This window comes from Aythya marila (genome assembly GCF_965140915.1).
Source record: "Aythya marila genome assembly, chromosome: 16".
In the NCBI taxonomy this organism is placed as follows: Eukaryota; Metazoa; Chordata; class Aves; order Anseriformes; family Anatidae; genus Aythya; species Aythya marila.
The window spans coordinates 2,347,609-2,482,253 of NC_139057.1; the positions used below are offsets into that span (position 1 = coordinate 2,347,609).

General features: G+C 46.7%; 4 protein-coding genes across 9 annotated transcripts in view; 1 reads left to right on the forward strand and 3 right to left on the reverse strand.

Moving 5' to 3' along the window:
* Positions 1-4,185: 4,185 nt before the first annotated feature.
* On the reverse strand, positions 4,186-47,966 carry COL20A1 (collagen type XX alpha 1 chain). Its single transcript, XM_082773672.1, has 40 exons — positions 47,870-47,966; positions 44,857-44,941; positions 42,390-42,500; positions 40,606-40,749; positions 40,240-40,398; positions 39,842-40,042; positions 38,444-38,599; positions 37,666-37,785; positions 37,362-37,526; positions 36,184-36,345; positions 34,863-35,035; positions 33,973-34,102; positions 33,305-33,450; positions 31,745-31,868; positions 31,255-31,394; positions 30,960-31,089; positions 30,306-30,448; positions 29,113-29,245; positions 26,326-26,468; positions 25,542-25,671; positions 25,197-25,253; positions 22,275-22,313; positions 20,422-20,560; positions 18,565-18,707; positions 18,054-18,163; positions 17,087-17,245; positions 15,063-15,140; positions 14,346-14,432; positions 12,370-12,423; positions 11,750-11,845; positions 11,187-11,240; positions 10,780-10,833; positions 10,414-10,467; positions 9,607-9,678; positions 9,021-9,056; positions 7,625-7,691; positions 6,858-7,046; positions 5,889-5,966; positions 4,964-5,119; positions 4,186-4,463 (listed from the first exon to the last, which is right to left on the reverse strand). Exons 2-40 carry the CDS (start codon positions 44,927-44,929, stop codon positions 4,450-4,452), a joined length of 4,419 nt encoding a protein of 1,472 aa, XP_082629798.1. The 5' UTR covers positions 44,930-44,941; positions 47,870-47,966; the 3' UTR covers positions 4,186-4,449.
* A 2,520-nt stretch (positions 47,967-50,486) lies between these two features.
* On the reverse strand, positions 50,487-68,241 carry LOC309884235 (DEP domain-containing mTOR-interacting protein-like). Of its 2 annotated transcripts, none has more exons than XM_082772993.1 (9): positions 68,072-68,241; positions 59,098-59,276; positions 56,797-56,920; positions 55,449-55,627; positions 54,662-54,847; positions 54,153-54,293; positions 53,768-53,838; positions 51,765-51,869; positions 50,487-50,754 (listed from the first exon to the last, which is right to left on the reverse strand). In XM_082772993.1, exons 2-9 carry the CDS (start codon positions 59,132-59,134, stop codon positions 50,629-50,631), a joined length of 969 nt encoding a protein of 322 aa, XP_082629119.1. In that variant the 5' UTR covers positions 59,135-59,276; positions 68,072-68,241; the 3' UTR covers positions 50,487-50,628. The 2 variants fall into 2 exon arrangements, with proteins under 2 accessions (XP_082629119.1, XP_082629120.1); XM_082772994.1 differs by lacking the exon at positions 68,072-68,241 and adding an exon at positions 65,990-66,279.
* Positions 68,242-74,401: 6,160 nt separating this feature from the next.
* On the reverse strand, positions 74,402-97,181 carry ARFGAP1 (ARF GTPase activating protein 1). Of its 5 annotated transcripts, none has more exons than XM_082773022.1 (14): positions 97,109-97,181; positions 96,768-96,888; positions 93,769-93,832; positions 92,765-92,874; positions 91,108-91,279; positions 90,439-90,539; positions 89,572-89,661; positions 88,765-88,861; positions 86,289-86,345; positions 85,920-85,952; positions 82,645-82,701; positions 80,576-80,635; positions 79,350-79,426; positions 74,402-78,901 (listed from the first exon to the last, which is right to left on the reverse strand). In XM_082773022.1, exons 3-14 carry the CDS (start codon positions 93,826-93,828, stop codon positions 78,547-78,549), a joined length of 1,269 nt encoding a protein of 422 aa, XP_082629148.1. In that variant the 5' UTR covers positions 93,829-93,832; positions 96,768-96,888; positions 97,109-97,181; the 3' UTR covers positions 74,402-78,546. The 5 variants fall into 5 exon arrangements, with proteins under 5 accessions (XP_082629148.1, XP_082629149.1, XP_082629146.1 ...); XM_082773023.1 differs by having other exon boundaries at positions 89,572-89,658; positions 96,696-96,888; XM_082773020.1 differs by having other exon boundaries at positions 96,696-96,888.
* A 9,418-nt stretch (positions 97,182-106,599) lies between these two features.
* Positions 106,600-134,645, forward strand: part of NKAIN4 (sodium/potassium transporting ATPase interacting 4) — a 45,657-nt gene continuing 17,611 nt past the window's right edge. The window contains exons 1-3 of the mRNA XM_082773537.1: positions 106,600-106,965; positions 129,632-129,769; positions 130,262-130,342. Of these exons, the coding sequence (XP_082629663.1) occupies positions 106,912-106,965; positions 129,632-129,769; positions 130,262-130,342 (273 nt within the window). The 5' untranslated portion in view covers positions 106,600-106,911. The remainder of the gene's footprint in view (positions 106,966-129,631; positions 129,770-130,261; positions 130,343-134,645) is intronic.

The following is a 134,645-nucleotide window of genomic DNA, read 5'->3' on the forward strand; positions in this document are numbered from 1 at the left end:
TAGGGATGCTAAGGATGGGGCTGCGTCCCTGAAGACTCAGTGCTGCTGCAGGATCACAGCATTTGGCAGAACAAGATGAGAAGTGACAGCTGAAACCGGTTACAAAGACGTTGCTGGCATTTGGGAAGAAGCTCGGATAATACAGGTCACTGGTTTCCACTGGTGTTGCTAACATTGTAACACTTCGCATACTCTGGCAACTCCATTTCTTCTCACCTTTAATATTCCCCCAGTTTAAAGTTCAAATAAAGTCTTGCTTTCTGCTTCTGACGTGCCTGTTAGTAACATTCAAGGAGGGAAATAAGAACCAAGCCCCAGCTCTCTCTCTTGGACAGATTATTCCATCCTGGAGGTTACTAAAGAGGATGATATTCCTCCATAGGATTCAATGATCAGAAACTGGAATAAAAGTGGGACATGAATCAGACTGTAAGTGTAGAAAAATGAATAATTCTGCTATTCAAAATCCATGAAACAGAACAAGAGATTTTAACATATGAAAGGCTCCAGGGAAGAAAAAAAAAAAAAAAAAAGATAAAAATATATAAAAAAATAAAAAAGTGCATAGCCAGGCTGTTTTGTAACATTCCCAGCTCAGAACTGATCCCCAAGACTTGACTGACCAAGCTGACTTTAGGAGAGTGAGGAAGCAAGATGGATACAACAGGAACTCTAAAGCTGTCTTGGGCAAAACCTGGAGCAAAGTACCTGATTTTTAGGACCAGAAAATGCAAAACTAAAGACCCTAAAGATACCACAAAAAACAAACACGGAGGTTGATTGCTATTGTGCTCATATCCTCACCATGGTGGTTCATGCTTTCCCACTAGTACAGCTCCACTGACCACAAGTGGAAGAAGACCAAAGGCACAAAAACCTGTCTGCAATCACCTCAGTTACAACCTTTTGTTTGTTTGTTTTTGATTTCCCTTCCATCCCCTTCCTTCTGGTTGCCAAATATTCACTTTGTCTGGGTCATCTTCCCAGCCATAATGCACTCAGGATATTTCATCTGCAGCTGGCTGGTAGGATGAGCTATGTAATTCCCACTTTCCCAGCTGTTTTCAGGGCTGTCGTCCACGATATCACCTCATTCTCCAGTGAGCTAATTCACATAACCTATAGCACATCCCTTTTGCATAAGCTTCTCTCCAGACATTTCTCTAGAAACTAGACTCAAAGCCAGTTGTGCAGAGACAGACAGACACACCTGTGAGATGGAAAACACATCCAGTGCTAAGGAAAACCTCCTGTGACAGCCCCACCTGCCTTGATAGCCCCTATGGGCTCAGCCTCGCTGCAGTGATGCCTTTTTGTAAGGTATTTTGTCTCCACCCATAAAACCTTTTTGGTCTCCAGCCCTTTAAATTTGGGCAAGCCAAAGTCCTGAGTCCTGGAGAAAGCTTTCTTGGAGCTGCTTGTTAGCAGTACTGCTAGTGAGTCCTCTGTGCTTATCTCATCCTACCCCTGAGGCTGGTTTAATGCCTTATTATGATGCTTGTGGCAAAATAATCTGTCTCTGAAAGGTCCTGAGCCTCTGCCAGAATCCAGTTTCACCAGGTAGGTCAAATTCTGCAGTAAGGATAAAAAAAATCCAAATGTATCTTAAGGGCAGGAGGATGGAAGCTTTAAAGATGTAAGAAACTCTAAGGATGTGATATCACACTACACACTCTGTGGAGAAGAAAGTCTGTATAACAGATAATGTAAGGGCAGTACTAAGAATGATCAAATCAGCACGAAATCTTTCCATAATGACTGAACAGAAAGGTTGGTAAACAGGCACCAGTTTGCAAAGGTGAGGAAAGAGTAGGAACTGGTGGGATTTTGCAGGGGCATACTAAATTTATGCACTGAAATTAAATCAGTTGTCCAGAAAACAGGATTAAATCCAGAAAAACTAATATCCCAACTTTTATCTGTAGTGATAAAAGCTTTGAGAATGAAGTCCCTACTAAGGAAAAAATCTGCAAGGGAGTTTTTAGTACTTCATTGCTATGCATGCCACTGTTTTTAACTGCAGCTTGCATTAAAAGTGATAAATTGGGCCAGAAAAGTCTGAAGCATACCAAGGAACAGCACAACAGGGAAAGCAACAGGTTGCATTTAGCAAAGAGCTAAAGGGATATTAATATCCACAAACAGCTGGTTTCTGTATTCACTGGCAGAGGAGGGAAGTGCAATTTGGGCTGGGCAAGGTGTCCAGTGAGATGATGTTAGTCGCTTTCAGAGCTAATTGATCAAGCAAAATGAAGGAGCACCGTGACAAATCACCTCCAGTTAGTAGGTTTGAGCTGACAGAAATACAAGATCAGAACTGGGAGTTTGGCTGCCCTAATTTACATCAAAAGCGTAATTATCTGCAAAACACATGTTGCACACCGAACCATTTATTTTATCCAGTTTGTGGGTGTTTTTTGGGACCAGGTTTAGGTTCTGCCATGCAGGATACCCCTTTCGCCTCCTCGCCTTTCCTGCCCATTACTTTGCTCTTCCAGTTCCACAGGTGTTAGGTCTGATATCCAGACACAAACACAGAAGCATTCTGCATGCAGCTTAATGCAGGCTTCATAGGTCTATTTTCAGAGTATCTTCATTTTTTCGAAGAATGGGAAAAGCACAAGTCAAAAGCTCTTTGACCTGTGTAAATGGAAACACCTACAACTCCACAACAGGCACACAAGGTGTCTATCCCAATAAATGCAGCTCCTCGCAGCACTGCTTTCACAACATGCTGTATGCTTCAGCTCCTCCGACCTCTCCTTTTTCTTCTGGCTGGAGCTTTGCCTGTGGTAAGATGTAGCATAAGCTGGGAAGATTTTTATTTTATATTTCAATGCAAGTCTGGAAAGCTCCAAAGTGAACAGAAATGTTAATTCTATCAGCGTGATAGTTCCCTGTTTTTTCCTATATTTCCCAAAGGCACCATATGTCATAGTGAAAATATTAATTCTTGGGAGTTGCTAGAGAATTAACATAAATTAAGCCAAGAACAATTACTGCATTCTGTAAGTATTTAAAGTAGTATCTTTATGTGACTTTTGTTTTAGGGTAAATCCTATACATATCTGATATATTCAAATACTTCTTTAGCAAAATTTCTAAATTCTATAGTATTTTTCCACAATGTCAAGAAGCAACATTTGGAATCAGTGTCTAAACAGCTTCATTTTCATAAGGCAAACCTCTTCAGTATTTATCTGACAATTCTGTTTCTAAATGTAAATGTGTTTAAGTTTTTGAAGGCTGGCTACTGCTATATGAATACCCAGCTGCATGTAGCTGCAACAAATTGCACATCCAAATCAGGTGCAGAGGAATATGCATCACACTCTATATTTTGCCTCTTAGCATCTTTAAAAAAAATCATGCTGATAGGTTGTGCTGTTTTAATTTTAGAAACATGAAATATTGTGTTCCTCCAGGTGTAGATCCCAGTTCAGGAGCAGTTGTTTGGCAGCAGGAGCAGTTCACAACCGGTGTAACAGAGCACATCCTCACGCAGCGATTGCAAAGGATGTACATTTCTATCTGCAACTGTACAGTTTGTTGTGGATCCACGTTAGACTCTGGCTCATGCAAGGAAAGAGGTGTAACATTGCAATTACCTCCATGTCATATAGATAGAAGTCTGACTCAGAGCTAGTCAATATTCTACCTGATAAAATGTAAAGTAGCTACTCCGATTGCAGGAGGCACAGGTGGAAAAAGCCAGTAGGTTAATCTCCAGCTCCTTGCTGTACATGGCTGTGTACAAGCAGGCCTGATCGAAAGCTTTGCTTGACAGTTATCAAGCCCCAGAGAATGAGGCTAAATGCTTGGGTTTGTCACATAACGGGAAGGTTATCACCCTGTCTGCAGCACTCGTGCACGTAACACCACTGCAAGGAAGCCATCAGCCATTTGTCAGGAGCAGAAACAGCCCAAAATGGCACTAGATTTTGTTACCTTGTCAACCAACACACAACTCAGTTTTGCTTCGGTGGATGTTTTGCATCTTCAGGCATGAGGTGCTGTTTTTCTCTGCACTGGGGACCCAGAATAACAAGTGACAAAAATAAACCACAGACAGACAAATGGGGAAAAAAATCTGTTATTTCTGAGCATTTTGTAGAATCAGAATCATTCAATACATTATTTCTTTTTCTTACAAGTCTGTCATCCTGCACCTCTGGCTGTGTTTGCCTTGCTGTTGGACATGCCATGTGAGTTTGAGCACTGCAGTCATCCAGTGTTGAAAAACAGAGCAAGATGCCTGGGACTCATCCATACGCAGGCTGGTTTGCTGGTGCAGTGTTTGATTGACATGTCCTTATAGAAATGACAAGACATTAAAAAAACAAACAAGGCATTTGGTGTTCAGGTTGCTGCTGCTCTTAGAGCATGTGGTGCTTTCACCCAGAGGTTTCCAGGGAAGAGAACTGTCCTCAGCTGCCTCTGCATCAGCCATCAGGGGATGAAATCTGTGTGGGGAAACGAGATGAGGCCACTGAGCGAGAGAATAAATCAGTGTCACATACTGAGAAGGAATGGTGCAGAATTAATTATTTTCCCTTGTAAATCTTTCACCTAGTGCCAGTGGTTTAATTCATTTTCCAGGACTTTGTACAACTGAGCCTCCATGAAATATATTTGTAGGCACCGAGGTATTTTTTACTCTCTATCCAATATGGAAACACTGTCAGGGACATTAAGAATAGAAGACACCTCAAGATCACTCCACCTGCTCAACTACTACTGCAATTATGTGTTAATCTATGATGGATAGCCGAGGAGTAGCCGATTGAGCTGGCTTTTATCCATATTAATAGACTAATTGCACATGAATCATTCTGATTGCAAAGGAGGCTCTTGCAGGACTGACATTGCCTGAAGGATGAACAAAGGTCTCTGCCTTGTTTAAGTTAAGAGAAGTAACCAGTTCCAAAATCATAACTTTTGCATTTAGATAGTCAAGACTTACCTCTTCTATCTGCTCCGTAACATCCAGAGATATCACAACCACCTGGATATCCCGACTGGCCAGGCTGTCCCCTGACACCAGGAAAACCTTGAGGACCCGTGTTCCCAGGGTAACCCTTTGGACCTGGTTTTCCCAACACGACTTCTCCTGGTGGGCCTAAAGAAGGAGAACCACAGTAAGCCATAGCACATCCACTGCTTTGGTGTAACACCCCTTCTATACTTTCCTCATCCCACTTTTCTGAATATTGTTTCCTCATTTAGGGGAAAAAGTTGGGCCTCTTCTGAATCCCAGTGACCAGAGGTCTTAACCTTGACCTTAAAGGTGCCCAGCTTGGCTGAAAACAAAGCCTGGTTATGAGAATCCAAAGAAAGCTCACTTAAGCATCAATGCAGAAAGTCACCTTAACTCCAGGATCCATCTCAGAGTCACAGTTTTTGTAACTTTATATCTCAACTATAAAAATTTAAATACAGAAGAATATGTTTGGCCACACTCTCTTATCAGTGCCTGTTTCGTTAAGTCAGTGGTAAACCCCACCTTGATTTCAAGTAACAAGGATCAGGACGGAAGAGCACACCAAATCCTAACAGATTACTTAGAAACCCTTGTGTTTCACAAGCTGAATTTTCAAAGAGATTCTATCCCTTGAACATCTGTTCTTGTATGCATAAAGGCAGTAAAAGTAAAACTCCCTGGATGTGCTTCAGGTCCTTAAAATACATCATTACATAAGAATGGGTACCAAAGGAAGGAGGCTGCCTGGAACAGTCTCGTGTCTTAGCAGAGAGGAACCAGCCAGGATGCTGCGGTGGGAAGGTTGATCAGTTCCACCACAGTGGTCCTAAGGCTGAAGATGCTCTGAATCTGGCAGTCAGTGAGCTCCAATGGCTCCTTGGGGTCAAGGCAGAGAGGTTGCATTTACCTGTTCTACCTCTGGGTCCTTGAATCCCTTCCTCATTGACTCCAGGCATCCCTTTTTCTCCCTTAGGTCCTGGGGCACCTAATCACAGAAAACAAAGAAGTGGCACTTCACTACATTTTGCATTTCATCCTTAGTTAATGCTCCCACGGCCTCCCCACAAGGCTCTTCCTAGAAGTTGAAGTGAAAGAAGGTCACAACCTCTTGTGTAACAGAAATACATATTTCTTTGAATTTTCTCAATGCACCTACTCTCTTTTGCAGAGCAAACAATTGTCCACGACAAACAGTACTCTATCCAGCATTGATTTGCAGCCTTAAGTAGCTGAAAAAGGAGATTTTCACAGAAAAAATCAAAACACTACTGTTACTGCACTGGGCTGAGTATGAGGTCCACTCTCATGTTATTCATGATTCATTGCTCATGAATCATCTCATTGACCACATACTAGTAAGTCAGGCTGTTTCACTGTTTTCTCATGAAATTGCTAGCAAAAGCAGTACATCTCAATAGAAAAGGTACATTTTGACAAAATACCGTTATTTTGTTATTTTTTAAATGAAAATATTTTGATCAGCTCTGTCCTTAAGATTGTTTCTCAGTGAGATCTGTCTTCTGCCATCTCCTCACTCAGCAGGCTGGAAACATCTGCAGGTTGTTACTTTCCTTTTCTATTCAGCGTCATTTTGATAAGCTCCACAAATCCCAGCTATATCTGAATATTGCCATGGAGTGAAACAGTGTGTCTTTAGTTACTTAGAGGTGTTAGGTCACTGCTGAAACCAAGATTTATTTTATTTTGACAGGTAAATATCTGCAAATCCAAACAAAATATATTTCAAACATTCACAATCTTGTGCAATAACTGGCATCCCTTCTTGAGATTATATTAATCCATTTTTTTTTAGTCCTATGCAAGGCTCTTGTTGCTCATACCGTGCTAGAAACCTTATACACACTTCTGTCCATACCTCGTTCTCCAGGATACCCATCTTTTCCTGGCTGGCCAGGGATGCCATTTTCTCCTCTTTCTCCATTGCTCCCAGGGGGACCTGGAGGACCTGGTGGTCCTGGTTCTCCTGGCTTTAATCTTTCTTCCCAAACAGGAACTGGTTTCCTTGCATGTTCATGAATGAATGAGTCAAACTTCAACACATGAGCTGAGAAGGCAAGACAGAAAATGAAAGTTTGCTTGCCTGGGGAATTCAGGAAAGAGACTAAATCTGAGGATGTTGCCTAAAAAGTTCCTAAAAACTACCATTTAGTGTGAAAACGTTATCAGCTCAAGCTGAGAAAGCCAGAAGCTGAGGAGGAGGATGGACAGCTGAGTCATTGTTTTGCTGTCTGACCTTGGGCAAACTACCACTTCTCTTTGTGCATCACAGCACAGGAGCTTTACCAAAACTGACTCATCTCAAGAGGAATCCGCACAAATCACTGGAAGAATCATTTCTTTCATAACTGAACCTCTACCTTTTGAGAGAAAAGGAACGTTTGCAAGGAAAAAAGGGGTTTTCCTAAAAAAATATTTCATGAATCTTTGCGCTAATACCACCAAATAAACCTAAGTAGCATTGAGAGCCTGTGGTGGGACATCTGCTATGCATGGTGCTCGGTATGGCACAGGACAGAGGAGATCCCAGGATCACTACAGCTTCGTGCCATCTTCCAGTGTGGTTTTGTTCACTGCTGCTGGAGAGGCTTTGACAAACCTGGGAGTCAGGTTGGTTATACTCACTCTGAATCATCCGCTCACAAGCCTGGGTGACGAGCTGGTAAATTGTGGCCAAGGACTGTGGTTCGCCCTAAAATGAAGCAACATATATATATTAAAAAACAAATAAAACAAGTATTAATATCTTTTATTAATATGTTTTAGAAAGGATCAATATCATAACGCAGGATAGCTTTCTGCCTATTATTTTGTCAGCTTGAGTAACAGAGATATTAATCACTATAAAATGTGCCTTTATTTATTTATCACACAGTTCTGAAGCCGTGAAATTGTGATTGGAAAGCATCAATAATTGCTTTTCTCCCACACAGAAAAGCACAGAAAAACAGACTGAATCGCTATGATAATCGAAGGTACCAAAAGAGGGAGAGTAAATTTCTCTCAAATTTCATCAAAACTGATAAGACACTAACTTAATATTCTGTTATATGTAAAACTTTAAACATGATCAGATATTACAATGTCCTATCATTGTCTAAATCTTTTATGAATATTGATTCTTACTCTTCCTGTATTCTGAATAAGTTATATCTGATGGTTTCTTTGTAAAGTTTTAGTAACGCAGGGAGAAGTAATAAAAATGTAAAAAGCTGTTTTAAAATGAACATTGACTCTATTTCTGAAAATCCATAGCTAACACATTGAAAATTTCTGGAACCATTTCTAAAATATATATCTCTGGCTGGACTGCCATGCAAATTACACAGAATTAGACAAAAGCTTGGCAAAACACCCATGGGAGGTAACAAGCAAAGTTTCACTGGGGTGGAGAAGTATAGAAAAGGAAAAGCTGGTGGGAATGGAAGGAGAATGATATTAAAATTACAGTTCTGAGGAATTAACTTGAAACAAAAGCTGTCTGTCAAAAGTAGCTTGCTCCTGCCTGAAGCTTAATTCACCTAAGTCAATCTTTGCAATGAGACTTGGTATCCTAGACAGAAACAGGATTTCTTTTTAACCATAGGTCAGGATGAGCAAAGCTTCCTCTCACAATAAAAGAAAGAAACCTTAAAAGGCAGTGTGGCTCTCCTGACCTCAAAGGCTCTGTGCTAGAGAATGCCAGGGGTTTGTGACAAATGAGCCCCCAGTACAGAAAAAAAGAAGGAAAAACAAAAACACAGTGAAATCTAGTGGTTTTGGTTTTAACATCTCAGCAAAGAATAGATTTGCAATTGGCTTTTCTTCGTTGCTACTACAATTGGCACTAAGCAGCTGTTTATTATTTATATCCCATCAGAAGAGCCAGTGCAGGTGAGTGGAAAGCCACAAGCTACAGGTATGTTAGGCTATTTGGCACTAAAAAGGTCTTTACATGCTGTAAGCACAAAGCAAATTACCACATCCACTCTTTTGAGTGTAGGATGTAGCTGTGCAGCTGCCCAGTAGCAGAAAAACTTACTTTCTCTCCTCTTTCTCCTTTTGGACCCGGCAGTCCCTAGAAGGAAAGCAAAAAAGTCAATGTCTAGGAAGAGGAGGAGAAGAAAATGAAAGATTGATGTGGGTGCAGGTTACATCAGCACCAGGTCTGTGTACCACACACAGACATAAAGCACCAGGTCTGTGTACCACACACTCATAATTTCCTTGACCTGATGACATTGACTAAAAGAGCTTTGATCTCACAGGAATATTTAGGTCTCTTTTTTTAAGAAAAAGAATAACAAAGCAGCAGCTGGAGCAGTGGTGCCATGCACCATCAATGGGGATGCAGAAATCCCATAGATAGAAATTTAGAAGAGGTTTCCTAACATAGCGGGTGGTTTTTAACTTCTGAGAATAAACGTCTGACATCTAAACACAAGGTTGCCCCTAAAAGCCCAGTGCTATTAGGGTTTAGATGCTGAATTTTGTGTAGCTGTAAACATAGTGATTGTGAATTAAAAATCTTTTTTAGACACTGAGGGAGAGCTGCCATGGGAACAGCTTGCTTGCACTTGGTGTTTTCACGACTTGGCCTTCCCTGAGACCCCCAAGCAGAAACTTACTGTTGGCCCGACGTCACCCGGAGGTCCCTTCTCACCACTGCTGCCTCGGGAGCCTGTTACTCCTTGGAAACCCTGCAGACATTAATTACAAGATGCAGATGAAAGTCCAGACACTTCCTAACTTTCTTTTGCTTTCTCTTCAAGGCTGACGTCTCCTCACAGCTCCAGGGCCACCAGCAGCTTGAGTTTGGAGGACTCCAGCAAGAGCATTGTAACCTGAAGGTTTCTGTGAATACCTCATCCAGCCATGAGGGCAATGCCAAGAGTGTATCATGTGTGAGTCATCCTCACATCATCTCCTATTAGTATTTCAACTACAGTCAGGCCAGCAAAGCTGAGTTTTACCAATAAACTGCAACGTGTTTTTTTACCCTACAGGCTTTAGCTCCTTCATTACATATTCAGATTTGGAGACAGCCTAGAGCATAACCCTTTTCTTCAGACTGCTAATACCATGCTGCTGGCTTTTTTTCTTTTTCCTTTTTTTTTTTTTTTCCCCTTTAAAACCTGTGTTTGCCTTTAAAACTTTACAACAGTAACTGCAGGTTAGAGGGTGAGAAGTGAGCATCACTTGGTCCTCTCCTATTTATGAAGTTTCTGTGTCCTTTGGAGCCTTTAAAGGGAAGAAAAAAAATAAGGAGAGGAAAAAAACCCACTAGATATACTTTCATCTATTTTTTTTCCAGCTGTTATGTTTAAGCTCCTTGTTTTTGCCCTGACACCCTTGGATGGCAGCTGGACAGCAGAAACCTCAAGCTCCTGCTGAGGAAGAGATCCCAAACAGATCTGCATGGCCCATGTACTCACCCTTGGTCCAGGAGGTCCTGGAGGCCCAGCAGTGCCTTCTAGTCCCCTCACCCCCTGCAAAACCAAATCCAGTCAAGCATTTCCAAGAGGACTCAAAGAGACACAGTAAGCAGTGAGGTGGTTTCTCCCTGTGATGCTTTTACCAGGAGCTTGCCAGAAATGGGTGAAAAACATCTACCAAGAAGGCAGGAGTGTTGGCACCTGGTCAGTCACACAAATTTGACTAAACCTAAGATTACCCAGTATTTCTTTTTTTACTCTAATCCCTCTGGCTTGGTGCATAATCACAGAGCTGGATGTCTGAGGTACACTCAAAGCTGGACTTTAGGTGCCCATGAACAAAAACTGAAAGATGAGGTATTTTACCTTTGCACCTTGAAGACCATCCCTGCCTGGAGCTCCCTGCACGCCAGGAATGCCCTGTAAATCAGAATTGCTGGGTAAAGTTGGCATCAGGTTATCATTGCCCTACTTCATCTTGTAACAAGGGAAATAAGAAAAAGATGGAAGAAGAAACAGAGTTATTCATGAAACAGAGCAGTCACGGTCACCCCACCATTAATTGCATTATCTCTAGCTTCCAGACAGGTCTTTCCTTTTCCCAGCAGCTGACTCAGTTTCCCTTGGGACAGTGCTGATGACACTCCACAATGAAACAGTTTCCAAGCAGACAGCAGGTACAACTCTACAGCTTTTCAGCCTTGTTTTAATTAGTTAATGGAGAAAATGGGCAAATCTTTGAGATAATTAAACAGAATGGTGTCTGCCATTACCTGCACGCCAGGATTTCCAGTGTCTCCTTTCTCTCCTTTTATACCTGGTGGTCCCTTTGAATTAAAATAAAAGCATGTGGTTAAGCGTGCTGTAACATCCTTTAGGAGAAGCAGCATCCTGCTGCTACACATCCACATCCTGCATTGCTCCTGGGTGATGCTACGGGGAGCTTTGCAACCACAGCACGTTCGTGGGGATTCTGCTGTCCGAGACACGCACGCAGCAGCCTCCACCTCTGCTCCTTGCCAAGCGATGACGATCGCTGCGAAGAGAAATGCCTGAATTCTGCTCTGGGCTTGTTTTCATTAAAGGCACGCTAGGGAGAGTCTGGACAGAAGCAGGTTTTTTGCCAGAATGACTAAATCCCGGGCCTCATCAGCATGAAGGAAACGATCACCACCTCTCTCTAGCGCAGCTGTCTAGCTGTTAATAAGGATGATGTCAATACATAGGCCAGGTTTTGGGTGGGAGGAGGGGAGGATTATTGGGACACTGATTTCTGGGGCATGTTCTAACTGCAAAGAGCAGGAGACAGAAAAAGGCATTGGAAGAGATGACATACCACAGGACCCTGAATCGTGATTCCCTGGGAGCCTGGAGAGCCTTGCTGGCCACTGGGGCCTGCTGGCCCCACTTTTCCGGGTGGGCCTGGTTCACCCTAAAGCCAAAGACATGAAATCAAAGAAAGCAAGCAATTAGCTCCTGCTCTCCACATGGGTTGTGCTGCATGACCTGGGTCAGCACGAACTATCTACAGGATTCAAGATGAAGTCAGGGCAGTGAAGGAGTCCTCAGTAACCTCAGCTGCCTTTGCCTTTTAGGTGCAAGGTTTTGGTGCATCTTCCACGGAAGAAAATGAGAGAGCTGCAGCTCAAGCACAGCACAAACCTGACCATTCTCCAGCAAAGCTGCTTTCTAAGAAAATTGCTGACCACATACTTTGCATTAATTCAACACCATCAGGCCCATCACCTCAATTTCCATAGCCCAACTGAGCATTTAATTAATAATGTGATCCCGTCCTCCTCAGTGCATCACTTTCTAAGGCTCTATGCTGCAGTGTGGCAGCTCCCAGCCCAGGGAATCAAGCTCACACCAGGACTGAGCACACCCAGCTGTGCATCCTGCCTCTGATACACCCTGCAAAGGAGGCCAGTGGTGGTGCTGAGCACCAGGACTCACCTTGGGCCCTGGCTCCCCCTGCTCCCCTTGCGGTCCTCTCCTCCCAGGGCTGCCCTGCCAGTAAAACACAAAGTTTTTGTTAATAATATCATAATCCTTACAGCAGTGTGAACAAAAGCCTACGGGATGGGAGTTGGCGCATTTTGCTATATACAAATGATGTAAGATCATTCCTGACCCAGAGAGATTTCACAAAATGGGGACAAGAAAAAATAATTTGAGTCATCCAGCAAACGTGGAAGAGGGGAGGAGAAAGGACAGCACAGCCCTGGGTGCCAGGCAGTGGCTACACCGCACTCACCACCAGCAAGGAGAGCTGAAGCTTTAACCTCTTCAACCTCCTCCCTCCAACCCCCAAGCAAATCCATGCAATAAATGGAGAAGGGCTTACACGTGAAGATGGGAAGGTGCTGGGGAAGAAATAAAAAGGGGCTCATGCCTGCAGCCCTTTGGGATTAGGCTGGTGTTTGTAACATCATCCCAAGAGACAGACACTAAGATCAGGGACAATATCTGGCGCTGGGGAGACCCAGCTCAGCTCTGCATCCTCAGAACTGCTGGATCAAACAGGAAACTAATCTCTGGCATGAACCATACCATGTGAACCTTAAAATAACGTGAACTTAATCTGAAATTTTCTATTCTTGAATCTGAAAAAAAACAATGGATTTGGATTAAGGAATACAAGCAGGCAGCTTTGCAAAAAGTGTTTTCAGAAGCACCCAGAAGCTCATTTCAGAAGTCAGCAGGGCCTGTTCAAAATAAATAAATAAATAAATAAATAAATAAATAATAAAGGACAGTGACACACCCAAGGTGGGACACAGCCTTGCTGGCTTTGAGCAAAAAGAGATTTAAATGTAGCAGCGAGTGCTCTTGTAACTGCAGCAAATTATCAAGGGCTTGATGGTGTGAGAATAAGGTTGTGTGTCAAAACTGTATTTTCCCTAATGCTTAAAAGAATCCTGCTCTTTAAAGAGTCGTACTGCAGAGATGTTTAAACCACAGGGCCATGCGAGATGGTAATTATGCACTTATGATATTGAAGCACACTGCGATAGCGGAGTGTGCTGAGTAATTAAACTTCCACTGGAATGAGCGTGTAATTACTGCATCGAGGAGCTGTTCTTTGCAAAGGAGCTGAAGTCACAGTGAAACCACAGCAATGTGAGGGGTGATCTAAAGCCTCACCAGGTGAGCAAGGAGGCTGTAGTTTCATGGTTGCTTTCCATGAGAAAAGCACCTGGAGTGGCCAAAATCGGGTCCCCAGGTCAGGCTGTCAGGTTCTGGCTGCTGTGCACATATAAAACGGTTTCCCTGAAACTTATAAAATGCAGATTTATATTTTTATTTTGATAACCATTTCCTAGCATCTGTTTAGACTCTTTCCTGGAACACACTGCATACTTAAAGACATCACTTTCCCAGTTTTCTCCCTGGTTTCCTTGCAGGTCATGCTCACTGTGAAGAGAGTGAGCCCTGGGGACAGGCAGGACTGCCAAGTCTCCCCTTTCTCTCTACGCTGCCCATAAGTGCAGACACTCATCAGGCTCCCACTTAACAGAGAATCCAGATAGGAAGGGTTTTTTGTTGTTGTTGTTGTTGCTTTCTGTTTTGTCTTTTTGTCTTGGCATTTACAAAGAATTTCAGAGCTGGTGATCCACGAAATCTCTGCATGCACACGCACCGAGGGTAAACTGTCCCCCTCTCCTAAGAGGATTAACGTGGCACAAGGAAATGCCTGCTCCCAGTGCAGCTGTTGCACTCCCAAAACACTGAGAAACAAAGCTCTGGGTTTGTGCTGGGCAGCAAAGAGCTGCCCTCTGCTTTAACCTGGGACGAGGACAGGAGATGGAGCATAAGGTCTCATGGAGCCCCAGGAGTATTATCCTCAAGCCTGGGGTGCCTGAACAGCATGAAACAAGTTATATGCAATATATACTGCTTTGGAGGAACATGTGGCAGGGTGAACTTACAGGGGGCCCTGGAGGTCCTGGCAAGCCTGGGCGGCCAGAAGTGCAAGAGCAGGCAGGAGCTAAGGTCGGGCAGGTCTCCTCATCTCTCTGAAAGGAAAGAAAACCGAGGTGATGTGAGCAGCTATGCAACAGAAGTGGGATGGATGGCAGGTAACATTCTCAGTATTTCAAAAGTCAATCTTTCCAGTGGAGAAAAACACAAATTTTCTCTACCACAAAAAATTTTTTGTAAAACTTCCAGTGCCTTATTTTTCTATCAAATAGCACGTTTAGACTGTATACCTGTATGTGTATATGAACCAGCCCTGCCTGAAATTTGCATGACATTCAGAAAGATAATTTGCTTCTTGCTAAGTATTCACACACCCCACAAAGCAGCCTTCTGTGCCAGGGATTTGAAGGGAAGAGCAGGGGATGTTGTGCCCGAGGGCTGGCAGCAAAACCTTAGGATTGTCAAGGTGCTGTCATAGATGGGCTCATGACAGGAGGGATATGCACTGCCTTGGGACTCAGTCATCTTGCTTTTTGAAGCAAACACCTTTGTTCATTCCACCAAGACACATCCTGTTGATATTCCCAAGAAATGAGGCAAAAGTGATGTATAAAAGACACTTCTTGTGTCCGCCAAAATCATTTGCAGTGTCATTCCAGTGCCACGGGAGTGTTCCATCATCCCCAGCCCCATCCCAGCTAGCAGAGCCACCCCTCTTGTCTTACCAGTGCAGGAAGATCACAGCATCTGTCCTCCTCTGCCCCTAAGCTGTTGCACACAATCTGCAAAGACTGCAGCTGGAACTGGGGGGGAGAAAAGAGAGGTGACAAGAAGGTAGCAGTGGCACACAGGATTCATCCCCAAACCTCATGATGTCCAAGTGCTAGAAATAACCTTCAGTGATGGTTTGACAGACTCCACCACATGGTGGAGTAGCCCTGGCCACTGAGCTACCTACCAGCCTTCAGGTCTCCGCTAAGCCAGTCACCAAGCAAAAGCCAAGTTTCTGATTTTTCACACAAACCCACAGCAGCAGACAGGCAGGTCCCCAAGTAATTGGGTGTCAGCATTGCCAAAATGTGAAAATAAGCTTCTCTTCACTCCCTTCAGGGGAATAGATGTAAGAATACAACGGCAGCAGCTCCCAGGAGAGAGGTGCTCCCCTCCCAGGAACCCTGTCCTGTCTCTCTCACCACATCCCTCACAACTGCCACATCTTCCCATAGTGATTAACGCAGGGGCATGCACTGCAGAGAGCTAAACAACAAATAATGAGGCAGAGAGGATTTTTTAATTTCCTTAACACAATTTCTCATCTGTTTTTCCTTCCACTCCATGCATGTAACAGCGAGCAAGCTGTACAGCTGAGGGAGCGTGGCACACAGCAGACAGACAGGTGAACCCCACAGATCAGCAGCATTAAAAGATATCTTAAATAAAACAAAGTTCCACAACAACCAGTAATGAGACACTCTGTCTTCTCAAGGGCATCAGAGCTGTGGAAGATGAGAAGCTTTGCTGGGCTTGAAAAGCACCGGGAGCAGAGATGGCATGGAGCTGTTTGTTAGTCAGCTACACCTCACTAGCTAGCTGTTAGCCAGGGGAATTTAGGAGGGGCAGGGAGAGCACAGACTCCTGCCCCCTTGGCTGCTGTTTGACAGGCATGTGATCAGTCTAAAGCTGCTAACACTTATTTAGGAAATAAGTAAATACTGCTTGAATCCCATTGTCTCCTGTCTTGTTATATGGTTGATCCCATATCTTACAGGGAACTTGAACGTCCGCTTGTTCCCTGGTACATCCTAGACCTCTGCTTCTCTCTTTGCAAGGAGACAGGTGGGGATGCACATGGGACAAACTTTTCTTTTCTTTGAAGCAAGGGAAGTTGCAGACCAACTGACGTGCTGTTTTCCCCTAAATTCCTAGAGCTAAATGCAGAGCCAAGGAGCAAAATCTTCACAGCCATGAATAACTTCCTACAGTCCCCCTGAGCAGTTCCCCCTAATTCTGCACATCTAACATTCCTGTTTTGTGGGGTAAATACAGCAACAGACTCCCAGGCAATGGCACACATGGCTGGTTTTGCCTTTGGACAACGCATGGGGCTGTTGCAGGGCACGACAGTGAGCCCAAAACTTCCCCTTGTTCTGTCCTCTTGTAGGGAGCAGGCTCTCTGGGGGCTCTGCAATGCCATAAGGACATGCCTGCAGGCTGGCACTGAGCATTGGGGTTATTTTAATTCAAATCGCTGCTGACAAAAAGCCTCTATCCTGAAGATGGTTTTCACATCATTTGCATGCAGAGACCCAAGCCCAAGCACGACAGAGATCGAGGCCCCTCCGGACCTGTTGCCCTCAGTCACTGGCATTGCCCAGTGCCACTCGGGGGCAGATGTCACAACCTTCCCTTTCAGAAGCGATTTACTGCCTCTCCTGTCTACAGGAGCCTGCTGGGTTGGGTTTGCACTGCTCCATCCCAGAGGATGAAGCATTGGGACCCACTGGCGCTGCTGCCTCTGCTCACAGACCTCAAACAGAGGCAGGAGGGGAGAGGAAGAGAAACACTGCGCCAGGAAAGCTCATTAAATCATGGAGATCAGCAGGATCAGGACACAGTCCTGCGTCACAGCAGCCTTTGGAGGAATTCAGAGCCAGCACGACGTGAGATTGCACGCCTCTCCATCTGCCCACCCCAGCCAGCTCCAGATTTAAGCCCCCAGTTCCCACAGCGTGCCCCTCCTGGGACTCACCGATGCCGACCCACTCCTGGGCCCTCTGGTCCTTGTCACTTTTCCCAGCATGATGAAGCCGGCCGTAGATATGCTGCCAACAGTGTTGATGGGTTTCTCTGCTATTTTCTTACAGTCCAGATAGAGTTTGATCTTGAAGCGGCTCACTGCCACGTGCACCTGGGTGGAAAGAACAAGGTTGGACTTCAGCAATGCAACAAGGAGACTTTTCAACACACTAACGCCTTCTGCCCCATTCCCAGAGTTGGAAATTTAAGCAAGAGTCCTGGTAAAAACAAGGGACCAGCCAGCCATCCCCATGGGAAGTCACAACCTCTTCAACAGGCAGCCCTGGTGGATGGGCACTAGCCTTGGAAAAAGGAAGCATCTGCAGAGACAATAAACATTTTGTGGCCAATGAACCTGAAAATAGCAGTGACCCACGGGTCTCCAAAGAGCACTTCGTTCCCTGCTGCCTCTGGACAGAGCTCGTCACTGCCCTGGCTGCCCCCTCTCAGGCATTTCTGACACCTCTTCTACAGACTCCTTAGTAAAGCATATATTTGAAAATACATTCTATACAAATAAATACCAAAATGGCAAATGCATGCCTTTTACAAGGAATTAATTTAATATACACTGTGTATTTTATTCCTATGCCATTTTGTGTTATTACCATATATTACATGCAAAAATGATGGCCATTATGTGTGCTTATAATTAACCCATTCCCATTAGCATTTAAAAAATGAGTCAATGTGCAATGCATTTTAAGAAGCAATCAATAAAATTGCATTTTGCACATGGGATGAACCTAAACTCCCTACCATCATAAACTTGAGCACATCGAATAGGTTTGCTGGTTCCCTAGCAATCTGGATGCAAAGTGCTTATAATCAGTCCTCACTTTGCACAATACACGTTGATGGCATAATACTGTCAGAGGAACGAGATAGTGAGCTACATTTCTCCCTTTTTTGATAAGAACCTTATGAAAGCTCCCATAGAATATCTTCTTCACTTCCTGTTGGTCAAAGGAGACTTCCTGCAAGTCAGCCTTGTAGTCGTGGTTGAAATAGGTCAAGGATTTCTTACTGGCTACAGGGAAAAATAGGACAAATAAAAACTTAGAATTAAAAGAGAATTTGATTTCACTCGCATACTGAACAATAATAAGTAAATAAACATAAACATTGTGAAAGATTTCATGTTATAATCAGATATTTCTAAACAATGGAAAATAAAGATAACAGGTAAAAATGAAAGATATATTACAAGTAGAATACAAATGAAAATAAACCTTTTAATTGCACAGGGAAGTGTTTAAAATGTGATGTTGCCAGCAACAACAAAGCTTCCTGAAAACTGCTGCTGTATAAAAAATTTAAAAAAAAAAAGTAACCCCCCCCAAATTTCCAAGTGAATACCCAAATGAGTTCTGCTGCCTGCAGAAAGGTATGCAAATACCTGGAGTTAACGTATTCAACATGAAACCTTACGGTCAAGGTTAACACCGAGGAGGGGCTGGAAGTCCTCGTCTGTTATTTGCCACACGGCAAAGGGCTCCTTGGGGGTCTCGGGCAGGAGGCGCAGGAGGAAGCTGATGGTGTGCTCAGGTGGGATTGCAAAGAGGTGGACGTCGCTGAAATGAGACAAGAATTAGTTCTTTAAAGCAGTAAAAGCCAATAGACAACATCCTTCAGACAGAGTTCACCTGTCACGTTTCTTCAGCAGGACAGCTTAGAAAAGCTTCAGCCATGGGACTTGAATGTGATATGCCACAAGAGAGCCTGGCCCTGTTTTGTGCATCCCCCTCAGGCTGTCAAAGCCTGAGCTGAGTGCTGGGCACACGCTGTGAGGTCCTCGAGGAGCTTCCCCTGGTGCCATGGGGAGACCCAGGTTAAGCAGTCAGTGTCAGTCCATCACTGCCAGAGCTGCCCCAGGGAGCGCCAAAGACACAGCAAGTGCAGATTTAATGCTTGTCAAAATAGAGCTTACAAAATATCAGACAACCTGTCAGGCTCCAAAACTCTTGCCCAAGCATCCCCTTCAAAAAGGAGGAAGAACGGTGATCATGTACCACTAGGTATAGTTTTAAGTCTGATCAGAAATCGATAGAAATGCCCTGGAAGGATAAGCACAGAGCCCCCAGAAGGTGTCCCCTGTGTCCCCACATCCCAGCTGCAGAATTTGGGCTCAGCTCTGGAACTCATGAGCGTGCAGCAAAGCCCGTCAGCAGCTGCTGGCAGGACCTGGCTTCCTCTGCAGCCGCTGCCAAGCTCGTCAGGGAGCGCTGGGCAGAACTGCAGGAAGGCGAAGAAGGTCAAATTGGTTATGCCTGAAATACATCTGTAATCTGAAACGAGATGCATTTGCATGGGCATACACAACTCATCAAGCATCTTTTCAGGACTGATTCATAAGTAATGTCAGCTTCTTATTCTCTCTCTGCTTCTGACGGTGTAATATCCTTGGAGAGGCATGCATACCAGCTGAAGAAAAGGATTTGCCCATGATTTTCCAAGTATTTACACCAAAGAGCTCTCTGGATCTCCCCCATCCTGTGTACTCTAAGAAGCTTTGCTTCTTTAACTAAGATTAGGCTGAGCCAGTGCCTCAGTAATTAGGCTTTAAACAAAGTAGCACTGAATGTCAGGAGTCAGAGCATTCCTGATTTATTATCATTAAAAATGAGTGAGGTCATGGGAGCTGCCTGGCCCCTGGGACTCTGTGGAATGGCCTCGTACACAGCAAACAGGGTCAAGCCACAACCCTCGGTGGTTATTCCTTCTCAGCAGTAAAGATCAAGCTACCGAGAGCAGCCAGGAGACAAATATTTTCTAAAGCGAAGCTCTGCCTGCAGACCAGAGATGCTGGGAGGAGGGACTGAAGATGAAAACCTGACCTCAAAATGCCATCAATGAAGTGTGCATGGTTGTGGGCAGAATGCCTGAAGGACCGTGCAGTGCCTGTACGTGACATAAGCCTTATGTCCATCGCAGCAACTAACGCTGCAAAATAAGTGACTCTGTAAAATGGAAATTGAAAATTTTGAGCTGCACAGAAGTGAATAATGAATACCCATGTTGTGTCCTCTTAACTTCTGCAGGATGTATCCCGTACTCATCTTGAGGCAAGTCCAAGGTTAATTTCTTCATGTATTACGGAAAAACATCTGACATTCTTTCCAGACAATGAAAAGTTTAGCTCATCATCTTTACAATTTAATTTTGAAGTTGCCGGTGGGGCTTCATCACTCATACACAGATCAGTGATCTCCCCTTGCCGTGAGCACAGCTAATGTGTATGCATGAGCCCAACAGCGAGCACAATGCTGGTCGCAGCTCTGCTCCCACCTGGTCCTCTGGGTGAGCTGAGTGTCCCTGAACAGCGTGAAGGTGCGGGATCCGCTGAATATGAACGGCTCCATGGCTACGCCTTTAACGGAGGAATATTCCTTCTCTACTAAGCCAAACACTTCCATCATATCAAACCCTGGGACAGAGAAAAGGAGAAAATTAAGTGGTTAGAAAAGAGTGGCCAAAAAATAAGTGTGATGGTAAAGCAGGTAGAATGAGCTTCTGGCTAGCAACAGGAGAAAAGGCCACAGCAGCAGACATCAGCAAGGCTGGACAGACTCACTAGAAACCTGGAGCACGTTCCACAAGTGGCAGCCAAGGAAAACAGTTTGTGTCTGTACCCTCTGCATACATTTGCTGTAATTGCCTCTTGGAGAAGGATGTACTAAAGATGGAGACTGCCATGATTTTGTTTTCAAATCTCCCGAATGAAAAACAAGTGAGAAATTACTCTAAAAAAAAAAAATAAAATTCTTCATTTCAAATAGATGCAAAAATATTATCTTCAAAAGACGTGGAACCAGTCCAGTAATTGCTGGCAGGAAGAGTGAATTATTTCTGCTCTGAAATGCTGTATATGTAAGAGTCACAGAAAAAGGAAAAGAACTTTAAAACATGAGCATTTCCATTCCTCTCTATTTTCATGAGGCACCCAGGGGTGACCTGCCTTATGCAGCCTACAGAGGTTCTCCCCTGACATCTCTGACATCGCCTCTCCAGCTCAAGCAGCTTCATCTCACTTCCCTGGCTCATCATTAAAGCTCTGAGTCATTTTCTCATTTCAGTTTTCTGTTCTGTAAGACAAGATCTTGCAATTGGGATTCTTTTTTTAGTTTATCTGAGTTTGCAGCAGGGTGGGATGAAGGAGATAGCTCATTCTCTTGCAAATGGAAGGGCTACAACTTCATTACAACGTGAGCTTTTCAGTCTGGATTCCCTCACCCTTTCACTATTTACTGTCTCCTGCAGTTGCTTGGTTTGAGTTATTTTGTTTTTGGAAGTTGCTCCAGGTTGTACTTTTTTCTCCTATAACATTACGAGGGTGTTTTCTAAAATAAATGGTCTACTTAATCATTATCATTACTTGATCAATAAATATCATTATTTCTGATACAGGGCTCATGGCACTGGAGTTGCGTTAAAACACGCATGAAACACAGTAGTGCAAAGATGCAAAACAAAGCTCAATGCACAATTATAACCATATTGTAACATGATGATATTATTAATATAATGTGAATCTGCCATGTAATGATTTCAGCCATTTCTTTTTGCTCTCTCCCTGTTTTGGTCCCACCCCACTGCATACATTTAACTTTGTGTGTTCACTAGAGCGAGGAAAGGAGCAGGCTGTCCCACGCCTCAGGTACAAGCCTTAAGCAACACATTAATTCTGTCTTGCACCCAATGAATAATAATTATTCATATAAAGCCAGATTGTTTGAGCAACAAAGACAGACTTGTGAAATAATAGCCCAGACCCTGATGAGAAGAGCAATCACCCTGGATGCAGATGAGAACAAGGGTCAAGCCCCTGGCAGCTCAGCAATTTAACCCACGTCTTCCATATTCTATAAACACACTCAGCCATTCAGATTGGGGCAGGATCTGTCTCTTTCCTGGCCCTCAGATTGAAAAGTGGTCTTCACTGTCAGCATTTGAAGGGGCTCAGGTCTCACCTGATAAAGGCTGTTTTCCTGTTTCATTCACAGAGTCCTCCCCTTTCCCTCAGGGCAGGAAAACCATTCCCCCCAATCAGCTCTTGCATATTTCTCAAAAAGCAAGATATTGTTAGATATTGTTTGAACATTTACAGCCCAGCACTGTGTGGGCTTGGTATGACACCGTACCTCGTATGGAACCTGCAGCAGAACTGATGGTGGGGCAGGCTGTGGGAAGAAAATAAAAGGGAAAAAATTAGGGGAAAAAGAGTAGGGGATTACTAAAGCAAAACAAACACAATTCGTCTGGGCTGAGTAATGGAAGACACAGCAAAAAACAGTGAATATCACAATATTACACGGCTTAATTCAGAGTCTAACCTTGAACCTTGTTTAGATATATGGAGACAGGTACAAAATTTATGTTTATGCAGACATATAGGTTCTTCCTTGCCTTGTTCATCACAACAACAAAAAAAAAAAGGATCGTCTTTCATCATCAAACATCTTCATGATCACTTTCTCTTGACTAAAACACCTAGCACTTTGCAATATGAAATAAAAGGGAGCATTATGTTCTGCAAGCTTCTTTTTAAAACAGACATCAAAACACTTAAATTTTTTAATAGTTCTTTTACTTAAACATGCATATTAGCGACGCTGTAAAATAAACATATCGTCAGTTCCACATGTTATACCAGAAACTCAAAATACACTTAGTAAAAATTCAGGCATCAACCTGCTTTTTTTTGCTTTAATAATAGCCAGGAAGGGAGGAAAGATGCAGTGCTGCACATGCACTTTGACATGGTATAAGGCACAGCTTGGTGTCATCGCACATTCCAATTACGTGGATCCTTATAGTATGCCTAATTTTTTGCTCTTCTTCATGTTTGAGAAACACGAAGAGTTCTGGCAAAGTTTTGCAGGTCCCCTTTCAGAAACTCACTTGATAAATCCTCTAATATGCCACAGGGCAGAAAGCAAAATCCGAGGATGCTGGGGAGAACAGGCTGTAACGTGAGGCACCGCGGTTACGAGCACTCTCCATATAAATGGTTTGGTAAAGGAGTGTTTTAGGAACCAGTGCACGAATGCTACTTTCAGTTATCTGCTGCCATTTAAATCCCAGGCCATGGATGCCAGATGGAGCTGGGACAAAGGGAATGCTTGATGCAAAATGAGAAACATCCCTGAAAATCAAGGACACTTGACAAGATGGGTTATTTCATAAGTGATTTTCTAGGTCATCTGTATAATAGAATCTAGCAGATCATTATATTAAGGCTTCATTATAACCTTTATATTGCTATTTTTACATCCATGCCATTTCACACCTCATCAAAAATGCAAGGCTTCCAATTGTCCATACCTAATTTTGTTTAAAAGATCTAAAAATGTAAAGGTGGTGTCCCATCCTCCCCATGGTACATGAGCTTCCTAAGTCCACAGGAGGTTCAATGTAATTATTCATAATCAAGTCATAATCAAACACAAAAAGAAAGGGAAAATATAGAAATGACTTTGATGGTTACGGGACTGCTGAATCCAAGAGTTAAAACACAAAGGCTAACAAGATCCCATGACCTCCGTTATCTGACCTAATACATAGGTTTACATACATATACCATAATTCCCATAGAATTGGGTATAAAACCATTAAAGGAATCTATAGAAACATTAAGAAATCAGTTACTGAAGCTTAAGCCTCAGAACAACCTTTTTGAACTTGAACAGCCCCTGGTTGTGGAGCAATGTCCTGCATGCAGGACAGTCCCACACGTCTACAAGCCACACACCTGCTCTTTACAGAAACCAAACAGCTTTCCAAATGCAAACCACTGCTCAGAGTTGAAGCAAGGTGAAGAAAAATAAGCTTCCCTTCAAACTCATATAAACAGGCTGTGGTCTTGCCCATTTACCAGGTATCTGCCTGCCTTGCCTGGGGGTCAGGCAGCTCCTTCTGACCCTCGCCCAGACCCCAGTGTCCATCTCGCTGGTGCCCTGGGGGTCCTCACCTCCTTCCAGCACTTGGGTTGCTCACAGCTCTTTGATCTGGCAATGCTCGGCTCAGACAAAGCACATCAGAGTCAGGGTAAAGGAACCTTGGCACTGACAGTGTGCACTTCTGCTTTGAAGATTTTTCATTGACTCCCAGCCTAGGATTCCTGCTGTCTTGTTTTTCTCTTTGTTTTTTTGTTTTTCTCCCCAAACCCCAGCCGAATGCAGTCACTGTACAACAAACATCCACCCCTGCACCAATGTCAGACCAGTTCTCTCAGTAACTTGGTTATATATCAGCGTTTGAGTCTTTTACTGCACATCCAACAGACTTGCCAAAATTATTACATATTATCTCCACTTCTTCAAAGAGTAATTATTTGATAAATTACACAATTTAGTCTTTCTCCTGTGATCTTTCCAGTGATCATAGCCATACATGCTGTAATAAATTTTACACCAACATTAGGGGATAATTGTTTTCTACTTGAAAGTTCACAGCATTTTCCTCTGTGATCTGAACACCTGCACAGTTCCTCAATAAGCCACTTGAAAACCAAGTCTAGTTTTCTTTTCTTTGTTGGGTGCAAACTAAAATTTACTCATCTAATCTGCTTCTTGGCTTCCCTCAGTAAGTTTTAAAGCTGCAGTTTTGTTTAGAATAATTTCAAATAGACAGGAAAAAGCATTAATGCCACAATATCTGTATTCCAGTATTTCCTTCTTAACAGCTTTTTATAACCTTGTTAATTCAACAACTAGTCCGCTTCAAAGTTTGCTTTATATCAACGAGGAGAACATATGCTCATTAAATTTAATAAGGGACTTACAAGGAACTTTAATTTAAAACATGTCATCATTCTCCTTGCTCCATTTTGGTCTAGTTGTGCAGAAACCCTTTAAATACCCCCATCAGTTTCTTTACTGGGTGAGCCTGCTTTTAAGGTTATGTGGTTCCAGCCTCTCCTTGGACAGATTCACAGTCCCTAGGGATGTCTGTCAAGAAGTGCCACACCAGCTCCTGCCTGTCCTGAAGGACCCATGCTGTGTGATGTGTTACAGGGAAATAAATAAATAAAATACCGAAGCCAGCCTTTATGGGTGACTTACCTTCTGTTTTAGATGGGACGAATCCTCGTATTGAAGGCAGTTTAGACATCACAGGAGCTGAAAGAGAAAGCAACGTACGCGTGAGCTCTCTTGTTCAGAACCATGACACCTGGCTCAAGATCTGCATGGCCACCAGCCCTTCCTGCTCATCCTTGAATTGCAAATAAATTGCAGAAATTGGGGGAGGATTTTCCCTTTTCCAGGTTAGCAGTCCACCCTGCTGAGCAAAACCATGACCCCAGCCATAGCCCAGTGCAAGCAAGGAAATCACTGCTGCTGTAGAGGTTACCTCAGGCCTGGTAGAGGAAGGCCAATGAAGATGCATGTGCTGATGGGTTCACTCACCTGTCCGGCCCGTTGCAGATGTGCTCTCACTCTCCCCTGTGTAGTGGACAGCTGAAACGATGACCTTGTAGGCTCGGTCAGGCAGCAGCGACTGCAAGGTCACACTGCTGCTTTTCCCAGAAGCCATGATCTACAATACAGTGGAAAAAAGAGCTCAGCGTTTGGGCAGGTTTCCCATTTTAACTCTTATTCAAACCCTGGAGTTACACTGAGCGTTTCTAGCAGTGTGCCAGAACAGACATGCTCAGGGCATCATCCCCACTTTGTTCAGGCAACGGTAAAAGTAAACCAAGGAAGCTTGGCTATACATTGCCATCAGATCAGTTGTGTCCATGGGAAGAGCATTTCCCTATGTAAATATGTAAATGCCCCAATATTCTCCTTGCAGATGGGTCAAAAGATCCTTATAACACAGTAACCTGTCTGCAAATGTTCATTTTAAAAGGTTCAAGTTTAACCTCCTCAAGTCAGAGGGACAACAGACTGTTAGATCCTCTAACACTGCCTTGGAGAATTCCCCTCCCTGGTTCAGGGAGAGAAGAAAGCAGTTATTTTAGCAGTTTTGACGGACAAAAAAGGTAACAATTACAAGGAAACCTGGAAGTCTTCTTCACAAAACACCATGCCAGCAAGTAAAGGGAAGAGAATTTGGGTTTGTACTCCTGCAAACCACTTATACTTAGGGCACATCCTACTGGAGTGAGCAGGGCTCCCTTGGGTGTGAAATTGTCCCCGTGTCCCTCTGCTCTGGTGCCCGTCCCCTGCAAAGGAGCTGGAGTCTTACTGTTTGCTGAGCACTGGTATCAGAGACGGGGCTGTAGGTGATCTTGTAGTGCTGTACGCGGCCCTCGGGGGGCTTCCAGTGGACCTGGAGGCTGGTGGGGCTCTCGGAGTCGATGAAGAGGTTGGTGGGTGGGCTCCGGGAATCTGTGCCAGGGATTAAAGGTGAGCAGTGTGTAAGTTTGGTAGCGGTGCATGTAAATGGGACCAGCCTCGCGTGCTTCCAGGTCCCTTCCTGAACGTTTCACTGCTCTGCTGCTGACCAGGGCTCGAAGCAGAAGCAGTCACCTCGGGGACCAGGCAGGGGAGGAAACGGAGCCTGGAGGGATGAGGATTGCCCGAGTACAACATGGTACAACTCAAGCATTCAGAAATTCAAAGCCTGGGACCAGAAAAAGAAAATAAATAAATAAATAAATCTTTGATGGGGAGAAGAGTTCCGGAAACACAAGGAAAAGAGATTCTTTGTATGTATCGTGGGCAAACACCAAAGAACAGCCTCCACAAAGACCAAACTGTACTTGTATTTCAGCAAAGATCTGGAAATAGTGTAAAAATAGCTTGATTGCTGGTTAAGCCTGGATCAAAGCTCGTGTATCATCATTTCTACTATTTCTCGGCTTTTCCTTTGTTTTAAAATAATTCTTTAAAAAAAAAAAAAAAAAAAAAAAAAAAAAAAGAGTATCCAGCACACAGCACTTTTGCCTAGCTCTTCTCACACCACCACCCACAGCCTCAGGGAGGGGACCCGTGTACAAAGCTTGAGCTACTTCCCTTTTCCTGGCCCTGCACCACAACATGTGGATGTATCCCAAATGGGTGATGGGCTGAGACATGGTCAGCAAGAACAGGATTTGCCAGAGATGAAAGCTGAGCAGCTTTTAATTATGTAAAGGCATTTCTTTCCCTGGGGTCCCACTGTGTAGTGAACTGGATCTGGCAACAGAGGCTGTTATGCTGGAGGGATTTCTCTGGGCAGGGGCTGGGGGTCAGTAAGGGAAAGACAGAGGGGGCTAAATCCATCCACTGCTCAAACACAGGACTCAAGAGCATGGGGTCACCTACTCCAGGAGTTTGTTTCCAAGCAGTTTCTTGGTCTGTACAAACTTCTGGCCTTAAACCCACACTGATATGAAGACAAAGAAGTCTTGGAAAGAGAAAAATGAACTTTTTTTTTCCCCAGAAGAGACTAAAAATGATGAGTGAGCCCTAAAGACAGCCAAGGACACAGACCCAGGCTATGAAGTTTCTATTCTGCAGTTTTACCTGCAGTGCAAACAAGCTCTTCTGCCCACCCAGCAAAGTCTGAGGTGACCTTAGAGCACACGATGAACAAAGATTATTTGCATCTTCATTGATCTTCCTTCCCGTTTTCTGGATAAAATGAGCCTACTTTTCCTGAAGCTGAACCAAGTTTTGCTGGGAGCTGAATCAGGCTGGAGGCTGTTGCTGTGCATCACCGCAAGGTAAAGCGGAGAAGAAAACAAGTGTGGGAGGAAAAGTCACTTCAACGACGCTATTATTAGTGCTGTGCTATACCTCTGCATCTCTGCTGTCTGCATTGGCTATTTCATTCAGCTGACGTAAGTGGAGGCTCTGTTTAAGTGAACAAAAGGAAAGTTAAGTAAACTCTTACAAGTCGGATTTATTCTGGAAAGCCCGCAGGCCCTGCAGAATCTGATGGCATGGATCTGACAGCCAGGGGAAAGGTCAGCTCCTGAAGCTGCCCAGGAGGAAGGAAGCACCTCTGGCACAGAGGACACCATCTGTGCTTTTCACTTGCCTCCTGAGCCTCTGCACCCTGCTCCTCCACAGGAGGAATCCCGGGTCCAAGCAAGGACTGCTTGCCCAAATGCACCTAGAAGAGCACCATCACATGGCATTTGCAGTGGGCTGAGGAAGCTCCTTTAACATTTTGCAATTTGTGCTTTAAAATAGTCATTCGCTTTTCTGAAGCCTCTAAACAGCTCTAATATTCCCTTTTTTCTTATAGAGCTGTGGGATGCTTTCGTTATTATTTTTTTCTTGTTGACATGCAGCTCCCAGGTACTTGCCTGAGGTTAGCTTTCTGTAAACAAATGCTATTGTTATTCATTATTAATAAAACCTGAGCTTCTTATTCCAGGATTGCCATTTACTCTGAGCTTCATCAGCTCAACACCAGCCTAAAAGACTATTCTGCAAAAGAGGTTGAGAGCTGAGAGATGGAGGAGAGAACTGCTGCTGCTGAATGAATTGTATTCCATTCACTGCCAAGAAAGCCATTATACAGGCAATATTAATTAAGAGGACCTCTGGGAATACCACTTTTTAAACCTCATATCCAGCCAGTACAAAATGAGATTTAGATAATGCTTCCATGCTGAGTCTGCCTACAGGATTCTCTCTCATTTTTTAAGTGTCCTCAGATGATGCATAGCTCAGCAATGATGTAGTTAAAGAAGTCCTCACCCTCCTTAGCAGATAATATTTTACTAACAGGAAACATTCATTAGGCAACACATTCAGCTGAGCACCCTACAGAAAGCCAATGCATTTTCATCAATACACGGTACAGAAGGGGAAAGAAATGGATCAGCCAGCTCATGCTTGCCCAGCCTATTTTTCTCAGGAGAAATTCAGAATGCTCAGATGGGAACCTAAATATCTGTAGCCACTTTTAGACATTCAGGTTTGGGTTTTAAGAGCTGCAGAAGAACAGATCTGAGCTGTTGGTATGTGCTTGGATCTGAGGGATCCCATGCCCTTATTTTTATTCCTGGGCTGTGGATACCAAACATCGATCACTTACTGGTCCTGTGCTGAATAGAGACCGTGTCACTTCGAGCACCATCTTTGTAGTAGGCCCAAATGGATATTTTGTAGTCTGTGTTCTTCTGCAAGCCTGGCAGGATGGCAGTTGCCACATTTCCAGCGATGGAGAGCTACAGCAGGGCAAGAAATGAGTCAGTTGAATCCCCGGGCTTCCCCAAGCTAGTTCGTGCCATCCAAAGGTCTGGCTCACAGACTGCCTTCAGGCACAAACGAGTTAGCAAAGGGCTTTGGGGACAAAGTCAACTCTTGTGGGTTGTACAAATCTAAGCAAAGGCAAAGTTCCAGCCCTAACTAATGCAGGGTAGATGCCCATGCATTGCTGGCCAGTTATATTTAACAGCTATATCAATACCATGGGACAGTGCTCTAACAAACGGTAGTCAACCTGCCATGAGCATGAAATCCATCTGCTCAGTTTCCATCCTTTAGCTGTACTGGGGACAGAAGCCCCAGTATACCCCTGTTTCAGCCCAAATGTGAAGCCTTTTATGGGAGACTCATGCATATTTGATCCACTTCAACTGCTGTTTGCACTCATACTGAAAATAAAGGCTTGAGATGAAAGAGGCCACCTGGTCCATCCCCTCCCCTGCTGCATCAGCTCTGGGTCTGGTCGTTCTCCTCTGTATGCTCCTCAGATGTCCTCATCCTTCTTGAGGAGCAGTATCCCCAAAGCAGTCACTGCTTATCACCACCATAAATACTTGAGTATTATCTTTGTCTTCTCCACAACAACTTGACATTGTGGGCTGGTGATTTTCTGCAACCCCAGATCTTTTCCTACAGAATTGCTTCTTAGCGGTTTATTCGACATCCTGTATACCTGTAGTTAATTATTCCTGCCTAAGCTTAATACTTTCTGCTTGTCCCTATTGAATTTCATCCTTGAGGTTTTTTCCAGAACACTTCTGCAATCTTCAAAGAGCCTGGAGGACTCTGACCCTGCCGCTCCTGCTTCCAGCACTCAAGGTGACGACTGCAATGTGCAGAGCAGGGCCCAGGCCAGACCCCATCTTTACTGCATAGGTAGTGGTGGTGACCTGCTGAATTTCCTGAGCCCATTAACCCCAAAAGATTTGCATCTCTCCTTGCCACTCCTGCAGGTGAGCACGGAGCCATCAAGCAGACCCAAATCCAACCCATCCTCCCCAGCTGTGCGCGGGTCCGTACCTCCTGAGGCTTCTCCCCAGCGGCTGTGCTCCATTTGATCTGATAGACAACCACGTCAGAGGCAGCAACAGCTTCCCACTGCAGCCTCAGGCTGTTCCCGGAGAGCTCGGTCACCTTCAGTGCCCGCGGCGGGGGGACCTTTACTGAGGGACACAGAAGGAAACGGAGCTGAAGCGCTGACAGCGCCTCGTCAGAGCCAAGGTGGGGAGCAGATGGTCGGGGAGCAACACACCAACCGAGCAGATGTCCGAGCCCAGCCTGTCTTTCGCTTCTTCAGGCCCAAATGACAACAGCCATCAGGACAGAGAGGGGTAAATCACTTCTAAAACCCTAATTAAGGAGGATTATTTCATTTGTGGGGAGGACATGTGTCGCTCTGGTACTGTAAAGAGGAGAACGCTCCCAAGGACACGGAGGTTAGCAACACACAGTGCTTTTCCCTCATCTGCTTCCTTTGTTTACTCCTTCCACCCCATTTTAAACATAACAGAGCTGGGCATGTACCACACAAAAAAATCAGACATTTGGGTTTTGTGCAAGGCTTTGGGTCATAACCTGCTGTTATGACCAGTCTTGAAAGCATCCCAGTTTAGACACACAAGCCAATTGTGCCACCTGTAAACAGGACAAAACCCATTTCCATTCCCTACTTACAGGTGGTAACGTTGCCAGTGATCGGGAAGGAGTCGCCTTCATCATATGTGGACCTGACACTGATGAAGTACTGGGTAAGGGAGGACAAAGGCCTCAGGACGGTGGATGTTGCAGTGCCAGGAACCTCAACCTGTGAAGGAGAAGGAGGATGAGTTAGGAGAGAAGCGTGGAGGCAGCTGCAGAGGGCAGAAGGCTGACAACTGCCTCAAAAACGCCCGTTTTGGAGTTAAAATCCTGCCAGCAGACTGCTCCCTGAGAAGAGGGCAGTGTCTGGCATCCCATAGTGGGCACTCACCTCCCCGGTGTTGCTCCCTCCGCTCGCCTCGTAGGTGACGTGGTGAGCCTTCACCGCCTGAGATGCAGCCTCCCAGCTGACACGGACGGACGCGTGGCTGAGCTCGGAGAAGCTCAGGTATCGGGGGGGACTCAAGGGCACTGCAAAAAACTCATTCACCATGGAGGAAAATATTCTCTTCATGCCACTGCTGTAGGTGCCTCTGGTGTGTCATGAAAGGTTTTAGGTGGAGAAATGGTAAAGTAATTCCCCTTTTCTCCCCCCAACAAAAAGACCTCGGGGAACAGCTCTTTCAGGAGTCATCTTTTACCAGGGGAAAATCACGCCTTTTCACAGCTCACCAAGGGATTAGAGGTCCCTTCAGGGACTGATATTTGCATAATATAAGGCAGGGTTTACGAGCCACATGCCCAATATGAGAAGTACCTCCTGTAACAGATCCATCCTGCCTGAAGGGTTTAATAACATCTTAATAAGCAGCAGCACTTACAGGTGGTTTCCTGGATGCTGGCTGGATCACTTGCATCTTCCCCATACATCGCATACACAGCGACAGAGTACTCTGTGCTGGGCGACAGCCCTTCCAGCAGGACCTCAGGCTGGGCCACCTTCACCTGCAACAAAGAGCCACCTTGGGGCACCCTTCAGCTCTGGGGGCAACCTCTGACACCATCAGCAGAGTAAAACCTTACAGAGGCACAGGCCAAGGTCCCTTTTGTATCACTAGTGACAAATGCACACTCAGAGAGGTGCTTCATACTGCTCAGGGCATCTCTGCTTCCCTTCCCAAGGGACACCAAGCACATCTGGGGTTCACATCACTTTCTCCCACCATGGTTTGCTGAGGTATCAATGTCTTATACAGAGATGTTACTGTTTTGGTGGATCTGGAGTTATCTGAAGTGAGCAGGAAGTGATTTGTTGCTTCTAAGGACAAATCTCACTGTGATTTTCCTGGGAAATTCAATAAATCAGAACAAACTGGAAAGTAGAGAGCAGAACAGCTTTCATCACTGAAAATATTAAGTTTGGAGTATCCCAAACCCCTATTCTTAGTGAAAGTCTCCCCCAGAAGGAAGGCAACATAGCAGGAAACTAGCATAGATCTGTTTGCAGACATCCTGCAGTGACACCCCCCAGGACAAAGCCCAGCTCTGGGGACATTGGGACACCAACATCCCTGAGTCACACAGCGAGAGAGGATGGAAGCAGAGCAAAGAACTTGAGGTTTTAAGTGAGAGATGAGAATCCCATTTTCCTCGGGGGCCTGGGAAGCCAGGCTTGCAGAGGAGCTGCCTGCTGCAAGCAGGGCGATAGTGGCTGGGTTGCTGCCACCTGCCGCTAACACCGCACAGCCACAGCCTGCTCGCTGCAGAAATCCACCTTGGGGACTTAACAGAAGTCTGCACAGATTTATAAAAGGCTGGGAACATTTTAATGCTGGTTTATCAGACATCCCATAGGTAGGCAACCGGAAAAAATGCTCTATATGCTCAAATAAAAATGTAAATGTTGTTTTCTTTTCAAATGTTCTGAATGTTTCAAAAAAAATGTAATTGTACACTTAAAGCAGAATACAAGCCTTAATTGCAGCTATTGCTGTGCCATCAGGAGCGGAATCTGTCAAAGAGGTGATGCACATTTGTACAGGTACTCCAGACAACTTATTAAAATGCAATGTGACAAAAGGGACCTTAGAAGTTTTTAGCAATTTTCCACTCTCTGAGCATTGTTTTGCTTTTATATGGTGTCATAGTTCGCTCTCTAAAGGTCAGTGAAAATTGCCCTAACAAATTTTTAATTAATATTTTAAGATAAACAAAACAAAAGCATTTCTCTACAGCCTCAAGGATACAGAAATTACTCTGGGAACTGCACAGATATGAGCTCTGTCCCTGGAGCCCCAAAGATTCCTGTTTCAGGTCTGCTCTCTATATAAAATGGTCACTACTTAAATCCCACATGGAGAGGGTTTCATTTTGGTCTAAAGTAACTGAGAAGAGTCCAGACAGAGCAAAACCAATATTGTTGTTATTCTCATGAGCCCTACCTCCATCGTATAGTCCTCTGCTCCGTCAGGGGCTGCAGAGCAGAGCACCAGGTACTGCGTGGCTCCCGGGGCTGCCTTCCAGCTCAGCCTCATGCTGTTGTGGCTCAGCTCGGAGACGCGCAGGGAGCGGGGGGAAGACAGAGGCACTGGGGGAAGAGAAAGGGCAGCTTCAGTGTGCAAGGTCTGAGCTCAAACCCTGCAGGGGAGTTGGGTTTACAGCAGCTACTGCAAGCTGGTGGACATCCATCCCATGTCTAACACAGTGGGATGCTCGCTTTGCAAGGAATGGGGTTATTTCATTTGCAGCCCAGTGATGGCAAAGGAGCAAGATGTTTTTAGCATGATGTGTTACTGCCATGACAGGGTGAGCTGAGCACAGTGGTGGTGAATGGTGGTGCAGAATGACATGGGTGGAAAGGGACCCCTGAAGGTCTGTGGCCCCAACTCTGCTGCTCAAAGCAGGGCCAGATTACAGAAGGATGCTCAGGGCCTTGTCCAGTCAAACACTGAACATCTCCAAGGATGGAGATAGCTGTAGATGGACCATCTGAACTACAGGGAGGGGGGAAATACAATGCCAGGCTCCAGACTGAGGTGGTTGCAAAGACAGAGCTTTGCTCACCTACCACAACCATGCATTGGAGTGATCCTCCCTACTCACGACCTACATGTGGAGGTGACGCCTCTCAGCCCATCCCCAACAGCGGTGTCATAAATAGGAAACACCGACACCAGATACTCCGTGTGCGAGGTCAAGTTGGAAAGCCTCAGAGAGGAGACTGCTCCATCTAAAATCACCTGAAAGCACAAAGGAGGGCTGTCAGGACAGGGCGGTGTCAGCTGCCCTCTAGCAAAAGAACAGCCTTCCTGGGCTAGCATGGCTTATTTGTAGCACATCTGTGCCCAGAAACACGAAGTCTGATTGCCCTCTGAATTTTCTGACAGCTCGTATCTCTGGGGAAGCTCTCTTGCCCTCCCCAAAATGAGGAGATTGGAGGCTGTGAACTTTTCTGTCTTCTAAGGAGTGGATCTGTACAAACACCAAGCATGAGCCCCTAAACCTGCTCAGAAATGAATGGAACAGTTCAGTTGGAAGGGACCTACAAATCTAATCAAGACCAATTGTCTTATCACATCAGGCCTAAACAAAAATTAAAGTATATTACTAAGGGCAATCCATCAAGTATTTGGATTTGCTTTTCCAAATTTTTATATCCTTCACAGATCAGCGTCCTTGGACAAATCTGTGTTCCCATGTATCCTGAGTCAAAACAGATGCTTTAGGGAGGGGATAATGCTGTGCAAGAGAAAACTTTGTATCGGCATGGCTTGCAGTAATTCTAGCAACATGATGTTCATCCCTTTTCCTCCTCTGTCTTGCCATTCTCTCAGCTTTTTACTTATGCATTCAGTGCTTGTTTAATTTCATCTGTTTTTCACTGATGCCCTATGATAACTGCACTCCTACCCTCATCTCTCCATCTACTTGAGCCTACCAAAACCCCCAGCCACTGCCTGGAAGGCACCGCAGCCTCGGATGGCCAAAAAGGCCCCTCACCTCCTTGGGGGTGCCACCCTTCGATGGGTAATACACAATCCGGTATTTCTTTGGTGGTCTCAGAGGAGGACTCCAGGTCAAGTGCATGCTCTTAGAGGTCACAGCTGATATTTTAAGGTCAGTGGGGCTCAGCTGGAGACCCATATCTGTGGGGATATCTTTCACAGTGCTACCTAGTAATTAAAAACACAATTACTTTCTCATATTCAGACTTCTCATACCAAGCATACTTCCTAGCTCATAAATACGAGTAACATTTTTCAAACCAAGTTGCAGTCCCCTTTCCTAAAGAGCACAGAAACAGTTCCAAACTGCTGTTAAATAAATATTTTAAAACTGGGCACCCGGAACATAAATACTCCACAGAGAACAGGCTGTGCATTTTGCTGAGAGCTGGGAATATTTTTTCAACAGAAATCTGTATTTTTGCATGTATTCAAAAGATGATTTTTCAATTATAAAGGTCTGTTAAAATTAAATATAAGACTATCTTGATTTTTTTTTTTTAATGCAACACATCTTTCTTTAGGCTAACCTGCATCTGTGAAAATATGTCAAAACGTATTTTCAAAAAAACATCTAACAAGTACAAATTAATAAGAACGAACGTAATTATTTTTATTAATCTCCAGAGTGTTAAAATAAAAGTCTGCTTGAAAGTTTGGCTTTCTTGCTCTCCTTAGGCAAATCTTAGAGCAGAGAGAGATGGAAATATGTACATGATATTCCTCCTGAGGAATCTAAGCTAACATCTGGAGTAGCTCTTCACTCCCCTGTTCATCACACAAGCTGCCCTCCAGAAAAAAAAAGAAATAATAATAAAATAATAATAGACTGGTTTTAACTTGAAGATTCCTTGGAGATTACTTAAAGGGTGGGAAAAATATAGTTAGATATTTTGCTATCTCCTCTTCCTATTTCTTCCACACACTCTCCCTAATATTAGCCCCTTTGCTTTTTCTTCCTTCTGTTAGTTGGAAGAAACTTGGGGAAGAACGTGGTCACAATATATTTATCACACAGTAGGATAATTGGGACTGAATAGAAGCCCCCTCTTCCCTACAGTGCTAATTATTGCTAGTTATTGGAAGAGCTGCGTCCAGAGGGTCTTGTAAAAGACAATGGCCAACATGCTGACATGGCAAGGAACATTTTCAGGCAGCAATAGGGCAGAGAAGGGGGATCAGCATGGGAGGAGAAGAGCTAGATGGTGCTGAGAAGGTGGTGGAGCTCATGGATGGATAGGTGTGAGAGGATCGAGCAAGGAATGAGGCTGGCAACAGGGAGAAAGCTCAGCCCTCGCTGAGAGGTTTCACTTCACCTGCATTTTCCTTGCTCTTCTCCTTGATCCTGGCGCACAGTACCCGGGTGAGCCTGCCGACCAGGTTGCTGAGCAGGGGGAAATCCAGCACATTGTACACTGTGAGCTCCAGCGGCTCCGAGGCCACCTGCTTCAGCTCGGCCTCGTCTGCGTTCTTCACCCCTGCGAGCGGAGCACAGCACCACGCTGAGCACAGGCCTCAGCCGGGAACACCTCCTGCCCCTGGCCTGCAGCAGACAGCTGAGTTTGCTTTCCACTGCTAGTGTCAAGGTCATCTGAGCATTGCCCAGGGATCCACCTGCTTGTCCGAGTCCAAACCTTAACAGCTCTGATCGTCCCCTTCCCCCCTTTGATCTTGAGTTATCTCAAAAGCACTGCAAATCCTGATGTCTAAGGACAAAACAATGTTTTTTCCTCTAGCCAGAGAGGAAAAGCACAGAACCCAGACAGGACCAGACCTCCAAAAGAGATTTCAGCTGTTAATCCATCATGCTGCCCGACACAGCTGAGGCTCAGCAGCTAAACTCAGTCCATGAAAGAAATCCCAGTGCCAGCCATTTAGGTATATAGCCCCATGTAATAAACCCTTGCTTCTGTGTTCCCAACATAAATGAGCACGTAAAGTATTGGGGATTGCAATTTTAGGAGAGTTTTCTATGTAAGTTTATTGTCTACATATTACTCTTTAGCAGACTTTAGTCTTCAAGGACAGAGCTGCTCAAAGACCATTTTCTGTCTCATTATTACCGCCAGCTAGTGAAGAGCAGATAACATTATTATTCAGAGAAATTGGAAGTTTGAGAGGCAGTAATTACAAAGGAGCTCTCCTGTCCTCCCCAATACAATGTTCTCTTGCCTAATTCCACAGCTGAGAACATTGTTCTCATGGCACAGGTTTCTAAGACTGGCAGAAGTCCTTACAGATTGGAGGTGAAAAATCTCTCATGTGAACAACTTTGTTTTCTTGCTTTCTTAACTAAAGCCCCTTTGAAGACACTGCCTGTGCTGAATAAACGGCTTAATTTTCTTCTCTCAGACACAATGTAACATGGTCCTACTTACTACCTTCACAACTTCAGGATGCTCTTATCCAAGCTGAAGGAACATAGCCCTCAGCATGAAGAAGAGTGGAAGTGGGTTGGTCCTGTCCCACAGATGATCAATGGCTGTGATCTTACCGATGGCAAATATCTCTATGCCCATGTTTTTCAAGGTCTGAGCAGCCAGGTTGGCATCATCCTGGGATTTTCCATCAGTCAGGAGGATTACCAGTTTCTCGGCCTCCAGCCGGGCACCAGCATCTGGTTTCAGGTTTTGTTCCAGGACGTGGGTCAGCGCCAGGCCTGGGGAGGAGGACAGAGGGATGGAGTGCCACAGCCTGACAGACAACTCCCAGCCCTTATTCTTCTCCCTGCCCTCAGTTGCCTTGTTCCCCATGGAAGATGCCATCCCATCTAGCAGAGATCTGAGAGATGGGGTTACCTGTAAAGGTGTTGCCACCTTTGTACCGCAAATTCCTCACTGCCTCCAGCACTTGCTCCCTTGTGGTGTAAGCACCCAGGTCCCACTCCGTGCGGGGATCACTGCTGTACTGGGACAGCCCTGGGGAAGGAAAGAGCTATTGGCATCATGCAAGACAAGATAAGCTCCTGTTTTGGGTAGGAGGAGTCAGTTTGGCATGGTAGGGTGACACAAAATAAAAATTGGACTGGGGTGAGCAGACCTGGCTACTAGCTCCACGTCTCTCCATGGTGGTACTTAACCCTCGTGGTGCTGCTCTGAAGCATTTGATAAGGCTTCAGTGTTATTCAGGGTCAAACTAGCCAGCAGGAAGGATTTGCACTGCCCAGTTTCACACACAGCCTGGGCAGTGCCATCCTCTGGGTTTAGCATCCCTCAGAACTGGAAGCGGCACCATTCCCAGCTGAGCCCACAGCATCTCCACTGTGGCATTGCCACCACATCCTTCTGTGCCGTGCTCTGTAGGCTGAGCATCCCATCAGAGACAGGCAGCAGACCCCAAATGTATCTCAGCATCAAGCCCTCCCTCAGCACCCGACCGGGTGCTGCCCATGCAGCATTTCTTCTGCTCACTGCACAGCTGTTTCTTGCATGCTACAGGGTGGGAAAGTGTCAAGAGAAGCATGCAGGACCTCAGCCTAAAGGAATAAAAGCTCCTCAGGGAAAGCAAGCTCCCTTCAAACACAGACTGTATTTCTGGAGGGATTTCCCAAGGTCAGGAAACAGGGAAGTGTCCTACCTACTCTTATCTTGTCTTGGGCAATGCTGAATGGGGAAATTAAAGTGCTCAGGAACTCCTTAATGAGCTTGAAGTTGCTGCGTCCGATGCTCCACGATCCATCCACAAGCAGGACGATGTCAGTCATTGCAGATGTGTCACACTGAAATTGGGAACCTGCAGGGGAATAACATATGACATTGAGAGAAGAACTGTAAAGGAGGAAAAACACTTCAGTTTTAAGATACGAAGCAAACCTGCAGCATAAGACCTTGTCTGGACGGCAGATTGGACTGTCTGCCAGGCTGACACATCCCAGCACCTTGGAAAAAAACCCTTGGCTAAGGGCAACCACCTCAGTACCAAGAAGTTGAGTGGTGAGCAGCTCCATTTCCTCAAAGAAAGGGTTAAGCCTGCCAGGAAGAGCATGCCTTGTCCAAGCTCTGCTCTCTGCAAGCTGTCAGCTCCATTACATCTCAGCCCCAGCCCTTGCTTCCCTTCTATCTAGACTAAGTCTCCAAGAACTGCAGGTGATTGCTTAATTCCATTCCATCGTGAGATCCCCTGTGGGCTGTAATTATTTTGTGGCTTTATATTAAATCCCATCTCTCTGTAAAAACCCGCTGGCATCACAGCTCCTCCAGCCCTGCCTTTCTCCCCACCCCAGGCCTGCAGCTTAACAGAGGATAAGATAGGGCATGTTGCTGATCGACTGCATATTCCCTGAGTATTTTTCAGATATTTTTTTTTCCATCTTTGGTAGAGGGAAATGGATAACTGCAACCTGCTGCATCAGGATGGCAAGGGGTTACTCTCCTCTTATCTCATGGCCATGAATTCCTGCTGCTCTCAAGGGACCAAATGGGGATGCTCTGCTCAATGCCATATCCACCACTTCACAAGTGCTGTGAGCCATCTGCCCTGCCACATCCTCAGCTGGGGCATCTGAATGTTCAGCATGGATTGGTTAGCTGGGAAATGTGAAGGATGAGACCAGGAGGTGGAGTGGGTTGGGTAAGGAGCACCTCCACGTGCTTCTCCCTGCTGAAGGCATGGAAGGGGCCGTGGCTTGGGGTCTGTTGGAGAACAAAAACTTGCATGGGTCTGTCTGAAGCAGGGAGAGGTGGCAACGTGAATAGGGCAAATAGAGGAAAATAAGTTAAACCCTCTCAGAGGAATTTTTGTCCTAGCTCCAGTTTGCCTTTAAATCTGTGATGTTTTGCAGAACTCCAAACTTCTGCAACAATCCCTGGCAGTTCCCCAATGTATGGCTTAACAAATCGGAGTGGTAGCAGCAGCACCTGTAATCCTAAAATCTCGGTGACAGAGAGAGGGCTGGAGGTCGGGGGCTCGTATTTAACAATCATTGAAGAAAACAGTGAGAAAGAAGGAGCAGGACATTTCTGAAACCCCTCTCACCTCTCCTCAGTGAATCCTTTGTGGGTTTTTCTTTTCCTACAGACTCTCGCTCCGAGCTTGCAGGAGTGTGCTGGGATGATTTTGGGGCTGGTGGTGGTGTTTGTGTGACACTGGCCTCTGCATGGAGCTGGCTTCTCGTGGCTTCTCCTGAGCCCTTGGGCTGAGCCCCCTTCTGCCTTTTCTTCTCAGCTCTGTCCTTTGCTGTGCTCCAAATAGAAGAAAAAAAATAAAAATATTTTTTTTTTCCCTTGTGTTATCCCCATGCAACCTGTGTCTTACTGAAAGAATGTCCCTGGCAGAGCAAAACCCCTGAAAGCTTCCATATCTCCTGCTCACTGGCAGCATGGTAAAGGCTCAAAATCCATCCTCTGTGACTGCAGGACGGTCTGGGCACCCACCTGGCTGCACCAAGACAGCGTTTGGGGGTGGAGGGGTGGGCTCTGCGCCCCCGCTGTGCTCAGCTGCTGGGCTCCCCATGGAGGTGAGATTCTTTCCCAACGCAGCTCCCGCGTTCCTTCGGTTGTTTCTAGCCTGGGATGCATTTTTGAGGTCCTCTACTGTGGGACAAACAAAAATAAGAAGTCATTCCAGTCAGCTCCATGAACCATGGTCCATCCCTCATCCCCTGGGTCTCCACCATCCCCCTGTTCAAGCTTGCAACCAAAATACCAAAAGGCTCCATAGTGGCATATTCTACAGGGCATATGCCAGAGCTGTACCTCCAGGAGCTCTCTGAATGGTAAAACGTAGCTCTTCCTACTTACTCACAAATTTCCTCTTGGCAAACAAGGCTTCCTGGGAGCCGTTGAGCACGTAGACCTGCAGTGTGTATTCCTTGGTAGGGCTCAGCCCCCCCACGGTGGCTTTGGGAGTCTTGGTTTTCAGCATGACTTCTTGCTCCGAGTCCCCTGAGGTGGGATGAAGCCACAGCTCAGAAATTGCTAGAGCTTAAATTTAAGCTGACAGTAGAAAAAGCGCCGCTAAAATGCCGAGAATGTCTGGCTGGGGACCTCAGTCAACTCTAATTTATTTTTTAATTCTGCGCATCTCTGATTTTGAATCTTTTTTCCCCCATCCAGAGCTGAGAAAAACTTTTTTAAATCCCTGCTACGTGCCCAAAATGGAAAACCAGTTCCCACCCAGCATTAGCGTAACTCCCACTGACTTCTCAAGGAGATGCTGCCTGAAAACCCAGTCTTCGGAGGGCAAAGGTTGGGCTGCCGCCACCTAGGAAAACATCCAGCCAAGAGATGTGCTTGATGTCATGTGTGGCAGGGTGAGGAAGTGGCCTGACATCTCTGGAGCTCCGAAGTGGCACCTGGGACTCGTTTTTACTTATTGCAGCTGCTCTTGCTGTGCTCTCTCTGTAAGTCCCATGTCTCCCTAAAAGAAGCTGTCCTCTGTGAGGAGAGGGATCATTTTTGGGACCAGCACTACCTCCAGACCCCTCCTGCTGCAGGGGGTCTTCCAGCCATGCCTCATGTCCGTGAGCCTTGCCCTGGGGCTGCGATGCAGCTGGAAACTGGGACGTTTCTGCCTTGGCATGGCAGCAAGCAGATGGAGCGAGGCAGCTCTGCAGAGCAGCAGCCAAACGCTGCACTACGTCTGCGGGGAATCTTTGGGACCACAGCAACAAAACAAAGCAAGGGAGGCAAAACAGCTCCCTAAAAGCCTGTTCAAGAAAGATCTACGAGCCTTTAATCGTGCAGATGGATGCATTTCTGACCCCACCGTCCCCAGGGCTGGAAACGGAGCTCCCCAGCCCACGCAGAGGGAAAGCCTCAGGCATGTGCAGGCTGGGGGATTCCCCACGTTCCCGGGATGCTCATCGCTCCCCGCCACCGTGCTGAGGCCCGAGGAGGAGCAGGGCAGGGAAGGAATGAGAAACCTCCAGCTCCGGCTGGGCAAACAGGTGGGGGCTGAGCTAAAAGCAGGCGGCTGAACACGAGCATTGCTGGCCCTGCTCTCCCCACCCAGCTGGGGAAGTGGCTGTGACTGGAAAATAAATGCCAGACGAGGCTGGGGTTGCCTCCAGACACCAAGGGACGTGGTGTCCTTCCAGCACCACCGCCAGAAGCCGGGGGGAACAGGAGCTTGCTGGGGGCAGGGAGCCAGAAGGCTGAGCAGCCCCTCTGTGGGGTCAAGGACATCCTATCCTTGGTGGAGAGCAGGGAGCCCCCTAATAAGGCCAGAAAGACCCTGATGAGGGCAGACACTGCAGCAGTGACTTGTCCTGCCAGTTATAACCATAGCACCATGAATCTGTTTTCTGTTTTCTGCTCCACTTTCCCCCAAGGGGAACAGGGCTGAATTTCACCTCTCTTTGAACAAGCACTACAGATTGAGTCCATGGTGGGCAGGAAGGCTCCTTGTCCACCCTGCACGAGCAGGTAATTAGCACTTAAAACCAGACCAGCCAACAGGTAATTCCCTCTGCCTTATCTCACCCCAAGCACCAGCACTATTTAGACCCCCCCAGTCCTACTGTCTTGGTCCCTTATGCCCAGATCAATTGTCTGGGTCCGACATCCCACGTGCTCGCACATACCTGCCATGGGTTTCACCCGCACTTTGTAGCCGTTGATGTTCCCCTCGGTCTCTTTCCATTTCATCTGGAGCCTGTCTTCCGAGAGGACCGTGAGTTTCAGGCGGCCTGACCCTGGGGAGGAGGAGCCCCTGGGTGTCCGTGCTGTTAGGGATGTGATTCCTCCCTCTGCACACACCCGCACAAAACACCCCGCACGCTGCCTTCTCTGAGGATTTGGGGTCTGCTGCCATTCAGAGGGGACCTTCACCATCCCATCTGAGTGCTCAGCATCCCCTGACACCCGTCTGCCAGGAAACCCACCAGGGGCCACCACGTGAGACCTCACTGAGCTCTGCTGCCACCAGGAAAAGCAGCCCAGCAGGAGGTGAGGGCTTCTCTGCACCTCTCTCACCCTGGAAGACACCACTGGGAGCTTTCATGCAGTGTGTTTGGTTTCAGAGAGTGTGTTAGTGCAGATGTCTGAAATGGAAGGGCAGGAAATAGATAAAAGGGACAAACAAGGCTCCTCAATGGGCTCAGGCTGCTAAAAAATACAGGAATTCCCCAGGTGATGGATCCCATCCTGCAAAAAGATTATTTCAGGGGCAGCTCCAGTCTAGAAAGAGGGAATGGGAGAGAGAAAGAAAAAAAAAAAAAAAAAAAAAAAAGGCAGGAGAAAGGAATAAAGAAAACTTGATAAAGTGCAAATAACAGCTCCTGGCAGGACCATAACTCACACGCACCAGCTTGTGCCAATTTGTAGGAAGCAGCAAACTAAAATGGCAAATTCTGATGAAAAAAAATAGTACAGGACAAGGAGGTAAAACAAAGAAAGAGCGTATTCTGTTATCAGCTCCAGATTTGGCAGAGATCTGTTAAAGCCCAGCTAAATGTCTCAGCCCATGTGTCACTTTGAGTCAGTGATTCCTTGGTGAAATGCAGCCGTGCTGTCACACAAATGTCGCCATATGAAGGTTTTTCACTTGACTGGCTATAGGATGGCAACTCAGCAAATTTACTTCCCTTCCTCCCTGGTCCTGTGTCTACATCTGCCTTTCCAGCAGGCTGCCCTAATGTGCCATGAGTGAGCGCATCCTTTGCCTGCATGGTTTAAACATCTGCACTCAAATGCCCACTTCGTCTGCAGTTGTTACCAATCTCTTTCCCTTCATCATTACTCATAAATAAAAAATAAAATAAAAAAATAAAATAAAAAAGCTTAAGGTGACCCGAAGCATCCTGCTCAGTACTGGCAAACCATTTGTGCTGCACAGGACTCCTCAGGTCCCTAATCTGGTTTTGCATGATGCCAGCCATCTCCTGACAGTTTTGCCATGAATTCAGAGCCCAGGAAAGCAGTGAGAGCTGGCAGCGAGGACTTGCTTGTCCCAGCCCTGTGTCTGTGCCCTAATATTTCCTTGTGGAGACTTCCTGCAGGCTGCCCAACAAGCACACAACTATCCGGGGGGAACAAAGCTCAGATTCACACGTCACCCCAGGCGAATATGAAGGGGAAGAAAGAAAACATGGGGAAGAGGGAAGAGGGGCAAAACCAAATCCCAGAGTCACGCCTAAGAGAAGTGGTAAAAGATCAGGGAACAATGAGGGGGATTCATAGTCAGATGAAACATGGAGCTGTCTCCTTCTGGATGAGCGTGGTCCAGCTCCTCGGCCGTTGCTCTAGAAGCCCAGCAAAAAGGCAAGAATGTCCCCAGACAGATGTGAAAGGACAGCATCCTCTGAGGCGCCATTATGTGCTGGATGCAAATGAACCCCGGTGCCATGAAAGCTCCACTGTTTCTCTGCCCCGTGTTGGATGTGAGCTGTTTGATGCTGTAACCTTGCTCTCCAGCGGACAGGGAACTAAGCCCAGACACATCTGGGAGATGCATGGCGTGGAGATATGTCTGTCCTGGCTTTGATGTGCACTCACCACCTTGTACTGATCCCTTCCACAGAGGTTTATATGAAATATAAAGGTGGACAGGATATGGTGAGATGCTATAGGTATTTTCTGCTCATTTATGGCACTGTGGGAGCGCTGCATGGTACAGGAGGATTGCACCTTGCGTGCTCTCTTACCTAAATGTTGCACCAGGTGTCACCATACAGCTCCACAGCAATAGTTTCAGAGAGCAGGACAGATGTGGCAGCTAACAAACCACCACTTTTTCTCCCCAGTTCTCAAGCTCCAAATGTGTATCGGATAAGCATCCCTCACTCCTTACACAGGCTGAAATGCATCCCCGGTGCAAGGGAGCGGCGCGCTGAACTGCTGCCAGCGATGAGAACAGGCACTGCAGGGTGGGTGGGATGGGGATTCTCCCCCAAAGGGCCCCCTGATCTCCCATCGCTCTTTATACATAGGAATGGGCTGCTTGGAGCTCCACCACCACAAGGGCTGGGGCTGAGCTTCACCCAGGGGGCAGCCGGACCCCACAGGATGCCCCCAGCGCTCCCCCCAGAGCAAGGGCGGACGGCTCCTTACCTTGGCCCCCTCGTCCCCAGACGTGGCTCGCCACGGGCAGGCAGGCAAAAAGAAAACAAGTGCGAATCAGCATGGTGACCAGGACCTGCGAGATGGCAAAGGTCAGGAAGGAGGAGAGCAAGGGACATTTCACCACATCAAATCTCACCTGCATGAATTCTTCCACCCTGGAATCCCCTCTGCTTACCTATCCCCCATGTAGTAACCACCTGGGCTTTCCTATGGCCCTGGGAACTGAAGCCTGTTGCTGTGATTTTTATTTTTATTTATTTATTTATTTATTTATTATTATTCTTTTATTTTGGGGCAGGAGTGTCTATTTTCTCTTGCAGTCCCCAGTGAAGGGCCCACAATCTGAGGCATACAGCACTGACAGCACTAAGAGGGTGGATAAAGAAGGACATACTGAATTTTGCTGCTGGTTATGGACATTATCACGTCAGAGGATCAGTTTGCCTTAGAAATAACCTCTGCAGTGCTCCCAGAGCTGGCTGGCTGAGGACAGCCACTCCTCAGCACTCACCCTACAGCTCATGGACCTCAAGGACCTTGTCTTTGCTGGCCTGGATATAGGGTTTGTTCAGTATGGGTCAGTAAAGTCAGACCAGCACAAAACCACCCTAACATATGGACATGGAGACTCTCCCTGGCCTCAGCCTCAATATATACCAGATTTAAAACACGTTGGCCTTTTGCAGTGCATCGTTGGCATCTGTCATTTTCGTGCTGCACAATTCAGCCTCATTGCTTTTGGCACAATCAGACCACACACGCAAGTTTCCCCCACTGCCATCTGCAGTGACTTTTCACTTCTCTTCATTCTGACGGACAGGTATTTACAGGCTCCTTGCAAATGCCTATTTCTCCTCCAATACGTCAGCTTTTTAGGGATTTCAAGGAAAAATGAATATGCACATGGGTGACCTAGCCATGATCTCCTGCATTTTAAATCAGTTCTAAATTGTAAGAATGAATGGAAAAATATGCAAGTTGTAACAGAGAGATGTTAACCACGCTCCCCCTGCACACACACTCATGCATGATACTCAGTCTGTGATATATATATATATATTTTGATTGAAGATCAGGTTATATGGAACAACTGCCATGTAACTGAAGCCCTTAGCCATGGGAAATACTCTTTTTTTTTTTTTTTTTTTTTTTTTCCCCAGCTAATAAAGTGAAGTCATTGCTCAAAGAGAAGCAGATTACAGGTGGCTTTCAGGAATCTGGCTGTGCTCTCCAGAAGAGCAAAGCCTGCCCTTGCTGCAGAGGTACGTGCACCAGGCAGGAGAGACAGCACAAATGAGCCTTTCAGTCAGGGTGTTTGTCAAAAATGCAGACATCTTGCAATGCCACCAAACTGCTCTTCACTTCCATGCCACTTCCCTGTGGCTCTGCTGGCAAACAGGGAGCCAGCCCCCAGCAAAAGCAGTGGGCTGGGCAGGATTTTTGTGCTAACCAGGGCTATACGAGATCCAAAGGGCAGTGAAATAAGCATGTGTGCATCTGCAACATGCACTGAGCTGGGCTCCTGCAAGGTCACAGCCAGCCAGGAGCTTCCACCCTGCTGTGCCAGTAAGGATGAATTCTGTATTAACACAGAACTTCAAAACCATCCGTGCTTTGCCTCTTCTTCAAGTTCCATTTTCCTACCAGTCAATCAGGTATAACAAATAACCTGTTTGAGATGGTGGAGGATGAGAGCAGCAGTTTCATTGCCCAGCAGGGCTACTTGCTGGGCACCAAGCCCCCACCTGCATCCTGTAGCCCCTTCCCATCCATTCCTGCCCATCCACAACCCAGGCCAAGCTGTGGTCCCCAGAAAGGGGGGGGGACCACGGTGACCTCAGCCTGGTGGAGTGCAGGGAGCCTCCGGCACGCCGATGCCTCTCTCCTCTTACTCGCTCAGGGAAGGAATTTGGAGACAGCAACACATGGAGCATGTGGTGAGTATTTCCAGGGCCTGGAAAATGGGAGGGGGACACGCACCACTTCCCGTTTGTCCCAGCTGCATGCTCGGAGGGGATTTGGAAGTTAAGGCAGTCTGAGATCCCCTTATTTGTACAGGAAATTTTTTAAATAGTCACTTTAATTAAAGAAATAATAATAATAATTTCTAAGCAAAAACATCCCTGCAGTGTTTTTAAATCAGCACAGCTGGAAGTGGAAACTTTGGGGTACTGCGAATTATTTGTGTTCTCCACAGCCCCAGAAGCTGGCTAATGGTTTAGGGACAATTCTGCCCTTCCTTATCCCAGAGGATGTCACCTCACAGCCCACGCACAGGGGCAGCAGCAGGGACTGTCCTGCAGCAGACAGGCACCTGCCCACTGCAGGGAGCAAACCTGTCCCATGCTCCCTAGGAACTTTGCTAATTCAAGGACCTAAAACAGACTAAGAAGCCCACCATTCATCAAACCCCTTCTGTTCTCTCCTGGAAATCTGCATTTCAGTTCCACTAGTGAACAAAAGCCCTGTTACCCCAGCACCAGTCCCAAAGTGTAAGGGACGATGCCTGCTTCAAGGCAGAGCCTTGCAGGTCCCCACAGCCCAGGTAGGCTTAGAAACTTTGGCTTGGTGCAAACCCACACCGTGCCCACAGGTGGGAGAAATGCACCTAGAGCTGCCATTGCCAGCAAACCCTTCCAAGCACTGTCCTTTTGGCAAAAAATTCCTGCAAGCTTTACATCACAACCCACAAAAAGGGAAAAAAAAAAAAAAAGAAAGAAAAAAAAAGAAAAAAAAGACAAATTGACTGCATGTCTCACACTCTAAAAGAACCAAGTGCTCTCTATAAAGCAGTCCTGGTGATATTCAGACCTGGCCTGCAGCAAACAGGAGACCTGAGGTCATCAGGGCTGCTGCCATCCCTCAGGGCAGCTGTGCTGCATTGCTCCAACCTTCCCACAGCTGGAAACCCTGCTGAAGTTCCCTGCTCCACCAATACCGACCCCAAAACAAGGCAGCCTCTCTTGCACCCCCATCCCCACACACGGAGCGAGCCACAGACCTGTGCGCGGCAGCGCGGCTCTCCTGCAGGCAGCCGCAGGCGGGACGGATCCTGCTACATCCTCAGGTCCTGGGAGAAGCAGCCCTGGTGCTTTGGCTGCTTCTCAGCATGGTGAGGGAGATCTCAGCCCCAGACGTCAGGCCAGCAAGAGAAGAAGGAAAGGGGAGGGAAGGGGGCAGCGATTCCCCCACCTCCCTGCACCACGCGGCAGAGCAGCGGCCCGGACACGCAGCTAAATAAAGCACGCCCGGGAAGCAAGAGCCTGTTTCTGCGAAAATCAGCAAACGGCTCGCAGTGTTTTTGCTAACTACATGCTAAATCTCCATCTAGGAAGCCGCGCACTGATTTCCTAGAGCTCAGCAACAAGTCGGGGCTCCCACCCACTGTCATGCTCGCGGGGATGAAGTCAGCCCAGCCACATTCACATCCCATTAAATACTTCTGAGAGCCCGGCCTTTGCACTGAAGGCTAATTGTCTGGCGTTTGGCTGAGGAAATTAAGCACATCTGGAGGCTTTGCAAGCCCAGGGCCTGAATCACGAGCTGGCGCTCCAGCTGTGCTCACAGCCCTGACCTCCGGCAGCACGCGCGCTCCTGCCCCAGGAGAGCCGCCCCGCTCCGTGCCAAGGCTTGGTCCAAAAAGATTTTCTCCCCGCTGCCAGGAACGGAACAACTGACAGTGGTGTTTCTCCTTACGACTGGAGACCAGATTTACAGCTGGGTCCCTGGGGACTGACAGCATCGGCCTCACACTGCAGCAGTGCGCTGCAGGAGAATTGTATCACCCGTTCTCATGGAAACTCAGGCAGCTTTGAAAGTGTCAGATGGAAAAAAATCACCGTTTTAAGATATTTTTATACATTAAACAATTACGTAGTACTTCGTTGAAGTTTGGTTTTATAACCTAAAATAATTTAAATAGATTTAAATGTAAAATACTTACTAAATATTTGAAAGCATCAGAAGACAAAAGGTTCTATAAAAGACACTAAACTTTTAACTCTTCTTTTTAACATTAAAAAAAAAAAAACAAAAAAAAAAAACAAAAAAAAAAAACATAGAGCACCTGGTACAGGAGCCTGTGAACACAGAACTAGCACAGCCACGAATACCACAAATTACCTCTGCTGTGATTCCTACTGGATTTCAGCAGCTGCTCAGACTGGTGACAGTTTACTACAAAGCTAGAAGGAGGTGAGAAAGGAAAGAGCACACACCTCCTGCACTTCACTTTCAGGGAAATTCAAACCTAGAGCCAAAATTTATGCTGTTTATGACAGCCAAAAACTAAAGCTGCTTCCTGTGCTTACATTTGTGGTGTTCTTTTCTAGCCTCCTTTTCCAAGGTGCCCATGCAATGCCAGAGTCTTCTGGCTTTGTCTTCCTTTACTTCAAGCCCTGTCACTCTGGATAAAACCTTGTTGCCATCACAAGTGCCCAGCACCTCTTTAAACAGCAATACAAAACCTAATTTAAAAAATGAAAAGGCAGAGGGATGCTGCTTTGTGCACAGTATGGCTAGGTGGAACAAATCTGAGCACGTTGACAAAAGGCTTAAAAGACTGCTTTTACCTATGGTCTGGAGAGACACCTTGCTTGGACCATGCTCCAGGAAGACTGAGCTGCAAGTAGTCCTATTCCTCCCCACCAGCACTAAGGAAGCACACATCCCTTTAAACCAAAGAGGAAAAAGGCAGGCAGCAGTACTGCAATACCTAACACATGGCTGGCATCAGATTTTCCAAGAAAGTCAGCTCCCATCTAGAGACAAATTAAAGTGATCAATAACCAGGTGTTTTTGCTTTTTGTTTGGTTGTTTGGTTTGGGTGGAGGTCCGATCTGCACTGAGGGACCTGCCCTAAGCAGGACTGCTGGAAATCATCCATACGAGCAGGATGCTCTGTGAACTGGAAAACAAGAAACTTGCCCAGATTCTTGTTATTACCTGTTAGTCTACGTTTGGTTCACTTTCCCAGTAGGCAGCATATGAATATTCCACATTGTCTACAAGTGAAGTCATCCTGGGAGCAGCAGGGCTCAGGAGCCATGGATTTTGGTGGCTTTCACTCATTTCCCTTCCCTCTGAGAGCTGGGAGCAGGCTGACCCTGCTCCAGGTCTCTCTTCTCCCCCTCTGCCTCCTGTCACCAGGTTGGTGGCAGCCTAAGACCTCTGGGACCTCTGCCCTGCTCCATGCCGAGATGACACTGGTTAATTAATTTAAGCATCACTGGGAATTAGGGGCACAGAAAGAGCTCCTGCAGAAGTCTCACCTTTACAAGAAACCCAGCTGGGAAGAGCAACCAGTCCTGGCTGCGTGCCTACACCAAAAGTGTTGCAGGGCGCTTGGTCTTCCTTTACGAGGCAGTGCACATCACTGCAGTGTTTCCTTATTTTCTGAACACAGATGATGGCACAGCTTATGGGGCCATCTGGAAAGCACGTTATGCTCTTGGTAAACTCGCCTTGCAGCTCGCTGTGTGGATGGCTTGGTCGAAGGCTTGGCTTCATGGTGTGCTGAGCTCTCCCACCAGTGTCAGAAAGGGGCTGCAGGAGCTCAGACCCTCTCAAGAGCAGGCAGAGCCACATATTTCAACATCAACCAAATCTAAGACTTGTCCTTTACAATGTATTTATTTGAAAATATGTTAGAACACCTAACATTTCAGGCTGAAAAGTCAAGCTTGGTCCCTCCCCACAGTCCGTCCTTGCTATGCAAAGTGTCCTGCTTCTCCACCCAGCGGTGGCACGAGGCTCCTTCGCTCATTCAACAGCTTCCATGACTTCCATGACGAGCGTTCGTGGTCCTGTCATGATGAGGCTGCTGATGGTCTGATAGTCCAGGTGCAAAACATACATGCCATTCACTGAGAACACAAACTGGCACACCTGCAGGGAAAGGAAGGGCTGGTTACCTGCAGCCACTGCAGTCACAGAAACTTCTGCTTGTGCCTGGCTGGAGCCAGGGGCTGCGCTGCAAATAACTTGCTACAAAATGCTTCAAACCCTGAAGCATTGTCACTCTGTAAGCCACGCTGATAATCACTGGGCTATAATCACTGTATCATGAAAAAGGGGCCAAAGGGATTTAGACTGAGCTAACAGAGAGAGAAGAGACTCATTTGTGAGCAGTGGTTCATTTCACAAATGGAAATGAAGCACAGTAATAACATTTAGTAATTTGGTAGCAAATGAGATTAGGTGAGGAGAAATGAACTGGGCTCTGGAGCAAATGAAATGTATTCAGCCACCTCCTTCCAACCCTGCCTGAAGCAAACAAGGAGTCGCATGCTGCCTCTGAAGAATCCCATTATTTCCAATATCCACGTGGCTGTAGAGTTGTACCAGCCTGCAGAAACTGCTCCCTCACTGCTGGGATTCTTGTAGGGGAAGTCTGAAACTCATTTCTCTCATTCATTCCTAAAACCAGGCCTCCACACAAAACCCACTCATGCTTGAATAGCAGGTCTAAGATGATTTTCAGGACCTCAGATCGTTTCACCTGAGCTGCAAATACTGGGAATTACCTGACAAATCAAATCAAGGTATCAGTCTAAAGTTATTCATCTTTCACGTACACGGAAAATAGTTCGATGCAGAACTGTGGTGTTAACAGCAGACAGACACAAAGAGCAGTACATCTCGGGAGCTGTGAGAGCAGTGGGTGAGTCAAAATAAATCTTTACTCCTTCCCTGCTCACTTTGGCTGCGTGCAGCAAGGTGCTGCGCTCTGCCTGTGGACAGCATCCTTCCCAAGGCCTCTCACAGCATGGCCAGAGCACTCTGCAGGCTCCATCTCCACTTCAGGAGGTGAGAACATCACAGAGGGTGCATTCAGCCTGACAGTCTCTAGCAGGACGTAAATCCTGCCTCGTGCCAAGTCACCAATAGCAAATTACCTTCATGCCCGCAGCAGCAGCGGGTCCTCCCGGGTCCACCGCCTGGATGTGGCAAGGTCTTCCTCCTCGGACCACAAACCCCCAGCCCACAGCATCGCCCACAATCTACAAGCAGAATGAAAAGGTTTTAAATACAAAGGAATGGGCTCGATAGAGGAGATGTTACACTTCCAACTGATGCAGAGAGCTCTGCTCACGATCCTCATCTCTATTGTTGGTAGGGAAGGAAAGCAGGGTTTGCCTCAAGGTTCCTCTGACACCAGTAAGAAAAAACCTTCATTAGTTCAAACCAGTAAGAAAGACCTTCATTTTTTGTCTTCAGTTACATTAGCAATATTTGTTGTCACCCGATGGCTTTTTCTGAGCCTCCCGGATGGGAGGAGAACATCCTTGGGCACCAGGGAGTTTTCTGTATCAGTTAAGAATTTCCTCCAGCTCCCTTGATGGCAGCTGGGGTCTAATTGCTCTTGGAAAGATTGGTGTCAAGGGCAACCCATTTCTCTCTCTGCTTTAATTCTGGCGGACCTTTTCATTCACCTGTGCTCAGTGTACAAGTGTCTCTCAGCACACACTTGGCAATGACACATCCCTCCCATTCTCCCCATTCCCCCCATGCTCATAGATTAGCTTCAGGTTTCCACTCTAAATTTATGAAAGGGTTTTGAACAGGCATCACCTGAAAGTCCAGCATGCCAGAGGTCCCTGCCCTCCTGGACTATTTATTTCTCTGTCTGCAGGTATAGTTAATGACAGCATGAAGCCAGGACAAGGTGTGAATCAGGAGCACACTGAGGGCACTTCCAAAACGCGTGCATGCTGTGCCCGTTTGCTGGCACCAAAAAGCATTTCCAGGACGGAAGCAGCCGCCCTTTTAACTGTTCCCACTCTGATCTCAGCCTGTCAAAGCGGTGTGCTCTAATGCTGTGGCCATTTGATGTGACTAAAGGGGAAAAGGAATTCTCAAAGGACTTTGCACATTAACCATATAAATAAATAACAGCAACTGCACAGCTAAGCAGAAGGAAACGAGCGATGAAAGGCCCCGGCTGGCAGAGTTGAAGGGCAGGGCAAGAACATTCAGGAGGAGAATAAATGGCATGTCCTCATACATGCCACACTAATCACCTGCTTTATTTTCCTTTTTCCTTCCCACCAGTTTCTATAGCTCAGTTACCTTGGGGACCAGATCCTCAGCCCTTCTGTAATCCCACTTGCATCAAACCAGTACGTGGAGACCCAGCACGCTTCCCTGCTGCCCACCACAGGTTCCCCTTGTGGAGGTGAGCAGGGAAAGGCTGATATTTACCCAAAAATAACAGCACATTAGGATCCCTGGACAGGAGCTGTGGCATTCACAGCCAGCACTCAAGGCAGAGCTGCCTTGGCCAGCTGCAGCCATCTGGTCCTACAGCTTCAGAAATAATTTGAAAAGCAAAAGCCCCAAACTCTGTCTGTCTGCGGAATCACAGAGATTTGGTGGTGTGCCCATTTTGTCCATGAAAAAAGCCGATCATAATAAGGGAACAGTGGTCCCTGAATGCTCCCTGTTCAATTCTTCTCCATCAGCAGGTGACGGAGTGCCTCGGTGTATCTGTTCTGGACCAGGAACCCGAAGTGAGTTAAATAAAGCAGCTCATAAAGGTGACATTTCTGTGGCAGACAGGATGAGCGTCAACATCTCGGCTGTCACGAGACTTGACTGAATCTACAGTTTGCATGGAGCTGGATGAAACAAATCTGATTTTTCCTGTCCAGGAAACGTTCTCTTTCCCCTTTGATATGCATTAAAGCCGAGGCTGCAGCAGTCACCGCCACTTTCAGCCAGAAGAACACCTGAAGACATCGACCCGCCGGGAGGCACCAGGAAGGAGAGCTGGGATGAAGTGACATGCAATCAAAGTTTTAGCATGCAGAGGTCAGAGCAGCAGGCAGAAAGTGATCAAAGAGCAGCCAGGGAGCTCAATACCATCAGATTAGTGACACCATTCACTACAGTCACTTACGGTTAGCGTCTTCTTGACATAGGGAGCCCCAGGGGACAGGAGCTCTTCATTGGTGACAGGTCTCTTTAACACTAGGGCAGAAGGTGACAGATCCTATCAGAATCGTGGGGTTCATGCAGCAAAGCACAACATAAGGCAGCTTGGGGTTCATGTGCTGGAGAAGAGATAGCAGAATCTGAACCCAGAAACTTCTGCATTCATATCAATAGTTTTCAAAATAGCCTCATGATTTCTCAAATCAGGCCTCAGAGGTGAGGCTGACCCTCTCCTCCTGCAAGTCACCGAGCACCAGGTGGAGGGTTTGAGACCTGAGGACTGATCTAGCTCGTGCCCAGAGGGAAGAGGCGCACCCTGAGCAGCAAGAGGGCAGTGCAGAAGCCCCGACCTGATTTGGGGTTGCACTCAGCCACGGGAGGGAACACCAGCGTGGGAGTAACGCTGAAGTAGGGGTTGGAGTTTCCAGCGAGGGAGGTGATGCTACTCCTTCGAACGGCTGAGACGATTTTGATCTCCTTGTTGGGCTGCACTGAAAAAAAGGCAAAGATAATAATTATCCAAGGAAAGAAAAGACCAGTTTGGCAAAGTTCCCACACCAGCCTGACCCATGTCTGAAGGGTACACATGCACCAGATATGACATTTGAGTTTAGACAGAACAAAACTAGCTTTAAAGAAGGACCAAAAGCTGAGCTGAGCTGCTGATAATTTTCCTGGGATGGCGAGCTGTGATACAGACTGCTTCTGCACCCTGACCTCCACCACAAAGCAGCCCATGGGATGGGCAGTCCCTTTATAGGGTCCCTAATGCTCTGCTGGGGCTAATCCCTCAGCTCGGAGATACTCTGGCAATGGAAGCCTTGGTTTCACCCCCCTCTGCCAACACAAGCACAGTTACCAGAGAGAAAGCTGGTGTTGCCTGGGTCTGGGTTGAGCTTGCGGAGGCAGAAGGGGCTGTCTGGGCTCTCGGACAAGGTGCGGGAAGAGTTCTCGTTGAGCAGCTCGGTGAGACGCCGCCTGCGTCGAAAGTTGATCCAGAACTGGTAGAGGAGGTCACCGTCAAAGAAGTGATGCCTGTTGGAGACTGGAGAGAAAAATGGAGGAGGAAGAGGCTGAGGGGGTGTGAAAAATGTATGGAAAATATACTGAGGGACCCAGCATAATTGCTTTTGGTGCTTCTGTTTTATATTTCAGATTTTCTGACTGCTGGAAAAAGCTACCTGCAGGGAAAGAGGAACAGCAGGGCCACCTCTCCTTAAAATGTCATCGCCCAGAAGCACAGCACTGAGGCACAGCCCCCACCTGCCCCTGTCCCAGACACTCGGAGGCCTCCCTGCCCTCCAAATGGAAAATTTAAGTCCTGCAGATGGGTGTGCTCGCCGACCGAGTGGAGCTGAACATTGCATCCTCAGCACCAGCCCTCAGAACTCAGGGTGGATCCCAGGCCTGCAGGCCGAGGCTTTGAAGAACCGCAGAAATATGGGCTCGGATTCCAGCTCAAAGCCCCGGCGGGTGGTGGCGGCTTGCTCGGGCTTCAAAGGTCACCAGCTCCAAACATAGAACTGAAAGGGCCCATTGCTATCTCCGAGCGGGCACTTGACCAGCACTTGTTGCGTGCCATGAAAGGGGATTTGTTCCTGGCACGACAGCTATGCTCATCGCTTGCTTCCCTTCCCCTCGCTCACCGTGCTGAATGATCCCGTGCTCCAGCAGCGCCTGGCCCAGCTCCACCGCCTCCTTTCGGCTCTCCGCTTCCCCCTCCTGAACCAGCCAGTCGACCATCTCGCAGCCCAGGAACGTCCTCTGGTACTTGACCGAGTTCTCCTCCCTCACCTTCAGGATGGAGCCCTCAGCACCGACCAGCCTGGCGGAGGTGGGACAAGGCGCCGTGACGCCGCGCGGCCCTGTCACCACACGCAGCCGGCTGAGGCAGGGATGAGAGCAGCAGGCAAAGCGCTCCAGCCGTAAAAATATCACTGCTGGGGGGAGTCAGGAAGGGAAGGGGAAAGGCAGAGCTGCAGTCAGGTAATTTTGTAAATCCTCAGTGCAGAGGTGGAGGCAGATTCAAGGAGATCAGTTCGGCTAAGGCTTCGGCTAAAGCCTACGGGGAAAGCTGAGCAAGCAACCCAAGGTGTGCACGAAGAGCTGGTGCCAAGCTGGTGAAGAAGATGAGTTTTGGTAAGGCCATATTCATTTTGCAGCGTGGCAGAGCTACATCCAGTGCCTCCACGAGAGGGTGCAGCAGCCTCAGCTGTGAGACGCAGGATGCTCGCCCTGGCTGCTGCTGGGAGCAAAGCAAACCACAAGCGATGCCCGACGGCCAGAGGGGATGGGGACAGCAGAAAACCCCCTGTTGTCTGAAGGACACCTCCCTCTGCGCCACTTCATGCAGCTGATTGCTTTGAGGATCAAGAAAATAGAAAGAGATTGTTAAAGAAAAGGGGTCCAGAGGGTGGTACGAGGCTGCACCCAGTCTGACAAAAGGATTCCTTGGGTGTCAGGAAGACAATTCAGATTGGGAACCAGACACAATCAACTCCCAGAAAACTGAACACTTGGAGGTGGAGGGAGTTGCCTTTGCTGTTTGAGAACTAGCTTTTCCAGGAGAAACGTTGCACACAGGCTAAGTGAAGCACAAGGAGCCAGGTTCAGAAAGGCCTTGAAATTCCTGGGCCCTGCTGATTTTGCTGGGACAGAGCCGAGCAGGGCTGGTGGATGTGAGTGGCCTGGGGCTGTGGGGGCACTGGGAACAGCCACTGGATGTGTCCCTGCTGGGGGTGCTCATACTGCAGCCTGGCTCCTGGTGCTCCCTGCTACCAACCCCAAGAACCACATCAAAGCAGCTGTGAATTGAGAGCCCAGCACCCCTGCGAGCCCAAATCGTCCTGTGGCAGAGCTCAGAAAACATCATTTCCCAACACCACAGCACGGGGAACAGGAAAGAAAGAGCAAAGCTTGCTGTGGCTGCGGGTCCCGGCCACAAAGCAACAGCAGCAGCGAGCGCAGCCGCGGGACGGGGAAGGACTCACGCACTTCTCGTACAGGCTCTGCCCCCTGACGAACACCTTCACGTCCTTGTTGAGGGGGAAGGTCCCGTCGTCCTTGCGGAAGCGGTACAGCAGCTTGGCATCCTTGTAGTCCGAGTGCTCATCACACACTGGAAGGAGGAGGGCAGGGCAGGGAGGTGAGCGTTGTGGATGTCAGTCCATACGGGACAGACGGACAGCGGCACTGGGAACAGGCTCAGCTTTATCCCCAGGTTAGAAGCTCCAGGGGCTGTGCAGTGCCCTGCCCTCATCCTCTTGACCATGCTGCAGTAACCAGCATTCAAGCTCTCAGTCCCCAAAATTAGGGGATTGCAAATGGCTGTGGGAGAGGTCAGCCCCATGGAAGAGGCCTTGGGAAAGGCTGGCTCTGAGGCCACGCTTTGACCCGGTCATTAAATTGCTTCGTTAGAATGGGGATATTGTTGATTTTATTTTAAATGCTGGTGTTTAGGTTTTAGACTAAAAGAAAACAAACAGAATTGTCTCAATAATTTTTTTTTTTTTTCCTAAAGAAAGCTACTGCGGTGTTTATGAAGACTTGGAAGAGGGGAGGAAAAAAACCTTACATCACCGCATCCAAAATCCCATACCACCTACTTGCAAATTACAAGGTATAATGGCAAAAACTTTTCCACACCATTTTCTGCCAGCCCTGCCCAATTCACTTGTTGGCAAGCTAACCTCAAGGGAGGTTTTTTCTGTTTCTTTTTTTCCTCCAAAGCTAGGTGCACACAACTGGAATAAACCAATCACTATGAAAAGTCCCAGCTTCATATTTACCTTGTGGCTGAGAACACAGTCTGTAAACGTATGGTTATTAAATTCATGTGACATTCAGCAGGCAAATATTTGGGATACAGTTCTGAGATAAACTTGCCTACAACAAACGCCTAGATTACAACTAAAAAAAGATAATAAAAAAAAAAATCACAATTCAGTTCTCAAATAAATCAGCCTGCCTTGCTTCAGGTCCATTTTCTGAAGGAAGAAGGGAAAAGCTTCACTGATAAAAACAGTGTAAAGAATATACTTGGAAAACAAAGAAAACTAGAGCAAAGAGAATAGAGAAAGACAGAGAAAAGAGAAAGCCACACTGATTTCCTCACTGAAGTAGTGTAATACACGAGAGCAAAATCCAAATGATATAAGATACTTCTTGTGAAAACTTTAACGCTTGTTCCTCCTTCTGAGCAAACTGGCAAAACTTCATTTTGGCAATGAGCTCAATGCCAAAGCCTGTCAGATTATTCTGAGTTCCTAATTCCTCCTGAGCTGTCATTCCACTGGGAAATCAGGACACCAAAGCCTGTGACTCATCAGGCAGAGGGCAGGTCGGGATGGTGGTTTTGAAAGGTGAAAGTTGGGAACACCTTAATTGAAAGGAGCGGTGCCTTAGATGCCTTTGCCATCGGGTGAGAGATGGGAATTGAGCACAAAATCTTACGGGACAGCATCCCTAGGAAGCCAAAGCGTTTTGCTGTGTGAAGCCCAACACATTTGCAGCGTGCAACAGAGCACCAGCATGCACCACATCAGGCAGCACAGGCAGCAATCTGCACGAGATAATTATTGCCTTCTGGGTCCCAGCGGAGAAGAGGGCGAACAGTTTGGGCAGCCGATGGCAAAGCACTTAGCGCAGTGCTGCAGTTAGCAGACAGCCCGATTTCCATAGGACTAATGAAAATTAATGGTCCTAAAGTGAGCTGGAAAGTCAGCATGTGTGTTCGGCAAGGAATTACCGCGGGAGCAGGAGGGACGTGCCCACGATAAGCAATCAAAGCAGCACCAGCAGCCACAGCCAAGCAGGTTTAGCCAACTAATGGCTGTATTTGAAATTGTTGGCTGGAGAGATGGAAAAATAATCAGTTTTCGGTGTTAATGGATAACTGAGAACTCACTGCTTCAGTGTTATGCTTTTGTAATAGAGCACAACTGCAGGGTTTATTTTTTTTTTCAAGGCAGAGTAATGCAAAGGACATGACCACAGCAAGGAGCAGATGGCAACGGAGTGCATTGCGCTGGTCAAAGGCAACTCCTATAAGACAGGGGGAGAGAGGGCTGAATTTGGTGTGTCTGACATCTGCTTCCATCTCCTCAGCTTATGACAGATAAGCTGAGGAGATGGAAACCCATCCAGCCTGCCCATCACCCCCAGCTCCTCCTGGAGCATTCACCCATGGGATGGCCACAAAAAAGGACCTGACCGTGCCTCTGATGGCCACAAACAGTGAGCAGATGGGCAGCCACCCCCTGGGGAGGCTCAGTGGATGCAGAGAAACCCACCCACCGTGGTGGATGATGTAGTGGTCCATCAGCTTCTGCATGAGGCGGATGCCCGTCTCCCTGTCCGGGGCTTCTTTGTGGTCAATCAGCCAGTCCGTGAGCTCCTTGGCCACGAAGCAGTTGGGGTAGGTTCGGAGGTGGTAGCGTCTGTCCTTAATGAGCTTCCCATCGTGGAGGCGAAGCCTGGGGAGAAAGACAGCCGCTGAGCCCAGCTGGTGCTGCAGGGAGCTTTCAGCCCAGCACCCAGCACCTGCCCAGCAAGAGAGAAACTGCTGCTGAGTGGCTAACAAGTGCAACCAAACCTCTTTGCTTTGCTAGACTGCATAGATCCATCCTAAGAAACCCCACTTCAGCATCCCCTCCTCTCCTACTCCCACTGCATTGATTTTGTAATTGCCTGCACCAGACATAGAACCATACAGGACTTTTTTGCTCTAAACAAGCCCCTGAAAAATACCCAGCAGCTCACTGAAGCTTGTGAAGAAGGGCCAAAACACACACGTAAAATAATAGTACATATATTTGTCCTCTTGGCACAGTTGTGTCTCGCTCTCCTTCCCCATATGTATGGGAGCAGGAACGTCGCTGCCACCAGGACAAAGGTTGGAGCCTTATCAATAGCTCAGGGTGGGACCGTCAATGGAAGCCCTTGTTTCTTCTAACAAGCACGAATGCCAGGCAAATCCGTGTTCTCCTCTGTTCCTGTACCAATAATCCACAGCAAACACGAGCAAACTGATCTGAACCACGAGCCAGCCAAAGACAGCTCGCTCAGAGATAGCACTGCCTTTGGTCCATCAGCACTCCTGACTTTTTCTGGTTCAAACTGAGATGGACTGGGACAGATTTCCCCAGAAGTACAAGCGTCCTACCCAGAGCACCCTGACGTTGTGGCTGGTCTGCAGCTCTGATGGAAAGATGCGTACGAGTGAAGGTCACTCAGGTGGGTATGGCTTTGACTTTTAAAAGGACTTTAATGACAGAGCGAGCCACGAAGCACAGCGATCTGTGTGCTCACACCAAAGCTAACCCAGCCCGGCAGGAGATCTGACCAGCAGCCAGACTTCTGCCCTGTAGTCATTGCTGTTCTCAAAACGCTCACCCTGAAAAACGCCCTGCGCATGCAGCAGACTCAGAGAGGAGATGTTTAATTAATATCTTCTCTGTAACTTCAGGACATTTCTGGTTCCAAATTATTTATTCCAATTCAGAGTTTTGCCTCAAGCCAGTGTATTTTACAAAGGCATTAATCACTGCAACATTTCTTTGTTTAGTTCCTCAAGTTCCTTTGTTCTTTTTGAAGATGTTTTGTAGACACCACGTCATACATGGCAGCCTGTTGAACAATAGTTGCAAGCACCATATGAGAAATTTTAAATATCCTGAAATCTATCAGATAATAACGGATTATCCTACATTATAGGATTAACAAATGCCAGGGTCTCAAAAGTCTTAAGATAAAACCTTTGTTGGATAAAAATGTAGTAACTGATTGCTGCAATTAGGGTTCAGGCTACTACAAGCCAACGTAATTGGTAATAGATAGGCTCAGACCTTCCAGGTAACACCCAAAGAAACATGGCAGGATTTGACAATGCAGAGACACAAAGAAAGCAACAGAAATAACCAAACCAAAAATGTCACATTTCAGAATACTGCAGGAAATGCACAGATCTTCAGGGGAGGGGGAAAAAGGAGATTTTCAGAAACGAAGTACTGTTAAAAACTAGGATTTAAATATATCTATGTTCTTATTTTGAAACTATTCTACTGTGAACAACTGTCAGGACGGGAATAAAGTGGGGTTTAAACATCTTGGAGCAGCAGAGCCTTAGATCTTTTGTGCTGTTTGGAGTTTGTGAGAAGTTTGCCCTGCTGCCCACAGACTCAAGGCAGTGGAGGACACACAGCTCAAGTGTCCTTGTGGTCTTGTTCACCGTCCTCATGTTTCCCATCAACTAAGAGGTGACAGATCGTGTCCTTCAGACACACAAGGGCATAACATTGAGTGCATCTTTGAGCAGCTTGGCTGACACCCCCCTAAGCCTGCCTATATACCACGTTGGAAAAACAAAGCCACTGGAGCTGTGACTGTTTCATAACCATGCTTCCAAGTGAAAAAAAATAAAAATGTTAAGGAAGCATATGTCATGCACTATTACAAATTTTCTGCATGCCAAAACCTTTCCCATGTACATATTTCTTCAAAAGGACATTAAATAAATAAATAAAGGCACAATACAAGGATATAATGCTTGCTGGAACACGACAGCCAACTCTTATGAAACGTCCCTGGTCTGGCAGCCAGCACGCTGCTTTCACATCCACTTGCTTTGGACAGACTGTGCTGCGTTTCTTGACTTGTTTCTTTGTCAAGGTCACTAAAAAGACACCATCCTTCCCTCCGCATGACCTTGTTGAAAGGCTGACCTGCAGCAGCGCAAACAGAAAATAAATTCTGAGAAACCCTCGAGGGAGTCAAGAGTTTAAGTCCCGCCGGTTGTTACCCATGCCCTGAAGGATGCCCACCGCTGGGGCATGTTGCCAACCACGCAGCTCTGCTCTCCATAACTTCTCTGCGCTCACGTTTCACAGAGTTTGGAACCAAGAGCCTGAATCAGAGCCAAACAGCAACACGAGGGCTTCCTTGTGTTGGAAAGGGTGCTGGGTTTACGGCACGGGAGCTGGACAGACAGAGAAATCCCTGAAGCAAGAGCTGTCCTGCACCAAGAGCCCCGTGTGTTGGCACAGAGCGGGACCCCTTGCCAGGAGGTGGGGGAATTGCTGCTCACTGCTTCCCATCACCTCCTGCCTTCGTAAACAGGCCTTGAGCAACCCAAATGCCAAGGTGAAGATCTCAAGGACGTTAACTCAAGTTTACATTCCCACGGAAATTAGATATAAATGAATGACCATGAAGATACATCATCCAAATGAGCTTTTATTTTCCTATCTCTAGAGGGGAAAAAAAAAAGCAAAAAGCTGAGTGCTCAGTAAAAGGGAGCAACAGCCACAAGAGCACATCTGCAAAATAGCTGCAGGAGAGGAACATTCTTACAAATCTACCACTGCAGAACCCAGCTTGCTGCACTCCCATACCTGCAAAAGCAGAATTGCATCAGGGAGGGGAGAGCTTTGCATGACTGTGGCAGCCCACTCAAAGAGGTAGAGGTGTTTTATTTTCCTTCTATTTAAATGCACATATTGGAAAATTGAACTTGAACCTCAAAAAGCAATTCCAGCAAGAGCATTTCTGATTTTTAGTCTTCTCTTTCACCAGCACTAAAAAAAATAAATAAATATATATAGTAGTAGGCTTTCTGACCACGTTGTATGATTTTCTGAATAACAGCCAGAAGTTCACCTGGTGACTGCCACACCAAGCACCTCCTGTGGACCCACTATCTCAGCCAGGGATACAAACTAGGGCAGGTTCAGCTCCACATCTTGAAGCGAACCCAATTTTCAAAGCATCAAAGTATTAGCACTGCATAACACCGTCTCAGTCAGAATATCCAACTAAAACACCACCTCGGAAAGTCCTGGACAGCAGTTGGAATCATAGCTTTGTTCTTCATAGGAGAAAACCTTTCTTCCTTTTTTTGTCCAAGACTGGGTATGAGTTTACTGAGTATATTTCACATCTCAGTGATTAATGCAGCTTAGCAGAGTTACTGGAGATCAGCTGGTTCACCTGACCGTGATGAATCCCTGGAGCAGTGCACAAGGACTTGCCTGTACTTGAGAAACCCAGCTTACAGCAGGGTGTGAATCCAAAGTGCAGTAGCTGTTCCCGAATATTTCTGTGCGGATAAGCCATTTGTTGCAATTAGAAATGACTAATTGGGCCTCTCTTACGGAATGCCACCCAAGAGCACTCAACACCCAGTAAAACTAGTGGGATTTTCATGCAAGATTACATGGCTGAAACAAAAAGATCGACAGCAGGAGACGCGAGGAATGCCTGACACAGCACCGAGATATCAGTGGAAATTAATATTTTCGTCTTTCTGATGGGGAGAGAGTTGGGACCCAAACTTCTCTTCCCCTTCCATGGACCAGGAAGCAACATCTGCGTGGAAGTGAAGGCAGCCAGCAGGCAGCCGGCCCGAAGCGCAGCACGCAGTGTCTCCCCCCCTGTTTCTTTAGGATAAGTTCATCCCTGGCCATCCCCAAGAAGCATTTCCTCACCCCTCACTTGTGCAGCTATTTCTGGCTGGGAAATGCATCGTGACACTGAGCAGACTCATCGTTCCAGCCAAAGCAAACCGAGAGGGATTTGCAAACTTGCTGGGAAGCCAAAGAACCATAAAGACGGAACAAAGGTTTGTTTGGCTAAATACAATAGCAAGGAGGAGGCAGGGCAGGAAGCGGAGAACAGGGAAAACAAATGTTTGAGTTTTTTTGTAGATACAACAGCATTATTTGCTGATCAAGACTTACACAGTATGCATGGGAGAAGTTTGTGAGGCTCCCTTACGCAGTGCCATGATTATTATCCAAGGGCATACAGGGGAACACAACGCAGGCATTTAGTCCTGTCCTTGTCTCTGCAAGGTCATCCAGCCTCTGTGTCTCCATTTCCTCATCATCACCTATCCAGCTGTCTTTGGGAAAATTCATGGCACAAATTCCTCCTTACTTGCCAGGCTGAAGGATTCCCAAAGTACAAGAGAGTGGCTCGAGCATGCAGCGTGCTGTGCTGTCCCCCAGTTCTCCTTTTAGCTGGACAAACTGGGCAGCAGGTTGCTGGACTCCAGCTCTCCACCTTCCTGCCCAGCAGCAGTCTCCAGTCTTTCTGCACTGGGAACAAACTCCTGCCCAGACTGAGGCAGAAGGATGAGACTGCTCTGCCCAACACACAAGAATTTAGACCCATCACCTGCAAAGCACAGGTGAAGAGCAGTGCAGTTGTGCTGGATGAAAGCTGCCTGCTGTCCTCTAGGACACAAAGCTTAGAATCACAGAATCATTCAGGTTGAAAAGACCTCTAAAATCATCTGGTCCAAGCTTTGACCTAGCACTGCCAAGTCCACCATAAAACCATGTCTCTAAGAAGCTCTACATCTACACGTTTTCTGAAGACTTCCAGGGATGTTGACTCAACCGCCTCCCTGGGCAGCCTGTTCCAATACCTCACAATCCTTGCAGTGAGGAAAATTTTCCTAATTCCCAACCTAGACCTCCCCTGGCACAATTTAAGGCCATTTCCTTGTCTTATCTGTGACTGGGAGAAGCGTTCAATCCCCACATCACTACAGACTCCTTTAAGGTAATTGTAGAGCTCAATAAGGTCTCCCCTGAGCCTCCTTTTCTCCGAGCTAAAGAACCCCAGCTCCCTCCATCACTCCCCATAAGATTTGTCCTATAAGACCTCAAGAGCTTCAAGAAAAGCAAGGTTTGGTTCAGGACTGCAACCTGCTGCAAGGGGTCTGAAAACTGGGATTTTGGGAGCTCCCTAACTCAGACCAGAAAACTCCCAGGCACTCCAGCAACAGGGAAATATATTTTTATGGGTGTCTCAAAAAGTATATACACCTTGTCTGCCAAACTACTTACATCCTGTGTTTTTAAAGCTAAATGGCACTTTTTTTAAAGCCTGAGGGCACTTTTGCACTGGCAGCGAGGACTGAAGCTCCTAGACAAATATTGGGAGGAAAAAATGCGTTGGTATTATGGGTTTTCAGAAGAATGTACCATTTGCACTGCGTCTTTGTCTTGCTTATAAGAACTAGAGCAGCACACAGGATGGTAGAAAAGCTCGTTTCACAAATAGATTTATTGTGTCCTCATCTCCTCTTTATAGTTAAAAATGTCAAAATGATCCAGGATTTGATATGCTCCTGTCCTGCAAAAAGAGCTAGGAAGTCACATCACTGCCCTTGCACACCCACTCATTGCAGTTTTAACACATGGCTCAGTTAATTTATTTTCTGAATACCTGACCCCTTCCCTTGGCCCAGGCTATAGTGCCCATGGCCACAGTCACTCCAGATGAGTAAAACACTGGAAATATAAATATGAATAAGCCTGCCCTGCCTGTGGGATGGAAAAAGCAATAATTTAGTGTCACTTGCAATGAGGTATTGAAATGAAGCAACTCACTCGTAGATCTGCTGCTGCTCTTCCCTATGAGAAAATCAAGCTCATTTTCCAAACTTCACGATACAGGCAACATTTGGGAAAGACAATGGAGATGTGGCTGACCATCGTAGAGCATTTACATTCCAGCCACCTTGGACATGGGCGGTGTTTCCAAAATGGAGCCCTAATCTTAAATGGAAATTATCAGTCCTTAATGCAATGCAAATTAATAAAGCTGAGGCTAACATGAACACCGAGTCTGGACAGCACAGTGCCACAGAGGTAATTTTAGGATTCTGCACAAGATGCACAAGGAGCACACTCTCACAGTCACACGGGTTTCCCTGCACAGCAGAACTTTTTTCTATCTTCAAAAGAAGAAAGCTCAGAAGTTGCTCAAGAACCGGGACCATGAAACAGCACAAGCTCCCAAAAGCATCTTGCACAAGACCCTTCAGGTTGCGTGGATTCAGGCACACGGCACCCACGGGATGCCCTCCTGCATCACCCCAAAAGTCCAAGCCCCATGGGCAGGGCTGTGCCAGGCTGCCCGTGTCCGCAGGGTGCCGGTGTCCCCATCGGATGCCGGTGTCCCCAGGGTGCCGGTGGCACCGCAGCAAGCTCTGGGCTTGGTGCAGGATGCCGGAGGAGCCAAAAACCCGCTGCCACCCAAAAACACCAGGCGATCCTCCAGCACCCGGAGCTGCCCGGTGCTGGAGGGGGTGACACGGGGAAGGATCTGCTCAGCAAACCGAGCACCGGGTGGGCGCAGCCGGGAGCCCCCCGAGCCCCCCACCAGCCCTGCCTCCTACCTGAGCTGCTCCCCGGCGATCATCACCTCTGCCCTGTAGTGCAGCTCCGCGGCTTTTTTCTTCAGGCTGCCGCCCAGGCTCTCCATACCGGCCGGGAGGCAGCCGGAGCGGGGCAGGAGCTCCGCAATCCCCCCGGGACCCCCATGGGCTGCGGGGCCGGAGGATGCTCGGGTCCAAGTCCCGGTCCCTGCGGCTGCAGAGCCAGGCTCAGGTGGGCAGCCCCGAGCCGCCGGGGCCGATCCCGGCCTCTCCTCCCCTCTCCGGAGGAGGAGCCTCCCGGCAGCCGAGGCCGCCTTCGAGGTCGGCCCAGAGGAGGCTCGGAGCTGGCCTCACCTGCAGGGTGCGGGATGCTGCTGTGCTTGGGGGATGCTCTTTTGGTCGGGGGATGATGCTCTTTTGGTCGGGGGATGATGCTCTTTTGGTCGGGGGATGATGCTCTTTTGGTCGGGGGATGATGCTCTTTTGGTCGGGAGATGATGCTCTTTTGGTCCGGGGAGGATGCTCTTTAGGTTGGCGGTGAGGAAAAGCCACGCAGCGACCCCATCCTGATGTTACACCTTTCCCAAGAAGGTCTCCTGCTGCCTCCCAGCGTGGAGGCTGGTCCCAGCCTCTTCCCCAAGGGTTTTCCTCCCGGCTCCATCCCACACCACGGCCAACGTGGGCTGAAAAGTGGGCTCGGGGCAGCTCAGGTCCTTCCTCGTGGTTGCAACCATCACGGAGGGCGGATGGAGAAGCTCAGCCTGCAATTAGCAAGGGCTGGAGCTGATGGGTCTCCTGGTTTGGGTCATTAGTGCCTGCCTCCAGGCACCGACACCTGCCTCCACTCCTGCCCAATATTTCCTCAATTGGAGATCTTTCCGTGCAGGCCAGAGCTGGCCTTGCAGTGATAATATTGAGTAAAGCAATAGGCAGAGGAACTGGGATACGGAGGTGATTAATTACAGCTGTCATTGCCATCAGATGTGGGTGCAATTATATTTCCATTAGTTAAAGGCAAAGTGGAGAAAAAGCAGCTGGCGAAGAGGACAAAATCCCTGCAATGTAAATAATGGGGGAAGGGGGGAAGGAACATGACGTGGACCTCACCAAAAGAATATGTGGAGAAGATGGGTTTGAGGGAAGGGAAGGAAATTGTATCAATTAAGGAAACTCTACTTCAATCCAAAGCGTAATAAAGCATCAGTAAAGGCGATGCCATCGTTAATTAGATCATCTCCAGCAGCAGGTTATCAGCAGGGAGCTTTTAGCCAATATCCCCACCAGTTCCCCCAGCCCACAAGAGATTGCTGGAATGGAACAGAGAATGTATCGCGGCAGAAGATGAAGAGGGACCTGGCAAAGCCACCTCTCAGCACCCCGATGCTGCCCTTGTCACCCCAGCAGTGCCGACACCAGCCTGGGCAGGGGGGAGCAGGATGAGCCCCCCCAGCAGCCACCAGCCCGGAGCACTCTGCAGGGACCAGACACAGCGGTCGGTGCTAGCTGCTGCAGGAAACGGCTTTATTTACACTAAATCCCTCTGACCCTGCTGCGTCAGTGCCAAAGCTCTGTACAAAGTCATCTTGATATCAGCGAGGAGGAAGTTTTGGGGCAAAGCAGTAACAACATCTTCAGGCTCCCTGCAGCAGGCAGGGCACTCAGGGGCACTCCCAGCCCTGCCTTCACAGCACCCAGCAGCTCCTCTGTCTGTTCCTTAAGGGAACATCTGTTTTTTTGCAATACCAGGAGGACACAAACCTCATATTCTGCAGCAGCATCCACGTCCTCACTAGCACAGGCAGAGCCTTCCAGGTTTAAATTCCCCCCCCACGCCACAATATTGGTAAATCAAACAAGCCCAGGTCAGCGCTTTGAGCAGCACGGCAGGCAGCAGGGGCTGAAATCAAAGGGAGAACTGTGTGGTGCCTTCCTGGAAAGAGCAGCGAGCTGGCACGTGGGACCACACGGTCTCAGCATTCCTGAATGAGCTCAGTGTCCCAAAACCTGCTCGCTGTCTGTGGCTGTAGGGCCGCATGCAGGCAGGACAGGCTCTGTGCTGGCTGAGCTGCCCAGGTCTCTCTGTGCCCCCAGTGTCTTTCTTACCTTTCCTGACCCCTTCCCAGAAGCAAACACTGAGACACTTCCCTTTTGTCGCCGAGTCCTAAGGGGGGAGATTTCAGATTCCTGGATTCCTATGAGGTGGGTGCTGAAGGGGTTTGGAGGGGGACACAGATGTCTTGAAAGCTTTTAGGATTTCAGGCTGGGGCATGGCATCCCGTAACACCCAGCTCTGGATACAGGCACAGCTCCACTAATCCTTGCCAAGCCTGGAGGGGGTCTTAAACCCCCTCTACAAGGCTGAGGACGTGCCAGCAGCTCTCTCCTCGGGTTGCACTTTGCAGAGGCACCGTGCTGGGGTGCAGGTGCTGCTGCTTTGCCATCTAGAGGCCACCAGAGCCACCCAAGCAGGGCAGAAGGACTCGGTTAACCTGCCCTCGAGGTTTCCCACCCCACAACACAAGTTGTTCCACCACGTGCGCATCAAGAACCCTGCAGGGGCACCACCACGAGGGCGCGTTGCCTGTCTCCAGCTGTCCAAGCAGGGAGCTGAGTCTGAGCAGGTTGGGGAATATATTTCTGCAGATGGAGAGGTGAGGGCAGAGCGAGAAGGAGCAGCAGGCACAGGGTAAAGGCTCCCTGCAGCTGTAGGTACGCTGGTTTTCCTCCATCTCTCCCTGCCCAGAGGTGAGGCCGGGGGGGGGATTGACCACGTCTCAGCCCCGGTGCTCCTGTCCAAGCCAAACAGAGGCTGCAGCCCAGGGAGCACCAACAAGGCTGCTTCTGTGCAGGCTTTCCTGGGCATCCTCTGTCCTGCACCAGGGAAAAACAGGCTCCCCTTGTGTGCACAGAGAGGCTCGGCCAACTGATGGCCACTCCGGCATCGCCAATGCTGGGGTGCCTGTCCCAGGCTAGAAATGACCCCCAGTGGGCTTGGAAGGTGCTCTCAAGGCAAGTAACACTGCAGCATCCTTTGTAGCATGGGCACAAACACGTGCTGACCAGGAGAGCTGCTCTGATGGCTCCTGTGACCACACATCTCACCACAGGGACGCACAGGAGGGGTTCACCCTTCAGCTTTCTTCCTTGGGCTGGTATTTTTCTCTTCCACTGGGGAGAAACTGCTTTAAATTAGACCTTAGTGTTACTCTTTAAGCCACAAAAACAGCAAAGAGAAGCTACTAGAATATATTCTCTCCCCTTATCAAGCCCTGAGAATACTCAGTGAGGGTTGCAGAGAAGGTGACCACGGAGCAGTTACTCTCCCAGCAATGACCAAGTCCAGGCTTATGAAACAAGGCAGCAGCATTGAGTAAAACTATGATATTTTTTCCCCCTTCACCAGCATAAAATTAAACTGTACGATTTGTCACTGCTGGATATTAAGCCTCCAAGTCTAAAGGGATTCAAAAAGGGATTAGGGACATCTATGCAGGACAGGTCTCGGTATTGAACAGGAAAATCCAGATGCTTGCGGCTGCCTTCGTTGCTGGAAGCCACAAGGTGTCGGTGCAGGAGTTGCTCGCCGTTTCCTTTGCTCCTTCCCTAGCATCTGCCACTGCCCTGCATTGGAGCAAAGATCCAGGCCCTGAGGAGCTTCAGCTCTCCGTTGGCACAGCAGTTTGGACGTCACAATCTTCTGGGCATGAGGGGCAAGGGGGAGCCCTGAGCACCTCACCAGCTCAGGAGGGGGCTGTTAAACGATGCCCCACGTGCCCCACACTCACAGTCCCGGGTGTGACACACCCTGGGGCTCCCCTTGCAGATTTGATGCTTTCCCCAAGCATTTTGTGCTGCTGAAGGGAACCCCCAGCAAGCAAACTGCAGCTACCGCCACCCTGGAGGCTGCAGCATTTCAGGGCTGGGAAAAACCGTCCCTAGACGTGGCTTCCCCACTCCCCGTAGGTGCAGGGATTAATTAGATTTAATCAGCTATCAGCTGGGTGTGCAGATGAAAGGTGTTAATCACAGCGGCTTTGGAGTCAAGGCTGCCACGAATACGCACACAGTGCTGCGGAGCCACCCCATTTGGTTTCCTCTCCCAAAGAGCCGTAGCGCCTGATTTTTCTGTTTCAATAGATCAGGAAGTGGCTCGAGTCATAAAGTGAGCAGAAAAGAGAAAGGATCCTGTGGGTACAGCCAGGCCTCCTGCTTTTCAGCTCCCAGCCTTGGCAGAAGCTGTAGCACTCACTGGTTGGTATTTTTGGTGTGTTTTGTTGTTGTTTGTTTGTTTTGCTTTTACCTTTTCCCAAGCAGAGCTGAGCAACGCACAGGAGGAAATTCGATGAGCTCATTTGGAAATTTAAAATACGCAACCGGTCACCAAAAGGGAAGGAACTTGCAAAGTTCTCTGCAGCAGCGAGCACAGGGGGACACCGCCAGCTGTCACCGGCATCCCTGGCAACAACCAGGAGCTTTTGTCAGCCTTTTGCCTAAACTTTGTCCTCTGCAGGACAGCTGCAGGGCAGAAGAGCCCAGCCGCAGGCAGGTTCAGCTTTTCCTGCTCCGAGCTGGCACGGACGCCAGCAGCTGGCATTCAGCCACCCTCCACCCCACCCTGATTTTAGTCCAGCTTTGCAAGAAGGGGGTTTGCAGCCAAAGGGAGCTCTCTGCAAGGTGCCTTTGCCTGCAGGGCTGGGAGGCGCCGGGAGCTGGGCTCTGCTGCAAGGAGCTCCTGCAGCGCTGCCTGTGCCGCTGGGGGACGGAGGCCAGCACACAGCAAGCACCTCCAAACTCCACAAGGGCAGGGAAAAACGAACAATAAAATTAAAAAAATAATAATAAAATAAAAAATAAAATAAAATAAAATAAAATAAAATAAAATAAAATAAAATGTGGATCAGCAATACCGGGGGCACTTGGTGCAGAGCTGGGCATGCACCAAGGAAGCGGTGGAGGTGCATTGCAGTAAAAAGGCTCTGCCCCAGCCTCCGTTCCCATGCTGGAACCAGTAATGGGACCGGACAGCAGGTCTGTCGGGGGCTGGGAAGTGGGGGAAGATTTATTGCCTTCTACCGGCAGAAAATGAGTGGGTGATTCAACAGTTTCTCATTAGCCAGCTATAAAACCAAGCTGGAGCTTTTGTGACATTGAGCGTCCTTTGTTTTGTTCCGGAAAATAAATGAGGAGGTGTTAGGGCATGTATATGCTTCTTTCCACAGAAAAGAAAAACTACGGACCTCAAGCAATCACACTTTGTAAAAAATACTAACAAAACCTGGCTGACTTCAGAATAGCAAACGGAGAGGGGGGATTTTGTTTCCCTTGAATTTTGAAGAATATAACTCGGTTATAGTCCTGTAAAATGTACAAGGAAGGGAGCTTTACCTTAAGAAAAACAAACAAAAATAACACAAACACACTGAAACCAAGAAAATGATGAAAAAATTCTCCCATGATTGCATTGCTTCAGAACCTGCAGCTTTAATGAAAACACCAGCAAATAGTTTATTTTGTAATGAACTCATTAACATTTTCGTAAAAAGAAAAACAGAAAAACCACTCAGCAAGTCAAATGAGTTTTTTAATTCTCCCCTGGCCACCGGGAGATGCAGCTCTGCTGCTCCGGCTCCACGAGCTGCCCACGGCAGCCAGGCTGTGGCCACGGCCACCCCACGATTCTCCAGCGTGGCTTCAAAATCCAGGTCAGGGCCACGACGGATGCAGCACGATGTGCTTTTTGGACTCTGTTCTAGAGCCCGGTATTTGTTACAGCCTGAGGTTGGATGAGCTGCGTCCAGCGTGGTGCATCCTGCTGGGGAGAAGGGAGAGACGAAGTCGGGAGGCAGGAAGGAAAATCACAGCACCTGTGGTTGGGGGAGAGGAACTCGCACCCTGTAGGCTCAGCACAGCATGAAAATCAAAGGTGGAGGAGAGGAGGGGACAGCGGATCAGCAGAAACAAATTTCCAGCCTGGCATCCAGCTGTTCAAAGCGTCCTTGGAGCCGGATTCCCCCAAGCCGTGCCTGGTGCCACAATCCCCTCTAGAGGAAGGAAGGAGAGGTGAGCCTCCTCCAGCAGCACCCTCCGGCAGCCGTCCCCTGGGCTGGGCATTGCCCTCTCCATCCCAGCAGCCAGAGAAGCATTTTGCAGCCGTTCAGTCTAACTGGCTTGGATATCACCAGCAGCCTGGGCTACACAACAAGTGTTTATTCCATTTTAATATAATTTGAGCACTGCACTGAGGTGCATGACCAACTTGGAGAGATGCTTGGTTGGGACAAGAAGCTTGAGACGTGCCCCTGCTTTCAGATTCAGCCTCTCCAGACTTGTACCGAGGTGACACCGAGGAGCCAGCGTTGAATATTTAAACCTTGGCCAGGTGGACTACAGAATATATCGATAATTCAGCAAGTTGCACAGAGGTACAGCCCAAAGGTGGTAGGAGGAGATCTGTGAAGAGTTAAATTTGCTCCTCAACTGAACAAGCTCATACACTGGAGCAACACAGGTTTCTGTGAAGAAGAGACCTCCTGGTTTGACCTTGATCACAACATCCCTCACGTTGCCTGCCACATCAGTTACGTATATTAAACATCCATAGCAGCAGAGCAGAAAAATTATACACAAGCAGTTTTTGCCCTGTGCAGCCAAAATTGAACACATATTTAAGGCAGCTTGAGCAATCCCGTAAAGAACGGCTGATATTAAGCAGTGGCACTTTAATCAGAAACAAACCATTTTTTTTATTATTATTATTTTTTCCTCCAGGAAGACACACTCCAGCCTTTCTGCGTTTCCTGGCAGAAGCTGATTTATCTATTGCAAAATTCAGCCACCTCAGCAGAGCCGAGCAGCCTCCCCAAGGGAGCACGGCTTGGCAGAGCTTAAAGGGAAAGACAACGGCAGTTTTACAAGCTGCCAAGAGCCGACAGCACTGGATTTTCCTGCCTGAGCTGCGATCACGATCCTGGTGAGGTGCAGCACAACCAGAGCCTTGGCAGCCTTCAACTCTTCCCCTGAGCGCCTGCAAGGACGAGGTTGCTCCTTGGTGGTCTTCTCGGGGTTTATTTCATCCTTTCCATTTTAAACCTGGCTGTTCTGGTAGCAGGAGCATCATTTGAGGATAGAAAGAGAACAAAAACCAAACAAACAAGAAAAACAGTAGAAATTTCATCCATCACCTAAAGCCAGCATCGGTCAAGCAGAGGCTAACCTCTCCTCTCCCACACCACCGAGGGGAGGCAGCTTCTTGCTGACACAGCACCAGCAGCTGGAGCCAAAGCAGCCCCGCAACGTGCCTTGGCCCACGTGCAAGTTAGCGACTTGATGGATGAAGAACGATCGTGCTGCACTTTTTGGAGCTTTGGGTTTTGCTTCATCCAAACGGGACAGCCCAGCTCCCCTTCACCTTCCTTATAGGACGTCCAGCTCTCACCCTAGGGTCACATCCTGGGGAAGGCAAAGGTGCCCAGCCAGCTCCTGGAAGAGCCAAAAGCACATCTCAAAATAGATCCTGCTGGTGAAACCACTGGAATAGCTGTGACAAAAGGGAAGGGAAACCCAGACCACAGAGCTGTTAACTGGGGCTGGGGGCTTTGGACACAGCCATGCCCCCTCGTGCTGCCCGCTGCTGATGCGACGTGCACAGCCACATCCCTGTTGCTGGCTCTTGGACACCTCAGAGGGCAAAATGTTTGATTCCCTAAAATCAGTGAGGTACGGACCCAAGGAAACCCAGGCAGCTGCTTTCTGAGCCTGCATCTGCTGTGGAAGCGTACAGGAACAGCTACAACCCAGTAAAACAGCTTGAAGCTGAATTTGCTCCTTGCTGGGATCACAGCACAGCTGGGAAAGCATGCAGAGAAGTTTATCCAGTGGAAATAAGCTGGATGTTGTAACGGCAGGAGGGGTCTGTTTTCCCTCTGGTCGATGACCATGGTATTTTGTGGTCTAGAGATGCCACTTTTCCATCAGCTTTTACTGGCAGTGCTTAGAATACACATTATTTTTCCTGGTGTTTTGTCCATTTCTACATAATCAGCCTCCATACCCTTGCAGAACAGAGGGCCAAGCAGCCCCCCCTCCAGAACCAGCACTCCCTGTTGTTGGATTTAGTCCCAGTTGGATGCTTGACATGCAGCACTCAGAGCAGCCCCAACACAGGATAGTAGGGCAGGAACAGACACAGCGTGCCAGCGGAATGGCAGCAGTGATTCTCTCCAACACGATTCCACGCTGATATTGGCACAATCCTTTGCTGACGTCTTAGTGATGAAGCACCCTGTTTTGAAATGACTTTGTGATGCTCACTATATTGAGAACTGCTTCATTCAGAAGGCCACATGAGCTACATTAATAATGCAAATTGATAAGTTTTCTGAGGTTTTAAAAAGTACTCAAAGTCTCCTGAAAAAGGGCTAAACACCACTCTGCTCCGTATCTTTTTGCTTTATTGTAATGCTCTTGAAAAGATGACACTGCAGTACAAGCCTGGTACCACTCTACAGAACAATGACTAGTGTTCACTGAAATCACCGTTCCTGTGAACTTCACATAAAACACATCAGGAGAATTAAAGATACAGCACTCCATACTGACCAGGTCTCTGCTGGCATGAAAATGAAAAAGGGCTCGACGACTAGAGATCACTGTGAACCATGACAATCAAACTCTGGTAGCGGGCATCATCATGTTTCTTGATTTCTCTTCAAATCACTGATGGCTCAAGCCTTCCTTGACAGCATTAGCGGAATTTAACATCACCACAACAAGGCGAGAACTGAAATACCTTGGTTGACTGCAATTTTCAAAGAGGACCACTGTATCTTTAAGCGTATCCTGGATTGAACAACAAATGTTATACCTACATTTGTTATGTTATTGCACAGATCATTACACTCATAAATATATTATGAACCCATGGAATGTTACATAGTCTGGGAAAATAAAAGCAGCAGCATTACCCTTGAAGTCTAAACCACCAGGAAGAGTTGGCCAAGCACTTCTTGAAAACATAGTGATTCTTAAGAGGCACCAAGACACCAGTGAAACATTTTAAAATAATCTCTAACCCCCAGGATTAGCCCCAGTTCCTGGTTGGGAACACTCCCAAAGTCTTTCACTCCTTTGCAAGCAGCATGTAGTGTGAATGTCTTGATGTTTCCCTGATTTCAGTCTACCTGCAGGAATCCAGCTGCTCTGTATTTTCCAAAGGTGAAGCCATACAAAGGAATAAAACAATTTGAAACATTAGGAAATTTAAGTCCAACCTTGCAATGTCCAATTGTACCAGTATCGATTTCACCTACTGCACTCTCTCCATGGCAGTTTGCTCGTACGATTTACAATTGTTACTCAATGGTGTGGCATTGAAAGGAAAGCAAGGCTGCTCACCCACCAAAAAGGTGAGGTGCACACAGCCACACCAAAGCTTTGCCCATCCACATACTCACTCGGATTCGACAGCTACATCTTCAGTTAGACAGGCAGCATCAGCAAGCTGTAACCACTGCCTGTTTACAATGCTCACAATCGGGAGAAAAGAACAAAAGCAATTGGGGAGAGGAGAAGGGATTAAAAAGTTCCATTAAAAACGCTCCCTCCATACACAAATTCAAATCGCAGAAGCTTCTAAACCATGTACTCAGAAACGTTAAAAAAAAAAAAAAAAAGAGAAGAAAAAAGTCCAGTAAAACAGGGGCTCTCTAACAGAAAATGCCTTCATTCATCCTCTTCTTTGGAAGACATCATAAAACATTCAGATTCAGACAAGTCATAAAAAAAATACCGAATTGCCCATCAAACTGAAACCACTTGGTCCATAAGTTTTGTGGCTGCAGCTATGCTTTCTACCATTATATGGGTTTTAGTCTCTTCCACTACCACCTTTCTAGGAGCTGTACCGTATTGTGTCTCTTACTGGACTGCAAAGAAAAGGCAACTGGTCGGCCACTGCCTCCTGAACTGGAAGAAAAATCACTGCTCAAAGCAATACCTTAGTAGGGCTCTCGCTATTTACCTTGACATAGAAGATAAAGTCTCGAAACTACAGAAATAAATCCAGAAGAACAAAGCAAAGGCTCACACCAATCATAGCTACAAGTGATGTATAAATAAACCACTTTTCTCCTAGGCTGTGACATACGCAAACACGTCACACCACTGCCGACTGAAATAAACACCGCTGGGCTGCAATAAAGCCTGCCCTGCCATGAGCTATTTCAGGAGCTTTATGAAAGAGAAACTGCACCGAATTTGTACGCAGGAAGCTGAATCAGCTTCGCATCACTCCAGACAGCAGCAGGCAGACAACGCAACCCATCAGATGCATTTTGCTGTCATTTCACAGAATCGGACTGTTAGCCAGGACCTGCAGCACCGCCTCACAGACATGCATTACAGATCCGTGCTGTGCAGGAGAAAAATAGGCAACAGAGGTATATGAATAAAAATACTGAGTTAGGTTTGACATGCAATTCAGTCATAACAAAGGTATAAGGGGAGAAAAAGCTGAACAAAATCCTTGTGTTATAGCCAAGGCTGTAAACTTCTGCAATGGCACCACAAGCAGCATTGTGAACTGAGATCTCTCACGCCTCTTCTGCTCCCAAAGGGTCAGCATGTCAGCAAGGATGCCTCAGGAAACTCGCAAGGCTCAGCCTAAACTAGTGCCTGGGTCACGAGCAGCACCACGTCCTGCTGCACGAGCTTCAGAGACCACCGCATCAATAGAAGCAAGACGGGAAAGCAAAATAATCCTAACGGGACAGGGCTAGAGAAGACCAGAAAAATATTTTGTTAACCGTCTGAGAGATCATACTAAAAGAATACAGAATCAGGCTACAGACACTTAAGACTGCAAGCCTTTAATAGCTGCTGCTTTTGGGAGAGATTCATGATTCTCCTTCTCTTTCCTCTTTTTGCTTGTTGTTTAACTGCTGAATATCATTACTTTTTAGCATCTGGTATTACCATATGATTGAAAACCTCTGTAACAAGGAAAAAAATGGAACATCATTTGAGGTAATTTCAACAACTTGGGTCAATCAACTGCTTGAGCAATAAACTAATTTAAAAAATTAAAGGCTTTTTGGATAAGTACAAAGATTTACAAGGTCCACAGTAAAGAACTCCATGCTGCTACCAATACAGACTATGTAATGATATGATTTAAAGTTTAAGTGAGTTGATTATTTTCAGGCAGTGCACATTTACAATCCACCCCCAAAAATAAAAGGGAATACACAGGACACCATTATTGTTAAAAGGAGTCATAGATCTTCCGTAAATGTTATGATTTGTATCATGCAAAGCAGTTTGCTGGGTCAAAATTGAGACACAACTGAATCTTCTATTCCATCCCTTAATGCTGACAAGGAGTTTCTGAACTTTCCAAAATAGTATTTCTTTAACAAGGTCCAGGAAGAAAACGTGGAGAAGTACATGACACAGTCTGACATATTAAAGATTAATTTGGAAAACATCTGCTTAAATTAAGCTTTACTATTAAATCCAGACATCTACTCATCTTGAAGGGGGCTTGCTGCCAGCCTCTCTCCTCAATGGTCTCATATTTTCCATGCATTTTTTCCTTACTAGATTTTTTTTTTAAATAAAGTTATTTCACTGCCAAGTTGCCAAACAGATGTCTAAAAGGCTATGAGCAGCAGAAAGATTTCATTTTTATCACAATAGATAAAATAGATGGGTAGAAGGAAGAAAGAGAAAAGACAGACCCTACAAAATACTCAAACTGTGGGACGGGTGTAGGCAAGGAAGGAGCACACACACCGTTGCATTTTATCTGTGTAGGAGAGCTGCTCTTCTTGCTTAAGGGGTAAGGGTTTACACAGGGCGAGGAGCAGCCATTCTGAATATCCCTTGATAGGCTGTCAGAACAATGAGTTTACACAAATAATCATCTAGCTCTAGACTCCTTACTAATTCTAAGGGGAGAAAATAACTGGTAAAGTCTAAAAATCTCAAAAAGTTAAAAAAAAAAAAAAAAAAAAAAAAAAAAAAAAGCTCCAATAAAAAGTATCTTAAAGACCGTTTTGAATTGCCAGACCTAACACTGTCACAGCAATCCATAAGGCATTTGAACTAGATCTATTCAACTGCAGTCTGCTTTTTTAAGGGCTATCTTTTCAAGATACAGCCCGTCCTTTATTTGCATTAAACACCTCAGGTCATCTCAAATTATATGAAGACTGGATGGGTACCTGTGAGCTTACACATGCAAGGTTGTGGCATGGAAGTGTGCTTGCACTGATTGATTTTTTTTTTCTTTTGAACGTTGCTGTTAAAGTCAGTGTACCCAGCTTCAATAGTGCAAGGAGGATATATATTTAATCACTACCCTTAAAACTGGAAGAAACATCTTCATGTAATAAAGATTCAGACGCTTTTTTTTTTTTTCCCCTAAACTGGGATAGAAGGAAAGGAGAATGAATGGAAAGCACAAAAAATAACACATCAGTAAGGTCAACCAAGATACTCCAGTTGTGTGTAAAACTTTCTCCCCTCAATCAGCCAGCACAGTTTCCCTTTCCTAGCTGTGCAAAACAGGGTTAACAGTTCTACCAGTTCTGGTTATCCCACCCATCATCAGCCGAAGATGCCTTTTTTGTTGCCTTAGGAGGTTTTTTGGTCTTGCTCTCCCCTCCTGTGTTTTCCCAGTTGGTCTCCCAATTTTCCCAACTGTCGCTGTTACTGTTCTTGTTGTTGGAGACTGTTCCTGAGCCCCACACGTCCCAGCTATCGGAGCTCTTCTTCTCTGTGGAATTGTCCACATAGGTCCAGCTCTCAGTGCTTGGAGATTTATGAGCTTTCGGTGGGTCTGAGTTGCCAAAGGTCTCCCAGAAGCTTTGATCTACAGCATTGTTCTGGTAGCCCTCCCCTCCACTGTTCTGGTAGCTGTCTCCCTCAGCTGGTCTTTTATTGGCAGGGGCGGAGACAAAAAGGAAGGGAGAAATAAATTAGTTATGACAAACATGACAGGAAACAGAAATGACCACAAGGAAAACGATAATGCTACTGCCCTTTGCTCAAACAAAAACTACAAAGGCAGAACTAGATGTACTGTTCAGAATGGCATAAGCTTATATTCGAGTTCACAGATTTTTTGGTAAAAGCCTACAACACAAAGGCAGTGGTGCATTTGGCATAAGTTTAAAAATCAAAGTGCAGTGCACTATTTTGCTCTCAGACTGAAAAGAGCTTCATGTGCCCCTGAATGACATTATGGAACGACGACGTACAAAGCTTTCCCAAGAGACAGAACAATTTCTTCATATTTAAAAAATACCTAGTGCTGTTATGTTGCAGAGAATATAAAATTACGTGTTTGAAGAGATGCAGAAAATAATAACAAAGGAAATACCTTTCAGAATGATCATCTGGCTTGCCAGAAAAGAAAGTGGTGACATCTCGCCATCCCTTACTCCCAACTCCCTGAACCTAGAGAGGAAGAACACACTTTTCATCTGGACCAAGCCAACATCCAAGTCCAACAGCAAAAGCCACAACACATTCTATTACTTGTTGAGATGAAGATAACTTATTTCATGATAAATTTCCCTCAACTTACTAATATTTTTGATGGATAATTACATGGTTGATGTAAAGAGAACACATTTCACTGAACCATGCTGCTGAAGTTGTGAGAGGTAGCAAAAATTCAGCATTTTCACCCATTTTTGTCAGCTTTTCAATTCTCTCCTATAATTTCTTGACTAAAACGCTGAAATTACATGTTACATAAAATTAAATTTAATGACAGTAGTGGTGTTTGGATGTTTCATTTAACTATTGCTTATATTTCTAATGTTTTATAAACTTCCTTCGTACATTATTTTAATGGCATGTGAACGGGCCAAAAGCAGAGTTCTAGAACGAATATGACTGCCAGGAGAATCCTTTCAGGGTTATTATTTTGGAGTGGCTTTGGATTAGGAACACAAATTCTTAAGTGACATCCATGGAAGTCACTATCCTAAGTCAAAGATATGAAGAAAACCCCAGAATTCAGATTTAAAGTTGCCAGGCTCTAAGCAGAACAAGTAACATAACTTATTTTATTAAAATATTCCTATCATTCAAGACACTGAACTGTTATACGATACAGCTTCTAGTGCTTGAAAGACAAATCTTCTTAAGTAATATTGTACAAATTATCAAAACATGCATTAGATTGTGCAGGACTTCTGTACCTAGCAGTTGTACAGAGCACTTACCACATTACCAAGCAATGATTGCAAAAGAAGACAAAGAAAAAAGGTAGAGCATTAGTAAGTTTAACCATACAAACGTAATGCAAGCTGTCTCCATATTCTATAGCAGACATTTCTTTGTGTTTAGGATGCTGGTTGTCTTGCAGCTCTACATCACATCCTCAGTGAAACCATTATGAGGAGAGGATTGCATCATACCCATGTAGTACTTGTAAAATACTGGACTACATGTTGAAAATCTTCCAAATTTACCTATATTCAACACAAGTACAGACTGAAGCTGTGCTGGGGTTTTGTTTCACTAAAAACACTTCGTAAGAATATGGAGACTGGCTTGCTCTCTGGCCTCCTTAAAGGGAAGAAGGCCTCTTCATACCTTGCTGGCCAACTGTGACACCCCCACGGTGACCTCCTCAAAAATTTTCCCCTCTTTCACCTACATGAAAGAAAGTGTTGGTCATTAGTCATAAAACAAAGTACTGTTGAAGCCTTAAGACAAATTTACTTGTGGTAACAGCTAAAACAGAGTTAAAAACAAAACAAAAAGCAAAAACAACTGAAGTGAATCAAAATATACTTAAGTCAAAGCTATCAAGGTTAAGAAAGTGACATAAATCCACTGATCTCCAATGGAGCAAAGCTCAGTCCTTTGAAGTTTGAGGGAATGTATTACTGACATACATTGAACCTGAGGAAGGTACCATTACACTAACGCTGAGCATATAAAAAAGACACCGAAAAACCTGCCAACTTGCCATTTTATAAGTATGTTTTACTACACAAAAGGACACAATTTGGAGAGATTAAAAAACCTATTAGATTCATTTTATTCAAAATCTTTTATACGTGCTTGCATAAATACTAAAAGGGCTTTGAATTTTGGTTAACTAGAATATAACTGGTGTCTGTCACCAGTTAATAAATGGCAGCTGCTCCAAAGCAGGTGACTTTGTGTAATCCTATGTGTGTCAGGCAGAAACTACTGTATACATACTTCAGACAGTGACAGTAACACTGCGAACTAGCAGCACAACCTCCTAAGGGAAATAACTCCTCTTTTTTTTTTTTTTTTTTTTTTTTTTAAAAAATGTAGAGTCCAATGTTCCTCATGAAATTGTCCTATAAAATAAGTCGGCTCAAGAAAACACACCCTAAAATTACCATTTCTAAGCATTCTGCAATAAATTGTGGAAAATTCTAGGGAATACAAAACCAATTAGAGTGTTCTCCTGTGATTTGAAATGCTATGTAAAGAATATTAAATTAATAAAGGTAATGCAATAGAATTTATTTTGTTAAATGATTAAACCATACTTTTCAAATTCAAAATTGATCCACATCTTAAAGTGGTGGCATCACTTCTCTTATGAATGCAACATCAATCTGTTTTTATCAAACAACACGTTTTGGGAAAAGGTACGTAGGTAAGTAGATCACAACATTCTCAGAAACGACTTCATCAAAATTTTGGAGCTGATCCAAAATTCTAGAAGCACAGAACAAATGCACGACAAACGGTAAAGATGTACGCTTTTTTTTTTCTTTTCTTTGAACATATGAAACAGGAAGGCAACATTTGACACCAGGGTGAATCTTTGATTAAAAATGGCAGTATCAGCTATCACTAATCGCTTATGAGGACTGACCTTCCTGTTCGTTTTTTTTTATATGCCCACTACTGACCGTCTTTATTTCCCCAGGTGTGTGTGCTTTCCACATAACTGCTGTTGGAAGTGCTATTAGCTACATGTTCGTGATCACTAACAACTGTAAGAGGAAGATTAAAAAAAAAAAAAAAAACAACTTCTTCCGACTATCTCAGTTTCCCAGAAACAGCACAACTAGAACTAAAGAGGGTTTTATTTCAGACCATGCTTTCCTTATGAACACAAGCAAAACTTGGTATTAGCTACCAGAAGATTCTGAATGAACACTAAATAAAGGTTGCAAAAATATTTTTAATTTCTATTGATAAACTGTCCCCATTCACCTTAAACACATGAGGCACCAGATGAACTATAGATGTTCAAAGATGCTTTGCTGAATATGAAGAAATGCTGATAGGAAGATGGGGAAAATACTAAGAACTTAACACTCAAAGATATTAATAATAAAAAACTGATTTCTCTCCCCATTTGGGGTGTGTTTTCATCTTAGCCCACCTTCCATTTTGAAATCATGAAATCTAAAAAAGAACATCTAATAGTAAACGATTTAACAATCTTGTGGACATGGAAAATATTGGCAAGGGAAAATACATCCATTAACTTTTCTTTGCTGACATACTAGCTTTGAGTTATTTGATGCTTCCCCTTCACTGCTGTGCTAGTATATGGAGAAAAAAAAAGACACTTCACAGCTTGGGCAGTTGTGGCAGTAGGAAACAATCCCTGCCTAAGTCATTGTAAGCATGTTCTGTAAGTAATTTACTAGATCCAAAATTACCTTTTCCTGTGCAGGTTTGAGAACATTTTCATTTAATGTCTGACCTAACTCTGATGCCTATTTAAAAGCAAAAACAAAAAGTCAGTCAGTTATATTTTCCTTAAAACAAAAACAAAAACCACAGCCAATGTTTTCCACAGGGTAGTTTCTCAGCAGTGTCTCCAAAAAGAACACGAAGCCTTGAGCTTTGATTTGTACAAGCAGAATGAGCTGAAAGCACACACAGCACAGTGCTGCAGAGAACAGACACAGATGCACACGGCAGTAGGTTGCTGGAGATGCCCAGAGCCCAAGCAAAATCTGACCTTGCACTGGAAGCAGAAGCAATGGTTCGACCAGCAACAGCCCGGAAGAGGGGCCCCTTCTCTGCCTGCTGCTGAGAATTGGGAAGCACTGACCTCAGCTGCCTTTTTCCTCACTCCCCTCCATGACATTACTTGTAGAATTTGGTCTTTTCAGACCATTTTTCACCAATTCTTCTGTCTCACAGTGCTGCTGTCATCATCTATTAGTAACAACCCAATTGTTTCCAAGCAACACACAAGAGGCAAGGTTGTGACAAAGACTTAAAATCTCTTTTAAGGCTCCAGGTATGCAGAGAGAGAAAACCGTGAACTTCAGAAATCTATTCCAATCCAGAAGATGATGCACAAGCATGTTGCACATTAGAGGCATGTTATAAAATCTGAGCCCACAGAGCAAGTCACAAAATGATGATACTGACAAAGACAGCAAGGCTTGCAAATGTTTCATTTGAAACCATTCCTTTCCCTACCACCATAATAAGCCTTTGATTGATTTAAAGTTTTCTTCAGAATTGTCACATTAAGCTGATTAATTTCTCAATTAAAGTAATTAGTCCAAGAAGGCCAACTTGCTTGCCAGACAAACATCATTCCCAACCATTAGCAAAGACTAATAATGTTTAATTTCTTATGGGTTTACATCCTATACCTGAAAAACATTGATTAGGGTGTGAGTATTCATCTATCCAGGATGGAACAGCAAGGAACTTCCTTCCTCCACCGATTCCCAGGTGTCTATAAAGCCCTTTCCTTAGCCCCATCACTGCTGGGATCTCCCTTCTACCCAACCATCATTATCTCCAATACTTCTGGTCCTTACCAGCTCAAAAATTATTTGAGAAGACAAAGGAAAAAGGTAATCCCATTTCTATCTAATAAGAAATGGGAATGTAAATCATATAAGGCTCGTCTACGTTGCAAGTGAGGCTGAGAAAGTGTTCAAGATAAACAAAGGGGATTGAATCGGACTTCTCAACGATAATAAATCCCTCGGAGTCTACTGAACCTGCCAAACTGACTGTTTATGCTACAGAATAATGAATATAACATACCAACGGTTGAGCTGTGCTAAGTAAAATTATTGCTAGTATCAAGAAGAATTCTCATATAAACCCATTTACTCAACCACTTAATTTCACAAATACACCAAAGGGAGGTTTGGGTAGTTGTTTCCTTCCAAATCATTTATCTTTACTATTTTTGAATTTAGGATAGCACCTTACAAACCATTACGAACACTACGTAATGGTGCATTTATTAAAGAGTTTGCCTTCAAGCAACACCCCAGAGTAGTTCTGTGTATACTGCATTCCTGGATCAGACATGCAAAAGGAAATCCTGAAATCGCTGTTTATGAGGAGCATGGAAAGAAGTACAGAATGCTTTCTGAGAGTGCAGAGCCTGGACATCTCTATCCATTTTAACCTATTTCAAGTAGGTTTGAAGAAACATTACCAGATGAAACACACAAATTTGTTCTAAACAGACTTGACTCAAGGCAAAAAAAAAAAAAAAAAAAAAAAAAAAAGACAGCTCAAGAGCAAATGAGCATATTCAGCACGAACAGTGACAAGGAGTTCATGCACAAGAACATATGTGAGGGCGTTACCGGCTCTGGCTGCTGCTTGTAGCCCCAAAACTTTACCCAGACAGCGAAAGAGAAAGAGCAAGGAAGGTAGAAGAAGCAGCTTTTAGCAAAAAATTGGAAGCATTTTTTTAGGCAAGTTAAGTAGCATGAATCTTCTTCAACTTAACATCTACTGACAATACAAACAGTGCATGTTTGGTCACTGCTCACTAAATACACTTCTAGTCAATGCATTATATCAAGAAGATGTTAAATCTGTTTACAGAGCAATAGAACAGATGTTTCAGGAACGAAATTTAAGCTTCAATAACACGGCTTAGGCTCCAGGGCACCATATTGCTGTGGTTCTTGTCAGTAGATGTGATGAGCTTTTACACTTAACATTTTATTTACATGTTAATAAAACTAAAGGAAGAACAGTTTTCTAAAAGGGAAACTGTTGTGTGGAGTGAAAAAGGCAGACTTGTATAATGCAGTTTTTCTTTGGTAAGCCAAGCAGCAAATATTTTAGAAGCTTCTAAGTATCAAGTTTGGGTGCATTCACGAGACATTTCTGTTAATCTTGAAAAACATGCACATGTTTGGCAGAGTACTGGTATCCTACAGCATACATCTCCTGTTTGAACACCAACAGCTGCAGGTTCACATTTGTGTTGCACAATAGCACCCTAGCCAGATCAGAAAGCACGCCAGGCTAGGGCTACACATGTAAAGGGAGTCACAGTTCAAAGTACTACCCTATAAAATATACTCAAACATATAAGCCCCCTCTCTCAGAACACTGGAACTTTAAGAATCCGATTATTTTCCAGATTTTCACATTTGAATTTAAATCTTTTCTGTGCAAACAGACCTTGCTTATATCACAGCTCTGCATAATTCAAGTCTAGCTGCTTCTGCTTTAACTTCAGCTTGAACGTGGAAACATTTTTAGAAATTCTTTTTTAAATGCACCCAAGCAAGTTACTTTAACAATATCAAGCAGTTCACATTTGTAGTATCTTATTAGGATTTAGGAATGGCTTGCTTTACATTAGTCCACCTAGAGAAGAAAACTACTTGAAGACAGACAGCATTTAAGCTTCACAAAAATATGGGTATTTCTTATCTGCAAACATGAACTGAAGCATTTCATTCTACTGCCTACTGAATACACCTGACAGCTACTAATACAGCAGACTATCAGTGTTTGTTGCCTGCTTAATTTGATCACAGTAGTTGATTACAATTCCCATGGAAATAAAAGCAAGAACCTAAAAATTGCTGTGCACCATGAAGGCTAAACACAAAAATCTGAATAAATCGGTACAGGCAAATGCGTGACATTTAAAGCCAATTATTGTCAGTAAGACCGAGTTTTATATATATATATTTATAATCACCTTTTGACTTGCTTGAGATCCGAATCTGGTAGCCTGTGAAAAAGAAATAAATACATTCAAATTTTAAAATGAAAGGTTTCATTCCTAGTAAACACACACATTTGAAATGCTCTGTGACCCTTCCCAAGATGAATGGAAAGTTTACAATTTAGAAAAATGATTATACAGAAACATGAGAAATGAACTTTAGGCAGAGATGAACATTCACTGTGCAGCTACTTCATATGGCACAGGCAAAGATAAATAGAGGTGAATTTAATATATCTTGGTAATACTTTTAAAGATACATCCCTAATAGAAGTCAGATCACAATAATGGAACCTCTTTTAGCTTACAAGAATTACACTGAAATGTTTTCTATTTACTTACACCCTCTTTAGCAGCTGAGGCAATCTTGCTTGCTCCAGTTGTAAAACTGCTCCATCCCTTTAAAAGAAAGTAAGTTGTATGTGAATACTAATAATAGTGAACACTTAGTTATTGCCTATTTCACGCTAAATTAAGACAAAATATTTTCCAATACAGCCTGCCCCATGGTCGTAAGAATTAGTTGCTAGTGAGAAGAAAAATTGTGGTCTCACGCTGGTCTGTAACAGACCAACAAGCTTCCATTACTCGTGCCAAAACACTGATGGCTGCAATTTGAAGAAACCTGAGTTTGCAATGTTATTCTGCTACAAATGACTACATGAAAAAAATTCTTCCACCCTCAAGAAAAGTATGAGAACGTAAAAACATTAAAACCTTACTAAACAAAGATTAGCACTTCAACAACATGCACTGAATGAATAATAATAAAAAAGAATTAAAATCAAAATATGAAGCAGCAAGTAAAGCATCAAACTGCTCAATTCTTGCAAACTTCAGCTTTAAAAATAAGCAAAACTTTATTATGCCTCTTTGGTTCTTGGAAGATCTGAAAACTACCACCACAGTCAAAACATGGACATTTCTTAGCAGACTTTTATATAATGAACACGAAAAGTTTTCTTCTAACTATCAATTGTCTGATGCTAAGAAGCCAGCTAAAAGAAAATGAAGCAGGAAAACCATTCTAATTTTTTAACATCATTAAAAATCATTTCTCAACTGTTTAGATTTCATGTTTTGTTAGCAACACATCCATCCAGAAACCATCCAGCAAAGCATGTGAAAATAAATCACGTTTATTTCTGGGTTTTGCCCATCAAATATTTAATATGTTTGTGGTTCTCTTTGTTTATAATAATGCAGAAACATCAGGATTTTTTCTTTGCAGACAAGGCAATGTCTTGTAGTTTTTACGCTAAGTGCAATCACAGGGGCCTCAAACGAAATCTAAATTGCAATTATGTCTGTTAGCTACAGGATGAGTTGAACAGCATAGTAAGTGTGAATTAGGGACACAGAAAACAGAAATGCTCCAATACAATAGCAGTAGAAAACAAATGTATATATGTAAATGTAGCATGCATGGGGAAAAATAATTATACACATCAGAAGGATGTGTATAATTATACACATCACTAGGATGTATAGTATGTCTTAAAATTACACTGTAGTCTGCATCTGTGGTCACAAGAGGGCATTTTAATCGTAAGTTTCAATCAGATCATGCATTCAAGTAATAGTTGACAGTAACTCAGACAACACAGTACCAACTCTTGCTGTCTTAGCACATCTGCAATCCATTACAGATGTGCTTCCTAATTTTAACTCTCTGGCCTCCAGTTTATGACATAAGTAGAAAATATTCAGCAGACATAAGTATCCTATAGGATCACCTGGAATACCATTCAAAGGCTCAGGCTTTACCTTTTTCTGTTATTCTCTAGTAGAGCCTGGTCTGGATATTCAGACTGTACTCCACTACACTAGTCAAGACTTCTGAGGGAATTACTTAATTTTACTTAATTTTGTGCCAATTACAAGAATTTAGTAATTTTTCTCACATGCCTCCCAGCTGTAGAGGAAGACAGAACTGTAGTGTGCCCAATGGGTAGTTCAGTCCCCTATCACAAGCATCTAAACCCTTACGTTTTACCAGATACATCTTTAAAAATCTTGATTTTTTCCTCACTGTTAACTACAACCAGAAGTCTGTTCCAAAGCCTAATTGCTCAAATTTAAAGATTAGTAACCACCCATAACAACTTCCAAGCACATTAACACAAGACTTTCTATACCCAAATCATATGATGAGGCTGAACAGAAGACCACCGACCACTAATCCTGGTAGAAAACCTTCCAACATTTCAGAGATTGCAAATGCCAAATTTCATCCTGCGCTGTTACCTTCCAGCACATCAAAGCACCTGACTTTATTCCCCATGTTCTTTCAACAATACATCTCTCACCATCTCTACTTTAATCATGACAACTGCTCAGCCATATGCTGTTAGGTCTTCATGCCCTGCCGAAATATTTCAAACGTTTTTATCACTGTTCAGGGCTTCTAGCACCATATACAAGATTGTTTCAATTGTTTTCCACTGCACATAATACAGTTCATCTATTTGGAGCGTTACCACCCCAACTACTATTATCCTGTCAAGTTAATCTTTTATTCATTTGTTTTTCTGTGCTCCAAGGGCAGTGCTGTTGAGTATTAGTTCCTAATTCATTGCTATATCCTCATTTCAAGGAACTGATCTCAGACATGCTTAACTTTTGTCAAAATGTTCCCTTCTTTTCACCTTTCGAAGTCCTCCAGTATTTTTCTCACACTCAGAATAATCCCAGTCCTCTACACCTTCCTCTAACTACTTGCAGTCTTTAGTTTTTCTCCATTGATATTCCAGTAACAGAGGATGAAACAGAATGAAATACTACTTCAGGTCACAGAAATCTTCAAACACTTCCTTACAGAGTACAGCGAAGACATAGCATTATTCAGGAAGTCATCCTCTTTTTTTGGAGGGGTTACCGTGTTTCCAAACCCCACGTAGCGATTCTCTTGGCCACTACAGTAAGAAAATGAATAAATAGGATCCGCATTAGTGATTTTAATGAATGTATGCTAAACAAAAGTATAAAAGAATAATTATTTAATAGACTTTAAAATACACTTGAAAGAAAAAGCCTGGTAGCATTTACATTTGCATGAGCACTTAATTCCTAAGTCACCTAGCACCCAAAAAACACAAAACCACCCACTTCATAGAGACATAATACCCAAAAAGATCCACTGGTGAACCCCTGCAAATTAAGGTGTCTCCTATGCAAGCTAATGTCTTCTTAATGTTTCTCCGACACATCACTCAGATCAGAAATCTGAATAAATCTTAATGAAGATATATGAAAATGGGACGAGAAGAGGAGGAAAACAGTGTCAGCTTTATCAACATCCCCATTTTAACCAAAACACTGTAAGATGCTATACAAACTAAGAATGCCCTAGCTTGGAGCCTACCACAGTAATATTTGGATTTACTAGCTCTTTCTTGAATGCTATCCAAACATTTTTGTTACAAAAATACATTAAAAGACTTCTTCCTTCCTTTTTTCCCCTCATCATAAACTATCAAAATGTTTTTAATCATGAGCAAGACGGAACTGTTAAGTAGTACGGCCCAGTGAATCAGAATCATAGTTGCACAGCTGCAGTGTAACATCCCACTCTTTGAAATACTACAGGGCCAGGCACACAAAAAGTTAATAAATATTGCATTACCCTTGATAGGAGTTGACATCATCATTTAACCAGTCTTCAAAAGCCTTGTCAGAAGAGGCAGTCACGTTCTGAGGTTGTCCAGCAGAACTACTGAAATGAAAGATTTAAAAGAATCAAACTGTGTAAAGCAAAAACCACTAGCTCAGCACTGCATCTTGTCATAGATCATCATAAAACAGGCACAAAATTGATTATTTCTTTTGTCTATCACGTAGGGAACTGTAATGTAACCACTAAAAGCCACTGGAGTATTGAATGAATAAAGCAACACAGGCTACGCTACTCAGACCACTGCTAGCCCACTGAACCTGCTGGATGATGGCCAGGCACAAAGCACTCGTCCATCTGATTTATAATTGCTTTTTCAGTTAACTTGATTCCTTCTGCAAGGAGTAACAAACATGCAGAAGCAGAAAAACAAAACTGCAGTCCAGCTTTGATGCTCTTATTTGTAATTAGCACCTCAAGGAAAAGCCTGTGCTTCTTTGTCACCAGCACTCAATCACGAACTGGAGCAGAACTGTAGTTAAGGTAGGGCTGTGACACACTGTGCATGACTGACACGATGATGAATCTCAGGTGCACTACAAGTCAAGGGAAAAACAGTATGTCTTGTCCTCCTCTCTTACTCAATTGTCTCTGCCACATTATTATTATTATTTTTTATTTTTTTATTTTTTTAAAGATTAAGGTGGAAGGAAGGGGAATTAGAGAAATTAAAGCTCTTGATGAAGTTTAGGAATATGGGGAAGCAAAGAAATGTTTGTTCAGCCAGCACTTATCAACAGAATAAAACCAGCAGACATTCAAGCATCAGGTTTTGATCCTGATGTTGCTATGCCAACATTAAATAGCAAGAATACATACCGATGAGTGGAAGAGAGAGACGTTTTAGGCTGAGGTGGCGTCCAGTTTCTGGCAGGGGAAGTTTCAATGGACCACTCCTTGCCTTCAGCTACTGTAGCAACCTAAAAGGGGCAGGAAAACAATCAAAACCCCAGGTACAAATTTTCATGAGATATACATGAGAAGCTCATTTTTTTCTTTTTAATGTTAGACTAGCAATGTTAAATTGAACACTGATTCTACTTCAGGTGACTTTAAGCACCTTCTTCCAAACTGGACTATTTGGTCTGAAAACCAAAGACATCAAGCTCTAATCTCCTAATAACAGAGATAAAGGTGGATTTACACTCTTCTATAGGGAAGCTAAAACACTAATGCAGAATTTAAATACTCTCTATGCCTACCTTCAAAGAAAAAACTCAAACTTCACTTCTTTTCCCTCAAAGCTGTATGAGTATCCCTGTGAGCACAGAGTGTACCTTCCTACCACCTCAGTGGCAGGGTCAGCATAAAAATGCAGTATCCTTCTAAGTCTCTAAGCTCATGAGTTCTACTTGTCTTTTTTGTTTGTGTTTTTTATATACTACACTCATAAGACGACTTACCAGCAACCTTTAAAGACCAAGTGCTGACAAAATATTTGGAGGTTTTCAGACAGCACAGGATGAGGACACACACCTCTGAACTTACCTGATCTCTAAAAAGAGCTGCAGCTTTGCTGTTGTACTTCTCCTGCATGGTCCAGCAGGGATCATAGTCATCTTGAGACTCCAAGAACTCTCGAAATTTGCTGTTACCTCCAGCCTTCATTTTCTCTAACTCAATATCCTTCCATTTATCCATAGTTACAGAGCGTACAAAACTGCAAATCAATTTAAAAAAAAAAATATCACAGATTGTTATAATTTCCTGCTACAATGGCTGGGACAAAAAAAAAAAAAAAGCTTATTGCAATATATATCAAAGATTGGGTGTACAGAAATGTTAAAAAAAAAACTCTCAAAGTAAAGAAAGAAAGCATCTTAAAAAGGTGCTCAAACCCTCACTGAAATAAACAAAAATAAACTTCTGGCACTTAAAGGAGACTGTCAGGAGAAGGCAAGAAACAGAAAAAACACTTTCTCCAACAAGCTTGGAAACCTAGCGCACTATATAAAAGAAAACTTCTCCCAGACTTCTTTACTCTGAAATTTCCTTTTCCTGTCTGTTTTCATGTTTTCACAGTTACACTCAGGTAATCTGCAAGAACACCTCCTGCCCCATTTCATGCTTCTGCTCATAATAACCATCAGGTACTGACAACTCAGCTGTCTCGAACAGCCTACGCTAACATTTACCATGACCTCATCCCAGGCATTTATGACTGCAGTTAACTTCCCAGCTCTGCTTTGGGGCATAAATTTTTGCTACCTACTGCTCATTACACTATATTAAAAAAAAAAAAAAAAAAAAGCCCTACTGTTAAATACAAGTCACAGAGAAAAAAAAATTGAATCATCCTCCTCAACAAGGCTCTTTAAAACTTGAAAGTTGACCAATTTCTTTTTGTCCCAAAATACCCTTCATCATATCTTTGTCTCAGTAATTTGTATTTTCTTTCATCTAATGCATGGAGTATGTCCCACACTCTCATTTCCTACACTATTTGTACTCACTAATTAGCTTCAGGATCACCTCCCTGAAAAGTAAAGTGCGTAATTCTGAATGGCCTCCTTAATTTGGTGGTCTCCTTATTGGACTTAGATATCTCTCTTGTTTGGGAAGCTATGCCATGTTCTGCCTCTGTTACATATTGTGAGTCCCTGCAACACTTAACAGTTCTTATTCTACAGTATCCAGGCTCAGTGAAGTAAGTTTCTTGGAAAAAAATATATATATATATCACTTATATTAACAAAAAAATATCTCTTGAATGGAATAAAATGATTTTATACACTTGTATACAGTACAGAAGCATTCTGCAACCATGCTGTGACTTTCTTTGCACAATTCTCAAGCTGCTCTAGTACTACTTCAATTTTAATTGATTTTAATTATACAAAATTAAAAAAAAAAAAAAAAAAAAAAGGAGGACTAGTGCAATGTTGCCAAACACACCAGCACACCCACAAGACGTAGCTGGAGATGATACTTTCTAGAACTGGGCACAACACAGCTGCACCAATGCAGGGTGTGCTCCAACTAATTACAGAGAAGGCCCAGACACTAAAGTTCACTTTGGAGAGGAGCACGAGGCAAAACTGCCTGTGGAATGCTGAAACAGACATTTTACACCCCTCCCAAACCACCCGTTCTGTTCACAGCCATAGCACACCCCAAGGTAACCCAACTTAGCCTGACGGCTGACCTGAGGTGAACTCCCAAGCCTCGGTGTTTTCCTGAGCACTCGAGACAGATCCAAATTCCATAGGTCACGCTCACCCACTGGGGGTTAAACGCACCACACTCAAAACAGACCTGTAAGAGGAAATAAAGTCATCTCTAACTTGCAATGCCCACGTGAAGTTTTTAAAGTACAACTTGAAAAGTCAAGTCATGAAAACATCACACGCAGGAAATAAATTCAGAAGGGAGAGTTCTTCATGTTTGGAAACACCTCTCCTTAGAGTATAAGCTTTCTTTAAATATTTATTTATGCTGAATGGAAAGAAAAACTCATAACTTAACCCGAACTGGACTGTAAAATTACTCTACCAAGTACCAAACAGCAGTAGGGAAATATAAATAAGTGGGTTGAAATTAATGCACAAAAAAAGTCATCTTGATATCATAGTCAGACTGTTTTGAAGGATAAGAAATTAACCAAACTGAGTTCTTGAAATTTACTACGCAAAATGCAAACATTTGAAGTTCAAAACATTCATTCAGAGGTACTACAGCATGGCAGTAAATTGCAAGATAATAGCAGATCAGAATGGAGTTTGCTTTTTTTTAAATAGCTTTCTTGCTCATACACCACAATAACCTCAGTTCTTACAAATGCAGTCACCAGTCAAAATTTAATACATAAACAAAAATGAACCTGCCTGTGGGCAGGGATTATCAAGCCACTTGAAACAGATAGTTTTAATTAAGTTATGCCCAAGACATCACTTGCTCAGAAACTAAGGGTTACAGCATTCCTAGAATCTCTGAGAGACTTGTGCCAAATGTACAGCCATGCATTACAATACATATATGAATAAAAGTTGCTAGAACTAACAAATATGAAATATTCACATCTCTATATGTTACCGTTAATTAGACATACAAGTGCTACAAGTAGGTTAACCCTTATGGGCAGCAACATACACCTGGAGTAGATTTAAAGAAAATTTAATTATAGGAAACTAAAGATCATAATTTTCTCACATTATTCTCATCTTGTGCTCTGACTTCCTTAAGAACTTTCCTTGTTCTTGGACTTGCCATGATTCTACAAGTAAAAAAACAAGATGTGAGTCACGTTAAAGGGTATGATACTGGTAAGATGTTCAGCACCACACAGGCATGATGAAAAGAGCTTACAAACAAAACCACTGAATCATAATCAATTACAGGAAAAATAGGAAAAAAAAAAAAAAAAAGAAAAAAAGAAAGAACCCACAATCTTACTTCTCCATTTACTTCATACAGTTTGGGGAATTTTAGTCATCCTATCTCGCTGGAAAGCTATAATTCAGCCATAGCTGAGGGCAGGGAGAGGATAAACGTGAAAACTCTTCCTTCTATGGCATATGTCCCACCAAAACAGACACTGACGCTGCTTCCAGAGCCATCCATCACCCTTTCTGAACGTGCTTTTTTATCATTCATGATTACATGGGCTCATATGCATACAAATAAACTGACCTAAGCATAGAATAACAGAGACTCTTGCACTTAATAGTGCTGAATACACTGCTAAAAGAACACTCTATTAGAAGACACAAACACACACAAAAAAAACAACTTGATTTACCATAAGTATTGAGTTTCCTTATCAAGGAAATTCTGACAAAATAAGGCAATTACTGGGGTCTCTTACACAAAACAGAATTTTAATTCCAGCAAAGTCATCTCTGGCTGGCAGACCACATCATCTTACTCTATTTGTTACAAAGCGTGAAATGCAGCAGCCTGGAGCAATGGCAAGCTACAGATAAAATTCATATTAAGAAAGAGATGCGACTCACAGCATATAGCCTGGAAAAAACAAAGGACACAAAACAACCCTGATTGGAAGAAATGCAGTGTAGGATGCAGCACAAGACTGAAAGTTAAGATAAAAAAATGAAATCACATTTCCAGCTATTCAGTAGTACAACATTTAAATTAATTTTAAATATCTCTTCTTCCTTTTCACTTCCAGTTGATTTTTTTCATTTCTACTCCATAAAAGGACCCTCTAGGATGTAATAAAACACTCAGAAGTCACCAGGCTAACTAGAAACAGCACCAACTACTGAACGCCAAGCGTATTGGTCAGTCAAGACACAATGCAAAAAATAACAGGACAGCATTTCTATCAAATCCTGGTCTGAGAGGCAGAAGCATCTTCACTTCTACGCAAGTGTTTGGCATTTGTTCACTGTGCTTTTTAACTAAAGTCCTAAGTCCTCAAATTATAAGAAGGATTGGTAACTGTGAAGTCATTTTAAAAGGTAAATGATGAAGTGTTGCAAACAATTACTGCAACCCAGCAGAGGAGGGAGAGTATCTTTACTTAGAAAAGGAAGACTTTAAAAAAAGAGTAAAACCCTACAAGTACGAAAACTACCATTAAATTTGTGGAATGTGACAGCGGTAATTTATTAGACATCTCTAAAGCAAAACAGATTTCCTGTGATTCCCAGCCACAGCAGTGCAACAGAACAGTGCAAATACAATTATACGCATCACCAGCTAAGACAACACGGTTTGGAAAGAAACATCCTCAAAATTTTATCTACGCATTGATACAATTAAAAGCGGAAGTTATCTGCAGCAGAACTCGCTGCCTTTATCTAAAGCACTAATTCCTTTGTAAACATTTTGTTGACAAGCACTTAATTCTGTATAACTTAAGGGACAGTGTTTTCACTGAAGTTTAGATAATGCTGCCTTTCTATTTCAATTAACTCACATTAAACAAAACCGGATAAACTGTGAAAGGATCAGTTTAGATGGAAAAGGTTACTGTAACTAATGGTTAATGAGTAAAATTACCCTCCAAACTGACAGAGGAAACAACTGCCCTTGGGCTGCCATACCTGCTTTTTTGAATGAAATCCTTTTATCTAACTTCAGATTGAACACATGCCCACCCCAGGAACACCAACTTCCCTAACCAAGCCCCCAGGAGCTTCACCCAGACCGCTTCATCCATGAAAAGGAGGGGATAACTACGGCCACCAGCTTCTTGCCCTTCTCTCTTCCTCTGAGTCATTCGGAATTGAAAGATGAGGATGTGGGGTGAAAAAAAAGTCAAGCTCTAAGCTTTGTAAGAACATGTAACTGGGTTAGAGCCTAGTCTACTTTCAGTTTTATTTCACAATAAGCAATTAAATCACCACAGCTGACCTGAGCCATGGTAGCCTACTGGGCTCATCATCCCTCAACAGCAGCTTAACTTTCAGGCAGTAAACGTCCAAGTAACAACTGGATGGACAGCCTAAATAAGCACTGAGCATTTCCATCTCATGAGCAGTAAACAAAATGTTTAATTTAGGAATAAGTTTTCACTGAAAATGTCGGTATCTCAGACTAAGGGTTACAAGGTGGAAACATCCAGCTTCAGACCGATTGGTCTCATGCTGTTACTTCTGCGTCAAACAACCTGATTATGGTTGGACCTGATGATCTTGGAGGTCTTTGCCAACCTGAATGACTCTACAATTCCAGAGCAAAACTAGACATGCACCATAGGAGCTTCGATGTGTCTAGTTCCCTAAAACCATGCAGAAAGGCAGGAGTGGCACTATACACGTAGGTTGAAATGAGCTGTAAAGGGACTTTGCTCCTCTGATCCAGCAACAAATTCACACAGCTGGCCTGCAAGGAGCTCCGTGACCCACCAAGCGATGCCTGTGGTGACTTCGTGTGCCACAGGGCTCCCAGCGGGTCCCACAGGGAGAAAAGCCCACAGGGGCTTTGCTGCCTGAAGGAAGTTTTTAACCAAATTCCATGGAGCAAACACAATTCATTCACACATATCTATCTACATATTAACAGTCCACTTCAGTATATATTATATATTCACATATATAGGCATTGACGTGGCAGTAAATCCGTTACCAGAGGCCTGCAGCCCTGTATTCTCAGACCCACCACCACCTTACCCTACACTTCACGGAGGCCGAGGGACTGGCGATATTTGCAGGATATCTGCAGGATATTTACAGGATATTTACAGGATATTTGCTGGGTATTTTCAGGCTGACCGTGAACCCAGCTAGCCGGATCCGCGGCGAGTCCCGGAGCGCTGCCTCAGAACATGGCCAGGATCCCCGCCAGCACGGCGGCTTCTCCTTTCTAACAAAAAAATAAAAGTAATAATAATAAATAAAAGAGATAAAAGAGATGAAAACCGGACGCCGCTCCCAGCACCACAACGCCTCCCCCTGCCACGCCAGCGGGCTCCCGCCGCCCCCCCCACCCACGCCCCTGCCCACCGCTCGCTGCCGGGGGAGCGGAGCCCCGAAGCCGGCCCAAAAGCTGTGGAAAGGGCCCGGGGGAGACCCGGGGAACGCACCGGGAAGCCGGCCCCGGCACCCCCGGTAGCCCCGGTCCCGCCCGGCGCCTCACGGCGCAGCCGCTGCCCTCAGCGAGGCCGGCGACGTTGCAGGGCCGCGAGGAATTGTGGGCGCCGGCATTAACCCGCTCCGGGCCGGCACCGGGACCGGGGCCACGACCGGGACCCAGCCCGGAATGGGGCCGGGGTGGCCGGGGACCGGCTCGGCTGAGGGCCGGGAGCCCCCCGAGGGGCCCCGGTGTGAAGGGGCAGCCACCGGTCCTGCTGGGCCGGAGCGGGGAGAGCGGGCTGGGGTTGAGATTTAGGGTGAAGGGAGAGGCTGCCTGCCCTGTTTTTGGGGTGTTAAGGCAAAAATATAACCGCCGATGGGCTTGGGGTGAAAATCGTGACGTGAAAAGTGGATGAAAAAAAAAAACGGGAAGAAGAAATGTTGGAGGAAATAGTGGGAAATGGTCTTTTTCGGAGGGCTGGCCTCAGGCCTTCTGTGTTGATGTGAAGGTTTTGTGTGTGTGTTTTCAAATAAAAGCTGCTCATCAGAATTAAACTCCACGACTCTTTATTTCCAAATCCTGCTTTTGGTAAAGGAAATATTTAAAAATGTTACATTATCATTTTATATTATCCTTTTCCTAAGGGAAGAGAAACAGAATTGCGTCAACCAAACAAAACCAAGCCCAGCCTTGTCCACAGGCTTCAGTCTTTTCTGGACATTTACTTCTAAATTGAAAACCTGGGGGCTCAGATCCCAAATGATACCGGGGCTGCAGGTCCGTGGGGTGCCACACAAGTGAATTTTGTCAAGGTTGGGGGTTTTGGGGGCTTGCACCCAAGGCTGAGTGCTCCCAGAGGAAGATTTCCTTTCGTTGCCATCCAGCGATGCTCTGAAGGTGATGGGGAATGAGAGGATATGAAAAGGGAACGTGCAAGTACTTTGTGATGGTTGCAGGCCTGTGCCCAGAGAGCACGTAGATAATAATCACTAATTTCATTTTAATCATCAACTGTAGACAGTCCGGAGCAAGGCTTTAACATTTACATATGAATCCCACGGAGACTATATGCTGCTCATTTTCGGTGCAACTCCTATTCTGGCCTTCATACTTAATAAGTAGGCTATTATCTTACTATCAGCACATGGGAGATTAACAAGAGCCATTTTCATTACCGTTAATGGTAGCTACACACATAACCCCCCTGCATCAACAAGAAGATAATGGGCCCGTAAATGTGTGTGCCTTCGAAGGAGAGAGGGAGGGGTACGAAACATAAAGCAAACTCCGCTGAAATAATTTGCTCTTCCAGTTAAGGACAAAGTGGTCTCTTCTGATAAGCACCATTATTTTCTGGTAAACATGAACTAATGGGCAATGAGGTTCCCATTATGCGCACGCCGAATTATAAGATCTAATGAGAATATTAATCTTCGTTTTTCTGTATAGTTGGTTGAGAGTCCAGCGGTGACAATGGTGGGCTCGCATCCCACGTTCAATACTTGTGCTCACAGCCTCAGGGGAGCAGTGTTGTGCAACATTTTTCATCTGTCGTGACGCAGGGCTAAGCCACCGATGTCTTCTGTGTTCTTCCCTAATTTACCAAATGTGCATGTTTGCTCTCTGGGCAGCAACCCTTGCAGTGGCAGCTTTATCTTCCTGGGACCAAAACCGCTACTACCAGCAAAGCACAAATAGTACTTCTGTTTTCACTACAAGCAGCAACATTGCAATTTGCCCTGCACACCTTTAAGCACTCGACGTACAGTGAGACAGAAGGACTTACCTACACACATGAAGGGTGCAGGATGGGATCAGCTGGTTTGCAGCAGGAATGAGGGGAAGCCACAGGCATTTGCCTTTCTTAGCAAGCAAATAAATGCACGCCTTTCGCTGGCCATTCCAGTTTGCTCTGTTCCCGGAATTTGGGCTGGGTACATAGCTCTCTTCCCGTCCCTGCAATGTGTGACAAATATCTATTATAAGATAGTAGATAATGCCAGCAAGAAACATTTGCAAATACATCCCGCATTGTATTCCCAATTCTTCCCCTTCACTACCTACGAATTGGTTCTAGCTTGAAAAGATATTACAAATATTACAAATATTTTTAGCACAATTGCCGTTGTTATAATTGTTATGCCCAGAGTCAACCACATATGAAATGCGATGATAACAAACAAATTATAGGATAAAATAATAAAGCGTTAGACAGGCACAGGCTCTTTGAGCTGTATTCCATGCTGAGATTTTGCAAGTAGAAGTAATTTTACTGGGCTACAAAAAGATAACATTCGAACATGAAGCATAGTCTGATTTGAAAGCAGAGAAAACTGAAGCCCGATTCCACAAAAATATCATAAATACATGCATCATAATTGCAGTGAAGAATAATCACAAGTGAAAGCTTATTGCTATAACCTACATAGCATGCGGCTTTGCTTGTAAGTTAATGATTTTGAATGATGGCTATGAAATTTCTTAGGTGAAAAAAAATGTCTCTGGAAGAGGATTTAAAGCAAAGAATGCTCATTTTCACATTTTCCTCTTTTACAGCTTTCCTGCAGCCTTTCTAATCTATTAATAAGACTTGATTTTGTATAATTAATATTGCAGTCCCTGACATAAGTGAAGTAGTATTGCCACCCAATTTAAATTCCAAAAAAAACACCTGAAAAAAATCTCTTCTGAAACAGCTGTCAACATGAGTGTGGGGTTGGGAGAGATTCTTCATAGCCCATCAAAGATTAAAGGAAAAACAAAACAAAACAAAACAACAAACCTCTATTTTGCCTTGTTCAGTAACACCTATGTGGGATGAATATGATAGTACAGGTGGCGCTTGTGGTGGACTAAGCAGATGTCCATTTTTACTGCCCCCTTGCCTCCCAATGCACCTGAGATTATCTGCTACATCAGGGTAATGTGCAGGGTGTCACAACGATTAAATTGGAGGGGAGCAAAAAGAATCAGAGATACCCATGTTAGATAAATCTATTTAATAAATCTCAAGAGCAGAGAGGAATAAACCTGTTCGCATGATAAATGTCCCCGTTTGAGTTCTGCGTTGTCATTATTTGTGATTTAAGTAACTGTAACTGTGTGAAGAATAATAAAACATCAAACTTTTAGCTCTATGAGTAGTCTTGTTAGTTGATTGGAATCTGCTAATACCCTTTTTTGGACGATCTTTCAGCATTTTCATTTATTACGTGCTATGAAGAGCACCCAGTGAGCATGTTGTCACCTGTGCCACCAAAGACCCAGTCCCATTTTTAAAAGAATGGGTTTGAGAGTTCAGCACGACTTCAGGGAGGTGTCTTCTTTTTGTAAATCTTGACAGAAGCTCATTCCTGCTAACATTATGACACAGAAAAATATGAGAAAAGTAATCTGGGAAATATTTTCTGCCATGGGGTGAAACATCAATCCAGTTCTTATTAAATATTCATTTTATTATTATTATTTTCTGTGCTGAATAAATAATATTTGCTCGTTATTAATTACAGCATTCAGGGCCATTGATATTCATGGCATTTGGCAGCCACGACGTAGCACCCTTACCCAGCTCCAATGAATTTTGCCACTAGGCTATGGAAATGCCACCCGCACTTAATGAAATAATCACTTCCCTCTCACTGTGCAGGGGAACATGGCTTTGTCCTTCCTTTTCAGCTAAGAAACCCCTGTATAAGGGTTTTTCTGACATATTTTCTTGGTTAAATTGATGTTGCCAAAGCCATAACCACCACCAGTTACCCACTGGCCCTGCTGGTGCTGGGGCAGGAGAAGTTCAGGCGAGTCCCACAGCCAAAATGCAGGGCCCTGGGCCCTGTTGTAGGAAATTCACATCTGGTTTGAGCTCAGTGCTCAATCAGGGCACTGAGACTTCCTTTGTGCTGCTGCAGTGACATTTCATAGAGCTGGAGAAAAGCTTCAGCAGCCACTTGTGTTCGGAGACCTCCGCCGGACCTTCTGCCTACGCACGCCTTGTCATTCTGGGAGCGAGGCAAAATTCGGGAAGTCTTCATGCAAGACAGCAGGGATTCTTACTAGAAAAGCTTTGATTTAACAAGCAGGGCTGCAGCTTTGTGTTATCATCCTTTAGGGGTGTGCAGCAGCCAGCACCGTGGTGCTGAGCCATGTCACACGTGGCATCGTGCTGGGTCGGCACCGCCAGGGCAGGGGGCAGCAGCCCAGCGGTCCTGCTGGAGGGCTGCCACCTCCAGGGGGATTCAGAAGGGACTTTTGGAGGCTTATTTCCAAGGTAATTAATTCTTCCTCAACTAACCGTGTATAAAAAATGCTCCTTCAGCCTGGTGGCACCTGACACTGCTGACTTCTTAATGCACGCGAGGTCTTACTGGCTGGGACTGGAAATAATATGTCTGGAAAAGGGCAGAAAAGGGCTGGGAGGGGAGAAAATACGGTGAAACAGGGCAGAAAAAGGCTCTGGTCGTTGCCTGTCCGTGCTGGACTGGCTGTGCTCCTGCTGCACACTCCCCACCTCGGGCAGTGCAGCTGCCTCCTGACCCCCTGCCCTTCAGCAGGCACCCTAAAAGAACCCCACTATTGATTTCTTCTCTGTTGTATCACATGAGAACTTCTTAAATTGATTGGGGGAATTCTCTGGGAGGAAAACTCAAATCCTAAGCACTCAGGGAAGCAGCTTGGCGAAAAGAAAGACCGCAAAAAGGCCGCCCAAAATCAGAGGCTGCTCTCAGCCTTTTGGCCCGTTTGGTCCTATCATTTGAGAAATGCAACTGTTGCATGGAAGCCTCGAATAATCACTTGGTATCGATACCCGGGGACCTTGGCAGCTGCACTGAATTACTTCTTGGTCACACCGCCTGGAGAAACTGCAGCTGGAAATGTGGCTGCAATCATGCCAGCGACTCGGATTGCAGGGGCTGGGAGCTGGGCTGTCAGCTGTGACAGCTTGCTTTTCCTGCGGGAATTAACCCTTGGGGCACTCCCTCCTCCTTCCCCAGGAGGAAAAATGCATTACGGTGTGATATCGGTCATGGTTCCTTCATGCAAACCTTTGATCGTATGAACAAGGTGGCTGGATCACTAAATGTGGACAAATCTTGCACCTCGCTGTTGCTCTGGCACAGTGGAGAGCTCTGAAGCTGCCTCCTACCTCTGCCACCCTCCACCTCCTCGTCAAAGGGTGATGAGGATCCGTGGGGCTCAGCGAGCCAACAGTAGGGAAATACAAACACAGAATGTGGTTGATGGAGGTGTAGAAATGCCAAAAAGTCTGATCAGGATCCGTCCCCAAGCAGCATCCAAGACTTCAGGAGGAAAATGACAGATTCCACGCACCGCTTCTGATAAATTTTACAGGTTGCCCTGGGCTGCTGGGAAACTATTTCCAGACACGAAAGTCACTGAGATTGTCTCCTCGCTTGTGTAGTGATGAGACTGATTTTTAAAACTCTTGCTTCAGCCTCACAGTGCTGCCCTGGTTTCTTCAAAGTTGTTTTTTTTTGTTTGTTTGTTTGTTTGTTTTTTCAGAGGGGGAGAGCAGCGTGCTTATTCTTTCTGGGCACCACAGGCTGAGCGTGCAGCACTGCGGCGCTGCTCACTTTGTGCTTCTCTGCCTCTGGTCCCTCTGGTGGAGGAAGGACGTGTGCGTGCTGCTGCCACCGCTCAGGTCCTCTCCTCGGGTACTCTTGGCTTCAGCAGCACTAAACAACTCCCTTGTTATTACCCCAGGGTAATGGGAGCTTAAAAACATCACAAATTAAAAATGCGAAGATCAAAAGTGCTTGCCCTTTCCATAATCTCTTTCTCCAGAAAGAGATTTTTTTTTGTCTAGCTGGCTCAGTAATCCTTTCCTATATAAAAACATCTTCAGTAGGACACAGGGGAGGATCACAAGTCCTCCTTCTGCAGCCCTTGCTGTACGAGGTGAGCGGTGACACCTCTGTCACCACGGGCCAGGTCCTGTCACAGCATCCAACATTCCTCCTGATTTATCCTCATCCATTCCTTTGGAGCACCCCCAGTGTCCTGGAGCAGGAGCTTTTGCAGCTCACCCAGCTCCCACTGATTTCCAGTTCTCCAACTGGTTGTTTCGAATGTGTCCCTTGCAGAGTCCTGCACACAAAGGAAAGGAGCCATCGATCAGATGGCTGGCAGCAAGCTTTCCTTCTGATTTGGGACAGAAGAACGGGATGTGACATGCCACCTTGGAAAGGCTGCTGTCAGCCCCGAGGGAGCAGTAAGGGCACAAAGCCCAGAGACAGGCACATTTTGCCTTTTGGATGTGGCACTGATAGGGCTGGAGGACTCTGACACCGCTGTGTTTGATCAGGCATCCATAAAGCTGCCGTGACCCAGCTGGGGTTATTAAAACGGAGAGGAGGTGAATGTCAATGAAGTGAGAGGAATAAAGCACCCACGCGCATTGCGGGATGTGAGAGCATCTACAGCTTCCAGCTCTGACTGCCCCAGGGCTTGGGCTGTGAAAAGAAGTGTCCCAGGCTGATACCTCCAGCCCCGGGTGTCCTTCTTGTTGTCAGACCAAGGAGGCTGCGGACACGAGGGATAACGAGCTGCAGGGAGGCACTGCTGCTTTCTTTCAAGTGTGCCAACTTTGCTTCTTGGGTTCTTCCGAAGGACAACTGCGACCATGAAATTATTTAAATGTCATCACCCGGGAACAAGCAGCCACCAGTCCTCTTGTCTCAGGTTAACCGCCCTTGGCACAGCAAATTTCTCTCTCTGAAGGGATGGGACTGGGTTCCTGATTCAAGCTCTGGCTGAGAACGGGGACGTTCAGTCTCTGGAGCCTCATGTGTACCTGGGGATAATTCCCAGCTGGACTTCATCCCAGGAGGAGGCTGGAGGAAGACAAAAGGAACCGCCAGGAGCTCAGATGGCTCCAGGGTGCTCACAGCTTTTAGCAGGTGCTGGCAGCTCCTGTGGCCACGCCAAGCCAGGTGTCCCTGTGCAGTGGCCCATGGCACATCCCTCGTGGTACAGCACACATCAGAGGTGGCACTGTGTTATGTACACCTCCAACAGCGCCTAGCTAATCCACCCCTAATTAAATATACCCAATTAAGATCTAAATTCCATGTGTTTTACTCACTTAGGTCCAAATTCAGCTAAGTGAATGTTTCATTGCCGAGATAAGGGGTTTTCTGGAGCTCCGCAGGAGGCTTTTTAATTGGCTTGCAAAGAATGACCAAAACACCGGGCTCAAACCTCACACACCTCTGATGGTGCCCACCATCAGCTGAGGCTGAAGAGCTGCCTCCGATGTGGGAGCAGCCCCGCTAACCCCAACCAGGGGGGTACCTGGAAGCTTCGGGGCAGATCCCCTCTGTGCGAGGGCCTCCTGCCGTACCCATGCCGAGAAATCCCCAATACAGGTTGCAAAACCAGGCTCTGGGAGCTCCGGGTCTCTTTTTTGAGATACCGTTGTGTTATCACTGCCGTTTTGCCCTGCTTAAGAGGCTAAGATGATTTAGTGTTCGCCTTCAGATGCATGTGGAGTCCCAGCCCACACGCAGTTGCCTTTTCCTTGGTTTATCGAGATGAAAATGTGGGGGGTGGGGAAATCCTGCCTGTTTGTGTCAAACTTGTTATTTCAGCAGCGGTACCTTTGGCTGTTTCTCACAACGTCTCCTTTGTAGGATGGCTGTGCTGGAAAATAGCGATGCTTAGGGGAGGTTTTTAGAAGCAGGAGATAACAAAAGGTGCAGAAAACCTTGACACTCGCCCCAAAGGCCAGGTAGTAAGGGGCACAGCTGCAGCCCAGCCTTCTCCACGCTGCTCCCAGCAGTTTCCAGAGCACATCACACCCTTCCTGGTGGCCTTGAGCTTCTGTTACAGATCTGATGTCAGGCTGCCTGACCCTACAGTGCAGGGGGATGTCCCCATGCAGTTCGTAAGGTTCGTAAGGTTCGTAATGCACCGACATTCATTAAAAAATAATCTGGTCTTTGTTCCTACTGCCTCTGCCATCCCAAATCCACCTTCCTGGGAAGACAAATGCTGCCACAGCTTCTTCAGTCCACGGTTTTCTGGGGGAAATAAATTGGTTTCTTCTCCGGGTGTACTCCTTTCACCTATAATAAAGTGTGTTTTATTGTATCTGACTGCGCTAATTGCTGCCCTCGTTATGCTCGGTGCACAGGTCAGATAATCAATACACTTCACCATTTAAAACCAGTAGGACTTGTGATCATTTCAGAGCCTGTCTCCTAAGCTTAGGTATTCACAATTTGCTTGTTTGTTTGTTTTTCTCCCCGTGGCTGATTTGAATGACAACAACGTTGTTAGTAGCAGGTTTCTGACACTCACAGCGCCTCAGGACTAACCCTGGGGCCCTCTGTGATAATCAAGCAGTGCTTCCCTCCAGCCAGATGATAGAGCCTTTGTCATCTCAGCTGCTGTCTCCTTCTCCCACCACTGCAAGCAGCAGCCTGGTGTTTGTTCAGAGGGACGTGGAGCCAATCCCTCCTGGTACCAAAGTCACGCTCTGCTCGGCGGCAGGAGCAAACCCCGGTCTTGTGTCCAAGGAAAAAAAAGCAGTGGCAGAACAAACTTCACCCCACAGCCGCTGAAGTCACTGGAGGCTGCCAAGAGAGCACATCGTCATCAGACGAGTCTCCCCCAAAGCTTCTTATCCTGCTGTGCTGGAGCTTAGCACTAAGCAGGTCCTGCTCCCAGCACACGTGTGTGTGCGCCCTGCTCCTGGGGCTGGCCAGGAGCCCCTGGCAGGAGGTGACACGAGCCTGTGCCTCCTGGTCCCACTCCTCCTTCTGGGCAGGAGGCAGCGGGGAGGGCTCAGGGGGTGAAGGAGGTGGCTGGGTGCTGGTGGTTTTGCTGTTTGAAGCTGAAGCAGCCTGCCCTGCTTGTCTACACGTGGGGCTGGGATGTCCCCGGGGAAGCTCTCCACGCAGGAGGTGCTCCCCTGAGCACTTCTGCAAGCAGCCAGGTGGGATTCGTGCACAAACCTGGCTTTAAATGCCCATAAACGTGCATTTTAAGGAATTCCTTGCCTTATCCCCCTGCCTGAGCTTGTCTTCCCCGTGCACTTTAGCTGACAAAGTTTATGGTAAGAACCATTGCGTTTTAGCTTAATTCGGGGCTTAATGATGTTGGGGTGAGCGAGCCAGCATCTGCACGGGGTAGAAGGTGAGGAGAACATGTAGGAATGGGGGAAGAGATCCCGATTCCCATCTCCTAGGACGCCCTACAGGCTCCGTGCCCTACATGCACAGCCTGCCCAGCACCCCCCCTGCCCCAGCACCCACCGAGCACCCCTGTGCAGCGGGCTGCCCCAGCGGGGCGACCCTGCAAATGATCATTATCATGCAAATAAATCCAGGGGGCACTCGCAAGGGGTCGGGGAGCTGCCGGGCCGCGGCGCTGCCGGGCTCAGCCCCGGGGAGGGCTCTGGGGGGGGCGGCAGCAGCCGAAGGAGGGGGCTCGGGGGGCGCGTCCCAGCCCCGGCACCCGGCGGGACGGGAGCCTCCGACGGGGAATCGCCCTTTTAAGCAGTGGTCCCTCTGCCTCCCCGGCTCCTGGAGGGGCTCCGGCAGCCTCTGAGACCTCCGTCCGTCTGTCCGTCCGTCTGTCCGCCCGTCCGTCCGTCCCTCCTCCTCCTCCCCTCCCGCCCTGCCCGGCTGCCAGCGGCGGCTGCGCTCCGTGCTGCGGGCGGGGGCGCGGGGAGCCGCAGGGCGGCGGTGGGGCTCTCCCTGTCCCCGTGTCCCTGTGTCCCCGTGTCCCTGTCCGTGTGTCTGTCCCTCTCCCTCTGTCCCTGTCCCTGCCCCGGGGCCGCGCTCGGGGACCATGGGATGCTGCACCGGGCGCTGCACCCTGATTTTCCTCTGCGCTCTGCAGCTGGTAAGTGCCGGAGCTCCGGGGGCTGCCCCAGCCGAGCCTCCCCCTTCGTGCCGGGAGCGAATTTGGGGGTGCCGAGGGCTGCCCGGGCCGGGAAGGGGGCAGTCGGGCTGGGACGAAGCCCCCCAGGTTGGGACGAAGCCCCCTGGTGCCCAGGGTCGGCAGGGGAAGGGGCGGTGGGGGCAGCTTGTTGGTGCTTAAACCTCGGGGAAACGTGGGGTCGGTTGGTTTCTTGTTGGTTGCTTTGGGTTTGGTTCTTTTGGGTTTGGTTCTTTTGGGTTTGGTTACACTGGATTTAGTTGCTTTGGATTTTGGGTTGCTTTGAGTTTGGTCGCTTCGGGTTTGGTTGCTTTGAGTTCTTGTCGCTTCGGGTTTGGTTGCTCTGGGTTTGCTTGTTTTGGGTTTGATTGCCTTGGGTTTGGTTGCTTGTTTGTTTGCCTGCTTGCTTTTTAACTCCTCGATGTACAAGTTTGTGCTTATCAACTCCAACTACAAAACCCAGGCGTCCCGGCGGGCTCGGTGGCAATGCTCAAAGGCAACGCAAACTTCAGCCGTGCCCAGACCCACCGGGTCTGCATCACCCTGCATGGGATGGGGCTGCGCAGGCTGAGAGGGAATTATTTCAGCCAGCCTCGCGGTGGTGTGTTCATATACGACGTGCTTCCATGTCCATTTATTTAGGAATAAGCTTCCCGGTGTGTCCCTTGAGGGGTCCCCATCCCTCTCCACACGCCGGTGGCGAACAAAGGTCTGGCTGTGCCGAGCCCTGCGCACCCCGCCTGGACCCGAGGGTCCCCTTCTTGTCCATAGCTGAAGGCTCCAGGGCTTCTCCAGCATTAAAAAGGAAATGACAGCGTTCCTGTACTTAATTTCATGTAGATCTCCCGAATTTGCTTGATTTTGGAGCGCTAGGGGTGTGCAGGGAATGGCAATCTTTCTTCTAAGTTGTTGAAGAGTGAGCTGGAGCCAAGGGGCGAATCCAGCTAAAACTCTTTGTGCTGGGGTCGCTCGCTGTTACAGCAGCTTGTTTTCTGGCAAGAGGCAGCGAGCAGGCACTTGGCTGAAGGTGGGAGAGCCTCTCATGAGAAAAAACGGGAACCTGCTAGTTTTCTGCCCTAAATGAGAGGGGAGCAGAGTGGGAATACCCCCGTGAACTGTGAGCAGCACAATCGCAAGATGTGGATGGAAGATTTGACTCAGAGTTAAACAAAACGCAGAATAGAAGTTTTTCGCACAAAGCGCCTCCCTCGGCATATTTATGAGCGGCTTGAATGGCCGGGGAGTGTATTTAGTCTCCTGGATTATTTCTTTTGATTTCTCACCCGTGATCACAGAAGAAAGAAGCTGTGCCCCGTATTACGTTAGAAATTGGCATCTCCACCCTGACTGTCTCTGAACCCCATCACCATGCCATCCCACTTTAAGGCACACACTCGCATACACCGGAGGGAAAAAAAAAATGAAAAAGAAAAAAGCTACGGGCTGCTGGTGCTGTTCTTATTCCTGACAAGCGTGGGAGTTTTTTCGTATCCAAGATACAGGGACAAAGAACCCCCAGCATTTTATTTTCCTTAAGACCCTCCTCCTGGAAGAAAAGAATCAGTTTGGCTCATTCTTAAGCAAGTTTGGATGCCTTGGCCGTGGCGATTTCCCATGGCACTCGCGGGGTGAATTGGTAGAGCTGGAAAAATGTGAACTATGGGGAGGGAATTCCTGGAGCTCCGCTCCGATGGGGGTGAGGTCAGGAGATCCTGGCTGGTTCTCAGCAAGTGCTTGGATGAGGGTGAGGTCCAGCCTGGTGCTTTTTTTTATTATTATTAATTTTATTTTAAGTGATGCTTGTCCGTAAGACTTCGCATCATTTCCACATCACTACGGCCAAGTGACCTGCAGGACTCACTGCTGCTCGGAGTGGGCTCTGCTGAGACAAAACACTGAAGCAATCAGGCCAAGATCATCAATAAATTATAACGACGTGAACTTCCTTTGTTCCTCTCGTGTCTCTGCTCTGCTTCATTTGATACTTTGAACCCTTCACAGTCTTTCCTGCGTGTTGCCAAGCTCTGTGCCTCCCAGTGCCGAAGTCCCAGGGTGAAACCCTGGCTCCTCTGTGGGCAGTGGATGTTTTGCCTCTAACTTGAACAGGCAGAGCACTGCAGCTGTGGCATTTCCCACTTCAGTTCTGCAGCACAGCCTTGGGTTTCTTTACATATTCTCATGTCAGTTCCTCCAGGCTTCACAGGGGCTTTTTGTAAACAATGAATGGAAACATGAAATAACACCCCCCTGCCCCAAAAATGAAACAGAATTGGCTTGCGATGTGTTTTTTTTTTTTTTTTTTGCAGTTTGCTTTCTTATGAGGTGCAAGTCGCTGAGTTGGTGTGGGGGGAAGTGTTTGCAAACTGCAGTTTCAATGTTTCCCTGGGGAAAAAGAAACAACAACAAAAAAAGCCAAAAGCAGAAAACATATTAATCGCTGCTGTGTGCGCTCCCCAAACAAAAAAGTTTGTGATCCCGTGGCAGAGCAGAACAACTTGTGAATTCAAGGAGCTGCTACACAGCGCGAATACCAACGAGATCCTCAGCCCCCCACGGGCTGAGTGCTCGCGGCAGAGGCGAGCGGAGCCGAACGCGGCTGGCTGCAGAAAATCAGGGCTGGCTCCCCAGCGGTTTGCTAATCAAGAGGGGGAGAGGCGAGGCTGTAGTTTGAATAAATAATTCGCCGCGTTCCAATTTTAGGTTATTGTTTCCTCGCAACGTCTACCTTCGGCTCTCGCTCCTGGCTGGTCTGTGCTGGAGGGAGGCCACGAGGAGGTTGGGGCTCTCTTTCCCGTGGGTCCTGCTGTGCGTTGCTGTCCCAAATCCCTCCCTTCTTCCCCGTCCATCCCTGTCTTCAGCAGAAGTTGGGGTGAGCAGCTAAACCGGGGCCACCCCATAGAGGGGTTTGTCCTCAGCCCCAGCACAGAGGGCCACGAGCGAGGTGTGGGACTGTGGTAGCCCAGAGCTTGGGGAGTAGGTTAATAGCTGCTGCAGCCTCCCACCCCAGTCCCAGCGGCGAAAGGGTAACAAGAAACACGTGTCTGACCCCATCGCCGTGCTGGCCAGGCCTGCAGGGGGATGCTCTGTCCTATTAATTTCCTCTGGTGTTGAAATTCCCAAGGGTTTTGTCACCGCTTGGTTCTAGCACCTCTCCTCCAGGTGCTAACGGCGCCTTCAGCACCTTCGCGCCCTCGCTAATCCTGCCCAGGGAAAGCCCCAGCCAAGGCTGAAAAGAGACTGCAGGCCTCCCCATGAGCAGAGCAGCACCTGGATCCTGCAAGGGATCCTCTACGGGGGTTCAGGAACATCCCTCGTAGAAATTAGGGTTGGAAAGGGCTTGTCAAGGGCAGGCGTCCACGTGGTTCGCAGCCAGCAGGGCCACGGGGCTGCAGCCTGGGTCACGGTGAGGAACCACAGCTGGGGCTCAGGCAGCGAAATATTTAAAAAAAAATCCTTGATTTGCTTCTTTCCTCCCCGACAGCCTGAGATTGCACCCAAACAGAGTGTTTTCTAGAGTACTAAGCGATCGTGCGCTGAAGGCACTACGTGAATTTATTTCCACCAAGCTGAGCATGGAAAAATTCCCTCCCTCCCCATGCCCTGTCCCAATAAATCAAACAACTGCAGTTTCTTTACATTCTGTCCATGGATTGAGAGCTCAGATGCCAAGCAAAGCCTGGAGACAATTTTACAGATACATTATAAATCCCCCTAGAATAAGAGCTTCTAATGGAAAAAGTGACTAACACTTCAAATGAGCGCAGAACACGGCGCCCTGGGACGGGCCTGCAGATTGAGACTAACCAAAAGTAACTATATACCTTTATTTATTTATTTTCTTCTGCTCCTTCTCCCTCGCTCCCTTCTCGGCAATGCCTTTTTAATCTCTTGCAGAAGGGGGTGACCAGTGCTGGAAAGTATTTGGAACCAGCACAGATCCTTCCCTAGCTGCTCCCTCGTAACTGGAGCGGTCGCGGCGGCTTGGGCGAGACGCGAGGCTATGGAGAGCACGCGAGGGGTCGGGGCAAAAGGGGAGAAAACGGGCACGTGGGGTTGCACAGAGCGTCTGGGAAGGCAGGATTTGGGGGAAAAAAAGAAAAAAAAATGAGTTAAAATGGGCGGATCCAAGCTGGTCAGTGCCCCTGGGTCTGCAGGAGGGAGGTTGGCAGAGTGTTTTCCTCTCCAAGAGGCAAGCGGGATGGTGGTGTCGGCATTTTGGGGCTGTGGAGGTGGTTTTCTCTCCATCCCAGGAAGATTTTGAACGGGAGGCAGGGTGGGGAAAGCGAGGCCCATCTCTCCCCCTCCGTCAGCTGCCTCCAGAGCCGGGGCAGTTGGATGCATCTCCTGGGGGAGCCCTGAGCCCGGGCAGCTGTGGCACGGCTGAGCACAAAGCACTGAAGGCGAGAGCAGGTGCAGAGGGAAGCACGGTGTCCCTTTGCTCATCATGCTGATCAGGCCCACTCCAAAATTGCCTCGCGCTCTCCCCAGCTGTTTATCTTCTCCAGGTTTTGTGCTTAGATTGCAATCCCGCTGGAGAAGGGACTGTCTTTTGTGCATATGCACAGCACCCAACACCATGATGGCTCGATCCTTTCCCAAAGTCCTTGAACAATACTCCGGGCTAAATAATAACATAAGTCTAAGGCTATATTTGACAGATGCTGTCTTCTCCGTGTCTGTTCCAGACAAAGGAAAATTAAAGCTGTGCCAATAATAGAGCTCGTCAGCATTTTCCACTGATGCTGACTTTCAGTAGAAACCTGGGGATTTGACTAAATGAATATTTTCATGAGAAGTATCTGCTTTCCATAGACAATTCCGAGTTTTTCTCCAAAGTTTTGGCCAGAATATTTTGGCGAAAAATCAAAAATGTGCTGGCAAAGGCTTGCTGTGCTGGCGAACATTTTTAATTTTGGAGTTGTGGGGCTTTTCTTACAAAAAGTTGAATTTTTGCATGCGGAGATCTTTTTTTTTTTTTTTTTTTTACTTTTTCCTGAACAACTGGAGTCCGTAACGGTGCAGCACGGCGGTCTGAGCCCAAAAGCAGCACAAGGCGAGAGGGGTTTGGGGTACACGCAGGGTGTTTGAGGCAGCCCATGCCCGTGTTCCCCATCACGGTGGCACAGCCCCTGCGCGATTCACAGGAACCAAGTTGCTCTGTGCCTACTATCCAAACCCATCTAGCGCTTTCAGACCAGGACTGACATTTGGCAAAGACCAACCCAAAAAGCAGCTGAGGGCAGGGCTGGTGCTGGTCAACTCTTCTCGGACTCCCAGGGCTTTATTTCGGCTGGTGCGCTGCATTTGCCCGACCACGCTCTGTGGTGTTGCCTCCCCTTTTTTCTCTCCCCGAGCCCCGGGGCCACGCAAGAAGCAAAGGAGCTGGTTTTCCCCCAAAAGGGAGCCTCTCCCCTGCCTGGTGTGGGGCTGAGGGGCCGGGAGAGCTGCGCCTGCCAGGGGCCCTTCCCAGCGCGGAGCTGACGTTGCTCCATTGTGTGCTAATAATATACGGAAACGCGGCTCGTTTTGGCCGGGGTGCAGGATGGAGCCCTTCCAAGAATCTGCTCCAGGGGCCCTCCAGTAGGAACTCTTGGAGAATAAGCTGGATAACAAAGGCCAGATTGTGATGGCTTTTCCTCCAGGAAAACCCTGGAATAGCCTATCGCTTTCTGAGCACTTAAGAAAACGCATATGATTTCGCGAGGTCTGAGTGCCCCAGCTGGAGCTTTCCCTTCTCCCATTAACAAAGCGTTGGGTTTGAGGTCGGTAGAACCAGACCTTTCCTTGTTATTAAAAAGCAGAGATAATTTATGATTTAACGTCCCTATGGTTGTGGGGTTCCCTTTGTCCGCATTCCTCCTGGGCTGGAGTAAATATGGTGAGCAGACCTGGCTGCATTGGTTGTGTCTGTGTTGAGACTTGGTAGGAAGAACATTTTCAACAAAGTGGGAACTTTTTTTTTGTGTGTCAAAGGCAGTGCATTCTTTTTCCATTCCCCATATCTAAAACACAAGTTTTTTGGTTTTGTCTTTGTTTTTTTTTAAAAAAAAAAAAAAGAAAAAAAAAAAGAAAAAAAAAAAAAAAAAGGACATTTCTTGCAAATACTCTGGCATTTAGCAATGTTTGCTGAAGATGATGGGAGTTTTATTGTGCCAAACCCCAGCTGTTTTGAACTTTTCAGAAGTGTTTTCAAGTTTCTGTCAAAAAAAAAATTGAGAAGTCTCACCAAAAAGAAGTTTTGGTTTTGGTGTTTTTTATCGGAATTTTGAGGTCTGAATATTTTCATCTTCCAAACATCTCTGATGTCATCACGTTGGGAGCTCCGATGTACTTCCTAAGGACTGGGGCTTAAGGGGAGAACTTCTCAAAAAGAAAGCACAGGCTTTGGGGTTGCTGCAGTGCACTGGCTCGTTGGGTTGATTTGTTACCTATTTATAGGACACTGCTTTTTGGTGTATTTGTTGTTGAAGGAAACTCGGTGAATAACACCCAGTAGAACTGCCAATCTGAGATATTTTATAGTCCTTCAAAAATCATATTATGGCTCTTAAAGTTCACGAGATCTCAAAATAAGAATAAACAGCTCCTGCTTGGCTTGTTTATGGAGCTGTGGTAAGGGTCACAATCTTATTTCATCTTCTTCTTGTCGGGGATAGCAGCAACGGTTACAAAAGCAAGGATTAACAGCAGTAAAAAGAAGCGAAGCAGCACTAGTAAAGTAATAACAGGAAAGTGGTTATTAGCAGTAGGGATGAGAAAAACTGAAATCACCAAAAACCCGTTGAGCTGGGGTTTCAGCAGGGCTGCTGCTTCTTGCAGAACTTATTTCTGTGTGGATCACACCGAAGCTGGTGGTGATGTCCTCTGGCTCCTCGCTGGGACAGAAGTTTTATTTCGCTTCGTGTTCCAAGTTTCGCAGCCTGAAGAGGAGCGAGCGGCAGCTCTCTGCTGAGGGAAGGTCTGTGGATCGTCTCCTGACTTCCCTGCAGCTCATTAACATCGCGGTCTTTTCCAAGGGATGCTTTCTGGTCTCATTTCCGCACGGATTTAATTGCCATTTTCCTCCTGTCTGCGGCTGGTTCTCAGCACAGCTGCTCCTGTGGCAGGACGTTCGACACAGATATGTTGTTTATCGGGGAAGCTCGCATCCCAGATTTTCTCTCAAAGGTGCGGATTTGTGGAAATGAGGAGAGAAGCTCCTCTAATCCCCCTTCCTCCTTCCTCCCGGCTGCTGTGCGGATGAGTCTCGCTTTGGTAATTGAGGTGTCAGATTCCCTGACACCTTTCGGCTGAAAGGCTGACGGTGTGGAAGCAGTGACCTCCGCTGCCATCTGCCACAGCTTAATGAAAATATACTGTGGGAATCAAGACAACAGCTTGCCTTCGTCACCTGCGTGGAGGAGGCAGGCGTCAGGAGTCGCTGTGCCAGCCTCCTTTGACACCTCTCAGCGCGGCGCTGAGCTGCCCGCCTGCTCCCTGCTCTCCCAGGCCAGCAAAACATCCGCTTTCTTCTGGAAATTTTCTTCTCCGGCTCTTTGATGCAGTGCTCAAAGCTCTAGCAAACCAGGAGCATCGTCCTATTTTTTCTGCAGGCACACAGATGCCGGTTTGCAGAGGAATTGAATACCACTGAGGAAAGTTTGGTTCAAGTTCTCCTCAGAAGCTAAGTATACTTGATAAAAAATGAATCACGGTGCTCAGATCAATACACAACTACAGTGAATACACAAAGCCTGGGACACTGCCTCCTGTGACCCCTTTTTGGGGAACAGGGACCTGTCCCTTGTCCCTGGTGACCCTGACAGCAGCCTTGGGCCCATTACAGTGCCTGGTGCTGAATTATATTTTCCAAGTGCTGTTCTCTGGAGACAGTTCATCTGTAAGCAGCGTCTCAGCTGAACAGGGAAGGTGAGATAGAGGACACTGACGGAGGGGACGGAGTATTTTATTACCCACACAGAACTTATAAAATATGGAGTGTAACCTTGCATGGAGCTCTGTAGGGTGTGTTCATCCATCTCGGATAAACAGCCTCACCACAATTAACAGTTTGTCACTGTCTGTCCTCAGCTCCACCAGAGAACGATCTCTGTGGTAACAGCTCTTACTCCCAGTACCAAGAAGGTTCCCTCACCTGGAGATCAGGAGGAAGCCAAACCCTGGTCATGCTTGTTTTTGTTCATTCTTGCAAGGTTTGGACATTATTTCTACATCTTTACAAGTTCAGCAGCGAGATGATTTTTCTGTGGAGGATGTGTGGCAGGGCCTCCCGTTACTGCTGCCATGGTGCAGATACTCAGCAGCTCCTCGCTCCTTGCCACGGGGCTTGAGAGCTTCCTTGCTCCTCTTCAAAGATTCTGTACCCTTGACACAACATCAAGCTGGAAATTGTCCCGTTTTTGTGAAGGCATGAAGTCCAAATCCCAAAGAGATGGACGCAGTCATGGACGCACAAACCAAACCAAACCAAACCAAACCAGCCTTTGTCTGCTTCCCCAGAGGGAATTATTGCATGAAGCTGGCTGGAGAAAAACTCGCCATGAACCAAAGACCCTGTGACCCTCAGCAGGACAGGACAGAGCTGGCCTGGAGTGCCTCTGTGAGCTGTACTTACAGTCCTGGAAAAACCAGAGCTCATATGTATGTATTTATGAGCTGCCAGGTCCAAAGAGGCAAGGGCATGGTCTTGCAGCTGATTAACCCTGTCAAGAAGGACTGACATGTGAGCCCTCGGCCTTGGGTGGGCTGTGGCACTTCCCAGAACCCAAAACGTGGGTTCTGGGAAACCCCAAACACCCCTGGTTCGACTGCAGGGCAGAGGAGCAGCTCTCACGGCACTCCCCTGGGGGACTGCGAGAAGAGCGGCCAAGTCTCTGGCCAGATTTGGAGGCTCTGTGCTTTTAGATAGCGCAAATATCCGAACTACTGGCTTCTTACCCACATCAAACCCAGTTCCTAATTTCCCATGGCTCCTGGTAATCCATCAGCAGCAGATTTCCGTGTGCGAGACGAGAACGGGCTCTGACAGGCGGCTGGCATCCGCACCTCCAGCAGACAACGCGCTTTTTGTGGGCTCATTGTGGGAACAGCCATACACCTGCTTAGATTGTATACGTACAGAATTAGGGGAGAAATCTGATTATCCTAATTACTCAGAAATGCTAAATATGTGCAGAATACATTTTGGCTAATTAGGCTAGGAGGCTGCTGGCTGTTCGGGTGCTGGGGGAGTGTAGCAGGATCTCGTGGTGGGTCCGTTTTGTGCCCTCTGCTTTGTGAGAACATGGAGAAAAATGAGCATGGGGGGTTGGAGATGGCATTGCCAGCCTTAAAACTAATTACAAAGCTGGGAAAGGGCAAATCTGTGCCACTTTTCAGGATTCTGGGTCTTCGAGTTTCCCGCCTCATTATTTGGAGAGGAAAGATTCAAAGGAAGGATGGGGCTGCCTCGCCGTGCACACAGTTGGGGAGAGCCTGTGCACAGCACCTTCTCAGGCGGGTCTTTTCTCTGTGCTCTTTGCTCTGCGTTTGTGCACGTTCTCAGCTGCTCTCAGAAGCCTGAGGAGAAGGTGCTGGCAGTTGGTTCTGGGAATGGTGCTGCTTCGTTTGCCTTTCACGGGCTCATTTGCACCACAGAAGCTCACAGTAGAAGAGGTCTTCTGGCCCCAAATGTGACTGCTCTTCCCAGAGGTGCTAGGCAGGGCAGTGGGAGGCTCTTGCTGAGTACATCCATCACTGAGGTGTCTAGATCCTGAGAACTGGGCTGGTTCCTCCACCTCCATGCTGGACATACACTCAGGGACACCACGATGCTGCACGGGAGGGCTGGTGGGCTGCAGGGTCCTGCAGGACCCGGCACACACACCTTGTAATACTCCTGGGTCCTCCAGTCCCCACAAATCTCTGCCGTCAGAGCCCAAACCCAGATCTCCTGGGTATAAACAGTGCACAAACTACATGCTCATCCATCCTTGTGAGCCATGCATGCTCGTATCTTTAAATAAACCCATGTGGCTTTTATTCCCTACCTAGCCAGAGGCTACCATCTACCTCAAGCTGTTCTGAGAAGGCGAACTTTGCTGCTTTTAAGTCACCAGCCGTATATTTTGGGTGCTCAGGATCAGTTGTGCTGCCAGATTAAAACATTAGCTGTGAAGTTGGCTAGGAGAAGTTACAGGAGCACTCGAACTTCCAGGGCTGCCACTGAACTAGTTTAAAACTGGGTTGTGTGACAGCCTGAAAGAACAGATAGGGGGATAGAAAAACTCTGCCATGGCTTCAGACAACAAAGCCTGTGTCTCTCCTCTGATGAATAATGGCTCTTTGTTTTATGCCTCAGATGACAGGGCCGTTACAACTGCTGAGAACTATTCCAGCGCTAAATATATGGCTGCGTAATAAAGGCTCTGCAATCTATGAACTGGGGCTGAATGGCTACTGGAGTGAATCATTTAAAGTGCGATGAATTTCTGAAGCAGCTCATGGTGACAGGAGGCGGAGGGGCAGTAACCTCGTTTTGCAGATCGCCCTGCCAGAGGATGCTTTCCTAGCGTGAGACGTAACCCAGGTTTCACGTCTGCCAAGTTTTTCCCTCGTGGTGGCTCCCAGGGCTGCGGGAAGTTCCTCACTCATTTTGGGCACTCACCCACAAAGGGCGTTTCAGACAGAGCCCCGGTGTTGGGTGGTGACATACTACATGGATTTTCTAGCAGAAATCCTGGAAAAACAGTGCTGGCAGACCAAGTGGGAACGGGAACGCAGCAGCAAGTCCCTCATTCAGCTCAATGGGATTTTGTTGGACCACGTCAGAAACTGTGATAATCCTGAGGTGCTACGTTAAGGAGGATAATGCTGTTTTTTACTCCAGTGGTGTTTGCATGCTGGTAGGAGAGGGGATGCATGGGTGCTGTTACCTCTTAAAGCAGTGGGTTTCGCCGCAGAGCCCTGCCAGATTAAACTTCCCTGAAACAACCCAATGTAGCGACGAGGATTTGAATTTCCATAATGTGGATTAGCACTCTTCTATTTTAGCTAATCCGTGCAGGCAGGCCTCTGCAAGCAAGAAGGTGAAAGCACGTGAGCGAGGCGATCGGAAAGTTTGCAGCGGAGACAAGCCAGAGACGCTGCTGCTCCTGGGACGAGGAACCAGCTCCGTCCCCCACGGGGAGCGATACCCGCAGCAGGGAGGCAGGGCCACGTGTGGACGGAGCTTTTGTAAGAGATGTTAATAGAGGGCAAGTCTTTGTCCCCTTTCAGGGCTGGAGGAGGCAGAAGTGCTCACGGGTGCCCTACTTCAGAGCTGCCACCCCGGCAAGGTCACCAAACCGGCACGGCCGAGACCTGCTGCAAAAGAAGCGAGCTGCCAAAGTGGCATCTATTGAGCAGGCTTGTTGAAAAGGAGAGGGAGAGAAAAAAAAAAAAAAAAAAAAGAGAGAGGGAAAAGAGAAATTCAGCTCTGCTGTTGAATAAACCATGAGCTCAAGTCAGCAGGGGAGGGTAGGAGAACATCGTGCGAGGAGCGCAGCCGAGGAGGGGCCTGGCGGTTGTGGGATGCTCCTGGACGCTTAATTGGGGAGTGGGCTGGTGGGGGGCCAAAAGACGCCCCCGATAACATGGAGACTGCAAAAAATCCAAACAAATCGGGTAGCACAACAGACGAGAGAAATTATGCTGGTAAGATAAACCATGGCCGAGTGACGCTGCACAAATGGCCCCACGGAAGAACGCCGCTCTTGTCTCAGCCGCCCTAATTGGGAGGCCGGGCAGCGGGTGGCGAAAGCCCCACATTGCACATTTTCCCTTCCTAATGAGGCCCATCCGCCCCCTCCCCCAAGAGCAAAATTCCCCCCAGTCCTATTTAGCTGAAAGGCCTGGTTTCAGTCCGCTTTCCCCCAGCAAACTCATCCTGGCAGGAGCTGCGTTAAGGAGGACAAGAAGGAAATGATAATAAATCGAGGACTTGCTCCCGTTTCACCTTGGGACGAATCCATCCCGTGGGGGACTTGGGAAGGGTGCTAAGAGGACAGACGGGGTTGCTGCTTTCCTTTTGACGCTTGGTCATGTGGAAAATAACCCCATTCCAGGCCTCGCTCAAAAGGGCTTTCCTTTTAAAATAATGCTCTTTAAAAGGCGCCGAGTCCATATTTACGCCGTCAGAAAGGCAGCAGCTCGACTCCATCAAAGGGAGCGTCACGAGTCTCGTTTCATCATCTGCCTGGACTGAAATGCCAAAACAAAGGGAATGCAGCACAAAAAGTAGTATGGTCAATGCCATTACTGCAAGTCAGAGAACTTGTTAAATCTCAGTGGTTTTTTTTAAGCACAATACCGTATTGCCAATAAATCCCCGATAAAGATCTTCTGTCTCACTGAACTCCTCTCAAGCACAGCGTAGCCGACACCTACAGGAACACACGGTGTGGGGAATGGTGGGCACGAAAACCTCGAGCTGACCGACTTCCACCACGGCTCCTTCTCACATTTTGAAGCCAGCACCCTCTGGTGCCTAAACCTTCCACCATCTCCACTGTGCTTCACCCTTACTCGTTTAATCTGTTTGAGCAGTTTATGTGTCTCTGTTCTCCTGCTCTTATTAGCTTAGGGAAAAGAGAGCTCTCTTCCCAATCCATAATGCCCACAGGGAGGTTGCAGCTGGGGAAGAAACCCAGGGGACCTGGCACCCAGGGGACCTGGCACCCCAGGGACCTGGGACCCAGGGAAACTCCAGGACCACATCGCCGGGGCCGTGTGTAGGTTTCAGCAGTGCCGAGAAGTGGCTGGCACCTCAGGAGTCCCCAGCCCTTGGGTCATGGCTTTTCCTCCTCGAGTGGCTGCCAAAATGAAGCATCCCTAGAGTACAGGTCTTGAGGGAGGCGAGGGAAGCTGGGTTTGTTACCTGCGATTACAAAAGTAATTAATCCGTGATTTAAGCAGGATTGATTTCCTCCCAGTGAAGCACTCGGAACATGAAAGTCAACAGTGATCGATGCATTTTTTAGCTACTCTGTAGAAGTGAAGTTGTTTGTGGGGACTGTGGTTATTGGAAAATTCCTGCAAGACCCCAAAAACCTCTGCCAGTCCCTATTTGTAGCAAAATGGTCGTTTGCCTGTTTGTTCCAATTTAAAACCCTTCCTATCAAAAGCATTTTACTGAAACCAGAAGCTGGACTGTTAAATGGGTTTCATTTCCAAAATACTCTTTTCTTCCCGATGCTTTCTCACTTCGGGCTTTGATGACAGGTCTGGAAGTTTCCGAGCACATTCTTTAGGGGAGAGTTGGTCAGTATGCACCGATACAGATTCTGGAACTGGGGAATGGCTACGTCTTTTCACAATACAATTTCACAAGGGGAATTTTCCCTGTGTCTGCTTTTTAACTGAAATAAGCACATTTTCATGTTAGGTTTATTATTATTATTATTATTGGCAGAGCATAAACAACAGAGTGTTAGTAGAGATGATTAAAACTCGGCTGTCTCAGTACGGGTGATTTTATCCTGATGACAGCATGCCTGAAATGCAAGCGAATCACTTGGCACGCTCGTGGCCAAACTCCTAAAACACCTCCAGCTTCCAATTTGTCTGAAAACTTTCTGCATAGTGTCATGACGTGCAAAGGGAAAAGTCTCCGGGGTCAGATTTGATATATAAATCCAATCACTTCTGTGGCATTAGCTCATCTGCTCTGTCCTGACTTCCCAGCTGTTCATTAGACTGAAGTTACATCCTCTGACCACGGAGGGCAAGGTAAGGGTAATAGCTGGAGCAGGCAGCAGTGGGGAGCCTGAATTGACTTGGCATCCTTTGCTGGGACTTGCTGAGCATCAGGACCCCACAGCAGGGCTGAATCTGGGGGGATGCAGGCCTGGAAGTGGGGTGAGAGCTCCGCTTTGTGAATTTGATGGTGAGGGGCAGGGTGAGGGTCTGGTGCTGCGACCAGCACAGGAAAGTTCCCAGCCTAAAATGAGACCTCTTGTAATCCTGATGGGCAGGCTGGCAGCCAAGGAAAACACCATTACAATGTTGTTAGGGTTCCTGCTGATGCGTTAATATGAAATATTAAAGATTGTGTGCAACATGAGGGGATTATTTTTAATTTCACTCCGTAGCTGGGAAAACAGGAGGTTAACACCTGGGGGAGCAGAACGAAACGCAGGAGATGGATCCTGGTTTGTCCTGTTCTCTGTAGGATCCAGATTGTGTCAGTGCATCCGTACCTGGCCTACGTGTTGTTCCCATGGGCTTTTCCCTCCTGCTCCTTGGGCCCAGATCTCACGGGGCGCTGCCGCACGTGGCTCCAGCTGGACGGACACCACGTCTCGCGTTAGCGGATGTTCCAGCGCTGAACAGAGCGAGGGCTTCTGCCTTCCTCAAGGAGATGCTGCTCGTGGAGTCAGCGAGGCAACAAGCAGCACGTGTAGCTGCTGGCAGGTGGAATGGGAAAGCTGTAAAATCCTGGGAAATCCAGCCCTTCGGCTTCACTTGTCTTTCCCTGACCCCGCAACTTCTCAGCTAGGTATTAGGAAGCAGAAGTGCTAAGAGGACTTCTCTGCGTCCTGGTGGGGGAGATAAAATCTTCATTGCCTCTCTGCTTTCCATGAGAAACAGATGCTCTATGAAAAAAAAAAAGGGTCTGCTTGTGCTGTAATTACCAGTGGAAATTTCTGGGTGGCCGTGCTGTCTGCCCTCCTGCTGTGGGATGACTACAAATGGGTTTTTCTTCGCGGAGCGGAGTCGCAGCAAGACCATGGCAGCTCCCAATTTCCTCGATTATTAATAATAACAATATCATTTGCTTTCTCCCCTATTTCTCAGCCACCCTGCACTTCCCTTTTAATGAATTCCCTCCCCTGGCTGCAGACTCGGCAGTGACACCAGCCTGATTTGTAATGTAAATAGGCAGCCCAGCGTAAAGGCGACCTGCAAGAGCACTGCGGGGCTCTAATTATAATTTTCATTAAACTCCTTCTGTTTACGAATATCCAAGCAATCTGGCATTGCGGCAGGAGCAAGAGGAAATTAAAGCAACACTACCACTTAGCTAAGGTGTCGGGGAGGGGGGGGACCCAGCTGTTGAGCAGAAACCAAGACAGGGCGCTGCGCTTTCCTGCGGGCGAAGTTGGGAAGAGTTATTCCTGCTCTGGCATCCTTCCCCTCCTGAGCTTTGCCCCGGCTGCAGAGCTAGCATGTGTTTTCCCTTCCGAGGCCCTGGCTGTGTTTTGTGCGTGATCCCTTCGTGACCTAATTAAGGGGCTGAGCTGCTGCAGCCCCAGAGCTGCGAGCAGGGGGACAGCGGCTGCTGGTGTGGCCGGAGCGGGACGGGGAGCGCAGGGAGCTCCGTGCAGCACCACCGAGGTCCTGCTGGTGCTTTGCTGCCCTACATGCACACCAGGAAGCATCCTCATGTTCCCCTGGCTGGGAAAAGCAGCTTGAGGTGCTCCCAGAGAGGCATTTTTTTTCATTTCACAGGGCACACTAAGCCTTGCTGAAGGGAAAGTGCTGCAGGTGCCAGGCATGAGTGAGGCTTGTGCAGGGGACACCAAATGTGAGCAATTTTGTCCCTTTAGCTAAAGCTGGGAGATGTTCTCAGAGGAATTCGGATACAGCAAGTCTTCCTTGGGCTGCATGTGGGCAGGATGGCGAAGAAATGAGCTTGGCTTTTCAAGCCTGAAGCAAGAGTTTCTTCCTCCTCTGGGAAGCTGCCCGTGGCATATTTAAGGCTATAAATCAACTCCGGGATAACCAGAGGGAAAGTAAAATTGCAGTTCACAATAAATGCCTATAAAATAGCAAGGATAGCAATAATTTTGTCTAAACTGTGTGAGTCCAACTGGTATCTCATGAGCTTTATACGCCCTGGGAGTCTTGGTCCAACCTCTGAATGGCTTTGAAATCTTTCTGGTCCACCTGGGGCTCTGCAAAATGTTCCCAAACTGCTGGTCCTACATGCAGGAGACTCCAGAGAGCTGCATGGTTAGCATCCAAACAGCCTTGTGTCCTGAGCAAGTCCTGGCCATGTGCCTGCTCCCTCTCTCCAGCAGCAAAATGCCACAGGAGGTTGATGTCTGTCCCTTTTAGCTGAGCAGATAGTGTTTAAGATAGCAATTGAGAGGGTATAGGGTCAGTCCCTATAGCTAACAGCAGCCCCTTTGCTAATTTTCAAGTATTTGTATTTTTTCCCTGCATCCCTGCCAGGCAAACAAACCCAAACTTTGGGCAGCCTTCCTGGCTGAGCAGAGGCGGAGATCACGGACTGTAACGCCCTGTTGGTAGGAAATAAATCTCTCTATTAGAAAATTAAATTCCTGCTGATCTCCAATGCTGCTCTGCCTCGCAGCCTTTATAGGGTTTAGATGGCTTCGTAAATGGTAGCAGATCTCCTGAGGGAAATGGCTGGGGAGTTAATGGCATGTCTTTAATAGACTTCGCTCAACAGTGAAATTCGTGCTACTGGTGGGAGAAGGCTCCCCCCCAGGCCCCTTCTTAGGGTCATTGGTGTGAGGTGGGCTGGGGTAGGGCTGCAAGTCCTGCAGCAGGAGAGGGGAACAAGGCTGCCACGAGCACAGAGCCCGGGGTAAGGCTGTGCCTTGCGGAGCAGCTGGCTGATGAAAAAGTCAGGCACTTGTTGAAGGAACTCATTATTTTTGCGTCTGTTGGAAGCAGTCACATCCCCTTTGTTCCAGTGCCCCCTCTCTGTTGCAAAGCTGGAGAGCCGAAGCAGAGCCCTGAAACTGCAGGAGGAGAAAAAGCTGGGGGCAGGGGGTCTTGTGGGCACAGCAGCTGAATCTAATGATGTTTGGAAAACTTAGGTCTGAGTGTTGACATAGGTTACAAACCGAATGAGTTTGTCATTCTTCTCAGAGCGCTTTTTGCTTGGCTCACAAAGGCACCTGCTTATTAATTTGGGCTGATTGCTAATCTTGGCAATCAGCAATCAGAGCAGCGTGCAGCACTTCGATGCTATCGGGAGGCAGGAGCGCGGGGAACGGCGTGGCTCTGGTTTATGATGCTGCTGTGCACAAACCGGGGCTCCAGGTGAAACCAAGAGGCTTCTGCACCGCCTCGGTGCCGGTCTCATCCCTTGTGCTCACCGAGGATGGAGGATGGTGCCTCTCTTGGAATGCTAAGCAGCATTCAGGCATGTGGGGCTGCATAATCACGGATCTTCTCAGCCAGGATGTTTGTGAAAGGCAGCGGTGCCAGAAAGCCACCGGGACGGTGGCATTTGTCTCCCAGGCCCTCAGAGTGACCGGCTTGCCTCGGAAACATAAGTGATTTAAAGATATAAGGTCTGCTCCCTAACATCTGTGTGAATAGAAGGGGTTCAAGCAGCTCCAGGGGAGGAAACGGACCCAAGCAGGCAGAGAATGGGGCTCATTGTGTCCAGCGGGACCGACCGCGCTGGGGGACAGAGTGACAAACGGAGACCTCCCGTGCAATTAGTCCCCTGACCTCCGCGGTTCGGTGAGGGATGCCGGGAAGGGAGCTGGGGATCACAAGGCCCCGAGGAAGGTTTCCTTGACAACACTTAGTGAAGAAAAATGAGATTTCGTGAAGGCAGCGTGGATCAGCACGTGAGATGCCGACTTGGGAAGAGACAAGGATGTGGCACCTAGCAAATGAGCCCCTCGGTCAGGGGGACGTGAAACACAAGCTCAGTGAGTTGCTCTTTTTCAGACAAACTCAATTAAACAGCTGTTAAGACCATTAATATTTATTCAGAGATGCAGCCACTCTAGTAAAAGCAAGCTTGTTGGTTAACTCCCTAATTTTTCTACCCACAAAATCTTTACCTTGAATAAGCCCCGGCGTACAGAGAAGTTTCTGCCCACTGCTGCGATTTTCATCGCACTGCAGCGTGGGTTTAGGGTTCCTTAGATCTCATCCTGTTTCACCATTTCCAAAAACAAAGCAATTGTACAGAAAGACTGCAGTGTAATAAGAATGATAATGCCAACAACAACAATAACAGCAACAACAATGCACAGGGCAAGTGTCTGGCATTGCCAAACTTCTGGTCTGGAAGAACCAGGAAAAAAAAAAAGTGTTCAAAACCCAAATAGATACATTTTAAAATGAGACATTTGAGACTTTCTTCATTTCTTCCTGCTGTCTCAGCTCGCTGGACTCAAGCATTCATCGTTATATGATGTCTCATCAGGACAGCAGTGCTGTGACTTCGCCCTGAACTCGAGCCATCAACCACCGCGTGGCCAAAATACCGCAGGAAATCAGCGCAAGTTTCCTCCTCAAGAAAAGGCCCGTGACCTTTCTCAGTGAAAGTCTTGGCCGCCCCGGTGGTGTTTGCACAGCAGACAAACAAAGAGCATCTTCTTAAAAAGCAAGGCCGCTTGGCAGGGAACCAGAAGCTGAGTCAACGAGTCGGGCCTCAGCCAGGCAGGGCTGAAAATCCGAGGAGCACGGTGCTGGCCCAGGGGTGCAGCTCAGGCACTTTCGAAGTTCAGCTTGGCAAGAGAGCAAATATTGGGGGCAATACAACTGGGGGCAACAATTCTGTCTGTGCTGAAACTGTAGGTCCACACACAGAGATCCAGGGTGGCTGTGTTCACCTCTGAACGAGGGCAGAGCAGAGTTGGAGCGGTCCAGGAGGCTGTGTCCTTGTGGTGAAAGTTATGGGAAGCACAAGAGTTTAAAAGTGGCTTTTTATTGTCCTCGTGGAAAATTGGCTGGGTTTCTGGGTAAAACGTTCTTTCACATTTCATATAGGGAATGTCTCTTGATTTTAGGGAAAATTCTGCCTTATCAAAACCTGAAGCTACCAGGTACCACTCCTCAAAGTCAGCTCCTGAAAAGTCTAAACCTTTTCTGGAGGAAGAAGAGATTTTCTGACCAGCTCAAACCACAGCTATGGGCCCGATAAAAGGGCAAACCTCAAATGAACTCCCAAGGCTACACAGCACTGGATTTTGGGAAGGTTTGTCTCCAGTCATGCACTAACACTACAGAAAACTGAAACTGAGATGATTTGATGAATTCATGGAAGAAATCTTTCCATTATGAAGACAGTACATAAAAACTTGCTTTGTCCCTGTCTAAGTAAAATGAGGAGAGCAAATCGAGCTGATGGCATCGCTTTGATAGAAGAGTGTAAAGGACAGGCAGTTAAGGGATTATGGCAACTGATTTGTTCACCAACACCTCTTTTTCCTTAGCAGTATGGAGGCACAAGGGGAAAAGGTTGGACTCCCCAGCTAACCAGCATGACAGGAACAACAGATGAAACAAAAAGGAGGTGATCAGAAAGATTGGGAGGGCCAAAATTTCAACAAGCACCCCCCAGCCTACGTTAAATCACCCCAGAGCGTCCTGCTGGCAGCAACATCCGCCAGTGACACTGTGCTGCCAGAGCCATCACAAACACAGCTGGGACAGTTTGAACCCTCCGACAAGAAACTGTTCCACATTCAGAGATGTTTTTTAGGGCCACATTCCTATTCTGCAGGAGCGTCCATCAGGCGATGCTCCCCTCCAGCTCGGGGACAGCATCTCCTCTCTGGTGAGGCTTTAACAGTGCAAAGCCCTTGAGCACATCCCATCCTGCTGGCTCACAACACCCCTCTCTGTGTGTGAGCCTCGATATAGGACTCTCTGTAAGCTGCAGAACGTCTTCTCTGCCTTTCTTATCTTTCCCAGCTGTATAAATGAGCGATAGCCTGGCGGAGAGCTTGAGCTCATTTTGTTTGCATGGCTAACAGTTGCTTCACGTGCTTATTTGCTGTTCCAGTTTCACTCGGATCAGCAGAAATGTGGTTTGTTTCAGCAGAAGAAAGTCTGCCGCTATTCTGATTTTAGTACCGCAACACGTAATTTAATTTAAGGAGTGAAAGGTAAAAATGTCTTGCGGTCTAGGAAAGCAAAAAGAGCAGAAGGAATACTATTTTTAATAAGAACACTCATAAAGGAGAAAAATTTGTTCTCCCTGATGGAAAGGTCCTGTCAGCTTTGAATGGCTTGAAACCTGTTCCCCAATCTGTGAAATTTCTCCTTACAACAAATATCCCCAGACTATAACAGGGTTTCTCAGCAGAATAGTGTGAATCATCATAGAGAACGCTACAGCGAGGAAATGACCCTGCGGAGCCTTGGCAGCGGCAGCGAAAGCCGGCATTTCCCCTGCTCAGCACGAGGATCCAAGAGGGGCTCAGTGGAGGGGTGCGGGTGCATCTGCACACGTCAGCAGGGGCAAACTCTGGCCCTGAGGTTTCTGCCCAGGCTGAGGGAAGCAGGCATGAAGGCTCCAGCTGCATTCCCTGCATCTGCTGTTTTGTTTCCAGCCCCAGGCCGAGGGCAGCCCAGCACAAACCTCAGCCCTGTTTACCTGCAGATCTCAGCAGTGTTTAACGGGTGTGCTCTGCACACAGAACTGCAGTGTAATGAGTGGCATGCTTGTTGGTTGGGTTTTAGCAAATGTTTTCTTAATCATCCTAGATTCCTAAGGGGACAGGGACAAGCCCAGGGTAACTTTGGGCTGCTTTTCTGACAGCTAAATCATCTCCAGGGCGGTTGGGTACCTCTCAGGTCAAAGAGCAATGTTTTCCCTGGTCCAAACAAACCAGAAAACATCAAGAAGATGTTTTCCCCTTTTACACATCCCTAATGGAAAGAAGAAAATGCTTCTCTAGAGATGGATGCCGTGAATCTTGATTGTGAGAACCCCAGACAGGCAGCATGGGTAGGAAGGAGCTATCCTTATCCCCTTTTCGGGGGCTGAAGGCAGGAGGTGAGGCTGAGTGCTGGTGCGCCCAGCAGCAGGGGGATGTTATCTCTGCAGGGCACAGCCCCGCGTGTCCCTGCAGCCAACCCAGGCAGCGCCGTGCCAGCTCCGGGCAGCACACGCTGCTGCACCAGTGCACTGCACAAAGCCAATTAAATGCCTGATTGGATGAGGCGCTCACGGACAAGCAGCCCGCTGCCAGCCAGTCAGAACCCCAACGCCCCAAATATCGTTAAGGTATGTGCAGTAATCCCCTCCTGAAAGGTTAAGTGGTTAACCTGTTCCAGCTGCTCCAGACGAGCTGCAGACAATCTGTGCTGGGGGAGATGGGGCAGCGCCTGCCCTGCTTTGCCCGCAGCATCCTCCAGGGGATTCAAACTGGTCAGAATGAGCCTCTTGCTTCAAAGGGAAGATGTTTGTTTTGCAGAAGGCTCAGGAGACTGCCTCCGTTCCCTCCCCAGGCTCCTGCGCCCCTTTGCTGGTGAGGAGAGATGTCAGTGGGGGAAAGCTCTCACCGCCACACCGACCGATCCCCCTTGCCCAGGACTGATGGCCCTGACACGGAGTTCTTTGAAAAAAAGATTTGTGTTGAACTTCCAAGATAATGTTGAGAATTGCAATAGCTTCACAGCCCAGAAGAGATGTGAAGTTGGTTTCCCCACTATTTGGGAAGAAGGAGGAACAGTGGTCAGTTGGTAGATGTGGCTTCCCTCATCGTGTGCCTAGGCTGGGTCCTGCAGCCGCTCGCATCCTTAAATGCCTTAAACCATTACAAAAGCCCCAGTGCTTGGCCCCCACCTGCCATCATCTAAAAGCCAAACCAGGAAAAAATTGGTTCACGTTTCATAGCTGATTACACATAGTAGACTAAGATCATCCAAGCTTAATGTCTAATTAGTAGTTAAATTGACTATTGATGGTAAATTGTAATGATTTATTTAAGTGAAAATAAATCTGAAATGTCATAATGTAATCACAGCGTACTACACTAACGAAACACACATTTGAAATTCACGGGAAAAAAATATTCTTTGAAATCCACTGGACAAACCTGCAGGAACCATTTTGCCCCCTCCACTCACTGTTTCCCTTATTAATATTTAAGGGCTGCGGGGACGTAAAGGCCAGCGTGCAGTTGTGTGTTTGTTTTGCTCTTGCAGCTGCATGCCGAACACAGCTGTTCGGATCCAGATGAACAGTTCCTTGCCTGATACAATGGTTACAGAAAAAAAAAAAAAGCACATCTTTATGCAAATATGGTTTGAAAATCAGACCAAGCACCTCAACAGTAGTGGAGTTTTATTTCCAGGACATAGACCTAGCCTTGAACCAGGCTATTAGTGCTGGAGAGGAACACTGTGTCCTCCAAAAAGCTGATGTGTTTGCAGAATTTCTTTGCTGGGTGGCAGCATTTTCTGCTGGGGGAAGGCGGAGGAGAGAATTCCCTCCTCCCTCTCACCTTGATGGATGCGTGCTGGAAAGCAGAAAGCTGAGAGGTGTCAGGAATGATGGAGTGATGCTGACGGCTCTGATAAATGAGTTCTTGGACGTCCTGCTGCAGCCGTTTAAGGCGCTGCTGTCTTGCTGTCACCTCTCCCCTCTGCCAGGGCAGCCTCCCCGTGGCAAAGCGCACAGAGAGGCCGTGCCCCACGTAGGCACTGGAGCTCCCTGCTCCTCACCAGCTCAGCCGTCGGAGGGGGAAGGAGAGGTGCAAAGAAGGGCGGTTGTGCACACACGTCCTGTCCTACTGCCCCGGTTCATGGGCAGCAAATTGCTTTGGGGTGGGAGTCACCACTCCAGCTGCTGCAGGGATTTGCTCAGGGAGCGTGTCAAGACCTTCACAAGGAACACCGTGAGTCCAGAGGCTGTAACTCTCCTTGTTCTTTTCCTTTCCAGCTTGCGGCGTTAGAGAGGCAGGTGTTTGATTTCCTGGGATACCAGTGGGCCCCCATCCTAGCCAACTTCCTCCACATCATCATCGTTATCCTTGGCCTGTTTGGCACTATTCAATACAGACCTCGCTACATAGTGGTGGTAAGTAACATCCGCTTTGTTCAGAGCCTTTCAAGGCCCTTCATAGCCTTTGTTCTGGGATGCAGCAAGCGATGAGGCACTGAGGAAAGCCCTTGGGAAATCAGGCACGAGCACTGCAAACAATTTTAGCAGGAGGTGCCTGGCTGTGCTAAGGAACACGTTGTTTGGTGTGCTGCACGTGTGCTTACTCCAGACTTGGAAGACTTCAGATATTTGTTATTAGCACCAAAGTAATGCCAGGACACCACACAACAGAGAGGGAGAAAGAGATCTTGGACACAGCAGAAGCTCTTCCAGTCCCTCCAAGGCTCTGCCCCTGTGTCTCTAATTAGGCAAGAGACCTTCTGCACATGAGAAACAGAGGGAAAGAAAATTGTTACGGTGCTGACTCAGTGCATTTCACTGTCCCCAGCTGGATCACATACATATAAAGCAATTCCAGTGACTTCCTCGTGCTTATTGCTTCTCTCTCCCCGTCCTGTTCCCTTCTAGTATGCCATCTGGACTGCAGTTTGGGTCACCTGGAACATCTTCATCATCTGTTTTTACTTAGAAGTGGGAGGGCTCTCAAAGGTGAGTAGGAGCTCCGGGGGTAAGTGCCTGGGCTTTTGTAGAAAAACAAATGGTGCTTAGCAGGGAGGCCAGAGGGGTGGCAGGCTGCTGTGGGGTTAAGGTGCTGGGAGCTGGCCCTGGCCTCCTGCGTACTGGGGGGCTGCTTTTCTTGCAGCGGGAAGAGCAGTGCTTGTGGTGTGGAGGGCTCATGTGGTTTCTGGAGTCCTTTGCTGGTCAGCAATAAGTGGCTGGGATAAGTCCTTGTCCAGGGGTGTTGCGAGTTAATACCCATGAAGCTCCTGAAGGCTGAAATAAGCCAAGTATTGCTGCCTGGTTATCGAGGACTGAGTCAGAAATAATAAAAATAGGAGGCAAGCCCCAAACTGAGCCTGGGCTGCAAGCAATGAAGTACGAAGTGTTGCTGCAGCTTAGCAGACTACGAGCGATTATGGGCTGTGGGTTCAGTTCAGAGCACTCCACATCTGGCCTAAATTCCCAGGTCATACATCTAAGTTGCAGTCATAATTGGAACCGCGCTATGTTTTTCATTAGCCCTACAGCGAGTTGTGAGTGACGTTACAAATCCTTTACAGATAAGAAAATGTAATTTCTTAATTCCCCAATTAATCTCTGTTTCCCCTCATGACTATCTTTAGGAACTTCGCGGGAGCTCTCGCCCAAAACAGCAATTACTCAGGGGCTGGAAGCTCAGCCTGAGATGATCTTGGTCTTGGCTGTGACCAAGGAAAAAAAAGAAGCTTATCTAACTATTTTAAAGCTCCCTTCTGAGAGAAAACATTGGCTTGAAAAACTGCTCTGGGAGCTTCCCTGGCAGCCAGTGTTTGCTCCCATCCAGCTGATATTTGCGTTCGCTAATCCCGACCTGCCCTGTGTCGGCTGATTGCTGTTCTGCAATTCAAACAGCCTCACAAACTTCGCCTTCTCCACCCCAGAGGAGCTTCATCTCGTAACCTTGCTCTGTGCTGGCGTTTGTTTCAGCAAAGCCAGCACGTGATGAAGCTTTACGTAGCCTGCAGGATGTCCCCTGTGATGGGGACCCTTTTGGTAGGGCTGGGTTTCAGGAGGTACCGTTACCGACTCAGTGAACCTCTCTCTAGAGCTGCAATGAAAATGTCACACTGCTGCTTTAGTGGCACCTAGGGGGTGGAACAAAACCAAAGATTACTTATGTTGGTTTGGTGGTAAAATCCTTTACAGCCTTGCCTCTATTCTTCATGTGTTACTTCCATTTAAAAAGGCTGCCTTGTAAGGAAAAACTCACGGTGCTGCTTTTCCTCCCCCTTCCCTGTATCTGAAGGTATTTCTGTCTTTGCAATGACAAAACAAAACCTCATTTCCACATAAGAAGGAAAGATGCACTTGGAGCAGGAGTTAAACTTTCTGTAGGACGGCGTGAGGTTTCCCAGGCTGGCTAGACGTGGGCAGTGTTGTTCTCCTGCTACATCTCTGGCAACCTGATCCAACGCCAGCTGACATCTGTAGGGTCTCATTGATTGAATCATCCCCAGGATCAGGCCCCAGAAGGACACCTGGGCTCGGCTGGGAACGTGTAGAGGAGGCTCTGGGAGGGGGGCGAGTATCAACTGGGGTTGGGGGCACTTGGAGCAGCAGGTACCTTTGTGCCCTGGGCACCTTGGCTTCTTGGGAAATCCAAGTTTGTAGTGAGGCTGGCAGTAAGCAGGTGGATTCAAGATATTAGAAGAGCTTTGGAGCGCTGCTGATGGAGCTGGTGAGGTGAATGCTAACTCGTTACCTACTAGACTCCATGGGGAGTGTTTCAGACACGTGTTTTCATGCTTGCTGTGTTCCTGTGCAAGTCCCTCGAGGGGCTGGTAGTTCTGAGGGAGGTTTTGGGGTGCTGTTTGCTCCGGGATCCCTGGTGGGGCTGTGGGAGGGAGCTGAGGGAAGGGGAGAGCTGCTTTCCTGCTCGCCCCGCGGTGCTCCTGACAAGGACAGCCTGCCGGGGAGATCTGTCAGCAGCTGGCTAATTTATAATGACAAAATGCAGAGAGGGCACCGAGCTGGAAAGAATGGAGTTTGTTACCTCGGCGGCTGGCAGTGACAGCCCAGACGGAGACAGGGGATAGATAACTCAGGTGGGGTGAGAAAAGGGAGAAAGGACCCAAGGGTTTCTGCTGCAACAAGTTTGGGATGTGCCTGGAGAATGAGAAAATGAGAAAATTATGATGGTTAGGTGCACTTATTGCAAGTAATTCTCTCTGCCGTGATGCCTCTATCCAAACTCATCGGTGAGAGTGCAGGATGCAGGCAGGGGGATGCCAGGCAGCGTAGGGCTGAGGTTTTTGTGCCTGGCTGATTGAATAAACAGAAACCAGGGACACTGTAGCTGTGGAGTCTGGGAGATAAGGGCCTCTCTCAGCCCATAAACAAGGCAGCACAGGGGTTAAAAGACTGTTACAAACCGTGTCATCCGTAGAATATGGGCTGTAGGCGCACAGTTGTTGAACAGCACTTAGGGGGGCTTGCTCTTTGCCTTCCTTTACCAAGCAACTGCTCCTCCACTGCCCCCTTCCTTCTCTGGGTCATCTCTGTCTCTGCCTTCCTCTACTTTCTCCTGTCTTTCACGACAATTCCTGAAGTGCTCCTCTGTCCTCCAGGCTCCTCCTGCAGCTCTCGCTCTCTCCTGGCCAAGGAAACCCTGAGGAAGGCTGTTCTGGCTGGCTGTGCTCAGGGTGGTTATAACTACTCTGAATTCTTGTAATCCAAAGGGAAAATGTTCTTCCCTGCTCTGTGAATCTATTCTCTACTTCTTGAAGAGCTCAGCTGGCCTGATTTCTACTTTTCTACCCTGTCATTTTTTATTCTGTGATCTTTTCTTAGCAGGAATAAAGGAGTGTGAAACATGGCACGGCAGAATTTCATTAGGTGGACAGACACAAATAGATCTGCGCAAGCGGCTAAGAAAGCACTTCCCTTGCTGCTGGGAAGGCCTCCCTGGGTGTTAGCATATGCTAGCTTGGCTGTAAGCGCTTTGCCAGCGAGCAGGCAAGAGATACAGCAGTCTGGATTTGAAAGGTTGCATCTCAGCACTGGCAGAGAGATGGGAACGTGCTAGGAGAGGCTTCTGGCAGTGCTGCCTTGCTGGCTGTCCCTGCTCGGTTCTGAGCACGCCAGCATCTGGGAGAAATGCTGTCAGAGAGCTCCGTACTGCTCTGTGTTGCTGTGCTTGGTGGGACATGTGGCTAGCCCACTCTCCAGACTGCTGGTCCTCCTCCTCTGGTCTGTTCCTCTTATCTCTCTCTTTTTTTTTTTGGTCCATCTGGCCGTTGAGTAAGGCGAGCTGCTGGAAGCTGCCTCCTGACCATCCAGGCTGTGCTTGAAGTCCTGTGTTAAGCTTCTCCCCTTCTCAGAGTGATGCACGCTCTCCTCAACACCTCAGTATGAATTGTCAGACTGAGTTAATAATTAAAATCCTGCTGGTAAGACACATGAGCATCTGTCTGTCCTGCTGCCATGCTGACTGGCTCTTCATCACATACTTGAGAAGCGTTCGGAGACGTTTGAGGAATTGTCATCTATTCACATTATTCCTTTGTCTCTTCCCCCTGGAATTATTCATCTCATAAGGGTGATTTTTCACACCCCAACCCTTTTTTTTTTCCCCACTCTCACCTCTACCCAGTGCTTTGATCTGAATTCAGAGCCCTGGTGGTCTAAATTTCCTCTGGAAACACAAGGAAAAAGAAAGTCCTTATTCATCAGATGGGGTGCGTGTGTCATTTGTATTCCAGAGACTCTGGGTGGCATCTGGGATAACTTCGTACCTGAATAAATACTGTGAGGAGGCTGGTTAAATGCATGCCGAATCACAACTGTCCCTCAACTCCACCTGAATTTAGAAGCTGAAAGCCTGGGATTTGCCCTTTAAACGCGGTGGCATTGTCAACAAGTGTGCTGAGAAACGATGGAAATGCTGCGCTGCGGTCTCAGGGTGATACAGCTATTCAGCACGCATGACTAGGAGATAAACATCGTATTTCCCATTTTGATAAGAAGTGTTTCCAACTTAATGGATATAAAATCCTGCTGTCAAGCTCTGGGATCTCTCATACAGCGTTCGACTTGTTTCCCAAGCCATTATAATGCTGCCTTGCCTGATAATTAAGGAAATAATAGGGGGGATAATTCAGAAGGATGTTCACAAGAAGAAATCAAGCCACCTTTGATTAGTCCCTTAAAAATAATGTTAGAAAAGCTTTCTAAAAAATCTTGCAGAGAAAGGAAGCTTCGTAACACAGCTGCCTCCCTGAGGGTCAGAGCTAGGTGTGAATTTCCCCGTGGG

What these genes read in the sequence shown, in the direction of transcription:
- COL20A1 (XM_082773672.1), bottom strand. Translation starts at nt 44,929, where the DNA reads ATGCTGATTCGCACTTGTTTTCTTTTTGCCTGCCTGCCCGTGGCGAGC. An exon ending in CTGGGGACGAGGGGGCCAAG is followed by an intron (nt 42,501 to 44,856) that starts GTAAGGAGCCGT and finishes CCTCCTCCCCAG; the next exon opens with GGTCAGGCCGCCTGAAACTC. An exon ending in CCAAGACAAGATAAGAGTAG is followed by an intron (nt 37,786 to 38,443) that starts GTAGGACACTTC and finishes TTCCTTCCCCAG; the next exon opens with GGCTGTCCCAGTACAGCAGT.
- LOC309884235 (XM_082772994.1), bottom strand. Translation starts at nt 66,075, where the DNA reads ATGGAGAGCCTGGGCGGCAGCCTGAAGAAAAAAGCCGCGGAGCTGCAC. An exon ending in CCACTACATCATCCACCACG is followed by an intron (nt 56,921 to 59,097) that starts GTGGGTGGGTTT and finishes TCCTCCTTCCAG; the next exon opens with TGTGTGATGAGCACTCGGAC. An exon ending in TGAGTGCAACCCCAAATCAG is followed by an intron (nt 53,839 to 54,152) that starts GTCGGGGCTTCT and finishes CTTCTGCCCTAG; the next exon opens with TGTTAAAGAGACCTGTCACC.
- ARFGAP1 (XM_082773022.1), bottom strand. Translation starts at nt 93,828, where the DNA reads ATGGCAAGTCCAAGAACAAGGAAAGTTCTTAAGGAAGTCAGAGCACAA. An exon ending in CAGCTCTTTTTAGAGATCAG is followed by an intron (nt 90,540 to 91,107) that starts GTAAGTTCAGAG and finishes TGCCCCTTTTAG; the next exon opens with GTTGCTACAGTAGCTGAAGG. An exon ending in CCTCAGCTGCTAAAGAGGGT is followed by an intron (nt 85,953 to 86,288) that starts GTAAGTAAATAG and finishes TCTTTTTCACAG; the next exon opens with GCTACCAGATTCGGATCTCA.